At 42.1% G+C, this 121,896-nt stretch overlaps 4 protein-coding genes across 6 annotated transcripts; 3 read left to right on the top strand and 1 right to left on the bottom strand.

The window, feature by feature from the left end:
• Nucleotides 1–2,777: 2,777 nt before the first annotated feature.
• Nucleotides 2,778–15,865, top strand: PRKRIP1 (PRKR interacting protein 1). The gene is made up of 6 exons (XM_075850813.1): nucleotides 2,778–2,972; nucleotides 5,958–6,036; nucleotides 8,275–8,375; nucleotides 8,488–8,573; nucleotides 9,047–9,099; nucleotides 14,441–15,865. The coding sequence occupies exons 1-6, from the start codon at nucleotides 2,850–2,852 to the stop codon at nucleotides 14,518–14,520; spliced, it is 522 nt and encodes a 173-aa protein (XP_075706928.1). The 5' UTR covers nucleotides 2,778–2,849; the 3' UTR covers nucleotides 14,521–15,865.
• A 3,239-nt stretch (nucleotides 15,866–19,104) lies between these two features.
• Nucleotides 19,105–27,964, bottom strand: ALKBH4 (alkB homolog 4, lysine demethylase). The gene is made up of 3 exons (XM_075850812.1): nucleotides 27,831–27,964; nucleotides 23,956–24,150; nucleotides 19,105–20,774 (listed from the first exon to the last, which is right to left on the bottom strand). The coding sequence occupies exons 1-3, from the start codon at nucleotides 27,933–27,935 to the stop codon at nucleotides 20,145–20,147; spliced, it is 930 nt and encodes a 309-aa protein (XP_075706927.1). The 5' UTR covers nucleotides 27,936–27,964; the 3' UTR covers nucleotides 19,105–20,144.
• Nucleotides 27,965–28,004: 40 nt separating this feature from the next.
• On the top strand, nucleotides 28,005–65,195 carry LRWD1 (leucine rich repeats and WD repeat domain containing 1). Of its 2 annotated transcripts, XR_012881561.1 has the most exons (17): nucleotides 28,005–28,084; nucleotides 34,607–34,733; nucleotides 35,440–35,674; nucleotides 35,778–35,897; nucleotides 36,520–36,672; nucleotides 39,524–39,625; nucleotides 40,764–41,327; nucleotides 42,565–42,694; nucleotides 44,603–44,688; nucleotides 45,593–45,800; nucleotides 50,653–50,725; nucleotides 53,332–53,472; nucleotides 54,122–54,225; nucleotides 57,383–57,544; nucleotides 59,946–60,064; nucleotides 63,128–64,648; nucleotides 64,692–65,195. XR_012881561.1 is itself a non-coding variant. In XM_075854194.1 (16 exons), the coding sequence occupies exons 2-16, from the start codon at nucleotides 34,651–34,653 to the stop codon at nucleotides 63,266–63,268; spliced, it is 2,421 nt and encodes an 806-aa protein (XP_075710309.1). In that variant the 5' UTR covers nucleotides 28,005–28,084; nucleotides 34,607–34,650; the 3' UTR covers nucleotides 63,269–65,195. The 2 variants fall into 2 exon arrangements, 1 of the variants encoding a protein (XP_075710309.1); XM_075854194.1 differs by having other exon boundaries at nucleotides 63,128–65,195.
• A 2,561-nt stretch (nucleotides 65,196–67,756) lies between these two features.
• NAGPA (N-acetylglucosamine-1-phosphodiester alpha-N-acetylglucosaminidase) lies at nucleotides 67,757–109,498 on the top strand. 2 transcript variants are annotated; one of them, XM_075854192.1, is made up of 11 exons: nucleotides 67,757–67,991; nucleotides 73,830–74,312; nucleotides 77,237–77,376; nucleotides 77,882–77,990; nucleotides 83,650–83,778; nucleotides 84,623–84,828; nucleotides 84,926–84,973; nucleotides 86,282–86,410; nucleotides 91,149–91,280; nucleotides 94,961–95,042; nucleotides 103,534–109,498. In XM_075854192.1, exons 1-11 carry the CDS (start codon nucleotides 67,786–67,788, stop codon nucleotides 103,772–103,774), a joined length of 1,905 nt encoding a protein of 634 aa, XP_075710307.1. In that variant the 5' UTR covers nucleotides 67,757–67,785; the 3' UTR covers nucleotides 103,775–109,498. The 2 variants fall into 2 exon arrangements, with proteins under 2 accessions (XP_075710307.1, XP_075710308.1); XM_075854193.1 differs by having other exon boundaries at nucleotides 67,910–67,980.
• The last annotated feature ends 12,398 nt before the right edge of the window (nucleotides 109,499–121,896 follow it).

Genomic DNA, 121,896 nt, shown 5'->3' with positions numbered 1-121,896 from the left:
TGCAGGTAAGTAGCTACATCGACTTACCTGCAAACGCCGATGCTGCTGCAGAATCATCTGTAGCCTCTGGTGCCGGTGTCCTCGCTCGTCTGACACGATGCAGGACCTGTGAGTACACGGCTGTGTCTGCACTGCCAGAAGCTGGGTGTTGTGAAGAGAAGTGGATGATACTTCTATACACAACGCCCAGCTAGTAAAAGTAGTAAACACGCCCCGATGTACGCACATAATACACGCCCAGTTGTACTTTTACTTTTCAACACGCCCAGTTGTACTTTTGTAAGCCTCATTTGCATAAATACGAAAATGGTCATAACTTGGCCAAAAATGCTCGTTTTTTAAAAATAAAAACGTTACTGTAATCTACATTGCAGCGCCTATCTGCTGCAATAGCAGATAGGGGTTGCAAAATCTGGTGACAGAGCCTCTTTAAAGGGGTTGTCCAACTGGGTGCTTGCCTGTTAGTGAGCTAATCAACTGGGGATCTGGATACTGAAGTCAACAGATTGCAGCGAAAATGTAGTGTAAGGCTTGATTCACATATGCGGGTTTTAATGCAGTTTTTTTTAGTCAAAACCAGGAGTGTATCCAAAAGAAGGAACAGTATAAAGGAAAGAAATACTTCTCCTGCCTTTTGTGTCCATACCGATGTCTGGCTAAAGAAATTGCATCAAAAGCCACTTGGTTTCTAAACAGCTTTTCTCGGAAAGCCGAGCAATTAGGGTATGTTCACACGCAAACGCAAAATACGTCTGAAATTACGGAGCTGTTTTCAGGCGAAAACAGCTCCTGAATTTCAGAAGTTTTTGCAAGTACTCGCGTTTTTTGCGGCGTCCATTACGGACGGAATTGGAGCTGTTTTTCAATGGAGTCAATGAAAAACGGCTCCAAAAGCGTTCAAAGAAGTGACATGCACTTCTCTGACACGGGGATCTTTTTACGCGCTGTCTTTGACAGCGACGCGTAAAATTACACCACGTCTGAACAGAACATCGTAAAACCCATTCCAAGCAATGGGCAGATGTTTGCAGGCGTAATGGAGCAGTCTTTTCAGGCGTAATGGAGCAGTCTTTTCAGGCGTAATGGAGCAGTCTTTTCAGGCGTAATTCGAGGCGTAGAACTCCCGAATTATGTCTGAAAATAGGCTGTGTGAACATACCCTTAGTGTACGGGCTCTATAGAAAGTCTATGAACCTGTACACCAACTGCTCGGCTTTCAGATAGAAGCCGATCAGAAACCAAGCGGCTCAGGAATCACCCGAGCTCTTCTGCCGCTTTCTTTTAGCGATCGGTGGGGGTCTCAGTGCTCTGACCCCACCAATCAAAACTTCTGACATGTCACTATGACATGTCAGAAGTTTATTGAAAGTTTAGTTACCCTTTTATAGGACCTGTGCGCAAGGCTGCTCGGGCGACGCAACATGGCAACTGTACTGCTCAACATGCGCTAACTTCTCTTCATGGCCTATGTAAGATCCGGCAGGAGAGTGCAGTTAAGGCCCTTTTACACTGGACGATTATCATGCAGACGAGCATTCATATGTCGATAATTGCCCTGTGTAAACAGGGCAATGACCAGCAGATGACCGAGCAAACGCTCGATCATCTGTTGGTCGTATCGTTTTAAAAAACTAAAAGATTATCGTTGTCGGCAGCACATCTCGGAGTGTAAACAGGGAGAGGCGCTGCCGACATGATATTAATGGATAGGGACGAGCGATCGGAGTAAAGACCACTCGTCCCCATCCATAGCTCCGTGTGACAGGAGCAAACGAGCGCCGATCAATGATGTCTCGTTGATTGGCGCTCGCTGCACCGGCCGATTGTCGGCCGGTGTAAAAGGCCCTTTAGGCTGGGTTCACACACCATATTTACGGACGAAATTCGGGCGTTTTAACCTCGAATTACGTCCGAAAATATGGCTCCAAAACGCTGGCACACATCTGCCCATTCATTTGAATGGGTTTTACGATGTTCTGTGCCGACGGTCATTTTTTTTATGCGCCGCAGCTCCGTGATTTCAGCCGTAATGGACGCTGCCGTGTGAACATACCCTGACACTTTAAGCTGGCCATACACGTTAGATGAATGAGTCCACCGATTTTGGTAGGATCAGTTAAAGAGGTTGTCTCATCAGTGACGACCCTTTTCACAACGTGGCCGCCAGGGTGATCAGCTAATCACCCCCGGTTTTGGCAAACGGCTGATTCTGTCAGGGGGAAGCTGAGGCCAGCAAGGAATTTTCCCTGCAATGGCCGCTGCAGGGAAAATATAGTATTACCTGATGGCCATTCAGATGTATGGCTGTCCATGTAACAAAAGTATGGTTAATTTCTACCAGAACAGGAGCAGCTCCTATCGAACGTCTTTCCGCTCTGGCTCATAGTTGGGGGTCTCGTAAGGAGCCCCCCCCCCCCTCTATAAAGTCCATACTTGAACAAAAGTGTATGGAGGAACTCTGACTTTTCTCTTATCTTCCCCCAGAATATAAACCACAGTAGATTATTTTCCTCTCCCATTAAAATAAAAATGCAAGCAATGCTGGGGTGAGCATGCATGTTCATGGGGGAGGCTGCATATAGTTCTCTCCAGTTATGTCAGCTTTGTACATGAGAGAACTCTTCAGTGACCGGGGTTGGCACCTTCACAATCACTATTTACTATATATTATGCGGCAATTTCCCCTTTTGGTCACTATATATTTACAGAGAGCACAGCTGCAGTACAAGAGATCAGCGGCCGTGCTCTCCTACAAATAAAGTTGCGCGGAGAAGGCTCCAGAAAGATGGTCGGGGTTCTAATGACGTCATCAGTTCGCGTCGATGTAAACAAGTAAAAAAAGCGATAGTATGGCGGCAGATAGTGGCGCTACAAAGCCAGCGCGGCCGAAAAAGGAGCAACAGCCGCTGATTATCCCGAAAAATGCCACCGACGAGCAGAGGCTGAAGCTGGAGCGGCTGCTGAGGAATCCGGTGAGCTGTGCGGCTTTAGCATATGCACTACTTTATAGTAACTATCCGCGCTTCTCGTCTCTTATTGTAATATCTATATAGCTGAGAATACAAGTGAATTAAAAGTGCAGCTGTTTTACTATCAGGATTTTCACATGAAAGGATTTCTAATAAGACTAAAAATCATTTTGGATATTAAAGAGATTTTGCAGAATACAGAAAAACAATCTTACATTTCCCAAAATGTAAAAATAATAAACTCCATAACTTTTTTTAGAATTTTTTTTATTGTTCCCTTCCTGCCTTTCGTTTTGGTCCACTGCTGTATAAACACCTGCATGAGGATCGTCACATGAGCTGGCAAGCCGATCCTGGGCCGCTGCGGGGACTGCTGACCTTCTCGTGTCATGTCTCGTCCCTACGAATGTAAACGGATACGCTGGAGGACCCAAAGAGTGGCGGCAGACGAACAAGGATTTGTCACCTCCCCTGACTTGTCTATTGTAGGAAATAATTACCGTATTTTTCGGACTATAAGACGCACCCAGAAAATAGGATTTTTTTTTTTTATATTTTACTGCTTTTACAAAGAAAAAAACTATTGGTTAAAAAGTATAATTTGGTTTCACCAAGTTTTGAGAGCCATAACTGTTGTATTTCTTCATCGATTGAGCGGTGTGAGGGCTTATTTTTTGCGGGACGAGCTATGGTTTTATTCGCACCATTTTTTGGTACATACAAATTTTTTATCACTTTTTATTTCATTCTTTTTAGTTCTATGGTGATCAAAAAACAAAGATTCATAAAATATATATATTTATTTTTTTATTTTTTACCGCCGTTCACCGAGTCTAATGCTATATTGTAATAGTTTTGGACTTTTATGGACGCAGCGATACCGTTTAATATTTTTTTTACACTTATTTCTTTGAACCAGCGATCATTAGATCGCTGGTACAATACACTGCAATACATGGATGTGTTACAGAAACAACGTAACTCGCTGAGCTACGCTGTTTCCGTAACTCCCATAGTAGTGAAAGGCAGTTACAGAAACAGCGTAGCTCAGCGAGTTACGCTGTTTCCGTAACTCATCTATGTACGCTGTTTTCGTAGCTACCGAGATCCGGAAACCACGTAGCTCGCGGTGCTGCGCTGTTTACGTAACTTCCATTCACTTCTATGGAAACAGCTGTCATAAATGTCCTTCACGGGAAGACCCCTATAAATGCTGTGGTCGCTATTGACTGCGCCATTTAACGAGTTAAATGGCCAGGAACAGCGCCATCGCTGTTCCTGGCCGTTAGAGCAGCGTGTCGGCAGTGTATGAAGAGGGCTCAGTGCTCCGCTCCAAACATCCTCCCTGCTCCATGATGTGACGGCACATCGTGGGTCGGGAAGGGGTTAAGTAAGAAGCGGTCAGGGGAACCGGCGCTGTCTGATCCCTTGACTGCCGACTATAAGACGCAGGGATTTTTTAGCTAGATTTATTCTTGCTAAAAACTGTGTCTTATAGTCCGAAAAATACGGTATTGTCCATATGAAATAACTATTCTGGAACGTGTTTTCTTAGAACTCTACGTTTTATCGCTCCTTTGCTATTCCTCCTAGCAATTTAGGAATAAATTGACAACTGGATGTTATTAGTTGGGGGCGTGTCCCTACACAGACTAACAACGTCCAATCAGTGCTGACCGTTAAGACTATGTACAGACACACCACTTTGACAAGGGGAATGGTAACGCCTGGTTAATTTATTCATACATATCTAGGAGGAATAAGAAAGGAATTGCACAACACAGTTCTCAGAAAATATGTTGCGGAATTGTTATTTCATGGGGGAACGCAATTATTTACTAAAGTAACCACGACAGGAGAGGTGACAGGTGATCTTTAAAGAAGTTCCCGGGTAAGTATTGGCTCCATTAATATGTAAGTCAGTGTTACTTATATACAGATGGACGTTCCACGATCAGATGCGGTGTTCCGCCCTGTTCCACCACTATCACCACCAGTCATGTGGCCTTCAAGCACCGGTTTTCTATGTGAGGACACTGAAATGGGTGGGCCACAAAAGTCACGGCCAGTCCGAAACCCTCCCTCTCCTCCTCTCCATAGTGATGCCTAAACCCGCTCTCTCTCCTCCTTCACATCTTGCACCTCACAGACAGCGAGATGTATTTGGCACGTTATGGTATGATGTGCCGACCGGCGGGGACGTGTTTAGCACGAAGCTGTGTAGGACAGGTGCTCGTTATTTAAACCACTTTAAGTATATTGAGAAGTTTTATTATTGAAAAGTTTTTTTTAATCTCTGATTATTTTTTTTTACATTTGCATTGGCCTAATTAGGAAATTCAGATATGTTTGTTAATAAACACTTAATTTGTAGCCATATATGATCAAGAATAATTTTTATAGAGAACCTGTCCTGTTGAACATGCTGTCCTATCTGAAGGCGGCATGTTATAGAGCAGGAGGAGCTGAGCAGATTTATATACAGTTTTGTGCAAAAAGATTCAGCATAACCTTTTATTTATTCATATAAATCCCTGCTCACTGTGGGCTAAAGAGTCCAGTGCGCGGTCTCAACCAGTGATTGACAGCCTTCCCTGTATGAGTGTGAATACAGTAATAGCTGTCAATCACTGGACTCTTAAACTCTGTGTTAGCAGGGATTTATATATATAAAAAAAATTACAGTTTGATACATCCTTCCCCACGAAGCTCTACATTCATTTTCTCAGCTCCTCTTGCTCTATAACATGTGACAATTTCCCTTAAGTGCCACTTTCACTTACCTTCTAATATCTTACATCTATTGAAGAATGAGTCCCATTTTCATCAACCCAGATTCAGTCATTTTGTCACCATAGATGCTCCAGTTGTTTTCCTGGACTCTCATTATTGGTCAGATCTGCCAAATAGTTTTTCCTAGCTTACTTTGGACTAGTTGTCTATGATTTTGGTGGCTCAACTGATTAGAACAAATCCTATTTATTACAGGATAAACCTGCTCCAATACCTGAAGGACCTAAAGAATGGACGCCAAGATCTGCCCCAGAGTTTGTCAGAGATGTTATGGGTAAATATTGTGTCCAGTATGGTGTTTTTCTGTCTTCTATTGATTTAGGCACTGGTGTGTGACACAGAACAGCTACACTGCTACTTTCTGTGCATAATGTTGGAGATTTATCTAAACTAGTGCAGGCAAAAGTGCAGAAGTTGCTCATAGCATCCAGTTGAATTCCAGCTCTTGTTTTTCACAGACTCTTTTGGCATACAGCAGGCCCAGAGAAGTCTATGGGGACATTACAGTATACGTCTAATTAACTTCCAGACATATATACTGAACATAGTCGGCAATTGCAGTGTGAACTTGGCCTCACAAGTACCAAATCTTTTTCTGCTTGAGAAAACGGCATTATTGTAAAGTCAAAATTGTGTCTGCATTAGTACAAAAAAAACACATTTTGTTAAATCAAATTCTTTTCAAAATCTAGCTCCAGAATTAAGTTAGACGTTTCATATATACTAGGTTAGTTTCACTGAGATCAAAACGTGTTCCAAGTTTGTAATTCTAGTTTTAGTTCCACCCCTTTTAAAGGCTGTGGACGCTTTTACACTGAAAATGTTCTAGTCTTCATTAAAAATGTCCTACCATTTTGCTGCCGTAGTCTGTGCAACTCCTGTACAAAGCTGCTTTTGACACAGATCTGTCAGGGCTGACGTTATTCGCTGTCTCTTCTGTCCCCCTCCATTCTCTCAGTCTAAGGCTGGGTTCACACGAGCATGTTCGGTCCGTAATAGACGGAACGGTGACACCGGATCCGTCACCATTGAAATCCATGGTGATGCAAACCTACGGTTTCCATTTTTTCAGTCCAGGTTCTGTTCATGTTGTTCCCCTGATGGGAAGCTCAGACTGAACCCATGAACGGAGCCCTGACGCAGATGTGAACGAAGTCTTAAGGATGCAAAAATTACTTGGGTAGCTTAATGCGTAAATTGTCAGTTTGTACTACAAATTACTAAATTTCGTGTTTGGTCGTTAAAGCTCAATGTATTAAGGGGTTAAAACATAATTTGGAAATACCTACAATATACACTCCTTTACACACACTATTTAGCGCTTTTAATGGCTTGTTCAAAAAAATAGAATTTCATGTGTTTTTCATTGCATTTTTTTTTTTTTTTTTACAAGAGTTTCATTATGCAACATACATTTTTCGTTTTTATAAAGAAGCTTATTGGAAAAACGCTGTACCCAGAGCATGTTCCGTTTTAGAAAAAAAAGCAAACGCCACAAACCAAAATGCTTTCTATGTGGTATTTTCTATATTTTACTATACACTTTTAAAGTAACCCCTGGAAGTTTTTTACCAAAAAAAAGAGCACTGTGAAAAACGGCTACAAAAATGCCATTAAAAAGGCCGCAAAACGCTGTGTATTAATCCAGCCTTTATGACACCAGCAGGGTGGGGAGGAGGAGGTTGTTGTTGTACATAGCAGGGAGGACCCAGAGTCTGCAGAGGATGAAATCACACAGGCTGTATAGAGAGAGTGAGAGGAGAAAACCCATGGCAGAATTTGCAGTGTATGGGGGGGGGGAGTGGATCACACAGGCAGCATAAGGCCCTGTACACACAGAGTTTTTTGCCACGGAAACCGCACCAAAAAACGTCTGAGATTGCCTCCCATTGTTTTCACAATGGGAGGTGGAGGCGTATGTTTTTTCCTGCAAGCAGAAAAAACTCTCGCGGGAAAAAGGCCCGGTTCACACTGTTTTTTTTTTTTTTTTTACATGTTTGACGCGGAAAACGCGCCAAAAGACGGCCGAAAACGCCTCCCATTGATTTCAATAGGAGGTGGAGGCGTTTTTTCCCGCGCCAGTGATCTCAATGGTGACTGATCCGGTGCAAAGTTGTGCAAGGGTTCCGTCATTTTGACTGAATCAATACCGTAGTTGACTGCGCTATTTATTCCGTCAAAACAACGGAAACCTTGCACAACTGAGACAAACCAAAACAATTGGCAGTGGATCCGTAACTATTGAAATCAATGGTGATGGAAACGGTAACCTATGGTTTCCGTTTGTGGCTGTCCGGGGTAAAAATGAAGGAATAAAGATTGCAGCCTAGTGCTGTTTAACTCCAGGTAACCACTAACCTATGTAAAAACATATTTTCCATTTCAAAGGTTCCCATAGCGTTTAAGTAGTGCAATGTGACCCTTGAGCAAAAAAAAGTCATTTACCCCACCTATAATTTTCAGAATGAACCATTACCATGCCACATATCTACGGTTTCCTTCTCTGTCTCAGGGTCCAGTGCTGGCGCTGGCAGTGGAGAGTTTCATGTATATCGACACCTACGCCGCAGAGAGTATCAGAGACAAGAATTTATGGATACCCTATCGGAGAAGGTAAGTTGCTTCTTATTGTAATCTAAAATAAAAATATTTTCTCTGAATTTCTGAAACTAAACATGGGATTCTCAAAGCCTGAATACGTCCAATTGAATTTTTTTTTTTACAGCAAAAATTAGATGATGAATTCCAAAGGAAACTAAAGGAAAACCAAATCCAGGCTGAGGAAAGAACAGCAAAGCGAAGATTAAAACGGTAAGCTTTGGATTTTATTCAACATATATAGAACTTGTTTTATAATAGAGAATTGAAGTAAAGTTTTAATAGGGTGCACCAGTTCAGTGTCTGCAGAAAGTGGAGTTTTCCATTGTAATTCTTCATAACGTATTCCTTCAGTCTCCCCAATTATTATTATTATTATTCTTTTTGTTGCAAGTGTTGTATTTGCTATGTGGTGGCAGAATAATTTTGGTTAGTATAATGGATGGATAGCCAGGGATACGCTGCCTAACAACCAAAGTCGTTTCATTAAGGTTTTGAAGCAGCATGTCCCTAGTAACCGGGCTGCCTCATAACTCCAGGCTAATGTCTTCTACTGGGAGTAGAGGGTGCTTAGTAGGTCTATGACCTACTGGTGGACAACCTCGAAGTGTAAAAATATTAGGTTTTTAATTGCATAATGTTATCTATATTGTAATTAACTCCCCCCCCCCCCCCTCTCTCTAAAGGCTAAAAAAGAAAGACAAGAAAAAGGTCAAGAAAACAAACGGAGAGGAAAAAGGTATGTAATTTACTAAAAAATAAATCTATTGTCATTCACAGGGAAATTTAGAATGTGATACAATGTTTACGGTCCTTCTAGGTGTACTACCCACCCCAAAGTTTTGCATACTTGGTTGCTGTAAAGATTTCCAAGACGCTAAAGCTTGTTCTTTCCCGCGTGCCAGATGTGATAGGCTGCCTGGGAGTCTATATACACATGCAGACAGTTATTTGTTGTATGGATTGGGCAGCTCCTGACATCTGACACTAAGGAAGGAGAACAAGCAGCGTGGGTTATTTTAAGAATGGAATAATAGTAAATTATACAATAGGAGCTCCAATAAATGTAGCCAAAATTGGTACACGGTGCCGTCCTCGGTACCAAAATGTAAAAAACAAAAAATAAAACTACTCTGCAGGACACCTCACGCACACATCGGGGTAGAAAATGTATACCGTTTCCCAGGCTACTGCCTAAAACACTAGCACAAAACCCATTTAAAAACACCAGCTGGCCAGATAATACAGTATAAATACAATATGCACATATATATGCAAGAAAAGGACAATAAAGGAATCGTGTATATATGCCTAAATAGAAACTAGCCGCATCTGACAGAATAACCGCATCTTAATAGAAAATAGTGCCATAATAAAGCTTTCAGTTGACACCTAAAGATGGAGTAGAATCCAGTAAATTGGTCTTCAAAGCTGGAGGATATATATATTCAGTCCCCTTATATGGATCATTCAGAGGTAATTCAAAAGTCCTCATGTCCTAACATACATATGGTCTCTATTATTTGGACCAGAGAAAATGCAATTCATGCAAGACAAGAATTCGCAGAAATCCCGCTTATACTCCTCTGCTGATGGCTTCTTTACAGATCTATAACTCCATGTCCGGACATAGTATAACTCCGCACTTTTCTGCTTCCTGATAGGCAATTCCTCCAGTAAGTTTCAAATGCTATAAAAATCTATTCCAATCGCATAATCGGTGCGGTGGGGGACCGAAATGTATATTAGCGAGTGTACTCACATACTGAAGTGACTACGCTGCTAATACTTTTAGGTCCCCATATAACCCCTTTTTATATTTAAAATAAAAATGAGAAATCCTCAAGCATCCAACTAGGGCTGGGCGATTAATCAAATTCATTTGATTAATTCGCCCTCAAGGCCTCTGACGGTTCTGCTTTTTAACAGAATCGTTTCCATACGACGCGCCATGCTGAATGGAGAAAGCTCCGCTTTGTCACCTGCCTGGTCTGCCCCGTCTCCTCATCTGCTCCTGGCAATGTAGTCATATATGGTCCTAGGAGTCCCTGCTTCCCCACGGAACTGCTGTTCTGTACTGAACAAAATGATACAGTATGGTACAGCGGTTCCATGGGAGAGCAGAGACTCCTAGTATAGTGCCACACCACCCTGTAGATAGCACCCTCTCCCTTTGTAGATAGCACCCTCTCCCTTTGTAGATAACCCCAACCCCTCCAGTAAATAGCGCCACTGTAACTCCTAGGTGCGGAATCCCTGACCAGAGCGTTGCCGACTCTCTGGCCAGGGATTCCGCTCTTAGAGGGTCCCTGACGTCTCTGTCCATATATGGACAGTGACTTCAGGGGCTCCCTCTAGAAGCATCGCAAGATCTCTGGCCGGGGACTCCTGTCTTGGGAAAGCCCTTGACGCCACTGTCCATATTTTTTTTTCGTGTGAATCCGGCCTTAATTTAATTATTTAAAACGCCATTGTGGTGGCGGTACTACACAGGGTCCTGCTCAGACTTCTGACACTATAATGTAATCTCTCCCCAAAGTGCCCACTTGGTGCTATCTGCCTAGCCCTTCTGCAATTTGGACTGTTTTCGCCTGCAATGGCGGAGACCGGCTGTGGTGGTGACATTGCAGGTGAGAACATTGAGGGCAGAGAGGTGTTAGTGCACACAGTGCATAATGGATTATAGATTCTGTTTACCTGTTCCCTGCCGCAACAGAAGCTATAATCCATTAGATAAACGTTTTTCCAATTGTGGTTCTGATAAAAAAAAAAAAAAAAAGTATTTGCAGAGATTAAAAGTTGTGAAGTTACATACAATTACTATAGTTATATATGTTACTTATATAAAGAAAATAATTTATTAAATTATCTCTTGGTATTTTTTTTTCAGTTTAATAGTAATAAGAGATTCAAATCGAAAATCGCCCATAGGGTTGAAAAAAAATCTAGATTTGAATTTTTGGGCAAATTCACCAAGCCCTACATCCAACCTTACTTTGCATTCTTGTTCTATTCTGATTGGTCTAGCGGTACTTCCCGAGTTTATACATACTTGAGAAACACTACTTTATCTAATAGGGTGAGAAATGCTACCAAAGTACCAGTTGCTCACTATCTGACCGGTCTTGCGGACATGCTGCTTGCCTTCATGCCTAGTGTTTCTTGTATAAAAGGGATAATGTTGTTATATAGTATTAAGGCCCACAAAGTATAGACTATTTCCAAATAGTCAGAACCTTCACGTCCTCCAGTCAAGAACACTGTATAGAGCATATATAAAGCTAGATGCTGTAGCTTGCACTAGACAGAAAAAGTTTATAAAAAGGTACAAATGGACAGAGAGACTCTATACAATTCCAGAGTAACAAGAATGGCAGACTCAATATTGCAAGTAAAGGGGTACGGTAACCAATCTAGAGAATAGATATGGGGAATGAATAAGAGACGATATATAAAGGCACTAATAAACATATCCAAACACAAATATACAGTAATGAGGATATGAATAAGATATTGCTAATACACGTATCTTATTCAAAAGAGTGCCAATAGTAATAGACAGTCAGTCAAGGACTGATACTTCAATGAAAACCCCAAATGCTAGAAAAGCTTACCCATAGCGATATGTATACAGGAGCCTGACAAACGTGTGTCTGATGTAAAGGGGTTTTCCAGTAACTTCGTTCTTAGTTTACATGAATTTTAAAGGGTTTTTATATTTTAAATAATGCAGCATTGGGTTCGGCAGTGGTAGAGGGCAAATTGCCAAGCTCAATGGTAGAAGCTAATATAGCTTTGATATTGAAACCAGGTAAATGCCCGGAAAGGATGGAATCTTACAGACCTATTTCCCTGTTGAACACGGATGCTAAACTTTTCGCCAAAGTGTTGGCGGGAAGGTTGGCTAAAGTAATCTCTACTGTAGTACATAGTGATCAGCAGGGATTTATTTCTGGTAGAACGGTCAACCAGTGTGTTCGTCGGGTATTTGGGAATATTCAAGTTACACCAGGAGAGGCCCCCCGCTCCATTCTGTCTCTCGATGCAGTCAAAGCATTTGACAGAGTGGAGTGGGGCTATTTATGGGCAGTCATGAGAAAGCAAGGTTTTGGAGAATTTTTTATAGGAATGGTTAAATTATTATATAATGGTCCTAGAGCAAACATTAACATAAACGGTGAGAACTCCGAATTTTTCAATTTAAGTAGGGGTACAAGACAGGGTTGTCCTCTTTCTCCCCTACTCTTTGCATTGGCAATGGAACCTCTCGCCTGTTTGATCAGAGAGGATGGAAATATTGTGGGTTTTGGAGCTAGGGGGGAAGAGGATAAAATTATCTTATATGCTGACGACCTTTTATTTTTTTTGACAAACCCGGAAGAAAAATTGGATTATGTTATATCTACTATTCAAAGATTTGGATTCTATTCTGGTCTAAAGATCAATTGGGAAAAATCCATATTAATGCCACTAGATAAAAGCGATTTAGTACTACAAACAAAAATTCGAATCATATATCCAGGAGAAAGTTTTAGATATTTGGGTATAGAAATTTCAGATAATATAAAAGAATTTTTGGATTATAATTTGCTCCCCCTTATAAACGAAATGGAAAAAAAATAAGAATATGGAACGAATTGCCAATATCAAAAGCAGATAAAATTGTCTTGATTAAAACAGTTCTAATCCCCAAACTTTTATGTGTTTTTGGGGTTACCCCGGTGTGGATACAAGATAAATATTTTAAGAAAATCATAACTATCTTTAATAACCTGATTTGGGGAAGGAAGAGAGTTCGGATTAAGCTAGACTACTTATGTCCTTCAAGAGAACAAGGAGGACTAGCATTTCCAGATATTCGAGTATATTACTTAGCAGCACAATTACAATACATACAAGAATGGGATAAGGCAGAGTTCTTACAATGGTTGATCACTAACATTAAAGGCCATTTTTCAGATATTTATGAGGTGTTAGAATCTGGTCAATTAAAATCTGGAGTTATGGAAAACGTTGACAGCACAACTCCTGCATGAATGCTGGAATAGTTTAAGAAATATGACTGGTCGAAATGGTTTTTTATCCTTATCCCAGAGTTACCATTGTTAAAACTTAGAGGGATTAGATATGTACTAGATATAATGGAAGAAGGAAAAATCAAAACATGGGAAAAATTATCAGTTGATTTTGACTTGATGGAGAAGGAAAGATTCTCCTATATCCAATTAAAGCACGCATTTGATAAATTTAAAGATGGCAACCCTCTCAATAAAGACCATATGGATGACTTTTACAAAAAACTGTGAAAATACAAATGTGAAAATAAACCTCTCTCCAGGTTGTATAAATCCCTGATGGAAATAAAGTCAAGGAAAATAAAATTTAATTGTGTTATAAAATGGGAGAAGGAATTGAATAACGATTGTGTTCTTGATTGGAACATATTTCAAAATATTTCTAAAGTATCGATAAGCATGAACCATCAGCTTATTCAGTTAAATTTGATACATAGGCTTTACTATACGCCAGTCCTTTTGAGTAAGTTCTCGATTAATAAAGCTTCTAACTGCCCCAGATGTGGTGCAGCGGAAGCAAACTATTTGCACATGTTATGGAATTGTATTAAGATTGCTGATTACTGGGATAGAATTTTTAAAAACATTTTGGAAAAAATAGATCCAGATATAGTGTTTCAACCTCAACTGGTATTGCTGGGTGATGATTCCAAATTAAAAATTTCTAAGGAAAAAAAATGTGGATTAATAAAACTATTATTTATTGCAAAATTACTAATAGTTAGAAAGTGGATATCTAGCTCCCCACTGGAGTTTAATGCTTGGGTAAATAATGTGAGAATTATAATGAAATATGAGAAAATCTATAATCAAGGCAAACACCGTAAAACCTATTGGGGGGAGTGGTAAGAATTTTTGTTTTTGTTCTTTTACCAAGACCGGTGTTGAGAGGGTGGGGGGTGGGAGTAGGGGGAAAATGTAAAAATGTGCAAAAAAAAATAAAATAATGCAGCATAAATGGTCTTAATGCTTGACCTGACTGATGTACTAATATTTTCTTTTCAGCGGACTCCACAAATGCTGAGAATGGGCAGGAAGCAAAGGCTTGTGCCGGCAATTCAGAAGAGGAAGATTCTGATGAATAGTCCAATTTCAATCAAGATTATTTATACTTTTTTTTTTTTTTTTTTTAAATACCAACTTGTAAGGGTTGGATGACTTAATTTGGGAAAGTCATGACCTACCCTATTATCACAACTTTCTACAAAAGATTACATTTATTTGATATTTTGCTTCACACTTTAAGGGGAAATATGGCCAGAATTTAGTGTGCCTAGAGATATCGGTGATGTTCAACTATGTACCATCACAGTGCACATCAGACAATTGCTGAACATGAAGTATAAGACTACTGTGGCCAGTTGTTCAAAAGTTACTTCTTGTACAGGACGTGGACCACTGTCACTGTACACCACAAATAACCTAACTGGCTGTCACAATTTAGAACGGCAACGCTCCAAAGTAGTGAAAAAAATAGTACTTTCTTCTCCCATGTCGCAACGTTTCAGCTCCTACTGGAGATCTTCTTCAATTGCTCATCTGAATAAGTCCTGTCGGTGGAACCCGTTGACCATCTAATGTGTATGGTGGTGTCCCGACTCTCCTCCGATGACAGATGTCGGAAGAGAAGTGTTGGGCATTTTGAATGCCTGATTTTTTTTTTGCAAGGAGATAAGTCACTGTCAGAGTTGTCTGGCAGTGGCTTTACTCCTTCTCCCTATTGAAAACTCATGCACGCTAGGCCAAGCATGCACGTGGTAGTCAGGAGGAATTGCCGTTGGCCGAATGTTTGTGTGGCCAACAGCTATCTGAAATGTATGGCCAGCTTAAGGCCCCCTGCACACGAACGTATTTTTGCAGCCGCAATTCACCCGCAAATCTGTGGGTGAATTGCGACCCCATTCCTGGGTCATGCATGGACCATGGAAACTACAGACACGTCTTATTACGGACGTGTTTTGCGGTCCAGGCTCATAGAAATTAATGTACGCAGCCATGTGCACGGCCCGCGATATGCAGGTGACACTTCACGGCCATCCGACTGAAAAAACACAGCTGTGCACACGGCTACAGTCTTGGGCATGAGCACGTGTGATAGCAGGGAGTTCCTAGAACGACCATAGCATTCGGATTGTGTGTGATATTCCTCCATTGAGGTCAATGGGGTAAAATTCAAAATACGAGGTAGATGGCATGCTGCGTTCAGCAAAGTTGTGGAAAGTAATGCAGCACGTTAACAGTGCTGTAGCAGCCAAACTTATTTGAACTCTGATTTTGCGAGTGGAGGGAAGACAGGACAAAGAAGCTGTTTAATACCACGAATTTCTCTGGAATATGTATGATATATGATCACTAACCTGTGATAGGCACTGTACATTAGAGGAAGCTCGTCAAATGGATGTCTAAGATTAAAAGTTTTGTTTAATATTACTGCCACTGTCTATGGTTATTAAATGAGAAAATATATACTGGAAGTTCCGATTAGAATAGTTAAGTTTAGGTAAAAGCAATATTTTTAACAGAGAAAAAAATTAAAACCAATAAAATGGCCTCTATATAGCGCTGGTGTAGAGTTTCCACTCTATTGGCCCTAGTGTCTGAGATGGGAACATTTTATTGCAAGCTCCCTTTGGGGACAGGGACTGATGTGAATGTTGATCAATCTCTGATGTCTACAAGCAGTTCAAGTATATTCACACGTGACAAGGTTTGCTGCAGACATTTCTGAGACTGTTCTATTCATCTAGTGTTTGTAAAAATCCATGCTGCAGAAACAACCCTAGAGTCAGTGGGTGGGCACCAGGGTGTGGGAGCATGTTGCCGTGACTTAACCTTACAATATGCTCCTATACAGGACGCACATGGCTACTGTTTCTTAAAGAGGCTCTGTCACCAGATTATAGGTGCCCTGTCTCCTACATAATCTGATTGGTACTGTAATGTAGATAACAGCAGTGGTTTTTTATTTTAATAATAATTTTTGAGCAAATTATGAGCAATTTTACATTTATGCTAATTAGTTTCTTAGTGACCAACTGGGCATGTTTTAACTTTTTACCAACTCAGTGTTGTACAGAGGAGTGTATGATTCTGACCAATCAGCGTCATACACTTCTCATTGTTCCAGCCCATTGTTACGGTGTGATTGTGCAGTGAAAGAAGCTGGGCTGGAACAATGAGAAGTGTATGACGCTGATTGGTCAGAATCATACACTCCTCTGTACAACACTGAGTTGGTAAAAAGTTAAAACATGCCCAGTTGGTCACTAAGAAACTAATTAGCATAAATCTAAAATTGCTCATAATCTGATTTATTTTTGAGCAAGTTATGTAGGAGACAGGGCACTTATAATCTGGTGACAGAGCCTTTTTAAGGCATCTCTATTTTAGAGGGAATGGCAGGCCAGTCATTGTGATGTAATGGTAGGCAATTGACTATTTGGCCAAAGTTGGCTTAGGAACTGTGGATAGATTCATGAAAAAACTAATGGGAAAAAACAACAACTGTCTAACGAGTGACTTTACATAGTTGTCAGTTGAATTCTAGTCCTTCCGACCCCTTCATACACATGCACGCTCGGCTGGGACAAGCATGCATGTGTACTCAGGGAGAAAGATAGCTAATATAATAATCAAAAGGATGGGTCATTTTGAAATTCAACATGCCTGACCCTTCATTCCCTTGACATTTGCTGTCGTGTATGGTGGCATCCCAACTCTTTCCCTATTAGATGGTCGGCTGGTCTCTCCAAAATAGACGGGTTCGGCCGACATCTGTGCATGGCGAGCTTTACAGGGAAAAAAAAAAAAGCTGTGTTCTCCAGAACAACCAATCGGCTTTCATTTTTTAGGAGCACTATAATAAATAGAAGCTGCTCTGTGATTGCTTGCTATGGGCCACACAGTTCTGTTCGTTTTCATGAATCTCTTCCCCCCCCCCCCCCCAATATCTTAAGCTACCCATAAACATCACATAGTTGTTGGTTTAACAATCTTTTTAAATGCGATTTAACCTGATTCCAACATCAACCTGACTACTCAGACCTGTCAAAGGAGCAAGTTGTTTCAATAGGTGGAGGGAGATGACCAGCTACTGGGCACCTCTGGCCCATTAGCCACCAGAGATGCAAAGGACCCGACAGATTGAAATCCAACCCATTTTCCTCCAAGCAGAAGGTTTCTACTCCGGCACTTGTCACAAAAAAATTCTTATTCATTCTTCCAACATATTTAAAAGTCAGGACATCAATTCCAAGAAGCCGCTGTTACTATCAAGTCATGGAGAGAAACTGGTTCCTTTTGCATGTACTATTCTGAAGCCGCGCTCTTGCTGTGCACCTCAGCCCTGCTGTTTGTTTGGAATTGGCATTCAGAAGAGCGGATGAGCTGAATATTTTAAGACCTTGTTGGCAGCTTTACTTGGAGAAAGATGCAGACACAATAGATTGTCAGTGAGTGCGTAAAAGGTTGCCATAAACAGACAAAACTCTGCTGAACCCTTACGTCTATTGTGTACAGGGATCACCTGACTCTGCCGGTACAGCAGATATAGTGGGGGGAAACGAATCTTCAGTGTCACAAGATAACTTAGGAGGCATGTATTAAAAACAGACATCTCAGAAAATATAGAATATTTTTATAAATTATAAAATTCTATAGACTTGTGTCCAGCTTTATGGAGGTTAGAAAGTTAAAACCATCTATTTATAATTTAAAATGGGAACACTTTATGACTATCATTGTGATAAGGGCCTTCGAGACATTTAAAAAAAAAATAAAAAAATAAATAAATTTGTCCATACCGAGGCAGTAGACAGAAATACCGTAGTGAGATTTAGGATAGTCAAATTACAGCACAGATTAAATAAAAACAAAAAAAGTGACTGCTCCTGCAGACGTTAAAATGTCACATCCTTAAAAGGGAATGTGACGCTAGAAATTATTTTTTTTAGTTAAGCAATTAGTATTTAAGGGAGTACACGGTTTTATTTTTTTTTCACAAGTCTGGAAATATAAATTAGTCTAATTTATAACATTTCCATGTGCTGGCCACTAGAGGGAGCAGTTCACAAAATTGCAGCATGGTCACTGTGGTAAAGTAACCTCATTGATGTATGCTGCAAATTTGGGGTGGACACACTCTCCTCTAGTGCCCCCTCCCTTCTTCTGGCTAGTGCCAGGAGAAGGAAGGGTTTGAATGTCTTCAAACCTCCTACACTGTGTGCCGCCATTTTCTGAGCGACTGCACAGTGTAGGAGGATTAGATACAGGGCTCAGCAGACAGTAATATACGAACATAATACTCCTGCCTCCGCTGGTCTACGCTCCTCTTCCTTCACTTCGTTGAACATATGGCCGGAAGTAGTCATCTTACTGTCCGGTCCACATGAAAATGGCGCCGGATTTCGCTGTACGAACGAGCTTAGTTTTGGTCTGTGTGGGAGCGGCGCACGCAACTGAGAATGGAACGGCTCCCGTTCGCATTCTCTATGGGGATGTATGTGCCGTATTCCATCTCTGTATGTGTCGTTAATCTACACATACAGAAATGAAAAAAAAAATGGCAGCCCCCATAGAGAAGTAAAAGTCAGGAAACATTAAAAAGTAAAACATGAGAACACAATTAAATACAATTTTTTAAAATATATTAAAAGCAATATGATAAAAAATTCATGACACCTTCCCTTTAATTTCACATCGTGCAGATTGCAATCAAGGCGCAATATCAATCAATATTAGAATATGCTAAGGCTACAGTCCATCACATAATATTCTTAGGATAGCTATATTTAAAAGGTCCATATGGGGAGCCAACTTAAAGGCTATGTACACTTTTGAGGGCATTTTTTTTTTCAGTGTTACGTTTTAGTTTGTAATTAGCCTTTATTAAAAAAATTATTTTCTTTTGGAGATCCATCTGTTCTACGGTATATTCTCTTCACAGAACAGCTGTATTGCTTGTCAGACACCAGGACCCACCGACACAACCAGTCAGGCCTGCAAGACTGTGTAAAACAAGCAATACAGCGGTTCTGGATAGAGAATATAGAACAGCTGTATTTCCAAAAGTAAAACTATTTTTTTGACAGACTCATTTATTTAAAAAAAGCCAGACTTGAGGCAAAACTAAAACGCTGTCTTAGGCCTTATTCACACGAACGTATTTCACATCCGTGATACGCGCGTGAAAATCACGTACGTCGCACGGACCTATGTTAGATAATGGGGACGTTCAGACTGTGATTTTCACGCATCGTGTCCGCTGCGTAAAACTCACGACATGTTCATATACTTGGCCGGTTTTCGCGCAGCACGCACCCCTTGAAGTCAATGGGTGCGTGAAAATTGCGCACGGCCCACGGAAGCACTTCCGTGGGCCGTGCGTGATTCGCGCTACAGTTGTAAAATAAATGAATGAAAAAATAAAAAGCACCTCCTGCTTTTATGTTTGTAAACATAAAAACAGTGTCATAACGATGCCATATGCGTGAAAATCAAGCAGGCACGCGGCAAATACGGATGCCACACGGAACTGCTACGCGCACAAAACGCAGCGTTTTTTTGTGCGCGCAATACACACACGCTCTTGTGAATAAGGCCTTATAGTCAGCGCGTGGACTGATGTTGCTCAGGATTTGAAATGCCAATGGAAAAGATTACACTTGGCATCAAAGCAATTAAATGGGCAAACCAGAAAGGAGATGAGTCTTTAGGCTGATTTTCCTTGAAAACCAAGAGCGATATCCAGCAGCATTTGTCCCAGCGTCTCTTCTTTACCACCTGTGCTGAACTCGGCTGACAGTTCTCTGAATGTAATGCAAACTCTGCGCTGCTTGATGTGTTCACGGTGAATTGCGTGCATCCAGTTATAACGCGCATCCTTCGATAAAACCACCAACGACCTTTGTGGTAGATGAATGGCAACTTTTACATCGCTATATGGTACTAAGGCAGTCTTTGATCTGCTATGTGCCACGCAGTCCTGGAGGTCAGATTGTACATTCTGTATACGGATTCCATTCGGTTCACAACGTTGATTCAGAGTAGATAAGAGCTTCAGATTGTTTACTGAAGAGCTTGTCATAGTGAGCACAGTATCGGACAGGATATTTAGACTAACTAGCCTTTCACCCCAAAGCCAAGAGTCATCGTAGTGGGGGTCAATAGCCGATCCCCTGTCAGAACTGTAATCCAAATTACATTGCTCAACAGGCAGGAACCCTTTCAGGACAGTGTAAGTCTTCATCCTTTCCCAAAACATCTTGCTAAAACTTGGAAGACCAGTAAAATCGTCAACTTTTATTTTTTGCTTCTTAAAGTTCACCTTTGGACCAAAATCCTGCAGACACAAAATATAAAAGGTAAATGATCATTCAATAAAAGCCAAACGTGTCCTAGATTGGCAGATGGATAATCATCGTATTACAGCAGCAGCAGGAAAGTGGATGAGAATTGAAGAAATGTCATCTATTCGCTGCAAAAAATAAATAAATTAAAAAATCAGCTGAGAACACTCAAAAATTGACCTGCGGTGCAGATTTAAAATCTACAGCATATTAATTTATGTTGAGGGTTTGCTGCATATTTGTTGTAGATATTCCACATTAAAAAAAAATCAATGGAGATGTGACAATAAATGGAAAAATAACAGCAAGCAAACACCTTAAAATCTGTAAAGAATTAAGCCAAACACCGTTTTAGGACTGTGGCTTACTGGAGGTCCCTGAGGATGTCAGCCTGACATCCTGGCGCAGGCGGCGTGATTAGGTCACTGTTTGCGCCAGGCAGCAGCTATTTTTGGGCACTATTAATGGAGGAGGGGCTTAACTGCTGTACGGGGGTGCCTATCTACTTTATGGGGCACAAAAGAGGACTAGTGTTTGGGGGCACAAAGGGGGACATTACTACTGTGTAGTGAGACTATTACAGTTTAGGGGCACTATTACGGTACGGGACACTAAGTGGAGCACCATAAGGCTACGTTCACGCGCTAAACAAAAAACGGCTGTAAAATACAGAGCTGTTTCAGGCTGGGTTCACACGACCTATTTTCAGACATAAACGAGGCGTATTATGCCTCGTTTTACGTCTGAAAATAGGGCTACAATACGTCGGCAAACATCTGCCCATTCATTTGAATGGGTTTGCCGACGTATTGTGCAGACAACCTGTCATTTACGCGTCGTCGTTTGACAGCTGTCAAACGACGACGCATACAGCCTCGTCAAAAGAAGTGCAGGACACTTCTTTGGACGTTTTTGGAGCTGTTTTCTCATAGACTCCAATGAAAACAGCTCCAAAAACGGACGTAAAAAACGCCGCGAAAAAGGCGAGTTGCGCAAAAAACGTCTGAAAATCAGGGGCTGTTTTCGTATTTTCAGATGTTTTTGGTCACTACGTGTGCACATACCCTTAGAAGAAAAACAGACTGATTTTCAGCCGTTTTTTAAGCAACAAGTGGTTTTTGAGGCGTTTTTGGAGCTGCTTTTTTTTATTGACCCAATGAAAAACGGCTCCAAAAACAGCTCAAGGAGTGACATGCACGTCTTTTTTACGAGGCGTTTTTTACCGTGCAGTTTTATAAACGGGCTCGTAAAAAAACGCCCCGTGGGAACCAAACGCCATTATTCCCATTGAAATCAATCGGCAGTTGTTTGGAGGTGTTCAGCCCCCATATTCAGACGTTTTTCGGGGTGTCTACAGCCCAAAAACCGGCTGAAAATAAGCAGTATGAACATACCCTTACTGTTTTGGAATAGGTGGGTAGTAGGATGCTGGAACATTAAGGAGCCAAAGGTGTCTGTGCTGTAAATTCTGCAGAGACAAGTTGTGGATAGAAGAAGTCATCATGGCGTTCTGGCCCGGATGGAAAGAAAAGGGAAAGTGAATGACTGAGAAGAGGTCACCTGCGAATCACTGTATGTAGTTGTACTGTATTCACTTATATGGACTGCAGAGCGCCTGTGTAGTACTGGTAACTGTGACTATTTGGTCACTATGTGGTGGTAATAGTAATATTGGTCTTTGTATAGTGGTTTTATTCAGTAACAGTATGGTTGTATTATTCAGTCCCTATGTGGTGGTAAAATGCGATCGTGGTGTGTAGATATTATTCAGTCACTATGTAGTAGTAATATGGTCATGGTGTGACGGTATGGCTTGTCCCTTGTATAGTGGCATCATTGGTAATATTGGCCTTGGTTTAGTGGACATTTAATGGTGATATTTGTATCTTGTAAAGTGGCATTATGTGGAAACTTTTGGCTATATAATTTAGAGGTTTATTATCATACATAGCTATAGCCTTATAGCCGTGTTGTCTTAAAAACTCGCAATGCCACTGAGGCCCACAAATTCGTGCAACATGCTTGGGAAAGGAAAAGTTTAAGTTCAAAATTTTCCCTGGGGCCTAAAGGACTCTAGTTATGCTACGGTCAATCACGGTTATCAGGAACATGACATGTATACAGTCACAGTACAGGGTAGGGCAGTCACCGTGATGGCACTGTACGTAGGAGGGGCAGTGTCTTTAAACTGATTGTTAATTAAATTGAGAAGGAAACAATATATTGACCTCTGGCAAAGCACAACATACTTTAAAACATCCGGCAGTAGTGTCTGTAATAAGTGGAGGATATACAACAGTTCACAGCACCACTCCAATGTCTGCAATCCTGTCAGTCCCACAGACATTTAATGGAGCACTAGTGATCATGATTGGTGGGGGGCATCAGTGGTGGGACCCCCAGCGATCATACAATTATACAGCGATCATATAGTGGCTGCTATAACGGTAGCGACGGAACTATAGCAGAGCGGGGAGGTATCTCCCTGCTCTGCTATCTACTAGCACCACTGTAGCTCCCTGAAAGAGCGGAATCGCCGTGTGGCCGGGGAGTCTGCTCCTAGAGCGCTGCGTGATGTCTATGTCCATATATGGACAGACATCAAGCAGCGCTCCAGGAGCGTAATCCCCGGCCACACGGGGATTCCGCTCCTTCAGGGAACTACAGTGGTGCTATCTATACTGGAAAGGGGGGTTTGCCATCTACAAGGGGGCTGTGTGGCACTACCTACAAAAAAGGATACCCAGCTTTTCCGGCTATCAAATAAATGTGTGGAAATGAACTAAGATAACTTTTATTTAATCTAGCTAAAAAGGATCAATCCTTTTAGCTAGACTAAATAAAAGTTATATCTTAGGTTATTTCCACACATTTATTTGATAGCCGGGAAAGCTGGGTATTTTGTGTGCTCCTGCACAGTTGTCCTTTTTTGAATGTCTATTGCCCGCCAGCTATTAGGGTCATTTCGTAGTCCTTACACTACCTACAAGGGGGCTGTGTGGCACTACCTACCAGGGGGCTGGGGGCCGTGGGGCACTCCCTACCAGGGGGCCGTGGGGCACTCCCTACCAGGGGGCCGTGGGGCACTCCCTACCAGGGACACATTCCCTTTAATATGTACATACATTAGGAAATTAAACTATGCATCACGAATTATATCAGAAATTACATTACCTGTTTTCTCCTTCCAGACTGTGAAAGTCTCCAATGATCCTGATCCATGGCATGTACCATAGCCCTCTCCTCATCTTCTGTAACAAACTCTTTTATCAAAGTTACACCTGGGAATGGGAACCACCAGCCAGATGCATCACTCTGCTCTACTCCTTTGGCTATGCCTTCTTCTGGGATGTACACAAATGATTTAGTCTACAGAACATAGAAAAAAATAAAATAAAAAATATTTGTGTGTGTATGTAAATTATATATATATATATCTTTTTACCACAAACAGTCAGACATCATACGTGGATACTTTAAGAAGAAATAGGAACATTATAAATCTACCAGCACATTGAGGGCCCCGTTCATTCATTGTAGTCTAGTAATGATCACTGACGTTTCAGGTATAGTGATGCAACATTGCCCAGCAGATTGCAGCAAGACTTGAATGGACGCCATGTAATATCACATTTCTACTGTCGTATGTGTCAGACATCTGGCGAGCAGAAGATTGCCAAGATTTTATATCTGGAAAGGGGATAATCCTAACTGGACATCCACTATAATAGTTATGTTGACACAGACGATTGGCTGCCAATAAATGACAGATTGTACCATCTTTCTAATATACATATTTAACATTTTTCTCAGTTGTTATTAATCAAACACTTAGAGTTCTGGTCAGATAGAGAGTGCCCATACACGCAGCGGCCGTGCTGCAGTAGTGTGCCGCGCCGGAAAAAATGTGCTTTAGCAGTGCGGATTTTAGTCGCACATATTGTAAAGGTGAAGCAAATTATTTCAACCCATGCAACAGAAAACCGCGGAAATTCACTGTAAACCATTGTGCGGTTTTACCACATGGCACACTACAGCAGCACGGCCGCTGCTTGTTATGCCATTTCAGTGACCAATTTATTGTGCCCAGCTTGTGCCACTGGAGACACACCCCATAAATTGTTAAGCAGGTTCTCCAGAATATAGTAATACACCATATGTGGTCAAACTGCTGTTTGGGCACACTGTCAGGTTCAGAAGGACCGCCATTTGGCTTCTGGAGCCCAGATTTTGCTCGGTAGTAGTTTTGTTTGCGGTTTTACTGCTATTTCACCTTATAATGTGGGGGCATATGTAAGCTGGGCAGAGTCCATCAGGGTATATGTAAGCTGGGCAGAGTCCATCAGGCTATATGTAAGCTGGGCAGAGTCCATCAGGCTATATGTAAGCTGGGCAGAGTCCATCAGGCTATATGTAAACTGGGCGGAGAACATCAGGGTATATGTAAACTGGGCGGAGTACATCAGGGTATATGTAAGCTGGGCGGAGACCATCAGGGTATATGTAAGCTGGGCGGAGACCATCAGGGTATATGTAAGCTGGGCGGAGACCATCAGGGTATATGTAAGCTGGGCGGAGACCATCAGGGTATATGTGAGCTGGGCGGAGTACATCAGGGTATGTGTGAGCTGGGCGGAGTACATCAGGGTATGTGTGAGCTGGGCGGAGTACATCAGGGTATGTGTGAGCTGGGCGGAGTACATCAGGGTATGTGTGAGCTGGGCGGAGTACATCAGGGTATGTGTGAGCTGGGCGGAGTACATCAGGGTATGTGTGAGCTGGGCGGAGTACATCAGGGTATGTGTAAGCTGGGCGGAGTACATCAGGGTATATGTAAGCTGGGCGGAGTACATCAGGGTATATGTAAGCTGGGCGGAGTACATCAGGGTATATGTAAGCTGGGCAGAGTACATCAGGGTATATGTGAGCTGGGCGGAGTACATCAGGGTATATGTGAGCTGGGCGGAGTACATCAGGGTATATGTAAGCTGGGCGGAGTACATCAGGGTATATGTAAGCTGGGCGGAGTACATCAGGGTATATGTAAGCTGGGCGGAGTACATCAGGGTATATGTAAGCTGGGCGGAGTACATCAGGGTATATGTGAGCTGGGCGGAGTACATCAGGGTATATGTAAGCTGGGCGGAGACCATCAGGCTATATGTAAGCTGGGCGGAGACCATCAGGGTATATGTAAGCTGGGCGGAGACCATCAGGGTATATGTAAGCTGGGCGGAGACCATCAGGGTATATGTAAGCTGGGCGGAGACCATCAGGGTATATGTAAGCTGGGCGGAGACCATCAGGGTATATGTGAGCTGGGCGGAGACCATCAGGGTATATGTGAGCTGGGCGGAGTACATCAGGGTATATGTAAGCTGAGTGGAGTACATGAGGGTATACGTGAGCTGTGCGGAGTACATCAGGGTATATGTAAGCTGGGCAGAGTACATCAGGGCATAATAGGATGATGTAATAATGGGGTGAATGAATAATAAAATTAATAATCCATGGATTGGTGTGGTACGCTTTGAACCAATCCTTTATGCACAGACCTGTTTTTTGGGGTATTATACAAAATATCTGCGCTCCAGTATTGCCTAATCTTTGACTTCTTCACTAGCCCTATAAGCAGCACAAAGCCCTAAAGTTTCCTCATCTCCGCTGCATCTATGGGCTCCACCTTTGGGGTCCAGCAAATGATGATGTGGGGTTTTGTAGTGGAAAAACTACTGGACCGCAAAAATTAGTCTGGGCCGTCATTTCGCATCATTAATGAGGCTCTGTCACCAGATTATAAATGGCCCATCTCCTACATAATCTGAAATGTAGATAAGTGTTTTTTATTTTGAAAAACGATCAATTTTGAGCAAGTTATGAAAATGTTTAGATTTATGCGAATTAGTTTAATAGACAACTGGGCGTGTTTTTACATTACTAACTGGGCGTTGTAAAGAGAAGTGTATGACGCTGACCAATCCCTGACCAATCCGCGCCATACACTTCTCCATTTATTTTTAACAGTACTCGCAACGCAGCGTGATCTCTGCAGTCACATACTCACACATTAACTTTACCGAAGTGTCTTGGGAGTAAATAGACATCACCTCCAGCCAGGACGCCATGTCTATTCAAAATCCCGACACTTCGGTAAAGTTTCTGTGAATGACAGCACAGCGTGATCTCGCCAGATCACCGAAGTGTCACCCGCAAGTCACAGACCATGCACACATTGATTTCAATGAGCCCAGACCGCAAATCCTGACTGTATAATGACCGGTCCTATTTTTTTTGCGGTCCAGACTCCCAGCCAATGCACGGACCGTGGAAACCAGGGTCACGTGCATGGGCCCATAGAAATGAATGGGTCCGCAATTCATCCGCCTTTTTGAGGATGAATTGCAGACGCAAAAACACGGACGTGAACATGAGGCTATACTACTGAAAGACTCAGCGTAGCCCTAACAAATATTTAAAGGAGTTTTCCAGGCCTAAAAAATTGCTGGCCTATTGATCGCATCAAAGCACTTGTAGCGGCGGCTGATGGTATTACAGCATTCTTCCATTGAAGTGAATAGGAGAAGACTAATAACGTGAACCGACTGGAAAACTCCTCGGGGACGTCAGTCACTGATTTGGCTATAAATGTCAGATTCTGGACTCAAGACTACACGATCCTAAAACAAGGGTCTAATATCCTACAATGTATACCAGCCATGAGGGGAGAAGTTGGCCCCACAGGGTCAGTTTATTTGGCCTTATTCACACAGTGCAGTTTTGGTGCAGGTTTTTTCTATGCAGTTTTTGAAGGCACAACCAGGAGTGGATCATAAAGGGAGGGGAATATATTATGCTTCTACTCTTTTTAATCCAGTCCTGTTCGTGGCATTAAAAAAGGCAATGTGTGAATATACCCTTATAGTCTATGGGAGAGTTATAAAAACACACAAACACATTATTTTTATTTTAAGGAGGAGCGCTCTCTCAACTAAGACAATCGTGTTATGTTTTATGAATTCAGTAACAGGTTATTCCTCAGCTTCCGTTACCTTGTGTAGACTATTTGGCAACCCACCGGCCGGAGACTCGCACAGTAAGCACGACCGGATACCTTTACAGCCACAACCTGGTGGGATAATCCTGCTGTCAGCCATGAGGAGCGAGCCCTGTGCGGCGACACTTCCTGTGAATCTTAAGTTCCGGAAGTGAGGTCATTCTGGCGGGAGTTAGAACGCAGGCGCTGGGCGTGCGGCTTGTAGAGGTTTATTTATTCCTCAGGTCCTGGGCGCAGCGGAGGTCGTAGGTGAGTGCAGTAATTGTATCTAGCGCACCATTTACTGCATGTAGAGCACAACATGCACGTGACTTTATGTATAGAAAATGAGTAAAGTTCTGACGTTAATATGATTCAGCGCTATAAGGAGCTTATGTAGTGCTGTTGCAGTGTACATATTGGTGGAGATTTATAAAAACTGGTAAAAAACTGGTGTATAGGAAAAGAAGAGGATGTGGTATTAGTAACCATTTAGATACCAGCTTGCTTTTTTTTTATTTTTTATATGAAAGCTGCAATCTGGTTGCTATGAGCAACGCCTCTATGTTTTAGCCTTAATAATCCTATATGGACACAGTGGAATTCTCAGAGTTTTTTTTAAATGTACAGATGTGTTATACCATGACTATGGAGAATATATAGCTTTATCACTTCTAGGTACATTGGGGCAGATTTATTAATGTATGACAAGTAGAAATGTGACAGACACTACGCCAGGTCTGAGCGGTCCTTGTTTTTAGCCTACAGTAGTTTTGCCCGGGTGATATTTATGGTGCGTGCTGTACGGGGTAGAGATATTAGCGTGATAATAAATCGTCCTAATAATAGCAGCGATGTGTAGGCTGTGAGATGTCCCGTTTCTATTTTCAGATTCTATGATCGTCCAAATTAGAGGATATTTTATTGGAATTCTTCATTTCTGGTCTCGTTATCCAGTGGCGATGACTTGTGGGGTCTAATAGATCGTCACTGCCATATATTACATGGGCGGCTAAATCTCGATTTTCATTCTATAAGGGCTTGCGCTCACGGCCATATTATCACTCCGTTATATAAGTAGCTATATTAGGGCTTTCATAAAGGTGCATTTGCCCTCTACCTCCTTATGACTCCAATCTATACAAGCTTGATTCTGTGCACGAGTCTCTTGTGTGTGCATGAGCGCTAAGTCTGTTCCCGCAGTACTTTATATGCGGTCGTAGGGTGTCCACTTTTTTTCCATTATTTTCAATAAAGCTCTTGGCTTTCGCTTACTAAAAAAGACTCTTGAACACGGGCATCTTCTCTCCTAAATCTGCCCCTTATGGCAAGGGGTTATATATTGCAGACCACCCCTATGAGAAGTCTCCTGTAAAGACAGAAAGGCCAGGTCGCTCACACAGGTTTTGGTGTCATTTTTTTATTTTCATGAGCCAAACTTAGCAGTAGATCCAAAAGGAAAGAAATCTATAAAGAAATGACTTTATTTTCTGTCCACTCCTGTTTGGAGAAAAAAAAAAATAATGTATAGAATGGATTTAGTAATTTTTGCAATGAATATGCCGAGTGTGAATATATCCTAAGATTTCTGAACTCCTTATAGCTATGAATATGAATAAACATACAGATATATTGGTGAATAGCGTGCGTCGCTTCATTGTCTTGACCATATTAGCATTACTGTAAACAAGGGTGTTTTCTATTATAGATGGACGGCCTATACAGCTGGTCCCCCCCCATTGTCCAGACATTACAGGTGTAAAGTGTACGCTGAGGTTCTAGACATGTCTGATGACTCCCTGTGGTTCAGACCTGAGTGCATTGTGTTGGAAATTATCTTTAATTCAATGAACATTTGTTGAATCGAAAAACAAGTATATTTCTGCAGTACCAGATAATAACCTAAAAGGATTAGAGGCAGACACGCTTTGTTGGTTAAAGGTGTATTTCCAAAATCGACAATGATCACCACAAGATAGGTGATAATTGTCTGAATGCCAGGACCCCCACCGATTGCAAGAAAGGGGGTCCCGAACCCTTCCTTCCTCATTGCAACCCCTCTGCAGTGAGGAGGAGTTTGAATGGTGCGTCAATGGAGCATCTGCACACGGCTCCATGCAATGTCTATGAAAATGATGGAAATAGCCGAGCCTAAAGGAGTATTTTTATTATGCTGCTAATATATATTTAGTACGACCTCTGCATATAGATTTTACAGGAATGAATGAATCTGTTATGCTATTTAGGCTGGGTTTACACATGCGTTGTGCCATTCCGTTGTTCTGCTTCGTCAGAGGAACAGAACTAGGAAATAACGTAACCAAAGGTTGCGTTGCACAATGGGCGCCGCCGGCGGCTGTCAGAAGCCATTGACTTTAATAAGTTCTGTTGGCTTCCTATAGGTGTCTGATTTTACCAGAGACAATAATGCAGCATTCTCCGCCATGGTCTCCAGTAATCTCTGGTAAACATTGCTGGATCTGCAACGGAGGCCACTGAGGGTATATTCGCACAGAGTGTTTTCAGCCGTTTTTCGGGCCGTTAACGTCGCGAAAAATCGGAAGCAGAACGCCTCCAAACATCTGCCCATTGATTTCAATGGGAAAAACGGCGTTCTGTTCCGACGGGGTGTTTTTTACGCGGCCGTTTCTCAAAACTGCCGCGTAAAAAAAGGCCGTGAAAAGGAAGTGCATGTAACTTCTTCAGCCGTTTTTTATAGACTCTATAGAAAAACAGCTCCAAAAACGTCCGTTAAAAACGCGGCGAAAAACGCGACTTTGATTAAAAAAAGGTCTGAAAATCAGGAGCTGGTTTCCCTTGAAAATAGCTCCGTATTTTGAGACCTTTTTTATTTTGTGTGTACACAAAGCCTTACAGATCCTCTGATGCAGATGTGAATGAAGCCTTATTTAGTCAAGTGATTCAAAGACTACTACACATATCAAGCGGCAGATATCTCACAAACTGATATTGAGGCATCTGTCTATCCTTGGACTGGACTTCCTTTGTGCCGCTAGTGTAATCTCTGGTGGAGTGTCCACACAGATCACCATTGCATATAGATATTGTAATATGTGAGAAATATTTACTTAAAGAGGCTCTGTCACCAGATTCTCAAACCCCTATCTCCTATTGCATGTGATCGGCGCTGCAATGTAGATTACAGCAACGTTTTGTTTTTTTAAAAACTTTCATTTTTGGCCAAGTTATGAGCTATTTTATATATATGCAAATGAGCTTTGAAATGGACAACTGGGTGTTTTTTTTTTCGTTATGTCCAACTGGGCGTGTATTGTGTTTTTAACTGGGCGTGTTTACGTGTATGACGCTGACCAATCAGTGACCACTCAGTGTCATACACTCCTCTCCATTCATTTACACAGCAGCGATGTGCAGCCACATAAACAGAGATTAACGTTAATCAAGTGTCCTGATAATGAATACACATGATCATCCAGCCTGGACGTCATGTGTATTCAGAATCCTGACACTTCTGAATCTTTTCTGTGAGATTCCAGCAAGTGAAACGAAATCTCGCGAGATTACGCGTGGCTTGCGGGAATCTCACAGAAAAGATTCAGAAGTGTCAGGATTCTGAATACACATGACGTCCAGGCTGGATGATCATGTGTATTCATTATCAGGACACTTGATTAACGTTAAAGGGAATGTGTCGCAAATGAAACCTTTTTTTTTTAAGTGTCGTTACTTATTTCTATTATATTTTTTAAGTTTTTTGCTGTATTTTTATTTTTTTTTCCGTATGGTGGAAAGTATTAAAAATTAAATAATAATTTGACATGTTTTCCAATGTTGGCCACCAGAGGGAGCACTTCCCAGAATTACAGCAAGGTGAATAAGGCAAAGCAACCTGACTCACAGCTGCCATAAATGTGGGAGGGAACCTCACCCCCCCTCTCACAAGCCAGGTAAAGGTGTCTTCAAATTGCTAAGCAGTGTCTAGCAGCCATATTGGGTGTGATTCTGCAGCTGGAAGAAGTTAGGCTTTATTCAGACGAACGTGAATTACGTCCGTGCAACGCGCGTGATTTGCACGCGCGTTGCACAGACCTATATTAGTCAATGGGGCCGTGCTGACATGTCCGTGATTTTTACTCAGCGTGAGTCCGCTGAAAAAAAGTCACAACATGTCCGTTCTTTGGGCGTTTTTCGCGCATCACGCACCCATTGAAGTCAATGGGTGCGTGAAAACCACGCATGTCGCACGGAAGCACTTCCGTGCGAACAGCGTGATTCGCGCAACAGCTGTCAAAAGGATGAATGAAAACAGAAAAGCACCACGTGCTTTTCTGTTTACAAACATCTAAATGGAGTGTCATAATGATGGCGGCTGCGCGAAAAGCACGCAGCCGCGCATCATATGCTGCTGCCCCACGGAGCTGTTAAGTGGCTTTTGCGCACACAAAACGCCGAGTTTTTGCGTGCGCAAAAACGACACGCTCGTGTGAATGAGGCCTTATAGGACACACCAAAAGGCTAAGTGTATGTTCACACGCTTACTAAACAAAGGGAAAACAGCTCCTGATTTTCAGCCATTTTTTAATCAAACTCGCGTTTTTTAACGGCCGTTTTTGGAGCTGTTTTTCTATAAAGTCAATGAAAAACGGCTCCAAAAACGTCCCAAGAAGTGATGTGCACTTCATTTTGGTCGGGCGTCTTTTTACGTGCCGTTTTTGGAAAACTACCACGTAAAAAACGCCCTGTCGGAACAGAACGCCGTATTTCCCATTGAAACCAATGGGCAGATGCTTGTAGGCGTTCTGCTTCCGATTTTTCAGCTGAAAACATTGTGTGTGAACATACCCCTAGGGTATGTACACACGCTAACTGCATTTACGTCTGAAATGACGGAGCTGTTTTCAGGAGAAAACAGCTCCGTCATTTCAGACGTAATTGCTCGTACTTGCGTTTTGCAAGGCGTCAATTACGGCCGTAATTTGGAGCTGTTCTTCATTGAATTCAATGAAAAACGGCTCAAATTACGTCCCAAGAAGTGTCCTGCATATAATGTATATAAGTGTCCTGCACTTCTTTGCCGAGGCTGTTATTTTATATCTGGTTATATCTGCGTCTGGGAAAGCTGGGTGACCACCATTACCCCTCATACTGGAGTGTTTAGGGATGTGACTAATGAACCTCTCACACTCCAGTACGAGGGGTAATGGTGGTCACCCAGCTTTCCCAGACCCCTGAACGGTAAATCTGTCTAATTGTGCTGAGACCGAGAGGTTCATTAGTCACATCCCCAAACAGTCTCGGAACAACTAGAGGGATTTACCGTTCAGGGGTCTGGGAAAGCTGGGTGACCACCATTACCCCTCCTACTGGAGTGTGAGAGGTTCATTAGTCACATCCCTAAACATTCCAGTATGAGGGGTAATGGTGGTCACCCAGCTTTCCCAGACGCAGATATAGCCAGGAAAGGGCTGGATGGACGGGCTTCACACAAGGGAGGGGGGGGGCCGTTTCGGGGGGGGGCCGTCGGGAGGGGGGCGTCGGGCGGGGGTGCCCGTCAGGGGTCACGAGAGCGGGGGTCTGTGAGGTAGAGAGTGGGACATGCAGAGACACGCATCTTACCTGCAGTGCAGCTGGTCTTCAAGATGGCGCCTGCTCTCTCCCTGCAAACAGCTGCTCTGCTCTGTCTGACTCTGACCTGCGTCTGCGCAGGACAGAGCCATAGTGCAAAGTCAATGGGACGGGTCCCGTTCATTGACTCCTATGGACTGAGCTGCCGTATTCCATGTCTGTATGTGTCGTTAATCGACACATACAGAAATGGAAAAAGAAATGGCAGCCCCCATAGGGAAGAAAAAGTGTAAAAATAAAAAAAAGTAACACACAAATTAATACAAACGTTTTTAATAAAACACTAACATCAAACTGATATTAAAAAAAATATTTTGGTGACACTGTTCCTTTAATCTCTGTGTATGTGGCTGCACAGCGCTGCTGTGTAAATCAATGGAGATGAGTGTATGACGCTGACTGGTCACTGATTGGTCAGCGTCATACACGTAAACACGCCCAGTTAAAAACACAATACACGCCCAGTTGGGCATAACGAAAAAAACACGCCCAGTTGTCCATTTCAAAGCTCATTTGCATATATATAAAATAGCTCATAACTTGGCCAAAAATGAATGTTTTAAAAAAAACAAAACAAAAAAAAACGTTACTGTTATCTACATTGCAGCGCCGATCACATGCAATAGGAGATAGGGATTTGAGAATCTGGTGACAGAGCCTCTTTAATAATAAATGCATTTTACAGTTAAATGTTTGGTGTGCATAACCCAGACTTGTACAGATCGCTAGATCGAGCCATGTACAGTTTTAAAGCTTGTCATACACCTATTTTAGACAGATATTACAGTCGGGTCCTGAGGCATTCAGTCTAATGTGCCTGCCCAATGGACAGAGGCTTGAGAAAAGGAAGAACAAATAAATTGGAATGATTACATTTTAATTTGCCAGATCATTTCTTGTTCTGGAAATCGGCTTCACCAGGTGTCCTCAACAGCCATTTATACCTCTGTTCCTATTGAATTAAACATGCAAGCCCATCTCATCGGTGTGCATGTTTATGAATGAGTCGGACAGGATAGCATTTCAGCTGACCGTTCTCCTGTCTATGGCCAGCCTTATGGGGGAATACTCTTCTGAATTGTCAGTTTTTGGGTAGAGTTTACCTTTTTTAATCCATATATAATTATATAGATTATTATCCCTATATGCATAATGACTTCTAACATTATTTTCCTTTTATTAAAGGTCGAGATTGTTCTAGTTTTTTGGATGAAAAGTGTCAGGCTTCCATGATGACCAAACTAACAAAAGACATCCTATTGAAAAAAGGCCTCCCAAAATCAAACCATCTGAAGGGCTTGAAGACACTGAAGTATGTGAATTTATAACTAGTAAGGCCGGTTCACACGTGGCATAAACACTGCATTTTGCATTGTGGAAAATCCGCAGAGTATTACAGTAGCAGCAAAGTGAATGAGATTTGGAACAAATCTCATTCACACGCTGTGTAAAAAAAACTCGGCTAAAAAAACTTTCATAAATTGACCTGCGGTATGTTTTTTTGAAATCCGCAGCATGTCATTTTATGTAGCGGAATCGCTTCTTTTCTTTTGCAGGTTTTCCCCATTGAATTCAATGTGAAGGTAAAACCTGCAACAAATAGCAGGTTTTGGGATTTTTGCGGCGGAAACTGTGATTCTGCCGCAAAAATAGCAACTCAGGGAAAAAAAAAAAAAGATTAGACTTACCCAGAATGCTTTGCTACTGCGTCCAGCCCGGCCTCCAGGGATGACGTTTTATCTCATGTGACCGCTGCAGCGGTCACGTGGGTTGAAACGTCATCCCGAGAGGCCGGGCTTCAGGATGTCAGAGGGACGCGTCACCGTTTTATCAACAGAAATGTGTTAGCAGGAATTTTAAGGAATAAATAAAATTAATTGTAGAATCTTCCAATTGATTCTAGCAAGTCACTAGTTGCTAAAAGTTTGCATTGAAAAAAATAATAATATGACTGATGTAAATAATAGATAAAAAATATATTATATTAAGTGTAAATGTCTGATTTCTGTTTTGTACAGTTTATCAAAAATGCAACTGGACACAAAAGACATTGATCCCCAGTATTTCTCCCAAATGCTAAATCTTGAGGAACTGAATATCTCCAATAACAACCTGTCTGAACTTCCAGGAAAGCTCAGTCTTCCTAAGCTCAAAGTTCTAAACTTCAGCGACAATCAGGTTGACGATGTTACCATTTTAAGACAGTTTCCCAATCTGGAAGAGGTTATGTATGAGGATAATCTATACCTGACGGTAAGTAGTCACATCACAAGACATTGTGTTTGTACTCAATAACTACAGTAGGAGATTGTAGTACAAAGCATTTTTTTAAATTTTTTTTTTTTTGCTCCCATAGGTTAGCGACAATTACAAAGTTTGTTGTCTTCTCCCTAAACTTCGACGACTGAATAATAAAGATATAACTTCTCTAGCCAATCACATTAGGTTTGTCAACCACAGGGAGCTGAGCAGCAGGGTAAGTGTAGATGAGCGTCAGCAGTGCTAACAATATCTGCAAAGTCTCAAGTAATTTGGATAATTGACAATTTACCTATACTCAGGTATTTGGAGAGAAGTTGCAAATGTGCACTGACTTCATTGCATTAGCATAAAAATGTAACAGAACTCTGTGGGTGTTAAGATACATGCAAATATAAGATACATTGAATATTTATATGAGTAAAATTAAAATGATCGCTATTTTGATCAGATTGTGTGAACCCAATTTTGACAAGGAGACCTCATTCTGATGGATCACTACATTAATGGGGTTATCCGGAATGTGAACATTGTTTATTAGGGGCTGGAAATGAAATAAACAAAAAAAGCAAGACTTACCTATCCCTGCCCCTGCCGATCCAGCACTGTGGCTGCGTTGGCACTCCCAGTGGTTGTTTACATGCACGTAGCATGTGACCGCTGCAGCCAATCAAAGGGCTTAGCGGGGCTCTCTGGTGATAAATCGTGTTACTGGCATAATGTGTATAAATGATGACTTTCCTAGCAGCAGATATTACTTTTTCTACACCCACTTTTAATGTAAAGTAATCGGAGACAGCATACATTTTATATACTGCTCTCTCCTTCCATTCTTATAGGTTGAATCATACTGGGAAAAGAACTACAAAGACAAATTGTCCGATAAACCTTCCCCGGGATTGATCAAATCTGTTAGTAAGGAATTTCTGAAATCTGTGGGGAATCACGTCAAGTATGGACCAAATTCACTCAAAGACTTTACCAAGTGGAAAGTAAGATTGCAGATCACAGATATGTAGTAATCTGTCACGTCCTGGCATCCTTTATCTTTAGGGAAGCCATTAGGCCAGATTCACACATTGTGGTTTTTTTCTTTTACAAAGCCAGGAGTAGATTTTAAAGGGAGGAAAAATATAAAGAAAAGACCTCACCTTTCTATATCTATTCCTTGTTTTGACTTTAAAAGACGCATCAAAAACTGTAGTGTGAGAATGTGACCTTCTAAATATATGTTATATTTTCTCCAAATTATTTTAAATAATAGCAGTGAAATGTGGGATTGTTTTAGAAACATTCACAGGCAGAAGTTGTGCTAAATCATTTTAACCCCTTCCCTCCGCAGCCATTTTTCGGATTTTCACTTTTGTTTTTTCCTTCCCACATTCCAAAAGCCAGAACTCTTTTATTTTTCCATCAATATTGCCGTATGAAGCCCCATGCACACGACCGTAAAAAAACCTCCGTTTTTGCGGACCGCAACTGCAGTCCGCAAAAATGGACCCATTCACTTTCATTGAACGCGGACACCTTTCCGTAGCACTACGGGTGGGTGTCCGTGCCGTAGAAATGTTCCGAAAATTATGGAACATGTCCATTCTTTTGCATTTTGCGAGCCGAGCTCCGATACTTTGTATGGGAGCACGGCCCGAAAATGCGGGTGGCAGTTGGCGGCCAGCCGTGCCCGCAATCGCGGGCCGTGATTGCGGGCACCGTCGTGTGCATGGGGCCTGAGGGCTTGTTTTTTGCGGGACGAGTTGTAGATTTTCACAGCACCATTTTTTGTACCATATAATGTAGTGGGAAACGAGAAAAAAATATATATGTGGGGTGGAATAGGAAAAAAACAGAGATTCCTCAACCTTTTGGGTGGTTTTGTTTTTACGGCGTTCACCGTATGGTAAAAACGGCATGTTAACTTTATTCTGCGGGTCAATGCGATTACAGCGATACCAAATTTCTATAGTTTTCTTTGTTTTTTACTACTTTTACGAGGAAAAAACTGATTGTGAAAATAAAATTTGAGTTTTTGTCGCCACATTCTGAGAGCCATAACGGTTTTATTTTTCTGTCGATTTAGCCGTGTGAGGGCTTATTTTTTGCGGGGCGAGCTGCAGTTTATATTGTACCATTTTGGGGTACGTGAGACTTTTTGATCACTTTTTATTTCATTTTTTGTGGGAGAAGAAGGGACCAAAAAACAGCAATTCTGATGTTTTATTTTTTCAATTTTTATGGCGTTCACCGTGCGGAGTAAACAATGATATATTGTAATAGTTCAGACTTTTTCGGACGCGTTGATACGTTAGCTGTTTACTTTTTTTACATTGTGTTTGAGGGAAAATGGGAAAAGTTTTTTTTTTTTTGAGCTTTTAATTTTTTCATTTTTTTTTTATTTGTTAAAAAAACCTTTTATTTTACTGTTTTTTTACTTGTCCCCCAGGGGACTTTAACCAGCGATCGTTAGATCGCATGCACGATATACTGCAATACTAATGTATTGCAGTATATCGCGATTCTGAAAGTCCCCTATGAAGCCCTGCCGGAGGCAGAGCTTCATAGGAGTACAAAGATGGCGGACCTGGGGGACTTCGTCAGGCTGCCGTGCCAACCAACGGCTCCCCCCGATCTCGCTGCGGCGGGGCCGTTGGGACGTTACAGGGGGTCGCCCCTCTGTTTTTAGTCATTTAGATGCCGCGATCGCTATTGAACGCGGCATTTAACAGGTTTAACAAGCAGGATCGCGCTCGAACGGGATCCCGCTCGTTACCCGGATGTGTTGGCTCTAACACACAGCCAACACACTCGCTCTATGGAGCTGTCTCAGCCCGTGAGCCCGCTCCATATTCTCCCATTTGGCGTACACCGTGTATATACGGCGGATGTCGGGAAGGGGTTAATGGTATTCTAATCCCAGAACAAATGTTAATGTTGGAGAAATAAAAATCAAATATTACTAAGGGTGGCTTTGCTTGCTTTGATAAGGCATCCCAATCAACAATTTTTGACTTATTTTGAAGCTGACTTAAGATAGTCAAAATCGTGATTGGAAATCTTCAGAAATGCAATTTTTTTTTATTGTAGGATCAGCAGATTGATGTGCGCAAATGCTTGATGGTCCTGCAATAAAAATGGGTGCCGCGATGAAAAACTGTCTAGTAGTGTGCCAATGGTGATTGTGACTACAATTTCTACTTCATCGCAATGTAAAGGTCACATTGTACGTTACTATCACGATCAGGAGCTATAGTCAAATCAATAATCGAATAGCTGAATCATAGAGGTTATGGAATCATGTAAAGTAACTCTCACCATTACTTATTTATGGAAATAGATTCCAGTACAGAAAAGGGAGAAACCCTTTAGGCTAGATACAGATGAGCGTGTCCGATTTGGTCACGTAAAAAATACCGCGTTTTTCCTACATTTCTTGTCCGTGTGCGTTGCGTTTTGGCATCAGTGTGCTTTGTGTGTGGCATGCGTTTTTCACGTCCGTGCAAGCACTTTTTTTTTTTTTTTGTTAATTTTTATGCTTTTCAATGTATTTGATGCGTGAAACACGGACAGCACACGGATGTTGTCCGTGGTTTTCACGCACGTATAGACTTCAATCGGCGACTAGGTGAAAATGCACCAATATAGGACATGCAGAGATTTTCACGCAACGGACACATGCTGCGTGAAAAACAACGAATGTGTCAATGGCTCCATTGAATTGCCTAGGACTGCGTGCTGTGAGTGATTTCAACAAGCATTACGCTTGTCTGAATGAGCCCTTACTGTCCGAATACGTTCATAAAATACTGTCGCATAAGCAAGCCTTTTTTTTTTTTACTCTTGGCACAGGTGCAAGTTATTGCAGAAAATTTGATATCCTCTTTGTTTGGTGAAAAGAAACGGAGTAATGAACAGGAGTTTGAGCAAGCGTCTTCAAGTAGTGAGGCAGAGGTGAGTTTAATTGTGATGTTCGTCATTTAAAGGCGTTGTCAAGAATTCGAAAAACATGGCTGGTTTTTTTCCAAAAACCGTTCCACATCTGTCCATGGGTTGTGTCTGGTAATGCAGCTCATCTATAAAATTTAATGGGGCTGAGCTGCAGTGCAGCGCACGACCTGTGGACAGTTCAGCCATTGTTTTTGAATGAAAGCCGCCATGTTTTTCTAATCCTGTTTAACCCCTTTAATATACTAAGTTTGCCTAGAAACCAAATAAAGGAAATTTTAACAATATTTCACTGTTGCAGGCAATGTGCTTTAGGGTCCCTCAGACGGCAATGAAGCTTGTTTTTGTGACTGTCATAGTATGGAAAAATATAGGTTTACCAACATCTGCTTTAATACAAGGATCAATGCTTTCATGACCTCTCTAGTAATAACTAGACCTACATTAATATGGGACAGTCCTGGGCAGGATGACTATAAAATCCATGACACAGGTCTTGCACAGCTGTAATATGTCTGCAACAACTGGACCACGTGCAGTTCCAATGAACGGGATTTGATCTAGGTTCGGGTTCATTATAATTACGGGGCGGGGTGGTATGGATGTTGCGGCTATTATACAGATGCTAAAATGCAGGCATTTTTATGGCCGCGTAAAACCAGCCATAGGTGTCAGAAAGGTCTACTATAGAATTTTACTATTTTGGGAAAGTCGTGAACAATGTCGGAATAGGCAAATAAAGTTTTGTTGTGACTGCATTTTGTTTGTTTGCTTTGCTGGTACAGTCCACAATCTATGTGCATGTAATAGATTTTATCTCTTTAGTAGTAAACATCAGTGACAACTTTAAGTAATAATATTGGGAAAGTTAATCTGGCAAATGTTGGGTTGTAAAGCTTCAACAAAACGTATTACTTGATCAACCAATCTTCAACCTTTCACCTCATTCTGAGCCTGAATGATGTCGCTAGTTTCTAGATTGATTGTATTTTATACTGTATTTAGACTTGTTTAAATATTGATGATCTACATATTTAAATAGTTTTGGAAGGATATAATGTGTAAAGCTGCTCATCATATATAAATATATCATAACTACACCTAGGCCTGATATGCTAAAATTCACTCTTTAACTGTTGTATAGGCCCCAGTTACACCAAGTAAGAAAAAATCACAAAATGCAGAAACCGATTGTGAGAGGACAACCCCATCCAGGAAGCTCAGGTCAAGTGCAGAAACTGATTGTGCTGTGGGGTCGCCATCTAAGAAACTCAGGTCAAGTGCAGAAACTGATTGTGCTGTGGGGTCGCCATCTAGGAAACTCAGGTCAAGTGCAGAAACTGATTGTGCGGTGGGAACGCCATCCAAGAAACTCAGATCAAGTGCAGAAACTGATTGTTTGGTGGGAACGCCATCCAAGAAACTCCGATCAAGTGCAGAAACTGATTGTGTGGTGGGATCGAGATTGAAGAAGCTCAGGTCAAGGGCAGAAACTGATGGTGAGGCGGGATCACCATCCAAGAGGCTTAGATCAAGGGCAGAAGCTGATTGTGAGGCAGGATCACCATCGAAGAGGCTCAGATCGAGGGCAGAAGCTGATTGTGAGGCGGGATCGCCACAGAAGAGGCTCAGATCAAGGACAGAAACTGATTGTGAGGTGGGATCGTCATCGAAGAGGATCAGCTCAAGGACGGAAACTGATTGTGAGGTGATATCTCCCACTAAAAGGCTGCGGTCGAGTGATGTACTTGCAATTGTATTGTTATGTTAGCAAGGAGGTCAAGCAAATTACAAGAAAACCCACTAAAATGTACTCCGGTCAAGGATAAACAGGATAGTACACCCATAAAGTAACAACCCAATTGTTGATTAATAACTCCCACAAGTGCGTCTTTCGGTTCTCCTACACAGGCCAATTATCGGGCAAACGAGCGTTAACAGAAATCTCCTTACCGATCATTGCCCTGTGTAAACAATCAGCCGATGAACGAGCAAATTATCGTTTATAGGCTGATTGTATCAGCCAAAAATATAATCGTTGTGGGCAGCACATCTCCTTGTGTAAACAGGGAGACGTGCTGTCGGCATGATAAAAATGTATGGAGACGAGCGATCATAGTAACGAGCACTCGTCCCCATACATACTTCCTTTTGAGCAAACGTGCCGTTTAACGAGGTGTCTCGTTGATCGGCGTTCCGTTCATTTACATGGCCCATGTCAGGCCATGTAAGAGGACCCTTTAAGGAGTACGCTATCAAAGCAAGTAGAAGACAGGATAATAACTAGTGGGAAAGAAAAGAAAGGCCAAAGCAAGAAAGTGAGTATGCTTGTGACTCCTTGGCTGTTCTGACTGAATTAGTTTAAGGAAAAATAATTAATATTCAATCTAATGAAGGACTAATCACGCTATAACTAAAAGGTTATACAACTTAAAAAATGGTGACATTTTCATGCCGTGCTCCCATACAAAAAAATTAGGACATGCTCCATATTTCCCGGCACGGACACCCTTCCAGAGCGATACGTAAAGGTGTCCGCCGCTAATAGAACCAGGCGGGTCCGTAATTGCAGAGTTTTTTTTATGGTGTGCATGGGGCCTAACATATTTACTACAATTTACGCCAACTAGTGGAAATTAATTCAGTGGTGCATGGACAGCCAAAGAGGAAACAATTTTATTAAGAGACGTTTGTCTCTTAATAAATTTGTTGCATCTTACTCTAGCTCTTTTTTAATTAAGACACATTCATACGTTTAATACATCTCCCCCAAAGTATATTACAAAGTTGTACAGTTTTTACCAAAAAAACAAAAAACCTTTAATTCAACAGCAAACATTTGTTATTTCTTATTTATTTTGAAGCTTCTTTTGTCTCTTAAACTGGACTCCACATGTAATATGTTTTTATTATTCTCAATTACAATTTCTTTCCTTTATTTTTAGAATCAGTTGGATTTGGAACCACTTCATTTTCTTCAGTCTCACAGCAAAGATAATGACCGTGATGATTTCCGCACTCAGTTATGGTCCTGTGCATTTGAACCTAATCTGGATTCTACTCGGTCCAGTAAAGGTGAGAAAATATTGCTTAGAAGTATGACCTAAATATTAACAACTTAATGGCCCGGCCTGCAAAGGCTTTAATGACCAGCTAAAATTTTCCGGTGACTTGACCAAAGAGGGGAGTCCTCTTTGATCACTCTTCGGGACCGCAGTGATCAAAGGGTTAAACAGCTGGGGTCGGAATTATTTCCAATCTCAGCTGTGTTCAGGATGCTTCTCTAAGTTCAGGAGCTGTTGGTTATGCTGTAGACAAAAGACATGCACCGCCTGCTGTCAAAAGACGGTTGGCGGTCTCTAAGTAGTTAAATGGCGAATTGCCCTATATTGCTGCACATAAAATTGGATTACTTTTATATACAAGAATACTCAACAGCGCTCCAGACTGATTGATACAAATATGAAAGAAAAGCGTTGAGATAAAAACCAATTGCAGCAATTGCAGAACCATGTTACATATCATACATTTCAGTTAATTTCCTACAGTGATGTTGATATATACAGTAGTGTTCAAATGTTTTTGGCAGTTGTGGAAAAATGCTGCAAAGTAAGAATGCTTTCAAAAATACAAGTGTTAATAGTTTTTTTTAATCGATTAACAAAATGAATGAACAGAAAAAAAATCTAAATCAAATCAATATTTAGTGTGATCACTCTTTGCCTTCAAAACAGCATCAATTCTTCTAGGTACACTTGCAAAAAGTAATGAATTTTGTAGGATTATAGTCCGGTGTATGATTAACCAATTATAGCAAACAGGTAATAATGATCATCAGTTTCATATGTAGCTTGAAACACAGTCATTAACTGTAACAGAGACAACTGTGTAGGGGGCTTAAAACTGGGCGAGGAACATACAAACTGCTACAAAGGTGAGGTTGTGGAAGACCGTTTCATGTCACATGTCCACCACGGCAAGACTGGGAACAGCAACAAGACCCAAGGTACTTACACTGCATTAGCAAGGCATCTCTCAAGCAAAGATTTCAAAGTAGACTGGGGTTTCAAGATGTACTGTTCAAGCTCTTTTGAAGAAGCACAAAGAAACAGGCAAAGTTGAGGACCGCAGACGCAGTGGTCGGCCAAGGAAACGTAGTACAGCAGGTCAAAGGAACATTATGCTTAATTGCCTTCAAAATCAGAAGATGTCCAGCAGTGCCATCAGCTCAGAACAGGCAGAAACCAATGGGACACAGGTACACATCTACTGTTCTGGCCAGAAGTGGTCTTCATGGAAGAATTGCGCCCAAAAAAAACATACATTCGATGTGGAAACAAGGCCAAACTACTCAACTATGCACGAAAACATGGGAACTGGGGTGCAGAAAAATGGCAGCAGGTGCTCTGGACTGATGAGTCAAAGTGTGAAATATTTGGCTGTAACAGAAGGCAATTTGTTCGCCAAAGGGCTGGAGAGCGGTACAATAATGAGTGTCTGCAGGCAACAGTGAAGCATGGTGGAGGTTCCTTGCAGTTTTGGGGCTGAATTTCAGCAAATTGAGTTGGGAATTTGGTCAGGACTAATGGTGTCCTCAATGCTGAGAAATACAGGCAGATACTCATCCATCATGCAATACCATTAGGGAGATATCTGATTGACTACAAATTTATTCTGCAGCAGGACAACAACCCCAAACACAGATAATATTAAGAACTATCTTCAGTGTAAAAAACAAGCAGCCCTGTTTTGAAGGAAAAGAGTGGTCACACCAAATATTGATTTTATTTAGATTTCTCTTCTTTTCATTCACTTTGCATTTTGTTAATTGATTAAAAAAAAGTGCAATGAACATTACATTACAGATACCATATATAAGTTCTATGTGATTTTCGCACAATCGTAATACTATTCTGCATTACTGCATTGTACAAAAAGAAAGGATGAGAATGTTAATATGCTGATGGGTACTTGCTTTTTCAGTTATTGCCACATGTGGCGGGGGATCTGTTTGTGTAATAGATTGCGAGACTGGAAAGGTTCTGAAGAAGTATAAAGTCCCTGGAGAAGTAGGTGTGATCCTTTTCATGTCGGATTGTTTTTTTTGTTTTAATATGCATGTTTTACTATAAATAGAAAATTACATAAAGGACCTGTTCACGCAGAGATTTTTGGAGCTAATTTTGATGCGGAAACCGCACCAAAATCCGCCTTCCATTAATTTCAATGGGGGGCGGAGCCATTATTTTCCAGCTCACGCTTTTAGCCGCTTGTGGGGAAAAAAAGGGACATGCTCTTTGATGCCGCGGTTCCGTCTCTGACCTCCGATTGAAATCAATGTGAGGCAGAGAGAGCGTTTTTCGTTGCATTTTTTTGCCAGCAGTGCTCAATGGCCGCGGCCGAAAAACGCATTGAAAACTGCGGCAGGAAAGTGCAGGCAGGTCAAAGTCTGCCTCAAAATTCCTGAAGGAAACTGGAACATTTTTGACAAGTTCTAGTTTGGTATAATATAGGACCAGGGGTTTTCTGTGCAATTTCCTGAGGTAGGAATCGTAGATGCAGTTTTGAATTCTTAGGCCTCATGCACACAACCGTAGCCATGTGCACGGCCGTGATTTTCGAGCCGCCCGCGAGCAGCCCACAAATGGCGGGCCATGCACATGGCCGCGTCCATTATTTTCTATGAGCCTGGCCCGCAGAACACGGCCGTAATAAGACATGTCCGTTCTTTCTGCAGTCCAGGCTCCTGGGCCATGCATGGATCGTGGCTGCAATGAGGCTGCAATTCTCCCCTGGATTTTTGGGGGAATTGCGGCCGCAAAATTATGTTCGTGTGCATGGGGACTTAGTATGACGTATTCCATAGATGGGAAATTTTTAAATATTGCTGGGCACTTTTTTCCATTTTTAGACTTTACCTACAAGATATGAATTTGATAAGATATATTAATATCTTGAAAGCTTGTTTTGTAGGAGTTTTTCACACTGGCATGGACTACTCTAACTATGATCTGCAAAGACGGACAGAAAAGAAAAATCAATGTGTTAGCAGCTGGTGGAAGATTCGGCATTGTAAAACTAATATACCCTAAAGTTGGTTTATGTTATGGTGAGATAAAAGCACATAAAAAGGCCATCTCCATCATGTGTTTCAGCCCAACACAGGACACCTTCCTCTTCAGTAAGTATTAATAAAAAAAAAAAAACCTGCATAAAAGGAAAATTCCAGCTAAGTTCTATAAATTGATATTTAAACCGTATAGGTGTTCCTTACCTGCTATTTAATTTCCTCAGTGGTGGCTGTCTTTCAGTTCTGCTCCATTAAGCTGAATTTGTGCGCCGTGGTTCTCTTTGAAAGTCTGCAGAACATTTTCTTGTATCAAAATGTGCATAAATATTTACCATGGATTTAACTCCTCACAATAAGGAGCATCACACACAAGCGTGTTTGGTCCGTGATATATGGTCCGTATGACGGACGCGTTTCCCAGACACACTGCAAGGACCCAGGTTCCTAGCATCATAGTTATCTATGACGCTAGGTGTCACTGCATCGTTGCGGGACAACTGTCCCATACTGTAATCATGTTTTCAGAACGGGATAGTTGTCCCGCAGCGAGGCAGTGACACCTAGCGTCATAGATAACGATGATGCTAGGAGCCCGGCTCCCTGCAGTGTGTTAGGTCTGGGAAATGCGGCCGACGTACGGACCGTATATCAAGGACCAAACACGGTCGTGTGCGAGGCTCCTAAAACAAATGAAATTCTCTGTAAATCCAGAACCAATCCTGCAGCAGAATAGAGCGTCCTACAGATTATAAAATCTGTAGCATGCTCTATCCGGACTGATTTTTCCTCTGTGTGAATGGGGTTTGTTCTAAACTCTATTCACCTGTTTTGTACTGTACTTTGTTGCAGATTTTCTGTGCAGAATTTGCCTTAAAGGGAATGTGTCGCTAGAATTATTATTTTTTTTTTTTAGTTAAACAGTTATTATATACATGATTACACATTGTTCTATTTTGTTTGAATTTTTTCACAAGTCAGGAAATATTGTAAATTTGATTCTAATTTATAACATTTCCATGTGCTGGTCACTAGAGGGAGCAATTCCCAAAATTGCAGCATTGGCATGTGGTAAAGCAACCTCATTGCTTTTTGCTGCAAAACTGGAGAAGACACACTCACTCTAGTGTGCTTAAACAATCCCCCTCCTTTATCCTGGCTAGTGCCAGGAGAAAGGAGGAGGTTGAATGTTCAAACCTCCTACACTGTGTGCCGCCATTTTTTGAGCGAATGCACAGTGTAGTAGGCTTACATACAGTGGTAATCCCACAGTAAAACACGAACATACACAAACATAACTTACCTGCTCCTGCCGCCGCTCCCTCCGCTCCTAGTCCTTGCTTCTGAACACATGTCCGGAAGCTGCGACCGGAAGTCGTCATCTTACTGTCCGGCCGCGGCTTATGGTCCACATGAAAATGGCGCCGGATGTCGCTCTGCCGAACACCTTCCTTTTGGTCTGTGTGGGAGCGGCGCATGCGCCGTTCCCACACAGACGGTGTACACTATATTGAATGGAACGGCTCCCGTTCGCATTCTCTATGGGGATGTATGTGCCGTATTCCATCTCTGTATGTGTCGTTAATCGACACATACAGAGATGAAAAAAAAATAAATGGCAGCACCCATAGAGAAGTAAAAGTAAAACACAAAAACACAAATAAATAAAATTTATTTTAATAACACACTAAAAGCAAATTGATATAAAAAAATAAAATTCGCGACACCTTCCCTTTAAGACATTTTTCAACCAATATGCCAAGTTTGAACATTGCCTCAGTGCACAGCTCAAACGGAAATGAAGATTTTGGGTAGTCTAAGCTGTAAAGGAAATCAGTATTACTTTGAAATACACCTCCTATCTCATCAATGGCTTAGGCTGCTTCTGTATTCTTCCCCCTGCTATTCACTGCAGCTCGGCTTGGTTGCTGTGTATAAGCACAAGCTCACCAGCAAGTGATTGTATGTGGAGAGGATTTCCCTTAGAGGGGTATTCCTATCTCGGACATTTCTAGATTATCTGCAGGGTATGCCATAAATGTTCGATAGATGCGGGTCCCACCGATATATAGACAGGGACCCCTGTCCTACCTTATGTTGCTCAGATCCGGCAACTTACTTACGAGGTGGCCGGGTTTACCAGAAACAGCTGTACGCGTTTTTTATACAGTTTCTGGAACTCGGGAGCTACAGAAACAGCGTAGCTTGTTGTGCTACACTGTCTACTGTACTTTCCTTTCTTTTTTTTTTGGGAGTTCCGGAAACAGCGTAGAAAATTGCACTCAGCTGTATCTGGAAAAACCGTCCGGAGTCCAGCGACTGTGAATATGCCATAAGTGTCCGAAATGGGGGAATACCCCTTTAAAGTAACTGCAGAATCAATAGGAACTACTAAAAAACAAGCCACCAGTGACATAAAGAAGATTACCAGGTAATGTACACACTTATACAAAGCCAAAATTAAGGGGAAGAACCCTCAATTCAGTTTTTAAGGCTGTTCATACCACACTAGATGTGTACAATCAGAGTATGCTCTGGGAGATACTACTGCTGCATATGCTGAATCCAAATAACCCTATGGGACCAGGTGCATGCCAAAAGAGTGACCCTTTGGCATCTGCCGGGCAGGTATATGTTGTTGTTTTTTTTCTTTTTACTGTATAGGTAAGCGTAGTCTGCTGCGTTTTCCTATAGAGTTGGCCACCGCAAAAAAAGTATACTGTGAGGGATATAATTTTAAGCATAAGAGCCTATGAGCGAAGTATGCGCCAGCAAAACATGATGTGAACCGAGCCTTATATTTCCTCGAATTGTTGCGTTCTGACAGTTTCTTATGATTATGTATTTGATAGCTGTTTTCCTTATTTGCAAGGTTTTTGTAAAACAATATTTCTTGTTCGTTACATTGGAGGACACAGACCGTGTGTTTATGCTGTTGCCACTAGAAGTCTTGACACTAAGGCCTCATGCACACGGCCGTGCCCGCATTTTTAGCCCGTGCTCCCATACAAAGTAACCTTGTGAACATCACTCTGTCCATCTTGGGCGGAATGTTTACCCGCCTTCCCCATGACTCCTGTTCTGCCCGTCCTGATATGGACTACCCATGTCTTACTCTCGTGGCAGACCCCGCAAGCGAACCAGGTCGACACGCCTGCCCTCGTTTTCACCTTCCTCTTGTGTTTCACCTCTCAAACCACAGGTGAGGACCGGTGCTTCCTCTCCCCCCAGAGAGGTTTTGTGTGAGGGCGAACTGTCTGATTGCAATTTGGATTCAGCTGGTAAGGGTTCTCCCCTCCCCACCTCATTGGCTGTCCTTATTAGGGCTGGTTGTGACATCCTACCGGTCACTGATTCTACACCCTCGACTGACTCCATTTCCTTTCTTCAGCCTCAACGTTCCCTAGCGGTCTTTCCAGACCATTCGGAAATTGAAGGGATTGTCTTTATATAAAGGAAACACCGGACAAGAAGTTTTCTCACTCTAGCTGTCTAGTTCCACATGGGCCCTCTTCAACGGGCGATCCTCTCTCCTTGGATTCTGTGGATCTGACGTTCATCCTTCCCCTTGCAATATGTCACTCGCTTTGGTGGTGGACCACCTCCCTGGCCATTCCCCGGGGTCGTTCCTTCCTTCCACTAAACTGACTGATCCTCTCCACGGATGCCAGTCACAAGTGATGGGGGGGGGGGCACTTTTTGGAACCTCTCCACAGGAATCCTCCTTTCCCATCAACTTTCTGGAATTGAGATCCATTTTCCTGTGCCTGCTGGCACTGGACAAAGTCATTGTCAGGACCAGGTTCAAACAGACAATGCCACAGCTGTGGCTTATGTAAATCACCGTGGTGGTGTTGACCGAGAAGATTCTGGCCTGGGCAGAAGCATACGTTCGGGCTCTGATGGCTGTACACATTCCCTGGGTCGCAGACTTTTTCAGTCGCAAAAATATGGATCCCGGGGAGTGGTCTCTTCACCAGGAGATCTCCGACCAAATATGTCTTAGGTTGGGTCACCCGGATGTGGATCTGATGGCCTACAAGTTCAATTGCCAGGTCCCCTGCTTCATCTCTTGAGCACAAGATCCGTAGGCCATGCGCTGTGGACGCTTTTGTCTCACCTCTGTCTACTGTACGTCTTTCCTCCTCTGCCTTTCCTGCCTCGACTTTTCCGACGGCTCAAGGCAGAAGGAATTCCGGACATTTTGGTAGCTCCAGATTGGGCGCGCCGTTGTTGGTACATGGACCTCGTGTCCCTATTGGCTGACGTCCTGTGGCCCTTGCCTCTCCGTACCAACCTTCTCTCTAAGGGACTTCTCTTCCACCAAAATGTAAGGTTCATAAGCTTCTCTCCTTGCGTTTTTTTTTTCCTATCCAGTATTTTTTCCTTTTTGTAGGGTGGTCTGGATCAAGGTTTGGCACTCAGCTTCCTGAAAGGCTAGGTATCTGCGCTTTCCATCTTGTTTGCCCATTGGCATCTAAGGCTGGCGTCAAGACTTTCATATGGTCTGGTTCTGTTCCCACCGCTGTTCCCACCGCTGGGGACAGCTGTAGGACGTCCCACGATCTGTGTGCCCCAATGTGACGAACAAGAAAACAGGATTTTTGAGTACTCACCGTAAAATAATTTTCTTGTCCAGTTCATTGGGGGACACCACTTCCACCCATTTTTTTCAAGGTTTTTTGTTCATGGCTGTCAGTTTGAGGGATTGATATACTTATCTTACCTTGTATCTGCTTGCGGACAGACAGAATAGCTCAGTGTCAGTGGACAGGGTATATCCTGTAGGAGGAGCCACTTTTTTATTTCTTAATGTCAAGCCTACTAGTAGCAACAGCATATACCCACGCTCTGTATCCCCCAATGAACTGGTACTCAAAAAAATCTTGTTTTAGATATTCCAGTTACAGAATATTCATAGAGTTCCTTTTTTTTTTTTTTTCCCTCTATTTTCCCCTCTTATTAGCTGGGTCTTACGACAATAGAATTATCTTATGGGATATAGGTGTTCCTGACCATGAATACAACTTCAGAGCCAGGTATAGTATACAAGTACTATGGCTACTCCCTTGTTTTATTGTGCCAGCAAATACAGCTATGCTCCAGCACTGGGTGATATTATTCAATAGTTAAAAATGAAATATGGTATATCTGAATATTATTAAATAGTTCAATATTGTACCCACATATTCCTTGTATAAAATTCCTTGTATAAAAATGTGGAGTGTTTGGAAGTGGAGACCCAACTAGTGATTAGTAGAGTTCTCTCCTGTGTGTGCAGGTTTTGTAAAATCTGGCTGATCTGTATTTCATCCGTCAGACAAGCAGCAGCCTGCACACAGTTCTATTAGAAAAGTGCATTGCAGAAGTAGAATGTCAGTGGCAAAGTACTATGCAGGAACATTAAAGGGGTATTCCCATCTTACAGATTTATGGCCTATGCATAATAGGTTTGGGGTCCCTCCCCCATTTGCCGATTCTGTGTGGACACTGTTCCCATAGAACGCTATGTAGAGGTGGCCATTCTTGTGTGAGCCTCTCTTATCAAGTCTATAGGAGTTGCAGGATCCCAGAGATGGGAATACCCATTAATTCTTCACCACAACAACCAGGCAGGTAAATTTCCCCGATATTTGACCCCAAACATTAGCAGGTTATGTTCTCCTGCATTTTTTTGGACAGGCTTGTTGATATCATCCACCATTGTACCTATTTAGACCAGGCTTCACAGTGACTTGAACCTTACTACCGGATATGATGTCGGCACAAAATATTGAGGTGGCTTTACACATTTGATGAACCCGCCAACTTTTTCCCTTATTCCTATTAAAAACACATGCAGAGAACCAATATGTCTAATGAACTAATAAATAAATAAATCATAAAGTATGAGAAATATATAAACTTTATTAGTCCCCACTCAGAGGACGAGATACCCCCTACAATAATTAGACAGACATAGTACAAAAACAATTAAAAAACATAAGTAAAAACTTTTTACTTATATTTTTTAATTGTTTTTGTACTATGTCTGTCTAATTATTGTAGGGGGTATCTCGTCCTCTGAGTGGGGACTAATAAATTCTATATATTTCTCATACTTTTTGATTTATTTATTTATTAGTTCATTAGACATATTAGTTCTGTCAATATTATATTTTTGTCTTGTGCTATAGCTAATGCTCTGATATATATATATAGGTTATTAAAAACACATGCACGCTTGGCTGAGCCGAGCGGGCGTTGGTGTGGGGGGTCTGGAGGATAAGCTGTCTGAAGTGTAAGGTCAGCTTTAGGAGTTTTTTGCAGGCAGATAATTCTGCCTCAAAACTCCATTTGGAATTTTGAGGCAGATTTTGATCTGCCTGCACGCCGTTTGCTGCGTTTTTTGTGGCGGTTTTTGCTTTCTCTGACTCCCATTGATGTCAATGGGAGGTCAGAGGCGTAAACGCCGAAGATAGGGCATGTCGCTTCTTTTTCCCGTGGGCGTTTTTTACCGCTCGCTGGAAAGAAACAACTCCCCCTCTCATTGAAATCAATGGGAGTCATTTTCGGACGTTTTTCGTTGCGTTTTCCGACGCGGTTTCCGCATCAAAAAACGTGACAAAAAACTCAGTGTGAACAGGGCCTTAGTGTGTTTTGTTGCAGTCAAAAGCCTCTGCGTTACAGATAACACAATACAACGTGGCTATGACATACATGATTGCAGCAAGCTGAAATATAGCAACAGGGAGAATCCAAAGCAACACCTTAGCTGTTCCTCCGTAGTAACAATCTAGGTTGTCATTCCACTGAGGTAGGATGTCATGTTAGGCTATGTTCACACGGAGTATTTTGCAGGAGGAATATCTGCCTCAAAATTCCGTTTGGAAGTTTGAGGCAGATTTTCCTCTCCCTGCACGCCGATTTTCGCTGAGTTTTTCGCTGCGTTTTTTGCCCGCGGCCATTGAGCGGCGCGGGCATAAAAACCGCGAAATACGCTTTCTCTGCCTCCCATTGAAGTCAATGGGAGGTCAGAGGCGGAAGCGCCCGAAGATAGGGCATGTCGCTTCTTTTTCCCGCGAGGCAGTTTTACTGCTCGCGGGAAAAAGACGCCGACGCCTCCCATTGAAATCAATGGGAGGCATTTTCGGGCCGTTTTTGCCGAGTTTACTCCGTGTGAACATAGCCTTACTGTCAGTTTGCAGACAAATGATTTAAATTGCTCCAGCCTTACAGATCCAACTCTGGTTTTTCAATAGACTGTGACAGCAGGTAACATCGCAATTTAGAATGCAAAATAGATACAGAATCAGGCCCCGTGCACACGACCGTAAAAAATCTCCGTAATTGCGGGCCATAATATGGTCTGCAATTACGGACCCGCCCGGTTCTATTGGCCGCGGACACCTTTCCGTATCGGATAGGTGTCCGTGCCGTAGAACCGTGCCGCGAAAGATAGAACATGTTCTATCTTTTGCGTTTTACAGGCCGTGCTTCCATACTTTGTATGGGAGAACGGGCCGAAAATGCGTGCTGCGGGGGCCGTGATTACGGACACGGGCTTGTGCATGAGGCCTAAGGTGGTGGTCCCATCTCAGAGCTCTAGGCTAATGTTCTCTAGTTTTGTTTGCAAAACTCATTTTATCACCTTCTTTCTTTCCAGCCAGCTGCTAACCCTGGATACTACATCTACTCCCCTGCGTCTATGTCCAGTTCCTGCAAACCCAGATCAGTTCATGATGGCTGCTTGTGTAGATGGTTGCTTTGTTTATGACATAACGCTAAAAAAGCAACAGGGAAGACGGTAATAATTTGTTTTTCTTCTGCGTCATATATTTTCAGAACGCATTGCTCAGTATTATAAATAAATATATCAGCTAAGTTGAGTTCCCAGTTTAAGTATACTGCATAGATAAGACAAATAACACTGAAATGAGCTTGTCAAGTTGCTCTGTTTGTCCATGGTTAAGCTCTGTTCACATAACGTCTGAGCATTCTATCAGACGTGGACGTCTGTAGCATTCTACGACGTATACCCAGCCGAGAGGTTCTAAAGTATGTCACAGTGGCATACGTCACCCATAGGCTATTTAAAAAAATAAATTAAAAAAAAAACTGTTTACCGCGCTATATGTTATCTTTTCTATATAGCGAAAAAAAAAAAAAAAAAGAGTATACCAGCTCGAAATAGGCCAAAAGGACACTCTTGGCCTTCGTTGGATGAATGGAGCTCTTTTTCCGGGCATATACGTCAAACGTGACGTGAACAGCATATTTTACTGCTGGAGAATCAAAGATCAGAACCAGGAATACAAAGAATAGTAAAATGTTGTATTGTAAATGTATACTTATGAATGTTACTGCATTATTCCGGCAAATATTTTTCTACATAAAAAAAAGTCCATTTATAACAATTCAATTAACTCGAAGTTTCAACATTTATTTTAAATTAGCTCCTATGAAGTAGAGTTTACTTTTCCAATATACAATAAGGAATCTAAGGACTCCGATTTCCACATAGTGGATGGACTGGCGTTTCTGGACGATGATCTCGCAGGTAAGTTGTATAAGGCTGTTGTATAAATGCAAGTGTTTTGTATATATTTGTGCATGAAAAAGTTGGAACACCCTAATGTGTTTTATAGATACAATACGTCAAAAACAGTTAACCATATCTGGGCATACAATATACATATTTGTACAATTGTACATCTTCACTTTTTTGCACACATTGCAAACATTTTCTTAATTGACATTTTGCAATATACACTAAAGAATACTAAAGACCTGGCCAACATCCATTCTCACCTCCCTAAACCTTCTCAAATGGCTTTAAATCAGACTTTGGCTAGCTTGTAAATTATGTTCATGTCTGTACTGACTAGGAAGGGCACTAGAGAAGAAGCTGATTGATATTTCAGAAAAATATATTATTTTATGTTATTCCTAAAAACACATAAGGGTGTGTTCACATCAGCGTTTGGTTTCCGTTGATGGGTTCCGTCACACCTTTCCGTCGGAGGAACCCATCAACAGAAAGGCAAATGGAAACCATAGCTTCCGTTTGCATTACCATTGATTTTAATGGTAATGCTTCCGTTAAAAATGGTTTCCGTTTGTCTCCGTTCTGTAAGGTCTTCGTGTTTTTTTTTGCAGAAACAGTAGCGCAGTTGACAACGCTATTCTGCCAAAAAACCCGAAACCTTACGGAATGGAGACAATCAGAAACCATTTTCAACAGATGCATTACCATTAAAATCAATGGTAATGCAAAAGGAAGCTATGGTTTCCGTTTGCCTTTCCGTTGATGGGTTCCTCTGACTGAACCTATCACCAGAAACCTAGTGCTGTTGTGAACAGGCCCTAATTAAGTAAAAAAAATTACACAAAATTGACATTACTGGAAGAGCATATTGAACAAGATTTCTCACAGAGTGGCTGCAAAGGCAATAATGGAAAAAACAAATGGATGTCCCAATATTTGACGAAGGGACTATAGTTCCCAAAACTGTCAGTAGCCACTGACACTCAATATAGTTGAGATAATGATAATTTTACAATGTCACAAAGACCTAGATGAGCCGGGAGAGCAACTCCAGTAGAATGAGGAGAAGTGGACATAATATGGCGGCAGTCTTGTGCGCATTACTCGGTGAGCAATTTGTGGTTAGGAGTATAAGCATCTCTCAGAATTTAGGCCAAATTGGGCCACATGTGTGAGTGGATGAATATTCCCTCAGAGGGGAGGGAAAGGTGTTTTGTGGAATGGTATTTGACAATTTTACTCACGAATCCCACGATCACCATACAGGTGACATCACACAGTCATTTTGACTTCAACTCTCCAAACAAACAACAGGATAGGGATGGATAGGGGCAGTTTAATCTTTTATCCACCACGGCTCACTGTTCCATTGTGATCCAAGATCTTTGTTCGGCAGCATGGCTCACTATTCCACTGCTCCACTGTGATCCAGGGTCAGGGCCCATCACTAACAGGACATCCAGATAGAGCTATAAAACATGCAGCACGGGCTATAAAACAAAACAGCAGGATTCGGCCGACATCCACCTCGTGACTAGGATCCTATCCTAATTGTCGGCCGAATCCTGCAATTTATTTTATAGCCAATAAGTATTATATATTTTTTGCAGTCTAGATTTATCGGCCAGTTCTCTACACGTGTCTGTGTGGTTATAGAGGTATCATGAATGCAATAATGTAAATTTTGTGCCATTTTTTTTTTTTTACTTAATTATGTGTTTTTCTGAATGAAATTAAATAAAATATTTTTCTAAAATATCGATCCAGTCTGAGTGCTTATGGTTTAGGCACAACTACCTATTTTTTATTAATTATTTTTTGTCATCTTGATATAGTTATTAGTTGAGTATAGGGCACCACTTTGACAATATTCTCTTGATATACAATTCTGACTGGTCCATTGATAGAGCTTTCTCTACTCTTTATTTAACTTTTCAGAATAAGCTGTCATATGTGTGTATTTGAGGAATAACACTTTCTGGCCATTATATGGCATGTTTTAGCAGGTTTCTGCAGGCTCTTTGTCTAATTCTCCGTTTTCCCTCAGCTAGTGGGTGAATCCTGACTTCTAGCATGTCTCCCATACATGGTGCACACAGAGCAGAGAACATCCTGGTCCACTATCTCTGTAGCACACCCTTAGAAGCAGCATGGGGGGGATTATACAGCAGTAATGAGCAGTATAGCTGAGAATCCAGCACTGGGGTGACATAACTCTTGCCAGCAGCCTGTGTCTCCTTTCTCTGCTCCTGCTCCACTCTCTATAGACTTCTATGGGCAGCGTGTCTGTCTCTACTCCCACCTCCTGCTATCCTTTCCCTCTCCATAGACTTCTATTGGCAGGTTATGAAGAGACACACCCCCACTTCCTGCAGTCTGTCTCCTCTGCATCTAGAGAAATAAAAAATATATAATAAAATTTAAACAAATATTTATTTCTTGAGATAAATTAATTTCTATATTTATATTTATTTCTTAAGATAAAGGTTTATAAGAATAAACAGGAAAAATGTCTAGCATGACATTTTAGAGCACTTCATGCTTCCCTCTGCTGACAGGCTTTATGGAGATGCTGATTTCATTTTCCAGCAGGACTTGGCACCTGCCCACACTGCCAAAAGTACCAATGCCTGGTTTAATAACTACAGTATCACTGTGCTTCATTGGTCAGCAAGAATAAAAATGAAAATTTGAGGCAGATTTCGAACCTCCTGCACTCATTTTTCTGAGTTTTTCTGCAGCGTTTGTCGTCCGTGGCCATTGAACATAATGCAAGGACTGCGGGCGAAAAACACTCAGAAACGAGCACTGCAGGTTTTTTCTGACTCCCTTTGATTTCAATGGGAGGTGAGAGGCGGAAACTGCGGCAAGAAAGGACATGCCGCTTTTTTTCCCCGTAAGCGGTCAAAAGCCACCCGGGGAAAAAAAAGCCCCTGCCTCCCATTGAAATCAATGGGGGGCAATTTCGGGCCAACTTTTTGGCGCTGATTCCGATGAGGTTTCCGCATCAAAATCAGGCCCAAAAACCTTTATGTAAACTGAACCTAAGGCATCCATTTATGTATATTTGATGTATCTGTTTAATGGATTTACCCAAAAAAGAACTAAACATGTAAACAGTAATTGGGCGGCTATTGAATAGTAATAACTTTTTGCTTTTATCATATAGTTTCTAAAAGTGCAATGCAAGGATCTATTTACATATGGAGCTGGACGAAATCTTTTGAGAAACCAAAGTCTAATAACAACAGAAAAGCAAAAGTCCATATCTTGGCAGAACTGAAATGGTCAGAGACGGATCTACCGTATTTGGCCTTAACAACCTCTACAGGTAAAGTGCACATTTAGTCCATGTTCATTTACACCAACTATATAATGCAACTAGTACAGTAAAAATAATGTACAACAGATATAGCCTATGAGCCAATGGATGTAGACATTTTCTGCTTTCACCCAACTGATTGAGTTGTGCTTACTACAAAACATTCATATATTAACGTATGACCCATGATCCCTAAAACATATCCTTTTATTTTCTAACCTAAACATACTAGTACCTTCTCAATGAATTAGAATATCATCAAAAAGTTCATTTATTTCAGTAATTCAATTAAAAAAGTGAAACTCCTATATTATAGATTCATTACACACAGAATGATCTATTTCCATCTGGTTTTTCTTTTCATGTTGATGATTATGGCGAACTGTTAATGAAAACCCAAAATTTAGAGTCTCAGAAAATTAGAATATTATATAAGCCCAATTTCAAAAAAAAAATGTAATACCCAAATGTTGGCCTACTGAAAATCATGTACAGTATATGCCCTCAATACTTGGTCGGGGCTCCTTTTGCATGAATTACTGCATCAATGCAGCGTGGCATGGGGCGATCAGCCTGTGGCACTGCTGAGGTGTTATCAATGCGGCGTGGCATGGAGGCGATCAGCCTGGGGCACTGCTGAGGTGTTATCGAAGCTCAGGTTGCTTTGATATCGGCCTTCAGCTCGTCTGCATTGTTGGGTCTGGTGTCCCTCATCTTCCTCTTGACAATACTCTATAGATTCTCTATGGGGTTTAGGTCGGGCGAGTTTTCTGGCCAATCAAGCACAGTGATTCTGTGGTTATTAAACCAGGTATTGGTACTTTTGGCAGTGTGGGCAGGTGCCAAGTCCTGCTGGAAAATGAAATCAGCATCTCCATAAAGCTTGTCAGCAGAGGGAAGCATGAAGTGCTCGAAAATGTCCTGGTAGACGCTGCGCTGACTGTGGACTTGATATAAAACTACCAATACCTGGTTTAATAACCACATTATCACCGTGCTTGATTGGCCAGTAAACTCGCCTGACGTAAACCCCATAGAGAATCTATGGGGTAATGTCAAGAGGAAGAGGAGAGACCCCAGACCCAACAATGCAGACGAGCTGAAGGCCGCTATCAAAGCAACCTGGGCTTCCATAACACCTCAGCAGTGCCACAGACTGATCGCCTCCATGCCACGCCGCATTGATGCAGTAATTCATGCAAAAGGAGCCCGACCATGTATTGAGGGCATATACTGTACATTTCAGTAGGCCAACAATTCGGTATTAAAAAGAATTTTTGAAATTGGGCTTTTTTTCTGAGACTCTAAATTTTGGGTTTTCATTAACAATTAGGCTGGATTCACACGAGCATGTTCGATCCGTAAAGGACGGAACGTATTCCGGCCGCAAGTCCCGGACCGAACACACTGCAGGGAGCCGGGCTCCTAGCATCATAGTTTTGTACAATGCTAGGAGTCCCTGCCTCTCCGTGGAACTACTGTCCCGTACTGAAAACATGATTACAGTACGGGACAGTTGTCCCGCAGCGAGGCAGGGACTCCTAGCGTCGTACATAACTATGATGCTAGGAGCCCGGCTCCCTGCACTGTGTTCGGTCCGGTACCTTCGGCCGAAATACGTTCCGTCCTTTACGGACCCAACATGCTCGTGTGAATCCAGCCTTAGCCATAATAATCAGCATTAAAATTAAAAAAATGCTGGAAATGGATCACTGTGTCTGTAATGAATCTATAGAATATGAGTTTTACTTTTTGCATTGAATTACTGAAATAAATTAACTTTTTGATGATATTCTAATTCATTGAGAAGGGCAAGTGTAATGTAATAAAAAGGGCTATTTTGGTATTAAAATGATGACCCTCACTAGTGAATTGAGTATATTCAAAATCAAATATTCAATGAGCTAATATGTCTATTGGTAATGGAATGTCAGAGGGGGCCACCTACCTCCTGTTTCCACAGGCTCAGATGCCGCAGTCGCTAGTGACCACGGCATCTAAGGGGTTAATCGAGTGGAATCCTGCTCGTTACACTGAAGTGTCAGCTGTAACATACATCCGACATGCTCATTTTATGGGCCGGGCCCAGCCCGTGGGCCCGCTCCATACTTCCGCCCCGACCTTCGCCGTATATCTACGACAAATGGCAGAAAAGGGTTACTGCTAGTCCAGAATGTCCTCATTACAAGTGCAGTCATGGACAAGACACTCTTTAAGCTAATAAGAACAACAGAAAGCTTAGAGTATTTTAGGAGATGAGCAGCTTAACCTGACTGTTTATTCAGTATTGCTCATCTATGTAGTCGCTAAATACAAATATGAATAGACATGTTTTTAGCAAAGAAAAACATTCATACAATAAAGACATATTGATCCAGGTTGTTCTATTATTTATTGTACTCATTTACAGAAGGATACTGTGTTTTGTGTGGTGATGAAGCTGGAAATGTATGGACATATGACCTTAAATCCTGCAAGGCTGACTTACAAAAGAAAGTGCAATGCAAGACTTTGAAGAAGCCTACAAAGGTATGTATGCTGGAATGCATTTTTCTCTCATCTTTGGTTGGGTTTATGTTGAAATTTATGATGCTGTATATATGAGATGTACAGTATGTTTTTTTTTTTATTCATTACTAGGTAAGTGTTGTGAGGGCAGGCAGTTTACACGTCTAACATGAGAAATAGATATGCCACTTAATCCATTTATTAAATCAAAGTTCAATCTACTACTAGGAACAGCTAAAATATGGCAGATCTAAATAATAGGTTCTACAGTTGCAAGAACAAGTAATTGAACCCTTTAGAAATACCTGGATTTCTGCATTACTACTAATAAAACGTAGCCTAATTGTTATCTAAGTCACAATTGTAGACAAAAATACAATATAACTAGGCTAATAACACACAAACTATTGTACTGTTCATGTCTTATTGAGCACATTGAACATTAAACACCCACAGTGCAAAACTCTCCAAGAGATAATTGGCAAAATGTGTTTCAATTAAGGAGATGGGATTGACAGTGTGGGTTTCACATGTGCTTTGCCCACTAAATAAAGGCACACAAAGCCTGGTTACTGACAAATCTGTTCTTCTCAAGAAAGATTGGTCAGTGTAAACTATGCCTCGTGTAAACACTTTTCAGAAGACATGTTATAGAGACACATGAAGCTAGAAAAGGCTACAAAAGCATTTCTAAAGACCTGGGTGTGTATAAATCCAAAGTTAGACAAATTGCCTTAAAATTGAGAAAATTCAGGACTGTTACTACTCTCCCTAGTAATGGTCGTCCTGTTAAGAGCAAAACAAAAGCAGAATGGGAAATCCTGAAAAAGGCGAGAAAGAAACCAAGGGTAGTCGCACAATACCTGCTGAAGAATGGTGTTTATGGAAGGACACCACAAAGAAAGACTCTGCTCTCCAAGGGAAACATTGTGGCCCGTCTCAAGTTTGCCCAAGAACACCTGGATGTTTCACAGTGCTGCTGGGAACATGTTTTATGGACAAAAGTCAAACTTTTTAGCACAAATGCACAACGCTATGTTTGGAGGAAAAAGAACACTGCACACTAAAATCTCAATCCAACTGTGAATCTTGGTTTGGGGCTGCTTTGCTGCCTCAGGGACTGGCATCATTGATCATTGAGAGGACAATAAATTCAAAGGTGTATAAAAACATTTTACAGGAGAATGCAAGGGCAGCAGTCCATGGACTCAAGCTGAAGAGAAGCTGGGTGATGCAACAAGACAATGACCCAAAGCACACAAGTAAATCAACTAAAGATTTGTGTTTTGGATTGACCAAGTCAGAGTCCTGATCCCTATCGAGGTGCTGTGACGTGACCAGAAGAGGGCTGTGCACACAAGGCATCCCAGAAATATTGATGAACTGAAAAATGTTTGCAGGGAGGAATGGTACAAAATTCTTCAAAGTTGTGCAAATCTTATTTTCCGCTACATGAAACGTTTGGTTGGGGTGATTGCCGCTAAAGAGGGATCTACTGGTTATTACATTCAAGGGTTCACTTACTTTTTCTCCTTGCACTGTGGATGTTTACTCAATATGCTCAATAAAAAGACATGAACAGTACAACTTTATGTGTGATATTAGTTTAGTTAGATTGTGTTTCTCTATAATTGCGAGTTAGGTAATAATCAGACCACATTTTGTTAGTAATTAATTCAGAAATCCAGGTTATTTAAAAGAGTTCACTTATTTTTTTTTCTTGCAACTGTAGCTCTTTAAGCTGGAATGTTCAGAAAAATAAAAATGTGTGAAAAATACCATTAGTGTTGCCATAGCAACCAGCCAGATCCCTGCTTTATTTTTTTTCATCTGCTCTGAGCATCTAAACACTAGAACCCAATTGGTGTCTATGGGTGACACTTTTTCCTGCGTATTTTTTATGCATTCGGCCTAAAAAAGAAAAGTGTTTGCAAAGATACTGAAAATCCCAGCAAACAACATTTCACTGCCTGTTGTATGTTTGTTTGGGGGAATTTGGTGTTCTTTCATGTATTGTGTCTAGGTTAGAATAATGGTGACTGGCCTAATGTTTTGGGAATTTGATTTAGGTTTTTATGGCTAATATCACATTCAATAATAGGTGTAGGACCCACTTGACTATAGAACTATAAATCTCTGTAGCAAGTCAGATGGGGTAGGTCGCGCGACCCCCGTTTTAGACATAGATGTGGATCCGTATCAATCAGATGTTTATGACATATCCCGTGGATATGCCACAAATGTTTACGTTGGGAATACACCTTTAGGATTCCTTTGAAATTATTCTTGTATACATGCATATTTTGTGTGGAGCAAATGTAAGGAAAGTAGTCAGAAATGGGTCGGGTTCAAGGTTAAAATATGTAAAATAAGTAAATATTACTAGATTTATTTTTTAAACATGGGGCATGCTGGCTATATGGGGGTCATTTTGCCCGCAACAGACCAGTGTTCTTATTAAATAAGAGATAAATAATAAAACATTGGTAAATACTGTAAACTATAGCAAATTCAGACAGTGCAACAAACTCTGTTCAAGGATATTAAAATACTATGGAGACCTGATACATTAGGTAAGAGCCCTGCCCATATCAACTAGCAATCTACAAAGATCTGTATTTATGTGCGTTACGTCTACCACTATCATCGGAGCATCTGAAAGTAGAAGATAACTGATCGCTATGATAACTTCTGGAATTATAGCTAGGAAATTCTAATAGTTGCGACCACTGTCCAGTGTTTATCTGCAATCTGCACTAAAAAGAGTACAGAGTACAGGTAAGGCTCTGTTCACACTTGCGTTAGTTATTTTCTATCAGGTTTCTGATGCTATTTGATGGTCATCATATCCGCCATGGATCCTGTAAAAAAAACGGAGGCCATTGCACCACCTCGAACAAAGCATAAGTACTTCTACCATGTTCTCCCCTTGAGACATAGCACATGGTTACAGTAGTATATAAAATCGCACTCAGTACTATAATAAAGGTTTTATACTATAGAGAAGTTTGTAGTTTGCTTTATGAAAAATGTATTTCATTTATGACCTTTTTTTTATATTATTTTATTTTTTTATTATGACAGATTATTAACTGGCCATACCCCATTGCCAAAAAAGAAAAAGTGGGGGAGCCCGTGATTAACATCGTGCTTGTGGATCCAGCGATGGAATACTTAGTGGCTTTAACCGACAATAATATTATTGCTATATGGAAGATACTGTGATGGACGATAAAATCATTCACACAATTTTAAAAGGCGTTTCCCTATGGGAACAAGATTTTTTAATTTTTTTTATGTTTGTGTGTTAAACTGTTTCGATGTCATAGTTCAGAATTTCATTGGGAACCAACAAAAAGAAAACACGAATACTAGACTGCACATCTCAAGCAAATACGAACTCTTTTTTACAATATCCGAAAAAACAAAAAGCACAGACATCTATTAAAACGTTTTAAAAATGCACAAACATGTGTAAGACCAGTCCTAACCCCTGGTTGGGCTGAGGGATGAACCACACATGCAGAAAGTGAATAACAACCTATAGGTCACAAAAAGGTAAATAATATAACAGAGTCTACAATGTTTGCATTACATAAAGTATAGTGGATGGGAATATAAAAAGTGTAAATCTCACAATGGCAACCAATATGCCTATGGCTCCATGTGGATAAAAAGACCCCATGTGTATTGCTGTTCCCGGCTTCAGCAGGGGCCCCGTTGTCTGTGCTTTTTGTATTTTCTGATGTAATAAAGAGATCATATTTGCTTGAGAGGTGCAGTCTAGTATATGTGTTTTTTCTTTTTGTTAGTTTCCATTGTTTCTTTAGCATACACGTTGACTGGGACTCTTGTCTATACGTTTTTATTGGTGCCAGCTGCCCTATTTGATACAAAGTTCAGATTATCTGCACTAGAAATGTTTTGCACATTTTCTAGATATGTTTATATATGTGTAATATTTTAATAATTAATTTTAAACATGAAAATCATTATCGCTTGCATCCATTTTTAATTGAACCCCTTTATGACCGCCAATAGGCATTTTCATGGCAGTCGTTAAAGGGGTTTTCCCATCAGGGACATTTATGGCATATCCACAGGATATGCCATAAATGTCAGATAGATGCGGGTCCCACCTCTGGGACTCACACCTATCTCTAGAATGGGGCCCCCTAAACCCCTTTCTATCTTTCTGTGTTCCCGCTGCCACATGTGATTTCCAACCATGTAAGTAGAAAACGGCGTAGCTCGCTGCGCTATGCTGTTTCCGTAACGCCCACAGAAGTGAATGGCAGTTACAGAAGCAGTGTAGCATACGATCTACGCTATTTCAGTAACTACCATTCAATTCTATGGGACTTACGGAAACAGCATAGCTCAGACCTACGTGGTTTCCTAATTCATGGCCAGAATTCACCTGCATCTGCGGCAACACAGAGTGGCAGAACAGGGTTTAGGGGGTCCTGTTCTAGAGATAGGTGCGGGTCCCAGAGATGGGACCCGCAACTATCTCACATTTATGACATATCCTGTGGATATGTCATAAATGTCTCTCATGGGAAAACCCCTTTAAGGCTGGGTTCAAACTGAGTTTTTTTGCAGGTGGAAAATGTGCCTCAAAATTCCGTTTGGAATTTTGAGGCAGATTTTGCTCTGCCTGCACGCCGATTTTCATGGCTTTTTTCGCCTGCGGCCATTGAGCACGGACAAAAAAACGCAGCGAAATACGCTTTCTCTGCCTCCCATTGATGTCAATGGGGGGTCAGAGGCGTAAACGCCCGAAGATAGGGCATGTCCCTTCTTTTTCCCGCGAGATGGTATTTCCGCTCGCAGGAAAAAAACGCCTCCCATTGAAATCAATGGGAGGCATTTTCGGCCGTTTTGTGGCGCGTTTTCTTATGCGGTTTCCGCATCAAAAAACTCTGTGTGAACTCCCCCTAAGGACCAAAATACGCTGGTCACTAAAAGGTTAAACCTCTGCAGGAAACAAGGATTCTGCTAATATTGAATTCATATTTTCAATTTGTTCATTTCATGTGCAGAACGGAAAGGAAAGGTTTTGCCAAAACATGTAGAAATGTGTTTACTTCAGTGTAACTGATGATAAAGATCAATGTGTCGTATTCTGAACCACTGCAAAAAAATAAAGGCGCACGTTTTTACATTGTTACCATTTACTATTTTTTTTGCATTGTTCCTTCACTCAGGATGGGTGTGTATATGCTCATACATTATGGATATGCTGTGCATTTCTCCACTAGAACATATATAGAAAGATAGATTGATAACCACGTTCAAATGATGGGTAGTTCTGACTATTTAAAGGAAATTAGTCTTTTTCTTTTTTTTCTCGGGTATGATTGAGTTATATGACTCCTAACACTTTTTGTCAGAATTGCTCACTTTGCAATAAGTCATTTTGATAAGAGACTAGTGCTGATAAGCTTTCAGGTTGAAGGGAAAGAAAATTTGCTGCCATTTCCATCTAGGCGACATTTAACCTAAGACACCCTCTAGTGGTCCATTTACAGAATACAGAATTCCCTAAACTGCTGTTCAGACCAGTTTGTTTCACATGGCCAAAATACAGATGCATTTTAGTGTTCATATTAGGGCCCTCAGACGGTCCTATGGTGAATTAATCTCCGTTCAGTAGAGCAGCGTGGATTTGGGTTTTGCAGCAAGAATCCAGCTGTCTGAAACAAGTCGTGGACCTCATTCATTCACACTTGTTTGTGCTGGCGCCATATTCTGACTATATGAAGTAGTTGTAGAATACGGAGTCGTTTTATGGCGCTGTTTACACCTCCAATATTCTGCATTACATTTGACTTTCGTTAAACAGATGAAAATATAGCCTATGGATGACAGATGCCACTGCTAGGCATCCGTTTAATGCGTCCATCAGTTATATCCTATAATGGCATCCATTTAATGGATCCGTCAGGAAAAGCTTATGATAACTTTTAACAGCTACCTGTGATTGATGCCATACTGTGGCATTCATCACTTATAGGCTACCATGTCAAAAAATGTATACATTTAAAGAGGATCTGTCACTAGTTTATTAATTCCCTATCTCCTAACTAATCTAATAGGCGCTATGATGCTGATAACTGCAGTGTGATTTGTTTTCAAAAACATTTATTATTTGCAAAGTTATGAGCATTTTCTAAATATTCTAATGTGGCTCTAATAGCCAAATAGGAGGTGACTCTTTCCCGGCGGTGTAATGTTATCTGTATAATCGTCATACAGCTTTCCCGCTTCCATGCCCAGCAACACAGCCTGATCATACTGGCAATATCTCCGGTTGTTTCACAGCTAGAATCTCATATTTCATATGACATCAGAACCAGGTGGTTCACAGCCAGAGATGTGGCTGTTTGAATTGATTCCTTCCCTTCAGGCTCTCACACTGTGAAGCAGCTTGATGATGATAGGACAGTGCCAGAGGCTGTGATGTAGCGCCACCTCAGGAGAATCACTGGTGATGCACCCTTGTCAAGTAAAGGCTCATTTGTATATTTTGAAAAAAGCTCATTAATAATAATAAATGTATCTGTGTACGGACTCAATAGAAAGTCTATGAGCCCGTACTCCGATACATCGGCTTTCCGGAAAAAGCCGAACAGACACGAAGCGGCTCAGCGCTCACATGAGCACTTCAGCTGCTTAGTTCTAGCGAATGGTGGGGGTCTCAGTACTCGGACCCCCACCAATCCAAACTTCTGACATGTCTCTATGACATGTCAGAAGTTTGTCAAACGTTTAGCTACACTTTAAGGCTGGGTTCACACGACCATGTTACGTCCGTAATGTACGGAACGTATTTCGGCCGGAAGACCCGGACCGAACACAGTGCAGGGAGCCGGGCTCCTAGCGTCATAGTGATGTACGATGCTAGGAGTCCCTGCCTCGCTGCAGGACAACTGTGCCGTACTGTAATCATGTTTTCAGTACGGGACAGTAGTTCCACGGAGAGGCAGGGACTCCTAGCGTCGTACATCACTATGATGCTAGGAGCCCGGCTCCCTGCACTGTGTTCGGTCCGGGACTTCCGGCCGAAATACGTTCCGTACATTACGGACGTAACATGGTCGTGTGAACCCAGCCTAACATGGACTCCGTGGGATAAAATAGCGTGGTCTACTTCAGCTAATCCATCCTTTTTTTTGGCAGTATAATGACCTATACCGGGCAGATGTCTGACAATAAAGCTCTATGGATATGTGTAACACACGCGTCGGGAGCTTTCCCGGTGTACACGCTAAATGTAAACTAAAAACATGATGTGAACAGCGCCTTATACTGCAGCATGTTTGATCGGATACCGTAGACCACCCGGAAATGCCCAGTTTGGGGCAGATTTGCATAAACCCCTCATGTTTAAAAATTTGGAGAATGCGCAAAATACGGAAGATAGTTGGGAGGCATGCTGTATTCCCCCTGTATTGTGTGCTTCTATATATACGATGAGGAATATTATATGGCGCCTGTATGGCATATGGAACGCATTACAATGCACAATAAGATTCTGTATTGCACACCATAGTGTGGACTGAAACACCCAGGTGTGAATGAGGCTTTACTTCAGCTTGTGGAGAGAGTGAATGTGATAATTGTATTACCGCGAATGTGACCAATATATGGAGTATCGCTTTATGGCCAGCTGTAGCGTTACACACGGATATACAGCAGTGTACGCAGCCCGGATACACACACGTTATCACAGAGTGATGACGTCATCCAGGAAGCAGTCATGTGACCGCTGTGAGTGTAACATGTCGGCGCTCAGGAGGAGAGCGGAGGGGTTTCCCTCGTCACATCGATGTCCGCGTTATTGTGCGGCGCTGTACAGCAGTGACTCCCGGTGCCGGGCACGGTATAAGTGGACGCTGCAGATGGCGCTGTTTCTCCATTGCTGTCTTCATGTAAGCGCCAGGTACAGTGAGCAGGAGGGGTAGACAGCGCTGAATGAGCACCGTAGTGTTTCCTGTATAACTTATGTAACTAGCAGTGTGGCGCCGGATACTTGGATTTTATTACACGGTTTATAAATTCACTTCCTCGCATTGAAAGTAGAAGAAAGTGTTCTGAGGGGGATATATCCTGGTTGTATTCAGTGCGCGGCTCCAGTTAAACATTTGAGGGTCATTGAGGGGGTGCTATTAATTAGGAGATAGAGTGTGTGTATATATTATAAGGGTGAAAACTAGAATTTCCCATTATTAGGGAGTTCTTTAGTGGTAATTTGCTTGCTTACTCATTTAAAATCTATATCTACACCCAGACGTCAACCTGTGGGGTCTTCACAGGGTGATACTTGAACAGCAGCAGGTTGCTGCAAAAATAAGTGGCCTTTTTGAGGGGTGTGGCTTATATAAAGGGGAGTGGTTAAATATATTCAGACTGTAATGTATTCAAACCAAAGATCAGACCCCTAACTTAACCCCTTAGTGACCAGCTTATTGTTATAAGTTTCTATAACTTTTTTTTTTTTTTTTTGCGTGGACATAGCTGTATAAGGTCTTCTTTTTTTTTGTGGGACAAGTTGTATTTCTTAATAGCACCATTTTGGGGAACATATAATTTATTTAACTTTTCTTGGGAGGAGTAGAAAAAAAACAGCAATTTCGCCGCACTTTTTTTTTTTTTTCATTTATTGCGCTGTATAAATAACACAATAACTTTATTCAGTGGGTCCTTACGATTGCAATGATACCAAATGTATATACATTTTGTATGTTTTACTACTTGTACACAGTAAAACGCTTTTTTATTTTTATTTTTTCAAAATTATTTGTTTTTGTGTCTCCATATTTTAAGAGCCATAACTTTTAGATTTTTCCGCCGATGCAGTTGTATGAGGGTTTTGTTTTTTTGCGGAACGACTTTTTTAGTTTTTATTGGTGCCATTTTTGGGTAGATGCAACGTTTTGATTTTAAAAAAAAAAATTCCCAATAACTTTTTAATGAGGTTTTCCAGAAAGGCAATAATGCAATTACAATATGTGTAAGAGTGACAGCGTACATAATATACAAATAATTGTTAGGATTCACAATTAGAGGACTTGTGTGTACAAAGCGTAGTCTCTACAATAGACAATTCAAACCATAAAAACAGATCAAGAATGTATTATAAACGTTATGGCGTATGGTCTTTTCACAGTCTCTGAACGTCGGGTGGGAGAGCAAATGTACAAGGAGAGAGGTCTCCAAAAACACCAGGACTTGTGGGTCTATTAGACATTAGTCCCAGAATAGAAGAGAAGGGAAGCAAAATATCAATCGACATTATCAGACATGGGTGGGTCTTCACACCAAAGGTGTTTAAAGGAGTCATTTTTACAGAACGCAAACCTGGGTGCCCAGTTCTTTTGGTATTTGGCATGAGAATGATACTCAAGATGCGAGAGCTCTTCCATTCTGGCAAGCTGGGTTTATTGGTGGCGCATCTTCGGTCTTCCAATACAGCGGAATCAAAGATTTAGCTGCTGCAAAACGTGGTAACCATAGCTCCCTGGGGGCCCCCTTAGGGAATGTTGGCCACAGATTTAGAAACACTGCTCGTGGGGAAATAACAACAGAGGAATGAGTAATGGTGTTAAGGGTACTTTGTATCTGATCCCAAAAGTGGGAGATTTTCTCACATTCCCACCATAAATGTAGATAGGTTCCCGGGGCTTTATGACAACTTAAACAGTTGGGAGATTTTTTTACATATTTTATTCAATACCCAAGGAGTCTTGTACCATCTAGAGGTCAGTTTGTATGAGGATTATTGTAGTATATACATCTAGAGGTCCTAAGGGAGTTTCTAAAAACTTCCTTTGTGTCTGTCAGAAAAGGTAGTATTCAGTTCCAACTCCCAAGATTTATTAAAGGAGGGCTGTTCCTATGAATTCATCTTAATGAGATTGTTATAGTATAGTCTAATAAGCTTTTTAGGTGGTTGATGAAGGAGGAGGGTTTTTTCCCAACCAACATGGCGGGAGGTTAAGTGGTCCCTGCCTAAGCGCTCCCAGGTAACCCCTTCTGAGGTGAAATTGAGGCACGAGAATCCAGCCTAAGACCTCAATTCTTGGACGGTAGGAACGGACTTGTTAGGCGGGATTCACACGACAGGGTCCCGCCCGAGCCCGAGTGTCGGCCGGTAAAATCGGCCATTTTGCCCGGCCGGTTTGCATAAAGTTTTGCATCTGTGCCAGGCCGGGCAGATCTGGACAGTGATATCAGCGGCAACTCCTGAAGGGGAATCCCCATGTGTTCGGGGATTCCGCTTCAGGAGTTTCCCCTGATGTCACTGCCCAGATATGGACAGAGACATCAAGCGCTCTGTCCAGGAGCGGAATCCCCGAAAACACGGGAATTCCGCTCCTTCAAGGAGCTAAAGTGGGGCTAGCACATAGCAGAGCAGGGAGATACCTCCCTGCTCTGCTATAGTGGCGTCGCTACAGTAGTAGTAGCCGCAGCAGCTGCTAGCGGCGCCATGGAAGGTGTCGCCGGGCCAGGGCGCTTTTAAAACAAGCAGGGGAATGGAGCCAGCGCAGCACTCCCTCCACCTGCTGTACACCCCGGCCCTGCCACACAGCGTACAGCCATTCGTCCGAATGGCATCAACTCCTCCTCCTCACATGCACTCTGCACTGTGAGGAGGAGGAGGAGATAGAGCGCAAGCGCCGGAAAACCCGGCCATCACTCGGGACACATTCCGGTGATGGCCGTGTATTACCCGGCCCCATAGACTTCTACGGGGGCCGGGTACCCGGCCGAAAATCGAGCATGTCCTATTTTTTTGACGGCCGTTTTTCCCGGCCGTCAAAAAATCGGTCGTGTGAATAGCCCCATTAGGGGTCTATTATTCCTAATGCAGCCGGGTGCCGGCCGATTTATGAACGGCCGGCACCCGGCCGGGAAACCCTGTCGTGTGAATGAGGCCTTAGTCAGTATGAAATCGTACGTGCTGCAGTATGCTTCTCTAGGTTGGTAAGGACAACCTCCAAATCTCTGTCTGTGACTGCATAAGGTCTCGGACCGTCATCAGGGGAGACGGAATTTGCTGCAGGGATTTCATCCCCTCGGCTCTTGTCCAGGTCTGATAAGAAGCAGAGGTAAGAGTTACTAGACAAAAAGGGGGCTGCATTAGGCTTGTCAAGCCACAGACGGGAGGTAAGGGGTTCCTTCACGGGAACGCAAGTCTACTTGGCGTATGGTCAAACCACTCAGTTATCCTGGCTAATTGTATGGAGTGATAGTAGGATTCTATATCCGGAAGCCCTATCCCACCTGAGCGTTTAGGAAGGACAAGGGTGCTAAATGCTATGCTGGGTGTAGTATTGTTCCATATGTATTTAGAAAACTGTTGTCTGATGGTCGCATAAAAGGTTTTTGAAAGGGGAATCGGGAGAGTTTGGAATAGAGAAGTTTAGGGATAATGACCATCTTCAGTAAGCTGGATCTACCAATCCATTAAATATATGGGATTTGCCAAGACAAGATAGTGGGTTTAATATCAGAGAGCAAGGGTGCGTAATTACTTTGATACCGGTGATCAGGTTAGGGCGTTAAATTAATTCCCATGTATTTTATGCTGTCCGAACGCAGTAAGAAGGGGGAGATTAGTTTCAGAGACGTTAACAGAGCCGGAGTGCAGGAGACACAAAGGCCTTCGGACTTGCTAGAGTTAATTTTGAAGTTGGATAAATCACCAAATTGGGTAAATATCTCTAAGTCGGGGTAAAGCTATGGAGGGGTTAGTGATAAAAATAAGCAAGTCATCAGCTAAAGCAGCTGTGGAATGCACTCGGTCACCAACGAAGACCCCTGTAAGAAGTGGCTCCTGACGCAGACTCTGGATCAAGGTCTCAATTGCGAAGACAAAAAGAAGGGGAGAGCGTTGACAACCCTGTCTTGTTCCATTCCTGTTTTGGAAGGGGCGCGATAGGTGGCCATTTACTCTGACCTTTGCGTGTGGGGAAGTGTACAGAGGTAGGATTTTGTGAAGGAAGAGTTGTGGAAAGCCAAAACGGGAAAGCGCCTAGACCATATAGGTCCAGTCCACCCGGACAAAGGCCTTCTCTGCATCAGTAGACAACAGAACCAGGGGAATCTTTCTCGACCTGGTGTACTGGATCAAATGGAGAAAACGTGTAGTGTTGTGTTCACCCTTTCTACCCTTAACAAAACCAGTTTGCTCTGGGTCAATCGGGAATGGTAGTAATGATTGCATCCTATTAGCTATGATTTTGGCATCTATTTTAACATCCACATTCAAAAGTGATATGGGGCGATAACTACCGCATAGCAAATGGTCTTTACCCTCTTTTGGTATTATATGCGCTTCGATCGCTGAGGGTCAGAAATGCTGAGAAGCGTTAAGAGAGTTACACACTTTGAGGAAAACAGCAATTTTGCACTGTATTTTATTTTTTACGGCGTTCACCGTTCGGGTTAAATAATGCAATAACTTTATAGTTTGGCGTCGTTACGGAAGCAGCGATATCAAATATGTGTAACTTTATTTTTTTTAATAATAAAGCATTTTGTAAGGGGAAAAAGTGGGTTTTTCATATTATTATTTTTTTTTATTAAAGTTAGCTAAACTTTTGACAAACTTCTGACGTCATAGTGACATGTCAGAAGTTTGGATTGGTGGGGGTCCGAGCACTGAGACCCCCACCAATCGCTAGAACGAAGCAGCTGAAGCACTCGTGTAAGCGCTCAGCCGCTTCGTGTCTTTTCAGCTTTTTCCGAAAAGCCGATGTATCGGAGTACGGGCTCATAGACTTTCTATTGAATCCGTACACCGATACATTTATTTCCGTAAAAAGCTCAGCTGCTTCGTTCTAGCGATTGGTGGGGGTTTCAGTGCTCGGATCCCCACCAATCCAAACTTCTGACATGTCACTATGACATGTCAGAAGTTTGTCAAACGTTTAGCTACACTTTAACTTTCGTAAACATTCTTTTACTAGTCCCCAATAGGGGTCTTCACTATGTGATCGTCCGATCGCTTTTATAATACTCTGCAATACTTCTGTATTACTGCCTGTCCGTGTAAAATGGACAGGCATCTGCTAGGCCATGCCTCTGGCCTAGCAGGCATTAACTAGTGGCAGACATGGGGGCCTTTACTTGGCCCCCGGCTACCATAGAAGACATCGGCACACTGCGATCACATTCAGGGTGCCAGTGGGGTGAGTGAGGAAGCTCCCTCCCTCTCTCCAAAACAACTCAGATGCGGCGTTTCCTATTGAGTGCCGCATCTGAGGGATTAAACGGGGGAGATCGATACTGATATCGATCTCACCCGTTAGAGCAGGGATGCTCCCAGCCCTCCGCTACCTCTGGCAGCTGAGAGCAGGGAGATTTAATGGCTCCCTGCTCTGTTTATTTATTCTGATGCAGTGCCGTAAAAAGGCTATTGCATCGGAATAAAGCCCATTAGTGGCCGTCGTAAAAACACTAATGGGCGGTCACTAACGAGTTCATTCAGAACCCAGATCAGACAAAAAAATTATTAACACTTACCCTCCTGGGTCTTGGTCTGCTGTAGGCTGTCCTGGGTCTGCATAAGGACCCAGTGCAGCGGCACCTAGTGCTGGGAACATGGAGGATAAGCATGCGTACCAATGTTTTGTTTTTTTCTTTTTAAATTCTGCTCCTACACCCTATACATTTTTGGGAGGCGTCTCAAAAAGTTGTCACTGGATACAAACTCTACATTTATACGCACCGCCGCTAAAGTTGAAAATTCTAAATTGTGTTTGTTCTTTATTAGGAACTCCATGGTTGATGATTTGCTGCTGCCCTATGACGCCTCTTCTAAGCATGGTCCAAGCCGTAGTCATCGTGACACCAGAAGCTGCCTGCCCCTTGTCCATGGCAATACAACACATGAAATGTGGCCCAGTAATAATGACACTATACTTCCAGTGGCCACAACCAGAACATTTATATCAATCATTACTAGTGGCGTGAATAAGACTGTTCGTGGCCACTTTACATTTATAAATAATCCTTTGAGAACTTTGTCTGTGCTGGAGCCTGGTGTGCCAGAGAATTGTAATAGACGCATTACAGCAACGGTAGAAGAAACTGTCAAATTTGGTAAATGCATAGTTGCCCAAAATGGAGGATATTTTGATACTAACACGAGGCAGTGTCTTGGGAATATTGTGAGTAATGGCAGACTGGTGCAGAATTCCAGAGGGGTTCAAAATGCCCAGTTTGGTATCAGGGCAGATGGTACCATGATTTTTGGGTGAGTACTCAACCTAATTAGTATCTTTATCTATTCGTTACTATGGACTGACATCCGCTTACCATAGGGTGTAGATAATTTGTCATGTTGAACAGCTCATGTTATAGAGCAGGAGGAGCTGAGCAGATTGAAATCTAGTTTTGTGCAAAAATATTCAGAATAACCTGTCATTTATTCATTTACATCTCTGCTCACTGTGGGCTAAAGAGTCCAGTGGGCAGTCTCAATCAATGATTGACAGCCTACCCTGTATGCGTGTGAATACAGAAATAGCTGCCTAATCACTGAATAGGAAGCCTACTGGACTCTTAAGCCAAAAGCTGGCAGGGATTTATATAAATAAAATACAGGTTATCCTGACTCCTTCTATCTGCTCAGCTCCTCCTGTTCTATAACATGCTGTTTCCATATTGTACTGCATGTTCGATGTGATAGGTTCCCTTTAAGGCCTTGTTCACACGGTGCAGAGTTTACATGCATTTTTTTTTTAAGACCAAACCAGAATTGGAAGCAGAAAAGGAGGGCTGGGTTCACACTGAGTTTTTTGCAGGCGGAAATTCTGCCTCAAAATTCCGTTTTGAAGTTTGAGGCAGATTCTCCTCTCCCTGCACGCCGATTTTCGCGGCGTTTTTTGCCCGCGGCCATTGAGCGCCGCGGGCATAAAACTCTGAGGAATACACTTTCTCTGCCTCCCATTGATGTCAATGGGTGGTCAGAGGCGTATACGCCCGAAGATAGGGCATGTCCCTTCTTTCTCCCGCGAGACGGTTTTACCGCTCGTGGGAAAAAGACGCCTCCACCTCCCATTGAAATCAATGGGAGGCATTTTCAGCCGGTTTTTGATGAGTTTTGCGGCACGGTTTCCGCGTAAAAAAACTCAGTGTGAACATACCCTAAAAAAGGGGTAATCCAGGAAGTAAAGCGAAGTAGGGGCTGCAAAGTAAATAAATAAACCAAAAAAGCAATACTTACCTATCCTTGCCCCTGGCGATTCAGCGGTGAGGCTGTAGCAGCACTCCCGGTGGTATATTACATGCCTGTAGCATGTAACTGCTGTAGCCAATCAGAGGGCTCAGCGGTGCTCTATGGTGACGAACCGTATTTCTGGCTTAATGCTGGATCGCCGTCCGCAAGGATAGGTAATTATTTCTTTTTTGGTTTATTTATTTCATTTGCAGCCCCACAAAAAATTTCACTTTATGGACAACCCCTTTGGCCTTCCTTTATATATTCTGTTTAAATTCCCTGCCTGGTTTTGGCTTAAAAAATACATGCAAAATTTGCACTGTGTAAACAAGGCCTGAAGAGTCACAAATTCTGTCCATAGTGGTTAAACTTTTATCTGCAAATCCCAGTAGGAGAACACATCCTCTCAGAGCGCCCTTTGCACCCTCCAGATGGCAATAATCTATATATATTTTTTTCTTCTTCAGACGGAATCTGAAAGAAAAACCTAAGATCTATAAGGTGCCCACAAAAGGTGCTCAATAACACTGACTTATAGGGCTCTCCTCCTATATCGCTGTGTACAAGTCCTTAAAGACTATGTAAACCTTTTAAAGTGATTGACATTTTTATATATATATATTAAAAAAAATAATAGTCAGTGTGTATGGTGCAACTTTAAAATTAGCTTTTACTTTTTGACATACAGCTGCTCTGTATCCGTGACTATGGACACTGCCAGCCGCGGACAGGCACTCACATTTGCAGGCCGTGCTCCCAAATAAAAGTATGGGAGCACGGTCGGTAAAAAGCAAAAAATAGGACATGTCCTATCTTTTGCGGAGCCTTTCTACGGCATGGACACTTTCCCGTAAATATATGGGAAGGTGTCCGTGGGCAATAGAAATGAATGGGTCCGTAATTACGGATGAATTCTGCGGTCGTGTGCATGGGGCCTAAGCGAACAATACAGCTTCTCTATGTACAGGATACAGAGCAGCTGTATCTCAAAAAGTTATAAAAACTAGTTGCGCCAAACATACTGACATTTTTTATTTAAAAGAAGAAAAAAAAACACTTTAAAAGGTTTACATAGCCTTTAAAATCCCATTTACATTACATGTAGCTCATGCAACGTTCCACAGGAGTGTACGTGAGGATTTTTTCTATTTTTGCAAAATTGCTTACGCTTTTTCCCTCAATGGGGAATGATAGAGATTACAGGCGACATGCAAGTGGCTTGCAGTTTGCAGGGATTTTATGTGGCCATGTAACCCCAGCCTAAGGCCCCATGCACACGACCGTATTTTCATATATCCATAAATATGGATCCGTAGTCATCTGTAACTTATTCTTATATACGGAACGGTATCCGCAAATACGGTCCGTAGTGCATCCGTATTTGATCTGTAAATACGGATCTGTAAAAAAAAAAAGAGGGAGGCTGCAAATGATGTCACCAACATGTTGCACAGCAACGCTTCTGTAAATACGGACGGTTTACGGATGCGCCCCTAGGCTTCTATGGGAGAGTCCGGCCTGTAATTAGTGTCCATATAGGACAGGTTCTATAATTTTTTTTTCTGCACGGACCACCAAAAATATGGAAGGGTGTACGTGCCTATAGAAATGAATGGGGCCGTATTTACGGTTGAAGTACATGGTCGTGTGCATGGGGCCTTAGATATACAGGGAAGATAAAAATCTGTGCAAAGGGAAATTGGAGCAGTTGCATAGATCTACCAATGAGATTACAGCTTACATTCTGTTAAAGCGTACTGGAGAATGAAAGCAGTAGTGTGATTTGTTACCATGGTCATTTGCGCTCCTTTTTCTTTGCACAGCAAAGTGCATGGTTTTTTTTTGGTGTTTTTTTTTTCAAGCATGAGCCCCTGTATAGATGGATTCATAGGTGTTGGTAGAAGAAGTAACTGCTCATGTTTTATCTGCCTGTCTATTGTGAATAATGTGTTTTGTAGATATTTATCAGAAGAAGAGGTCTTGAGTACTGAGAATCCCTTTGTGCAGCTGGTGAGTGGAGTTGTGTGGCTGCTGCGGAATGGGCAAGTTTACATAAAACAGAGCGAGAGCATTGAATGTGACAAGACTCAGAATACTGGTAGGTGTAAACCTGTGGCTGGGCCTCACCCATTCACGCTGTGCCCTATAGCTATAAGGGTATGTGCACACACACTAATTACGTCCGTAATTGACGGACGTATTTCGGCCGCAAGTATCGGACTGAACACAGTGCAGGGAGCCGGGCTCCTAGATCATGATTACAGTACGGGACAGTTGTCCTGCAGCGAGGCAGGGACTCCTAGCGTCGTACATAAGTATGATGCTAGGAGCCCGGCTCCCTGCACTGTGTTCGGTCCGGGACTTGCGGCCGAAATACGTCCGTTAATTACGGACGTAAATAGTGTGTGTGCACATACCCTAAGAGTACAACAATGGATCGGAGAATGTGACATTTTCTACAGGGGTTAAAAAAAAACAGCTAAATCTGCTTTAGGCAAGGGGTCAGCAATGTTTGCTAGGTAACAATAATAGAGGATGTACGTATCTGTATATATATTTTCCAAGCTCATTTATTTTATTTTATCTTCTCCATTCTTTCTTAGGTTCTTTTGAGTATTTTGTAAATGTGACCTCCGCTAGGACAGCTGTTGGACATGATAAAGATGGGCGGCTTATTCTATTTCATGTAGATGGCCAGACTGGAACCAGAGGGTAAGTATTCTGTGTTGATCTCATATTTACCGTAAAAATGATACCCTCTTGTATAATTTTATAGTTTCAATTCATTTGTATTAAGAGCATGTATTTTATTTATTTTTTAATTGTTTTATTAAAATAAAATCATATACTTTAAGGACTGGATGTGAATGTGTAGATAGCTGAGGCTGCCTCTAATGGCTTCTGTTCTATTTTTAATACGCAGCTTTAAAGAAGCTCTGTCACCAGTTTTGAAAAACGATCATTTTTGAGCAAGTTATGAACAATTTTAGATTTATGCTAATTCGTTTCTTAATAGACAATTGGGCGTTTGTTTTTTTTTTGTTTTTTTAAAAGGCTTTATTTTCAAAACTTTTGTTGTACAAATATACAGTAAATACCGAACAAAGACATTCAGAAAGGCATTGGTACAGTGAATAAAAATCAATCCATAGCAGATATATTGCTTATACAGGACATAGAAAAATATCATCAGTTAATGCCTAATTGATACAAACTAACATCCACTCACATTCATCCTAGTGCTCTGACCCCCCCCCCCCCCCACATGACATTCAATAAGTAACAATTAGACCGCAGTTTCTAAAGTCTCCAACCACCTCGACCAAATTTATCTGGGCATCTTCTGCTGAGATATAGTTTTTGATACATGGGTATATATTTGTTCACCAATTGCTTCCAATGTGCCAAACTCGGACCCTCCGTATCCTTCCAGGCCATGATCACAATCTTTCTGGCACAGAAAAGAACAAAACGAAAAAATATCTTGTCATAAAGGCTCTGTATAACTTCATTCAAAATGCCCAAGAGGCACAACTGAGTGGTTATAAGTCGTGGAAATTCAAAGTGTGTATGAAGGAACTCCACTACCTCTGACCAGAAGGGGGCAACTCTGGGACACACCCACATACAATGCATATAAGTACCAACCTCTGACTGGCAGCGAAAACAACTATCTGAAGTTAATGCTCCCATCCTCTGAAGTCTAACTGGTGTGGCCACAGCCAGGGGTTCTATTGCAAGGGCAAATAATAATGGGGATAGTGGGCATCCCTGACGAGTACCACGTTTCAATGCAAAGGACTCAGATATATCCAGATTCGTTCTCACCCTAGCACAGGGGCCTTCATATAAGAGGCGAACAAGAGCCGCAAATCTCGGACCAAAATTCAACTTGGAGACAAGCATCCAAAGATAATGCCACTCAACCGAGTCAAAAGCTTTGTATGTGTCCAGGGAGAGAACGAACCCCGGAGACATGTCATGTCTTGCCGCATCAATATGCAAAAACAGTATGTGTATGTTAATGTCCGTACCTTTCCCAGGCATGAAGCCAGTCTGATCCGGGTGAACTAAGGATGAAATGATCTTCTTTAATCTGTGGGCAAGAATTTTGGCCAGTATCTTAACATCTGAGTTAATAAGCGATCTAGGACGATAAGAGTTCGGTAGAGCGGGGTCCCTCCCCGGCTTCAACAATACCACGATAAGTGCCTCCCGCATGGAGGCCGGCACAATTGGGCGTTTTTTAACTTTTTACCAACTGGGCGTTGTAAAGAGAAGTGTATAACGCTGACCAATCAGCATCATACACATTCATGTTTAGCTGTAATCACAGCACAGCGTGATCTTGTGAGATCACGCTGTGCTGTCACTTGCTACCACGTTAACTTTACCGAAGTGTCTTGAGAGTAAATAGACATCACCTCCAGCCAGGATGCGATGTCTATTCACACTCCCGACACTTCGGTAAAGTTTCTGTGGGACTTAAATCACAGCGTGATCTCGCGAGCTCACGCTGTGTGTGCAGTGAAACAAGCTGGGCTAGAACGATGGGAAGTGTATGACGCTGATTGGTCAGTGTCATACACTTCTATTTACAACGCCCAGTTGGTAAAAAGTTAAAAACGCCCAGTTGTCTATTAAGAAACAAATTCGCATAAATCTAAAATTGTTCATAACTTGCTCAAAAATGATAGTTTTTCAAAATAAAAACCACTGCTGTTATCTACATTACAGCACCAATCAGATTATGTAGGAGATAGGGCACTTATAATCTGGTGACAGAGCCTCTTTAAAGGGGTTTTCCTATCAGAGACATTTATTAAATATCCACAGGATATGTCATAAATGTCAGATAGATGCGGGTCCCACCTCTGGTACTTGCACCTATACCCAGAACGGGCCGCCTAAACCACGTTTTACACCTCTGTGCTGTGGCTGAATCGTGTGATTCCCGACCGTGAATTACGGAAACAGCATAGTTTCTACGTTTGGTACGCTATTCAGGATCGTCATCTCTTGGCCACAGTGGAGAGTTATGAAGAGCGTCTTTCGCTCTGGAAGACATTCCTTATGCAGACAACCCATTGATTTAAATAGGTACACTGTGTAAATACTTTCTTTCCCACGTGCTGGAAAAATTTACACTTCCTGCCAGGTTTTCCCACAGAGAACAGCTGATTGCTCAGGGTACCAGCAGGAAGACACTTTGAGATTAGCTTTGTAACGGGTAGAAAATCACAATAAACTAAAGACCTGGGTAATATGAGGAAGACTGGCTGCTAGGGCCATGCTGCCTGGCAGCTCTGTTAACGGCTATGCTCACATTGGCATCATAGCTTCTGTTTATAATTTATGCCATCACTCTTTGCCGGATACATCATATGGTGGATACTAACAGCAACTGATGGGCCCCATTGTCTATTAATTAAGGGTTCTGTCATTTTTCACTATTCTGGCCGTCAAGTGATGGAACCCCCGAACTAAGGTTCCTAACATCAATGTTAACAGAGCCTAAATCGGTATACTAGTTGCTAGGGAGACCCTATCTCAAATAACTCTTCAGTTTAAGGGTATGTTCACACGCTAGCTGTCATTTACGGCTGAAATGACAGCCTGTTTTCAGAAGAAAACAGCTGCGTCGTTTCAGCCGTAAAAGCAGCTCCTCGTAATATACGAGGCGTCTGTGACGCTCGTATATCTTCAGCTGCTCTTCATTGAGTTCAATGAAGAACAGCTCAAATTACGTTGCAAAGAAGTGCCCTGCACTTCTTTGCCGAGGCAGTCAATTTACGCGTCGTCGTTTGACAGCTGTCAAACGACGACGCGTAAATTACAGGTCGTCTGCACAATACGTCGGCAAACCCATTCAAATGAATGGGCAGATGTTTGCCGACGTATTGTAGCCCTATTTTCAGGCGTAAAACGAGGCATAATACGCCTCGTTTATGCCTGAAAATAGGTCGTGTGAACCCAGCCTGAGGCTAATTCAAGCACTGCTCTATAGTACACCACGTGATTTCAAGCAATCAAAGGGTTAGTATAATGAAGCACTGCATGCAGCTGTTTTTATTATGTTTTTTTCCACAATTGCGGTCACGGTTTTGAACACAATAGGGTATGTCTATATTTCCAACCAGGACTGCAATTAATGGAAACCTCAAAAAGTAAAAACTCAGAGAAATACTCATGGTTTTTGATGTGGTTTTTTTCAGGGGGTTAATGGTGTGTGTCGTATCTTGTTCTGCTGTAAAGACTACCTAAAGCTGGCCATACACATAAGAGAAAAGTTGGCCTAAATGGCCAACTTTGGCCATTTCAGACGACCCTTGTTTGTTAAAATGTCCGTGATGGCTGACAATAGACTTCCGTCTGCCAAAAATGTGTTAAACCAGTTTAAAACATTTTAGATGTGGTCGGTCGAAACTACTTGTGTATGGCATGATTGGCAAAAGTTGGCCTATCATTTGCCATTTTGCGCCAGCCACATGGAGTCAGTTTTTTTGTTTTTTTTTATAAAAGTGACTCCCAGTTTGGCCAGTCTTGTCTTTTATGTAGCTGGTGGGATCATTTGTACGAACTATACCACGAACGATTAATTGGCCACATTGCAGCCGATCACTCTTACGTGAATGGCCAGCTTTAGGATTCTTTTCAGTTCAAAGACAAGCATATTCTAGATTCACCTTTCATTTTTTAACTAAGTAATAAAAAAAGAATAACCATAAATTGCAAGAAAACAAGGAAAAATCGTCCTACTCATTTTATAATACAATATAATCTCTCCAGTTTCCTTAAAGGAACAGTGTCATCACAATTTTTTTTTTAATATGTTAAAGATGTTAGTGCTTTATTAAAAACGTTTGGATTAATTTGTGTGTTACTTTTTCTTATTTTTACACTTTTTCTTCCCTATGGGGGCTGCCATTTTTTTTTCCATTTCTGTATGTGTCGATTAACGACACATACAGACATGGAATACGGCAGCCACAGTCCCATAGGGACTGCGAACGGGTCCCGTCCCATCCACTTCTGTGTACACCGTCTGTGTGGGAACTGCGCATGCGCCGCTCCCACACAGTCCAATTTGAAATGCGCGCCGTCCGGCGCCATTTTCCTGTGGACCGGAAGTCGCGGCCGGACAGTAAGATTACTACTTCCGGTCGCGGCTTCCGGACTTGTGCACTTGGACCAGCGGCAGCAGACGGAGCGGACGGGCCGGAGGGAGCCGCGGCGGCAGGAGCAGGTAAGAGATTTCTATGTATGTTCGTGTTTGTGTGTGTTTACTACTGTATGTAAACCTACTACACTGTGTGTTAGCTCAAAAAATGGCGACACACAGTGTAGGAGGTTAGACCGTTCAATCCCCTCGTTTATCCCGGCACTAGCCAGGATAAAGGAGGGGGGGATTCTCAGAGCTCACTAGAGCGAGTGCTTTTTTCCCAATTTTGCAGCAAAAAGCAATGTGGTTGCTTTACCACATGCAATGCTGCAATTTTGGGAATAGCTCCATCTAGTGACCAGCACTGGGAAATATTATAAATTAGAATCTAATTTATAATATTTCCTGACTCGTGAAAAAAATAAAAAAAATGTGAACAATGTTTAATCACCTACACACTAAATGTTTAATTTAAAAAAAAAAACGTTTTGCTGGCAACACATTCCCTTTTAAAGGGGTTTTCCACGACGAACAGCTGAGATGACCTATCCACCGGATAGGTCATCCGTATATGATCGGCACACAGACCCCGCTCCAATCAGCTTCTCCAGCTGCCTGTGGGCGCCGAATGTTTTGAATGGTATGCAATAGTTGGAGCCGGAAGTAGATGGCTCCGACCACTGCATAGCGGCAGAACTGCAGCTCTGCTCCACTTCACTTGAATAGGAGCAGAGCTGCAGTAATGCAGCTCTGCTGCTATTTTGTGACCAGAGCCATCTGCTTCCGGCATGGACGTCTGGTGCCCGGAAGCAGCTGATTGGTGCGGGATCAGAGTGTCGGACCCCCACCGATAATATACTGATGACCAATCCACTGGTGGATAGCTCATCAGCTGTCCGGTCGTGGACAACCCCTTTAAGATTAGGGGGAAAGAGGTAGCTCGCCTCAAAAAGTGACCTGTCCCACACAACGTGAATATGTTTTTACACACTGGGTGAACATGACATACAGTGCAATAGTACCTGCTATAGTATGACTGATCCACTGCCTGCAGTGTGCAGGCATAAACAGGATATTAGAGTACATAGGAATATAGAAGTACCTGTACATCTGGTTTTACAACTTTATATTGTAATACTATTTGTGTTATATGTATATTCACATTTTATATGGTCACACGTAAAAAAAAAAAATCTTATTTTTTTTTAGCATGAACTTGTGGGAGGTGGCTGATTTTCTAAAGAATCAAGGAGTTGTTAATGCTATAAACTTGGATGGTGGAGGATCTGCTACTCTGGTTATTAATGGGACGCTTGCCAGCTATCCATCTGATCACTGGTGTGTATGAATATTTGCACTCTGTGATCTGAAATATCTATATCAAGGCTACTCTTACAACCTCTGCTGTTGCTACCTGTAGTTTATCTTCTGTTAATATGACATTATACTCCTTATGCCTTGTGTAAGTCTGCATATAGTCTGATTTAAATACATCGTAATAAGATATTGATGTTCTAATTAGCAAAACCTGTCCATAGCCTTTTAGAAAAGCAGTGTTCTACATTACTTACGAGACACATTATAACCGGTCTGTCAACATGTTGATGGTTTCCAGTTGGCAACAGATTTTTGTATTTACATTTTTATTTTAGTGAGTGTATACCATGCCTTCTTCATTAAGGTCTCTGTTTTGCACCCTTCTTGCATACTGTCATTGTTGTATGTATTAGAAAAAGCTCAACAAAAATTTCGACAAAAAAAATAATTTGAGTGTAGGGTGCTGTGAGCCATCTAGAACTAAAAAGGGTTGTCCTTTTTCTAAAAATTGATGGCCTATAATCCGGATAGGCCGTCAATATCTGATCAGTTGGGGTCTGAATCCCCGCACCCTCGCTGATCAGGTGTTTTTGAAGGGGCCGCAGCGCTTGTACGATGGCTAATTCCCCCTTATTCCTTATCTGCTTGTACTGTGAATCGACGACACGCTTGTAACGGAATTTCACAGTATTTCAGCCTTCTCCCATTCTCTTCAATGGGAGAGGGCTGTGGTATTTTTAGGTACTGGACAACACCTTTAAGTAAAGAAGAAATGCAATACATCTATAGAATTTTTTTCTTTTAAATTTTTATTGTTTTATGGTCTTAATTTCATTGGTTTAATAGTTTTAATTTATGTCTACAGTTCGTTCGATTCAATGTGGCGATGCCCGCGGAGTGTGTCTACAATTGTATGTGTCCATGAACCCCTTTGTAATCCCCCAGACTGTGGACTCCATGGAGAGTGTGTTGCAGGAGAGTGTCATTGTACAGGCTATTGGACAGGGAGTTCTTGTGAAGTACTAAACTGTGGACCGTCAAACTGTAGTTCACATGGTACCTGCACCCCAAGTATGTATCTCCTCTATTGTATATGTGTGGTATACTTATTCTAGTGACCTCTCTGTAAATGTTTTTGTAATTTCTACTTCTTCTTCGTTATTTACAGCTGGATGTGTTTGTGACCCTGGCTGGATGGACAATAACTGCAACAGTGGTAAACTAGACTCCATTTGTCATCATTTAAAGGGAAAGTGTCGCTAGAAAAAAATGTGTTTTTTTTTTTTTTTTAGTTAAAGAATTAGTGTATAGGTGATTAAACATTTTTCTAATTTTTTTCACGAGTCAGGAAATATTATAAATTAGATTTATAATTTATAATATTTCCCAGCGCTGGTCACTAGATGGAGCAATTCCCAAAATTGCAGCATTGCATGTGGTAAAGCAACCACATTGCTTTATGCTTCAAAATTTGAGAAAACTCACTCGCTCTAGTGAGCTCTCAGAATCCCCCCTCCTTTATCCTGGCTAGTGCCGGGAGAAACGAGGGGATTGAACGGTCAAACCTCCTACACTGTGTGTCGCCATTTTTTGAGCTAACACACAGTGTAGTAGGTTAACATACAGTAGTAAACACACACTAAAACACGAACATACACAGAAATAACTTACCTGCTCCTGCCGCCGCCGCTCCCTCCGGTCCGTCCGCTCAGTCTGCTACCGCCGCTCCAAGTGCACAAGTCCGGAAGCCGCGACCGGAAGTAGTAATCTTACTGTCCGGCCGCGACTTCCGGTCCACAGGAAAATGCCGCCGGACGTCGCACAGTTCAACTTGGACTGTGTGGGAGCGGCGCATGCGCCGTTCCCACACAGACGGCGTACAGCATAGTGGATGGAACGGGCCCCGTTCGCATTCACTATGGGACTGTATGTGCCGTATTCCATGTCTGTATGTGTCGTTAATCGACAAATACAGAAATGGAAAAAAAAAAATGGCAGCCCCCATAGGGAAGAAAAAGTAAAACACAAACACACAAATAAAAAAATGTTTAATAACACACTAAAGTCAAATTGATCTAAAAAATTTTTTTTCGTGACACTGGTCCTTTAAATAGGCACTTAAATATTTATAGGAGAATTCTCTTAATCCATTTAAAGGTGGAGCAAAAAAAGAGTATAAAGGCTTAAATAAGAAAAGGATGGAGATGATTCTGGAAAGTACAAAGTGGGGAGAGAGGCTGGGCAGACAGGACTTAAGGTGGCCATACACCTTCAATAGCTGTTGGCTGAACACGCACGCAAACACACACAGGCACAAGAAAGTCATTAGCATAAAGCTAAAATCGCTCAGAAATTTAGAAAAACTATCTGCTTTTAACTACATTATAGCGCCCACCTCCTTATGTAGGAGATAGGCCACTTATAATGTGGTGACAGAGCCTCTTTAAGCTTTATTTACATAAAACAGATGTACGTATTTTAGTTGAGTGCTGTGACTATGGAGTATATGCATTTTCTTTTCCAGCTTGTAACCATGGATACTATGGAGATAGATGTACCAGTGTGTGTCATTGCCAGAACAATGGGACATGTTACAATGTTAATGGGACTTGTGAATGCCCAGCAGGATTCACAGGACTGTACTGTGAAGAAGGTAATCCCCGCATATTCTGTCACACGCATCTAAACTTGAAATGAATAACCTAACATGAAGCTTTGCTTTTAACCCCTTCCCCCTGCTTGCATTCTGGGCCCTAATGTCCAAGCCATTTTTTACATTTTTACATTGTCACATTCAAAGAGCTGTAACTTTTTTATTTTTGCGTCGGCATAGCTGTATAAGGTCTTGTTTTTTGCGGGACGACTTGCAGTTTTTATTGGTACCATTTGAGAGTAGATGCGACTTTTTGATCACTTTTTATCACATTTTTTTAAAGTCAGGATTAACAGAAAACAGCAATTTTTCCATTGTTTTTTATTTTATTTTTTACGGCGTTCACAGTGCGGGTTAAATAATGTAACAGCTTTATAGTCGGGGTCGTTACGGACGCGGCGATACCAAATATGTGTAACTTTTTTGCTTTATTGTAGTTTTTTTTAATAGTAAAGCATTTTGTAAGGGGAAAAAGTGGGTTTTTCATTTTTTTTGTTTCACTTTTTTTTTATTAACTTTATTAAACTTTTTTTACTTTTTTACTAGTCCCACTAGGGGACTTCCCTATGCTCCGATCGCTATTATAATACACTGCAATACTTTTGTATTGCAGTGTATTACTGCCTGTCCGTTTAAAACGGACAGGCATCTGCTAGGTCATGCCTCCGGCATGATCTAGCAGGCATTCGCTCCAGGCAGACCTGGGGGTCTTTATTAGACCCCCGGCTGCCATAGAAGACACAGACACTCGGCGATTTTATCGCCGGGTGTCAGTGAGATGAGAGGGATCTCCCTCCCTCTCTCCAAAACCATTCAGATGTGGTGCTCGCTATTGTGCACCGCATCTGAAGGGTTAAACAGGTGAGATCGATACTAATATCGATCTCACCCGGCAGAGCAGGGACGCCCCCAGCCCTCAGCTGCCTCTGGCAGCCGAGAGCAGGGAGATTTCACGGCTCCCTGCTCTGTTTACTTTTTCTACAGCAGCGACGTAGAATAGCGGCGCTCTAGAATAAAGCCCACTAATGACCGCCGTAAAAAGACGTATCGGCGGTCATTAAGGGGTTAAACACTTTCTGCCCATTCAGAGCTGCATAGAATAATGAGGATGCGTATGCAGCAGAAAAAATGCTGCGCTTCTACACCGCGTTCCAAATTATTATGAAAATGTTATTTTTCGCTGATTTTCCTAAATAGTCGATGCAAATGACAGTCAGTATAATCTTCAAGCCATCAACCGTTGGAGTATAATGCGAATTTCATTGAACAAATCTCCTGATGATAACAGATTTTTTTTTTTAGAAGTAAAAAACTCAAAATGCACTGTTTCAAATTATTATGCACAACAGAGATCAAAACATTTTAAAGGTTGTAAAGAGAACTAAAATGGTAATTTGTTGAATTTGCAGCATCAGGAGGTCATATTTACAGAAATCAAAAGCTCTTTCAATCAAAAAAAACGTAGCAGGCCAAGTTACATGTTAACATAGGACCCCTTCTTTGATACCACCTTCACAATTCTTGCATCCATTGAATTTGTGAGTATTTGGACAGTTTCTGCTTGAATATCTTTGCAGGATGTCAGAATAGCCTCCCAGAGCTTCTGTTTTGATGTGAACTGCCTCCCACACTCAGATATTTTGCTTGAGGATGCTCCAAAGGTTCTCAATAGGGATGAGGTCAGGGGAACATGGGGGCCACACCATGAGTTTCTCTCCTTTTATGCCCATAGCAGCCAATGACACAGAGGTATTCTTTGCAGCATGAGATGGTGCATTGTCATGAATAATAGTTTTATGCACACTTGCAAACCTTTGGATGATCCTACACCTTGAGGTTCGCGGGACTTCTGAGGCACCAGCGGCTTCAAATACCTGTTTGCTGCTTTGCAATGGCATTTTAGCAGCTGCTCTCCTAATCCTATTAATTTGTCTGGCAGAAACCTTCCTCATTATGCCTTTATCTGAACGAACCCGTCTGTGCTCTGAATCAGCCACAAATTTTTTCACAGTACGATGTTTACGCTTAATTTTTCTTTAAATATCCAATGTTTTCATACCTTGTCCAAGGTATTGCACTATTTCACGCTTTTCGGCAGCAGAGAGATCCTTTTTCTTTCCCATATTGCTTGAAACCTGTGGCCTGCTTAATAATGTGGAACGTCCTTCTTAAGTAGTTTTCCTTTGATTGGGCACACCTGGCAAACTAATTATCACAGGTGTCTGAGATTGATTACAATGATCCAAAGAGCCCTAAGGGTATGTTCACACGCACTAATTACGGACATAATTCGGGCGTTTTTGCCCCGAATTACGTCCGAAAATAGCGCTGACAAACATCTGCCCATTGAAAGCAATGGGCAGACGTTTGTCTGTTCACACGAGGCGTAATTTACGCGCCGCTGTCAAATGACGGCGCGTAAATAGACGCCCGCGTCAAAGAAGTGACCTGTCACTTCTTTGGCCGTAATTGGAGCCGTTATTCATTGACTCCAATGAATAGCAGCGCCAATTACGTCCGTAATGGACGCGGCGTTCAAGCGCCTGCACATGCCGTTACGGCTGAAATTACGGGGATGTTTTCAGGCTGAAACATCCCCGTAATTTCATCCGTTACGGATGCCCTCGTGTGAACATACCCTTAGACACAATACCATCCATGAGTTTAAAGAGGCTCTGTCACCAGATTTTGCAACCCCTATCTGCTATTGCAGCAGATCGGCGCTGCAATGTAGATTACAGTAACGTTTTTATTTTTTAAAAACGAGCATTTTTGGCCAAGTTATGACCATTTTTGTATTTATGCAAATGAGGCTTGCAAATGTACAACTGGGCGTGTTGAAAAGTAAAAGTACAACTGGGCGTGTATTATGTGCGTACATCGGGGCGTGTTTACTACTTTTACTAGCTGGGCGTTCTGACGAGAAGTATCATCCACTTCTCTTCAGAACGCCCAGCTTCTGGCAGTGCAGATCTGTGACGTCACTCACATGTCCTGCATCGTGTCGGCACCAGAGGCTACAGTTGATTCTGCAGCAGCATCAGCGTTTGCAGGTAAGTAGCTACATCGATTTACCTGCAAACGCCGATGCTGCTGCAGAATCATCTGTAGCCTCTGGTGCCGATGTGTCCTCGCTCGTCTGACACGATGCAGGACCTGGGGAAGTGACGTCACAGCGTGATCTCTCGAGAACACGGCTGTGTCTGCAATGCCAGAAGCTGGGCGTTCTGAAGAGAAGTGGATGATACTTCTATACACAACGCCCAGCTAGTAAAAGTAGTAAAAACGCCCCGATGTACGCACATAATACACGCCCAGTTGTACTTTTACTTTTCAACACGCCCAGTTGTACTTTTGCAAGCCTCATTTGCATAAATACAAAAATGGTCATAACTTGGCCAAAAATGCTCGTTTTTTAAAAATAAAAACGTTACTGTAATCTACATTGCAGCGCCTATCTGCTGCAATAGCAGATAGGGGTTGCAAAATCTGGTGACAGAGCCTCTTTAATTGAAAAACTAATAATTAAATGTTTATGACACTTAAATCCAATGTGCATAATAATTTGGAACAAGGTGTAGTAGCTAAAGTGCTCCATAGAAAGTGAATAGAGCGGTGGTAGAGCATGCCCAGTACTGCTCCATTCACATGGGGCACTCGAGGACCCCTGTTCTCAGGATTGGTGTTCCAGTGGTTGGATTTCCACCACCGATCAGGCATTTAGCATCTATTCTGTGAATAGGTGATAAATGATCTAGGAAAACCCATTTAATTATTTTGTGTACACACCACATTGTGAGCAAGATTGTGAAAGTTGGGTCTATTCAGGGGCGTAACTAGGAAAGACTGGGCCCCATAGCAAACTTTTGACTCTGCCCCCCCTCCCCTGGGTATCACACAACCCCCCCCCCCCTTGTAGATAGTGCCTCCCTATAGATTCCACCACACAGCGCCCCCTATAGATGGTACCATACAGCGCCCTTGTAGATAACGCCATACAGCCCTCCCCCTGTAGATAACGCCATATAGCCCCCCTAAAAAAAATAAAAAATGGCCTATAGTTTGTCCTACAAAAGAGATGCATCCCCTATCCACAGGATAGGGGATACATGTGTGATCGCTGGCAGCTATAAGGAGAACGGGTCCCCCGAAGTTCTCCATCACAAACCTCGGATTTCCGGAGTCTGCGCAGTTCAAATAAAAATGAAAGGAGCGCTGGTCACGCATGCGCGCAAGCGCGACCGATGCACAAGTCCTTTCTATGGAGCTGCCGACAGACCCCGGAAGTCTGAGGTTTGTCATGGAGAACTTCAGGGGACTTTCGGTCCCCCATTCTCCTTATCGCTGCCAGCGATCACACATGTGTCCCCTATCCTGTGGATAGGGGATGCATGTCTTTTGTAGGAACAACCCCTTCAGTGGCGTCGCGCTATAGCAGCCATAGCGGCTGCTGGCGGAGCCTCCGGCCGGCGGGTGGCACGGGCCCCCTCATGATGTGGGACCCGTAGCAGACGCTACGGCTGCTATAGCGGTAGTTACGCCACTGGGTCTATTATAAACTGTATAAGCATGCATATCTCATCACATCAATATCTGAATAGATGATATAGTAAGGAAATGAGAAATGACCTTAAAAAAATGAACGTATTCACACATGATATAAAGCACATATGTGTAATCTGAAAATGCCGTATGTAGCCTGTTCTGTATCTAACACAGATGTTTTTATTTTTTTTAGTGTGTCCATTTGGGTTTTATGGTTTTGGATGCCAGGAGCATTGCCATTGTGAGAAACAGTGTTACTGCCATCCTGTGACCGGAAGCTGCAACTTTACCAATGAGCACAGAACTCTTCAGCTTTTATCAAAAGGTTTGTTTTACGTTATCATTCAAGATTGTGGTAATATAATTTATCAATATTATATTTTTACATAGATTGATAGGTTCATATGGCAGAAAAATACAAGGCTGATTTCAAGAGAAAACCGCTTCTAAATCCAGGCGGTTTTGGAGCGGATTTTTACATTTTGACTGGATATATATATATATATAACACAAAAAATGGTGACAGCACACTGCGAACACTAATGCCACCTAAGCCGCAAAGTATCAAAAAAATATGCATTCCACCTAAATCTACTTACAATAGGGAGGTTCTTAGCACACATTTTGATCAAATTGTGTGACCCCACCTGCCATGACAAGGCGATTTCTGAGGTGGGAACCTACGCTGCACATACACCCAGAACTGGGACTACATATATCTTGGCATGGTAGGAACCGGCGTCAAACTAATTAAAATCACCTAGGGCAGAATGGGACGAGTGCAAGTTCAAAAAATTGAGGCAGTCCTATATATACGTCACTAAAGTGTTAAAGGGGCTCTGTCACCAGTTTATCGATTCCCTATTTCCTAACTAGCCTTAGGCTACATTCACACGAGCGCATCCGTGAATCTGGTCCGTATGTGTTGCGTTATAGATCCGTGTGCTTTGCGAGTGGCCTGCGTTATTCACGCACTCGCAAAGCAGATTTTGTTTTTTTATTATTTTCAATTTAATTCATGCTCAAATCGCCTACCACACACAGATGAGCATCCGTGTGCGGTACGTGGTTTTCACGCACCCATTGACTTCAATGGGTACGTAGGTGTGTGAAAACGCACCAATATAGGACATGCAGTGAGTTTTACGCAACGGACTATCGCTGAGTGAAAACTGCATGTGTGAACAGCCCAATTGAAATCAATGGGTCCGTGTGCTGCGCGTGATTTCCATGCGCAGCACACGGAAGTTATTCACATTCGTCTGAATGAGCCCTAATAGGCGCTATGATGCTGATAACTACAGTGTTATTTGTTTTAAGAAACGTTTATTATTTGCAAAGTTATGAGCATTTTTCTAAATATGTAAATGAGCCTTTATTAGACAACTGGGAGGTAACAGCAGTGATTCTCCTAAGGTGGAGCTACCTCACAGCCTCTGACGCTGTCCAATCAGCATGAAGCTGCTTCACACAGTGTGAGAGACAGTCTAGAGGGAAGGGGGTCACTTCAAACAGCCATATCTCCAGCTGTGGACCACCTAGAACAGCGGCATATGAAAGATGAGTTTCTAATCTTTCATATGACACAGCTGTGACACAACCGGAGATCTCACGAGTTGAAAACAGTCGGGAATGAAAGCTGTATACTATATGATCACACTTTGTTGCTGGGCAGGGAAGGGAGAGAAGCTGTATCCTGATTGTACAGCGTCATACAGAAAACATTACACCGCACAGAATGAAAAGAAAGAGTCCCCTCCTATTTGGCTATTAGAGCCACATTAGCATATGAGATTCGTTAAGAGATAGGGAATTGATAAACTCGTGACAGAGTCCCTTTAATGAAACATTGAAGTCTCATACCTTCCAACAGTTCAGTTGGTGGCTGGACTGCCCCTAAACTTTGATGCAAAATGGGCAAGGCTTATGTATGTTTACATAAACATGGGAGTTTTTTGGGCGTTGTTCGGTAGGATTTAAAGGGGTTGCCCATTTTTTTATTTATTTATTTTTCTTATACATGTATTAGATACTCTGCTCATATATCTTCTTTATAACAGTGTGGTAGACCCTGTCTCTGCACTGTAGAATGGTATAGCCCGCAGATTAGTCCTGTGTAATGCATCTATGTATGGGCTAACTGAATTACTAAACTTGGCGTCAGTCGTGACCAACACACACACACACACACACACACACACACACACACACACACACACACACACACACACACACACACACACACACACACACACACACACACACACACACACACACACACACACCCCATGTGACTGCTAGCATTCAGTTAGGCAAAGGGTTACATTACATACATGTATTGGGGCAATATAGAGGACACATTTATGGGCTAGGTGAATAGCACTAATGGTGGAACACTGTGTGTATTTACATGTATAAAATGGCTGCCTGTCTCTAGGTGATGTTATTAACTGGTTGCCGACACAGGACGAGTATGCTCGTCCTGAGCGGCGAGCACTTCGCGCATTAGGACGAGCATACTCGTCCTGTGTGACAGCCGTCTCTGCCGTCTCTGTGTGTGCGATCGAGAGCGGGGCAACGGCTGTAATACACAGCCACGGCCCCGCTCTGACAGCGGAGAGGAGAGAAACATCTTCTCTCCGCTGTTAACCCTTTGAACGCCGCGATGACAGCTGATCGCGGCGTTCAAAGAGAGGGGACTGCACATTGATCGCGTCACAGAATATAACTGTGACGCGATCAAAGCCCACAACTCGTATGGCCAGACAGCCCAGGGTCCAGTGAAGGACCCCAGGGCTGTCTGAACATATTTCCTGTTGTTAGGGCATACTGAGGTATGTCCTAACAACTGCCTGTGTACGATCAGTAACAGGCTAATGTACTGGCATATAGATCTATGCCAGTACATTGCAGTTACAAAATAAAAATCAAAATAATAAATCCCTTTATGGGATTAACAAAAAAAGTTAAATGATTGTAAAAAAAAAATAATGGTAAATAAATAAATAAAAAGTAAATAAAATACACAGAAACACACATTTTTTATAATAAATAAACTTTTTAAAATATAAGTCCAAAAACATGAAATAATATAGACCTATTTGGTATCGCCACGACCGTAACAACGTGTACAACAAATGTATACCATTATTTATGATGATCGGTGTATGGTGTAAAAAAATAAATATTAAAACTGCTGCGCAACTGCTTTTTTTCTGCATTTTAATCTAATTAAAAATTTATAGAAATTAAACGATAATGTATTTGTACCAAAAAATGGTACGTACATAAAGTACAACTCGTCCCGCAAAAAACAAAGTCTCATACAACTACGTCGTACAAAAAATAAAAGCGTTATGAGCGTCGGGATGCAAAGAGGGAAATGTAAAAAAAATTGCTCTGTCCTCAAGGCTAAAATTGGCCGTGTCCTTAAGGGGTTAAAGTTAAAAACACACAGAGTAGGCCATTTAAGAGCTGCTCCTCAGACACTGAATGACATGATGATGAGATGTTGCTGTAGGTAGAAATACTTTATACTTCTCCGTAAAATACTATTACTATAAGGCTATGTTCACACAGGGCGGATACGATGCATAAAAGTACACTGCGTATCTGCCCTGGTCCCCGCAGGGAATTCCAGCCCAAAAAACCGCACCAGATACTAGTGCAGTTTTTCGGCTGGAATGTCCGCTGCGGCAAACCGCAGGTAAGGAAACATTACTCATGCCATCTTTGGTCTATTCAGTTATCCTATCGATGCATTAGTATGGACTAATCTGTGGGCTATTACCATTATTACTACTTTTTTTTTAATGGAGGCTATGGCACTGATAAGAAAGAGAGAAATTCTTCTCACATATCGAATACATGTATATTAGAAAATTGTATGATTTCCTATTCTATAAATAAACACCGGACAGCCCCTTTATGTTACATGAATTTCAGATTGAAATGTTGAGGCTTATACTCCTGCTACCATCTGTTTTATTTTATATAATGTTTCAGCTGGCTCCTGCATGGAATCCGTGTTACACTCAGCCTGGTGGAAAGCTGTCCCCTCTGATGCCAAAGTAACTTACCTTACCGAGTAAGAATTTTACCTCCATTTAATAATTTACTGTGTGTTTTTACTTTTTGATTTTATTTAACCCCTTCCTGACAACCACCGTGTATGTGTGTGTGTATATATATATATATATATATATAATGTCACTGTCGGGACGGGGTTCCCACAAAGCGCAGTACAGTTACGTCGCATTGATGGTGCGTGCTCCGCTTCTGAGCCTGCACAATCACCGCCGAGTGTCAGCTGTATGTTACAGCTGACACCCTGCTGTAACGGGTAGGACCGGAAAACCCCAAATTGCCATTTTTTATTATTGGCGAAAAAATGAAAAAAAACTATACATAATTGGTATAGGTGCGTCCGTAACGAGCCAAACTGTAAAACTTCGTAATGTATCCCACAGGGAAAACTCAAAAAAAAATAAATTAAAAAAAATCTGAAAAACAACGCCAGACTCGCTGTTTTTAGGTCACATCTCCTCCCAAAAAAATTGAATAAAAAGTGATCATAAAGTCACAATTACCCCAAAATAGTACCAATAAAAACGACAGCCCGTCCCACAAAAAAAAATCCCTGATATTACTTTTTTTATTTTTGCGTGGACAAAGCTGTGAGTCTTCGTGTATGGCGAGACAGAAATCAAATGATGATTTTTTTTTTTTTTAAAAAGTGATTTTATTTTTCAAAAGCTGCAATACATGAAAAAAAGTATATAAATGTGTTACTGCCCTAATCGTATCGTCCCGCAGAATACAGTTAACATGTAATTGCTTGTTTTTGGTCAGTTCCTCTTCCAAAAAATGAAATAAAAAGTGATCAAAATGTCATATGTCCCAAAATGGTACCAATAAAATCCACAGACCGTCTCGCAAAAAACAAACCCTCACACAGCTCCATCAACCGAAAAATTAAAAAAAAGTTATGGCACTAGTAATGAGGTGATGAAAGAACATCGTGATGTGCAGGCCAGAGAAGAACATTCCTTAATTTTTAGGGCCCTAGTACTTAGGAACTACGAAGGGAAGGGACATAGCACGTCTGCTGGAAGCGATGGTGCCCGTATTATACCTGGGAAACCCTTTACCAGCACTCCATCCGAGAGATTATGACGATCTCAGGTTGCCTAACCTGAATGATTCCAGCAGTCCTCTGGGCCCAAACTCATTTAAGACCAGTGCAGCGGTTTGTCCTCTGTGTGGGACAAGGACTAATCCCCCCCCCCCTAGACAAAAGGGTAAAGGTTCCTTCGGCGGTGGGAATATCGCTAAACTGGTGCTAATATCAGGTCATCTCCAGAAAGGAATCCCTTGGAGACCAAGCTCTCAACTAGTAATCACTACAGATGCCAGCAGTTGGGGTTGGGGAGCCCACACATCCTCTTCTCTGCTCCAAGGCTTATGGGTCCCCTCATAGAAAAAGCTTCTTCCAATCTAAGACCACTGTCGGCAGTAAAAGAGGCGCTATGGGCTGTACAATCTTCTCTGCAGGGGAGACATATAAAGGTCCTATCAGACAATATAACCACCGTGGCATACCTGAACAAACCGGGGAGCCAGGAGCAAAATCCTGTACCAAGTAGCAGCTCAGATCTTATTCTGGCCAGAAAAGAACATCCTCTCCCTGACAGCTGTTCATGTAAGAGGCAAAGAAAACATAACAGCAGATTTTCTCAGCAGAGTCTCTCTGAGGAAAGGAGAGTGGAAGTTAAAGAGGCTCTGTCACCAGATATTGCAACCCCTATCTGCTATTGCAGCAGATAGGCGCTGCAATGTAGATTACAGTAACGTTTTTATTTTTAAAAAACGAGCGTTTTTGGCCAAGTTATGACCATTTTTGTATTTATGCAAATGAGGCTTGCAAAAGTACAACTGGGCGTGTTGAAAAGTAAAAGTACAATGTATTATGTGTGTACATCGAGGCGTTTTTTACTTCTTTTACTAGCTGGGTGTTAGGAATGGGAGTGTATGATGCTAACGAATCAGCATCATCCACTTCTGTTCGTTAACACCCAGCTTCTGGTAGTGCAGACACACAGCGTGTTCTCGAGAGATCACGCTGTGACGTCACTCACTTCCTGCCCCAGGTCCTGCATCGTGTCGGCCACATCGGCACCAGAGGCTACAGTTGATTCTGCAGCAGCATCAGCGTTTGCAGGTAAGTAGCTACATCGACTTACCTGCAAACGCCGATGCTGCTGCAGAATCAACTGTAGCTTCTGGTGCCGATGTGTCCTCGCTCGTCCGACACGATGCAGGACCTGGGGCAGGAAGTGAGTGACGTCACAGCGTGATCTCTCGAGAACACGCTGTGTCTGCACTGCCAGAAGCTGGGCGTTCTGAAGAGAAGTGGATGATACTTCTCGTCAGAACGCCCAGCTAGTAAAAGAAGTAAACACGCCCCGATGTACGCACATAATACACGCCCAGTTGGCCTTTTACTTTAAACACGCCCAGTTGGACTTTAGCAAGCCTCATTTGCATAAATACAAAAATGGTCATAACTTGACCAAAAATGCTCGTTTTTTAAAAATAAAAACGTTACTCTTATCTCCATTGCAGCGCCTATCTGCTGCAATAGCAGATAGGGGTTGCAAAATCTGGTGACAGAGCCTCTTTAAATCTTTACATCTTGAAATGGGGGATACTAGCTCTGGACCTGTTCGCTTCAAGAAAAAAAACAATCAAGTCCCAGATTTTTATTCTTTCACACAGGGACAATGCAGTGAAGGTAAATGCAATGTCCCAGAATTGTCCGAGAACTCTTCTTTATGCCTTCCCTCCATTTTGCTCGATACCAAGGGTGTTGGCAAAGATCCAAGAAGAGCATGCCAGAGTAATTATGATTGCTCCTCATTGGACCAGGAGATCTTGGTTCCCTCTTCTCCTCCAGCTGGCAGCAGGGAATTACTGGCCTCTTCCTTCCCTACCTACTTCTATCTCAGGGACCAGTTTGTCATCCGAACACCCTTCAATTTTGGCTGACGGGTTGGATGTTGAACGATTGATCCTAAGAAATATGGGGTTTTTCAGATGGTGTAATTTCAACTATTTCAAATAGCCGAAAGAAAGTAATTTGTAACATATCTAAGAGTCTAGAAGAAGTTCATCTCCTTTTCTCTGCATAAATGGGATGGTTCTTCTAAACCTAGCATTGCCTTAATCCTGGACTTTTTACTGAAAGGCCTGGAAATAGGCCTAAAATCCAGAACTCCTAAAAGTGTATATGTCAGCTCTGAATGCTTTTTTGGACTGTAAATTAGCTGAGAATTTTTTTTACGTCTACATCCAGTAGTCCATTCTACAGTACCCCCCTTAGACTTAAATCTAGTACTGTCAATAATCTCAGGTGCTCCCTTTGAACCGATGTCTGACATCTCTCTCCCAGGCTTCTAACATTTAAAACCATCTTTCTTCTGTCAATTACAACAGGCAGAAGAATTAGAGAATGGCAGGCTTTTTCCTATAAAGTTCCATACTGATAGGATCATCTTATGACACCAGCCTTCCTTCCTTCCAAAGGCCGTATCGAAATTCCACTGTCAACAGGAAATTTCATTAACTTTCATTTTTCCCCAACCCATCTTCCAGCAAAGAACAGGAATACCATCAACTAAGATGTCAGAATATGTGTTCTTGGCTATCTATTGTCAAGGAATCACTACTTGAGCAATTCCCCAGAGTGAACGGTTATGGAATTGCTATTCAAGTAATTCCCCGAAGGCAGCTGTAGACTGTCTGGATCAAGCGTACAAGTAAATCTGCTACCTCAAGTCCGTCACCACTCTGGTCAGCAGAGTCTAAGGCTATTCTATGGTCTTCACCACAAGCCTGCTGCAAGGCAGGTTGGATTTGGCAGCATAGAACCCAGGTTGCTTTTACAAAATAAGGTGTTGGACAGGAGGTGCACTTGCAGGCAATTCCAGAACGCATAACCAGAAAGCTAGAGCGGTAATAAACAAGAAGATTTCAAACCAGGAGAGCCTAAAGGTCCAAATCGCAAAACAGAAGTATACCAGTAATTGCAGAGGTCGAAACCAGCTTTGAGCAGAATATCCAAATAAGTGAGCAGAGGGTAGATCCAGAGACCAAGCTAAAGTCCAGTTCAAAGAGTCCAAGTGGTCAAGGTAATTCAGGGTGTAACCAGGAGCTTGATCTGACACATGCATTCACAAGCAACAAACAAGAAACTGAACAGACTCAAATACTCCTCCCTTGGCCCTGATAGGTTGCAGACAGTGAAAACAGATTGGTTCTTCATTTCAAACCAGGGCCACCCAGACTCTTGGCTAGTAGTCATGACAACCTAAAAGTGATCGACGTTTCCTAACACCTATAAAGAGTTGCTGACTTCAGAAAGATTGACCATCTCCTTGTCCAATTTCAAGGGAAAAACAAAAGAATGGCAGCAAGTAAATCCATTATTGCACGATGGCTTAAAATGGCCATTTCCGCTTGTTATCAAAACAAAAATATAACGCCCCCAGTGGGATGAAAAGCACGTTCTACTAGAGAAGTTTCCACATCATGGGCTGAAGGGGCTTCTACTTCTGTTGATCAGATTTGTTGGGCTGCTGCCTGGGCTAAACCCTTGACTTTCTTTATTCATTATAAATTAGGCTTCGTTCACATCTGCGTTGGGACTCCGTTCATGGGTTCCGTCAGAGCTTTTCGTCAGGGGAACCCATGAACGGAATCCAAACCGAAACCATAGGTTTCCATTTGCATCACCATTGACTTCAATGGTGTAGGATCCGGTGCAAATTGTTTTCGTTTGTCACCGTTGTTTTAGGGTTCCATCATTTTGACTGAATAAATACCGTAGTAGACTGCGCTATTCATTCCGTTAAATTGACGGAACCCTTAAACAACGCTGTCAAACGGAAACCATTTACACCGGATCCGTCACCATTGAAATCAATGGTGATGCAAGCAGAAACCTATGGCTTCAGTTTGGATTCCGTTCATGGGTTCCCGACTGAAAGCTCCGACAGAACCCATGAACGGAGTCCCAACGCAGATGTGAACAAACCCTTAGATGTTTTGTCAGAGAGGGACTTGTCTTTTGGGCGTAAAGTCCTTTCGGCAGTTGTCCCTCCCTAAAATCCAAAACCTCTGTTATTCCTCCTAGGAGTGCCATTGTGGAGGTGCCAGGAAAAGATGAAAATTACTCGGTGGAAACACCCCAAAAGTAACTCCATTTGGGAAACTGCACCCCTTGATGACTCATCCAGGGGTATGGTGAGAATTTTGACTCCAAAGGTTTTTTGCTGAATTAAATAGAATTAAGCCGTGAAAATTACTCTTACCGGTAATTGTATTTTCCGTAAACCTCCACAACGGCGCAGGGTTTTTCCTCCCATAGTTTTTGGGTAGTTTATACTTAAATATTGAATCAAAGAATAGAGTTACATTGATATTACTGGATAAGGTATGGAGGAGGGGCCTTTTATTTCTGTGTCCATGTTGTTTCCTGTTCCTCGAGAGGTGAGGAATCCTGCTATGGGTGCCGTTGTGGAGGTTTATGGAAAATCCATTTACCGGTAAGGGTGATTTTCATCTTTTTCATTTTCAAAACTTTGGAGTCAAAATTCTCACTATACCCATAGGTGATTTATCAAGGGGTGTAGTTTCCCTAATGGAGTCACTTTCGGGTATTTCCACTGTACTAGTACTACAGGGGCTCAGCAAATTCGACATGGCGCCCACACACCATTCCATAAGCCAAAGGGCGCTCCTTCCCTTCTGAGCACTACTGTGTGTCCAAACAGCAGTTTATGACCGCATATGACGAATTGCTGTATTTGGGAGAAATTGCTTTACAAATGTTAGGGTGCTTTTTCTCCTTTAGTTCTTGTGGAAATGAAAAAAAAAAAGAATAATTTGTTAATCTAAATTTTTTCCCAATAAAAAAAAGGTTTTTCATTTTTATGGCCTACTTCCAATTTTCGCAAAAAATCTGTAGTGTGAAAATGCTCACTATACCCCTAGATAATTTCCTTGAGGGTTGTAGTTTCCAAAATGTGGTCACTTGTGGTGGAGTTTTCAGTGTTTTGGCCCCTCAGGGTCTTTGCAATTGCGACATGGCCTCCACAAACCATTCCAGCTAAATTTGAACTACAAAAGTCAAATGGCGCTCCTTCTCTTCTGAGCCCTGCCATGTGCACAAACAGCAGTTTATGACCACATATGGGGTTGCCGTACTCGGAAATTTTTATTTATTTTTTTTACAAATGTTGGGGTGCTTTTTCGCCTTTACTCCCTGTGGAAGTGAAAAAATTCTGTGTTTTATTGGGAAAAATTTAATTTTTCATTTTCACAGCCCAATTCTAATAAAGTCTATGAAACCCCTGTGGGGTCAAAATGCTCACTACACGCCTAGATGAATTCCTTGTTGGGTGTTGTTTCCAAAATGGGGTGTTTCCTTTGTTTTGGTACCAGTAGACTTCTTCAAACCTGTCATGGTGGCTAAAATCTAATAAAAAGAAGGCCCCAAAATCCACTAGGTTCTCCCTTGCTTCTAAGGCCTGTGCTTCAGTCCATTAGCACACTAGGGCAGAATGTGGGATATTTCTAAAAACTGCAGAAAGTGGGTAATACATTTTTATTGTATTTTTCTGATAAAACCTGCGTTACAGAAAAAAATTGAATCAAAATGAATTTTTACAAAAAAAAATAAAAATGAAATTTGTACATTTGACCTCTACTTTGCTTTAATTCCTGTGAAACGCCTAAAGGATTAAGAAACTTTGTAAATGCTGTTTTGAATACTTTGAGGGGTGCAGTTTTCAAAATGAAGTGATTTTATGGCGGTTTGTAAAGTATGGGCCCCTCAAAGCCACTTCAGAACTAAACTGGTCCCTGTAAAAATAGCCTTTTAAAATATTTTCTTGAAAATGGGAGAAATTTCTGCTAAAGTTCTAAGCCTTGTAAGGTCCTAGAAAAAGAAAAGGATGTTCAAAAAACGATGCCAATCTAAAGTAGACATGGGAAATGTTAATTAGCAACTATTTTGTGTGGTATAAACTATCTGTCTTACAAGCAGAAGGATATAAATTTATAAAATTGCAAGATAATTGGTGATGTTACAAGTACATTTTACAGTTTAGTGATTTTTTTTAATTTATGTTTTCACATCTAAAGTGGCCATCCCCTATTAATTTATGGTTTTACAGAAGACGACCGTGAAAATATGTATACAAATTACAAACTATACAACCCAGGTAGAGATACCTGGTAGATAGCCGACCTGTTCCACTAAGAGATTATTTTAGATGACGATGTTCTAGAGGATATTAATACTTAAAATTAATTATTTTAATTAAATTTCAACTGTTAACTTGAACTTAGGGACTGTTCACATAAGACAACCATAGATGCAATGGTCACAGTTAAAGGGGTATTACCATCTTTGTCTGTTATGGTATACCGCTAGAACTTGTACATAAGGCGGCACCTCCCAGATGAATAGAAAATGTGGTTTTATTATTGAATATTTGTATGTTTGTATACTAATTATTGGTATGGTAATCGGTTGCAAACATTTATTGGTAATTCTCAATTTTTTTGTTGGTAGTGGTTGACATCACTATTATAATAAATATTGTCCAAGAGTTGACACGTCAATCAGTGCACAAGTATTTGCAATAAAATGAATAATTTTCTTCATAGAAAATGACCCCCCCCCCCCCCCATTGTTTAAAGGCTGTGTAAACCTTTGAAAGGCAATTATTATTATTATTTTTTAATAAAAAGGTGTCCGTGTGTTTGGTGCAACTTTATAAATAGTTTTTATTAGAAATGTCTTTTTTGAGATGCAGCTGCTCTGTATTCTCTATACACAGCAGCTGTATCTAGAGCTATTCACTGAATAAGTCAGTCCCGCGGACCTGACCGGTTCAGTGACAGCGGGTCCTGCGTAACCGGTAAACTATCACATTAAATTAATAACTTAGATGTGATCGTTTACAGGTGGATTCTGCGTGTCCGAGACCAGCAGGACCCGCTGTCACTGAATCCTGTCAGGTCCGCGGGACTGACTGATTCAGTGAATAGCGAATGATATACAGAGCAGCTGTATCTCAAAAAGTAAAACCAATTTTTTATAAAAAGTATTTATAAAGTCACACTAAACACGGATACACCTTTTTATTAAGAAAAAAAAATGCCTTTCAATGGTTTACACAGCTTTTAATGCAGAAGAGAAAGTTGGTCTTCACCTGAAATGTGAAATAAATGGGCAGATGCTAATCTTCTGTGACTGCAATGCAAATGCAAAGCAAACAAACACAAAGATAAAGCAGCACCCTATGGGTGGTAAAATACATGCAAACATCCTTTGTTCCTTCTGGAGATAAGCACAGCCAGAGGTTCTGGGCATTAGTTTAGTATTCGGTTATTAATCTCTCGTCATTTAAAAAAAATAAAAACGTATTACGTATTATATTATACCTTGTGGACCGTAGTCATGTATTTTGCATTATTTTAACTTGTGATCCTATAATTCTGTTTTTCAGGCATGTGTGGGTACTACTAAGCTGTACCCTTATGGTGCTACTTGTGATTAGCATTGCATTCAATGTTAAGCAGGTCTGGTCTTGTAGAGGAAACCGCAACGACTGGGCATATTCTTACCAGCAACTTAGACAAATTAATGGAAACGTGGATGTTCCGGATATGTACGAGACCTGCAACTTGTATCACCCAGATGTTGATGTGGACACGTCACGTGTTGAAAGTCATGGCAAATCCAGCTGAGATTCATCCTATGCATGCTGTGCTATGCAGCAGTCTAGTGCCTTGTAAACGCCCAGCGATTTGGGTTTAAAACTTGAAGGAAATGAATATGTACATTAGCAGTACATGCGCGCAATGTATAATCATAAAACATTCTTGAATTTGAAAAAAAATGTGCAATATTTAAATTGCCTTATTTTATTAGACAGACTGCTTTTTCAACACTGAATTCTTCGTGCTTTTTAACAGTTTTCTTGTTTATATACGTAAAATTGCCACATTTTTAATGGGCTGGTACTCAAACTTTGTAATTTCTCAACAGTAACTTGCTCTTAATGATTGAGAATTGTGCAGGTATTTTCTTAGTAAGCTTTTGAAACAAATTTGTTGACACTGAATTTTGAGTAAAACACATAAGTGCAGCCGAATGTAATTGAAGCAGATACATGTTTTCCTTAGATAAAACAAGGCAAGAAAGCTTAAAGCCCCTTTTACACCGGCCGATAAGCGGCTGGTGCAGCGAGCGCCAAAAATGAGACATCGTTGATCGGCGCTCGCTTGCTCCTGTCACACGGAGCCATGGATGGGGATGAGCTATGGATGTCATTACTCCGATTGCTCCTCTCCATACATTATTATCATGCTGGCAGCATGTCTACACAGGGAGATGTGCTGCCGACAACTATAATATTTCACTTTTTTAAAACGTTACGATCAGCAGATGATCGAGCCTTTGCTCGTTCATCTGCTAATCGTTCATCTGCTAATCGTTCCCGTTTATACAGAACAATTCTCGTCAACGAGCGTTCTATGAACGCTCGTCTGCCCGATAATCGTCCAGTATAAAAGCCCCTTTAGTCTGCATTTCCTAAATAAAAATGTCCATACAGGTGCTCCACTGCTGTGACTGACATGCCAATCCACATGAACACAAAATGACAGGAGCAGCAACAAAATTGCACTAAGATGTATATGGATACCTAGAATAATAGTGACATCATAATGCATTATTGCTCTATTAATTTTTAATAAGATTCAGATTGCTTCTGCAATTTTGTGTTTCAGAGTATTGATCATGTACATTATTCCAGAATATATAGGATTATCCAAGGGCATCTCCCATTCATATAAATAGTAGCCGGTGACATCAAGGTGCGATTATTTAGAGTGGGTCATTTACATCATTTAAAATTATTATTAAAGCGTATGTCCACCTTTCAATATCATTTTACCGTTTAATGTAATTAAATATTTGGGTTATTTTTTGTAATACTTTGCATTACTTCTCTTGTATTGATTGTGAGCTACAGCCTGTATTATAGGGCAGAGCTGCATTCACAATTCTCCTGGTTGGAATTGGAAACGGTCAACGAGTTTGTCAATCGACACATCTGAAATGCAGTGGGGGAGTTAACTTTTCATAAATCAGATTGTTGTACACTGCCTGGTTAAAAAGCTGACTTCCCAGAATTGTGAGTTTTGCTCAGACATTGAAAGGGCAAGGGATTTTTCTAAAATCTTACCTCTGCAGAATTCGGAATGCATATCTGACCTATAATGTTATGTTCCCACAGGCAGGATGCAGGACCCACAGGTAATTCCGTCACAGAAATCCGCAGCAAACAGTGCGGTTTTGCTGCGGAAACGTTGCAGTTTTTTTTTAAAGCAAACTATATGTGCAACTGTGGATTTCCAGCGTTTTTTACTGTCTCCACTGCTTCAATACTGTACAAAACTCAACTTGCGCATTTTAGTGCAGAATTTATGCTCCCAATTGAATTCTATGGGCCAAGCATGTAGCATCTCCGCACAGAATATGCAGCATAAATTGACAAGCTGTGAATCTGAAAGACACACCGCAAAACACACTGCGCATTCATTTTCTATGTTTTTTTTCTTCTACATGTAGCTGAGTTTTTCTAAATCGTATTCACTTTGCTGGTACTGGAAGGGTAAGATCACACGCAGCGTAAATACTGCGGATTTTCCGCAGTGTATTTAGTTGCAGAAAATCCACAGCATAATACAGTAGTAGCAGAGCTACAAAATAATTATGGATGAGATTATTTGAACTAATCTAGTTCACATGCTGCGTAAATAAGCTAAAAAACACTCAGGATTTGACCTGTGGTGCGTTTTTTAATCTGCAGCATGTCAATTGTATTTGCGTAATCGCTGCTTTTTTATGCAGGTTTTCCCCATTGAATTCATTGGGGAGGTAAAACCCGCAATCAAATAGCAGAGGATGTGATTTTTGCGGCAGAAAAGCTTTGATTCTATAGAAAAAATTGCAAAGTAGGAAAAAAAGTAATCTTATACTTACCCATAATTCTGTTCTTCTTCGTCCAGCCCGGCATCCTGGGATGACGTTTTATCACATGTGACCGCTGCAGCCTGTGATTCACATGGGATTAACAGTCATCCCAGGGCTGCAGGACGGCGGTGGGGCGCAGCGCCATGGTTAAGTATATCCAATTTTTTATTTTTTGTCATTGCAGGATGTCCGCATTGGACATTCTGGGCAAAAAACTGCACCGCAATTTGATGTGGTATTTCGTCTGGAATTCCCTGCGGCCAACAGGGCGTATACACCCTTTGTGAACGTAGCCTAAGTGCTGCAGGATTTCTGCACAGAATTCTATTGCGGAAATTCCAGTGTTTACGCTGTGTGGAAACCCCGCCTTAGGGTTTATTCTCACATGCAGGTTTTGTCATTACTTTTATGTAATTTTGATTTGTATTTTGTGTATTTGGTGCGATTTTATTTATTTTTATTTATTTTATTATTTTAGATTTTTTTATGACATTTTTTTATTTTTTTATGGATTAACCACTCGCCTGTCTGAAACCATCTTAAATAATCTCCATAATATTCTTGGACTAAAAAAATAAATTCACAGGGCACTGACATAGGAAATACTTTGTTATATGGCACTATCTTCATCTTCATTCTCATTCTGTTTTTGTATTTTTTTTAGTGCTTTTTTTATAGAGATGTGCCGTATGCATAGATGTTGCTAAATGCAGCCTCTATGTCTTTCCGCAGTGAAACTTTTTTTTCCCCTGCAGATAGCTTTGGTATTAATGGACACACTTCTGCAACTATTACTACTACTGAAGTACATTTTCTTTCCCTCCTGTACTTAAAACAAATACCAAATACATTGATGATTTCCTGGTTTAGGCAAAATGCAGTAGGAGCTTGTATAAAGAGCAAAGGTTAGAATAAACAGAAGATTAAACTAATATAAAGTAAAATGAGCCAGAACATTGTAACTATGATGCATATGTGTGCTGAGTCAGAGAATGTAGCAAATGATGTCATAATAAGAGATTCTGTTTTGCCGTTGCTTATGGATATCGGTTTAAGTTCTGAACATCGTTTTCATTGAGAATACCTGCAACTGTAACAGATTTTAGGGACAGTTAATATTTTATTGTATATGACGTTTGGTAATTCTGGGACTGGACTGCACTCCATACTTTTTAGATAGTGCCTACATTATACTCTTCTTGTCTCAGTTGAGATCTTGTAGTCTCATCAACACTCCAGTGAAAAGGTTTTCTCTATATTCTACTTTACCCCTTCTCCATGTATGCATTATTATATTTTATAAGATTATGTACTTACAATGCCTGTATCCTGTTAGACTGCATGGTGACTACCTGTGCCTAGGAGCTGGCGTCGATTTTCCGCTATAATTTACGCCAGTTTCTGGCATAAATTATAGTAAATGTGTCGTGCCGTGGGTGGCCCTGCCGCCTTTTTTATTATCGAAAGAAAAGTACCGTGAGTGATGGAAACGACACAAGTCACAATTTTTCCAGCATATAGAAAAGTTTATAAATTCCCCTAAAAGTATATTAAGTTGATCGTTTCATTATGCAATAAATGCAATGACATAAAACCAGAAAGTCCCTTTTACGTTCTATTAAATGAACTCTTAACTTTTCAAACAATTTATGCTAATCTAATAGTATACCCGATATAGATCAACTTTGTAATTGACTTACTGTTAAAAATTTGTTGGATTGTTTTATCCGTGCAAATTCTGTGTGAAATGCTGCCATTAGGTGTCCCCCTTCCTGTAATCTGTTGTCAATCAAGTAAAGTGGGGTGGGTCTCTTCACTGCCTAGCTATACAAGTTTATGGAGATTGGAGGAGGAAGTAGAAGAAGAGTCAGTCATCAGTCACAGACATGCTGCAGCACATAGCAGTATAGAGAGGAGAGGGAGGAGCAGAGTGAGAGACAGAGACGTGCTGCTGGTAAGATTTCTACGTCACCCCAGTGCTGGATTCTCCGCTACACTGGTCATTACTGCTGTATAATCTCCTTCGTGCTTCTGCAGCTTCTCTATATATGTGATAGAGATAGGAGAGCAGGATTCTCCTCTTCTCTATTTGTGCAGTGTATAGAAGACCTGATGGCAGTTATCTTCTGCCCACTAGCTCAAAGTCAACTGAGAATTAGATCTAGAACCTGCAGAGGATAAAACTGCAAAAGAAAAAAAAGCCATATAGAAGTCATATAATGGCCAGATAGTGTTATTCCTCATGTATACACATATGATAGCTTATTCTGAAAAGTCACCGGAAAAATTGGGTACGCTTTAAAGGGGACTTCCGGGACTGCTGTCTCTGGCAAGCTCCATAGAAATTGAGAGCTGGTCGAGCATGTCCACCAGCGTCCATTCTCATGGAGCACTTTTGGGGTCTTTCGATCCCCCCTTCTCATCGCTGGGGGCCCAGCGGTCTGACCCCCAGCGATCACACATATGTCCCATATCCTGCGAATAAGGGGATACGTGTGTTTGTGGGAAAATCCCTTTTAAGTCAATTTTAATTTCTGGTGGCCATATGAATAAGACTAGAATGTCTTCAAGTTTGGGTGCTTAGGCCTTTGTCACGTTTGATTCTATCCATCTATTTAGTTATCTTCTTGCCCTCTTCTTCTTTTGCCATCTGCGCTCCCAAGCATATTTTATTTCCAAGTATTACGTTTTTTCAAAATACAATATTTTCGACAACGTTATTTGTGCTTCAAGTGGGAGATTAGATTTGGTCGATTGTTTTCCTTTCTCTAACACCATTCACTTCCATCAAGAGCCACAGAGAATACCATAGCCTAGGAGTTTTGCTGATGGTTGTTTTTAAGGAAATGCTGTGACATTTTAAGAATTACCTAATTAAAATTGCTGCATAGGTAATGTACAGATAAAGCAATAAGGGAATGATGTATTTTGGGTAATGCTGCCATACATCACATTTTTTATATACAGTTTTGTAATTCAAAATTTTTTAGGATTTGAATAATAATTAGGAAATTGCCAGGACAGATTTTTATCCACTGGAATTAAACAATGAAGGTTCCTATTGAATGAACGCAAGCAAAGATCTTTAAAAAAAAAAAAAAAAGGAATTGATACAGAAAGTTTTTTTGTTTTTTAGAAAATTGCTTTTCATTATACAAATACCTTTTATTTGCTGAAATCTCAGTACTCTAACATCAATGTGAATGTTTGAACTTATTTGATTATTTTAAAGTGACTTGGCCTTATACATGTTATAGAATGTTATAAAACTAAAAGCAAACTTGCACTTATGTATATACGCACATCATATTACATTACCGTGTAATAAATGGATTGAACTATTGTAATTTCAAAGATCTTGAAAGTCTGTATGAAAATGCTTTGCTTGTTTTTTGGTAAAAATGTAATAAAAAGGACCACATTGTGAATTATGTGACGATAAACTGATGCTTGTTTTTAATTCATGACGTTGGGGGAGATTTATCAAAACGGGTGCAAAGGAAAAGTGAAACAGGTGCCCATACCAACCAAGTAGATCACGGCTTTCGTTTTCACAGCCTTAAGGGCTATGTAAACATTTGCACACTTTTTTTTTTTTTTTAATAAAACAACATGTTAGAAGATTTAAAAGGGTTTTTCAGCCAATAAAAATGCATGGCCTATCCTCAGGATAGGCCATCAATAGCTGATGGGTCGGGGTCCGACTCCCGGGACCCCCGCCGATCAGCTGCCTTGAAGAGGCCGCAGTGCTCGTACAAGCGCTGTTTCCCCTTAATTTTTTCTTGCTCACTGTGAATGTTCGACACGTTTACAGCGGTGATTCACAGGTATTGCAGCCTTTTGTCTTATTGAAGTGAATGGGTGAAAGGCCAATGAGTCGCCACTAAATGCGTGTCAATGATTCAGTGAGCAAGAAATGAAGGGGAAGCTGTGCTCGTACGAGCGCTGCAGCCCCTTTAAAACAGCTGATCGGCGGGTGTCCCGGGAGTCAGGGGCGTAACTAGGAAAGACTGGGCCCCATAGCAAACTTTTGACTGGGGGCCCCCCCTCTGCTGGGTATCACACAACCCCCCCCCCACTGTAGATAGTGCCTCCCTATAGATTCCACCACACAGCGCCCCACTATAGATAGCACCATACACAGCCCCCTGTAGATAACGCCATACAGACCCCCTGTAGATAACACCATACAGCCCCCTCTGTAGAGAACGCCATACAGACCCCCTCTGTAGATAACACCATATAAGCCCCCCCCAAAAAAACAAAAACGGCCTATAGTTTGTCCTACAAAAAACATGCATCCCCTATCCACAGGATAGGGGATACATGTGCGATCGCTGGCATTGATAAGGAGAACGGGGGACCGAAAGTCCCCCGAAGTTCTCCATGACTAACCTCGGACTTCTGGAGTCTGCGCAGTTCAATAAAAATGAAAGGAGCGCTGGTCACGCATGCGCACAAGCGCGACCGGCGCTCCATTCATTTCTACGGAGCTGCCGACACAGACCCCGGAAGTCCGAGGTTTGTCATGGAGAATTTAGGGGGGACTTTCGGTCCCCCGTTCTCCTCATCGCTGGGCGTCCCAGCGATCACACATGTATCCCCTATCCTGTGGTTAGGGGATGCATGTCTTTTGTAGGAACAACCCCTTCAGTGGCGTCGGGCTGTAGCAGCCATAGCGGCTGCTAGCGGAGCCTGCGGCCATGGGAGGGGGCCGTGCCGGCGGGTGCCACGGGCCCCCTCATGCTGCAGGCCCCGTAGAAGTCGCTACGGCTGCTATAGCGGTAGTTACGCCACTGCGTATAGGTTTGTACTGTGTAAAACTACAGCTCCCAGCATGGCCGGAACAATGATAAGGATATGCTGGGAGATGCGGTTTCACAAAAAAAAATCATACCACCCATCATCTCGCTGCAGATCATACAGTGACTACAATACTGATTAGAGGCAGATTAATTTACATTAAGTGACTCACCGGTGACATCTCAGATTCTAGTTCTTTTCTTCTCCCTCCGGTTCAGACATCTATGATGAATTCTCCCGGCCATGACCCATTTCTGCAGTTTTCCGTTTAGATGTCTTCAGCTTCTCAGTTTTAAAACTTCTGCACCTATAAACAAAGTTACAATTCTCAACACATCTAAATATAACTGTCTCCCACACACACACACACACACACACACACACACACACACACACACACACACACACACACACACACACACACACACCGTGCCCCCTGTAGATAGTGCCCACATATGGACTCCAGAGCTGCAAGGCAATAGCGCTAACCACTGAGCCACCGTGCTGCCCTACATATAGCTTCCCCTATAGTTAGTGCTCCACGTATAGCCCACCTCTGTAGATAGTGTCTCACATATAGCTCCCCCCTGTAGACTGTGCACTACATATAGCCACCCTGTTGCTAGTGCCCCACAGGTATCCCACCCCTGTATATAGTGTCCCACACATAGCCCACCCCTATAGAAAGTACCCTAAAAAATAGCTCCCCTATAGATAGTGCTCTACATATAGCCCACCCTTGTATAGTATCTCACATATACTGCCCCACATATAGACCCCCCTGTAGATAGTGGCCCACATCCCCACATACAGACCTCCCCTGTAGCTAGTGCCCCACATATAGACCCCCCGCCTGTATATAGTGGCCCACATATAGACCCCCCTGTATATAATGGCCCACATCTAGAGCCCCCTGTATATAATGGCCCACATATAGAGCCCCCTGTATATAGTGGCCCACACCCCCACATATAGACGCCCCTGTAGCTACTGCCCCACATATAGACCCCCCTATATATGATATGCCCCACATAAAGACGACCAACCCCCCCATTATAGATAATGCCATTCACATTTTTGAAGAAAAAAATTAATAAATTGCCATACTCACATGATCCCGTTCCCACGCTGTTCACTGGCGATGCAGACATGCTCTCTTCTGAGCATGTCTGCAGGAGCTGAACGAGCGTCCTCCAATGACGCTGATTGGCGGGGCAGAATGACTTGCCCCGCCAATCAGCACCTTCCAAGCATGGAAGCGGCGCGATGATGTCATCGCGCCGCTAGCCAATCAGTGTCATTGTAAGGCACTGGATGGTCAGGCACGGAACATGCCCGGCCATTCAGTGCTGACACATGTATTTGGCTGCCGCTAGCACTGGGGCCCCCTCCGGTGCTAGCGACACCTACAGGCATGATGAGAGGGCCTGTGTAAGGCCCCACAGTAGCGGCGCTACCGCTGTAGCAGCCATAACGGCTGCTAGCGGCGCCACCGGGCATTTGGGTGGGCGTGTCGGCTGGCGGCACGGGCCCCCTCAAGCCCCGGGCCCCGTAGCAGCCGCTACTGCTGCTACCGCGGTAGTTACGCCACTGCCGGGAGTCTATTTCCGACCTATCCGCTATTGATGGCGTATCCTGAAGATAGGCCATCAATTTTTACAGGCTGGAAACCCCCTTTAAAACAACTTTTTAATGTTTTTTTATTTAAAAAAAATGTCTTACCCATATGCTATAATGGTATCTGTTAAACGAATACGTCATGAAAAGGGTTCATGAGAGTTCAGGACGTATCTGTTCAATAGATACCATTATAGTCTATGGGTGACAGATGATACTGTTAGGCATCTGTCACCCACATACAGTACTAAGATGATATCGTTTGACGTACACATCATGAAAAGCCCATGGCGTATATATGTTAAACGGATACCTGTGACATATGCCATACGTCATCCATTGGCTCCCATGTTCGCATCGTATGTGATTTTGCATGATGAAATAGTGTAGTTAACTACGCTTTTCCATACCTAAAAAAATAAAGGTATATTGACTTACACCAGACCGATGGAGGCCAACAGGACACTCAGTTGGCCTCTGTCAGGTTAACGGAGCCCTATAGACAAGTTTAGCGTGTACGCTGGCATTGCCCTGTATTATGTAAGCGATTAAACAATTGCATGTTCAAGTCCACTAGTGGGCCAAAAAGATATTTAAAAAAAAAAAAAAGTTCAATATAAACATCTCTAGTATGTAGTTTGTTGTATGAGGACTTGTTTTTTTCCTGGACTAGTTGTAGCTTTTAAAAGCACCATTTAATGTACCATATAATTTACTGAAAAGCTGAAAAAAAAAATATTTGTGGGGTGGAATGGGAAAAAAAAAACAGCAATTCCTCCCCGGCTTTTATTTTACGTCGCTCCCACGTGTGGAAAAAAAAAAATTACATGTAAGGGACTGTTCACATATGTCCGGCGTCCACTTCAGTTTACCTCTGGCATGTTGAAGAAAAGCCGGAGGCAAACTGATGCTAGAACTGATCCCATAGCTTTTCTATGGGATCTGTTCTGGCACAGGGGACATCAGTTGTGGTGCCGTAAGGCGCCGGACTTTCTAGGGAGTCTGATCCAAAAAAGTTACCTGTAGCGTTTTGGTTTCCGGCTCCCAGGCAGGTCCGGCGCCGTATCCGATCTATTTCAATTGTGGCCAGGTGCTGCCGCATCCACCTTCCTCAGGACACAGACGCAGTTGAACTTAATACTGAAGCAGGGAACGATCAGGTCCCTGCTTCTGAATGACTTCAGAGCAGAGGGAGCTCCTCCGCTCGCCGATAATTCCCCGGGCACAGCGCTACTTTAAGCGCTGTGCTCGGGGAAGGCCTTGACATCACTGTCCATACATGGACAGTGGCATTAAGGGGTCCTTAGAGAGGGAATCCCGGTCACAGCGTTCGCAATGCTCTGGTTCTGCTAGAGGGACCTTCAGTGGCGTGCTCTACAGGGGAAGGGGGGTAGCACTATATACAGTGGGGGTGGCGTTATCTACAGGGGGGTGCTATGTGGCACAATACATGGGGCGCTGTGTGGCGCTATCTACAGGGGGTACTGTGGCACTATCTACAGGGGGCACTGCGGCGTTATCTACAGGGGTTGTGTGGCACTATATACAGAGGGTAGGGATGCACGATGCATCGAATCTTCCATACTGTTTCGATACTGTCAGGAGCGGGGTAAAGGTTGTATTACACAGCCGCAGCCCCGCTGTATAACGGCGGAGATCAGAGAAACCTCTTATCTCTGCCGTTATTCCCCTGAATGCTGCGATCAAAGCTGACTGCAGTATTCAGGGAAAAATTAGAAGGGGGGATGCCCCTGGATCGCATCACAGGGAATGCCTGTGATGCGATCGAGGGCCATACCATATATGGCCAGACAGCATACTTAGGTATGTCCTAACAACTGCCTGTGTACTATACGGGCACAGGCTAAAGTACTGGCATATAGATACAAGCCAGTACATTAAAGTTTAAAAACAAAATAATATTACATTTTAAAAAAAATACACTTTTTTTTACAATAAACATTAAAATAAGTCAATACATAAAATATACACATATTTGGTACTGGCGCGGCCGTAACCTGCAAAACTACTTTTTGCGTCATTTATGATGTGTACGCTGTAAAAAAAACAAAAAACTTTCACTTATTAATGTAAGGCATGAGGTGTGATGAATTTAACCTCCATGTGCCTCACATTAATAGTAATTAACCCCATCATGTACCTTACACATTAAGGGTATGTTCACACGGCCTATTTACGGACGTAAATCGGGCGTTTTTGCCCCGAATTACGCCCGAAAATAGCGCCGACAAACATCTGCCCATTGAAAGCAATGGGCAGACGTTTGTCTGTTCACACGAGGCGTATATTTACGCGCCGCTGTCAAATGACGGCGCGCAAATAGACGCCCGCGTCAAAGAAGTGACCTGTCACTTCTTTGGCCGTAATTGGAGCCGCTATTCATTGACTCCAATGAATAGCAGCGCTAATTACGGCCGTAATTGACGCGGCGTTCAAGCGCCTGCACATGCCGGTACGGCTGAAATTACGGGGATGTTTTCAGGCTGAAACATCCCCGTAATTTCAGCCGTTACGGACCCCCGCCGTGTGAACATACCCTTACCCATTATGACTGAGATACACAATGGGGTTAATTACCATTAATGTGAGGCACGTGGAGGTTAAATTCATCATCCCACCACGCGCCTCACATCAGAAAATGGAAGAACTTTTTTTATTTATTTTTTTACTGTTGGCAAAGTATCGTTTTGGTATCGAAATTGCAATACTACACAAAGTATCGGTATCAAAGTCCAAATTCTGGTATCGTGACATCCCTAACCGAGGGCACTGTGGCATGCGCTACAGGGAGTGTGTGGCATTATATACAGGGGCGTGTTTGGCACTATCTACAGAGGGTACTGCGGTATTATCTACAAGGGGTGTGTGGCACTATATACAGGGGCACATTTTCAGAGCCTAGACTACCATTTTGTGGACCATTGTGGTAAAAACGGATGGTAAAAAACTGACGACAACTAACGGCAATTGATGACAACTGATGGTTTTGTAGTAAAAATCGTGAAAAAGCCTGATGGCAACTGATGCATTTTTGCATCAGTTGTAATCACTTGAGAGACAAAAAAAACTAATGCTGATACAACTGATATATGTGAACGCAGCCTAAACTTTATTCTAAGGCCGAATTCACATGAGCGTGTTTAGTCCGGGATATACGGTCCGCAGGTTGGCCGCATTTCCCGGACTGAGCACACTGCAGGGAGCTGGGCTCCTAGCATCATCGTTATCTATGACGATAGGTGTCATTGCCTCTCCGCGGAACTACTGTCCTGAAAACATGTTTTCAGTACGGGACCGTTTTCCGCAGCGAGGCAGCGACTCCTAGCGTCATAGATGACGATAAGAGCCCAGCTCCCTGACTGTGCTCAGTCTGGGAAATACTGCCGACATATGGACCGTATATCCCGGACTAAACACGCTCATGTGAATCTGGCCTAAGGGCTTGTTTACACGAACGTGTATTACGTCCGTGCAACACGCGTGATTTTCACGCGTGTTGTACGGACCTATATTAGTCTATGGGGCAGTGCAGACAGTCCGTGAGTTTTGCGCAGCGTGAGGCCGCTGCGAAAAACCTCTCGACATGTCCTATATTTGTGCGTTGTTCGCGCATCACGCATGTCAATGGGTGCGTGAAAACCACGCATGTCACACGGAAGCACTTCCGTGGGACAAGCGTGATTCGCGCAACAGCTGTCAAACTATGAATGTAAACCGAAAAGTACCACGTGCTTTTCTGTTTACAAACAGAGAACGGAGTGTCATAATGATGGCGGCTGCACGAAAATCCCGCAGCCGCGCATCATGTGGTGATGACACACGGAGCTGTTAAGTGCCTTTTGCGCACGCAAAACGCTGCGTTTTTTTGCGTGCGCAAAACGCACACGCTCATGTAAACCCGGCCTAAGGGTCAGTATGATTATGGCGATACAACATTTACATAATTTTTTTATGTTTTACTACTTTTACATAAAAAACAATTTGTTGAAAGGAAAAAAGTTTTTGTCGCCCTCTTCTGAGACTCTTAACTTAGCTTGTTGTTTGCAGGGTGAGCTGTACCATTTTGGGTACAACTTTTTGATCACTTTTTATTCAATATTTGTTTGGGAAGCAGGGTGAACAAAAAACTAATTCTGGCATTGTAAAAAAAAACAACTTTCCTATGGTAAATAGCGTGATATTTTAATATTTCAGACTATTACGGAAGCAGCAACAATTTATATTTTTTTTAAACATTTTTTTTAGTGCTCCTAGAGAACTTTATCATGTGATCACTGGATCTAATTACTAATAATCAAACACAGAAGGCAATTCTAGAGGCTTTCACTAGGCCTCCAGCTGCCGTGGCAACCAATCAGCACCCTCCGATCCCGGCCATTGCAGGCAGGTATCCGCTTTCTAAAACAGCCGGCACGTACGGTGCAGGCTCCTCTCCTGAGCCCACACGATATTGTTGTGACGCACATCTGCCATACATGTCGGGTTAAACAGCTGAAGATTGGACACTGACAGGATGGACAAAATGTGATGTGAACTGGGCCGTTCATTATTACACCAGTCATCTGAATAAAATCAGACTGCAGTTTTAACCAGCTTCAAGTTTATAACAAGATATTAACTTTTTTTATGAAGTACAAGAAAAATGTATTTTATTCTATTTGGAGTTTTTTGTTTTGTTTTTTACTTTAAAGGGAATGTGTCGCAAATGAAACCTTTTTTTAAGTGTCGTTACTTATTTCTATTATATTTTTTACGTTTTTTGCTGTATTTTATTTTTTTTCCGTATGGTGGAAAGTATTAAAAATTAAATAATAATTTGACATGTTTTCCCATGTTGGCCACCAGGGTGAGCACTTCCCAGAATTACAGCAAGGTGAATAAGGCAAAGCAACCTGACTCACAGCTGCTGTAAATGTGGGAGGGAACCTCACCCCCCCCCCTCTCACAAGCCAGGTAAAGGTGTCTTCAAATTGCTAAGCAGTGTCCGGCAGCCATATTGGGTGTGATTCTGCAGCTGGAAGAAGTTATAGGACACACCAAAAGGCTAAGGCAGGGTTCACACGAGCACATTAACGTCCGTAATGGACGGACGTATTTCGGCCGGAAGTCCCGGACCGAACTCCGTGCAGGGAGCCGGGCTCCTAGCATCATAGTTATGTACGATGCTAGGAGTCCCTGCCTCCCTGCAGGACAACTGTCCCGTACTGTAATCATGGAGAGGCAGGGACTCCTAGCGTCGTATATAACTACGATGCTAGGAGTCCGGGACTTCCGGCCGAAATACGTCCATCCGTTACGGACGTTAATGTGCTCGTGTGAACCCAGCCTAAGTGTATGTTCACACGCTTACTAAACAAAGGGAAAACAGCTCCTGATTTTCAGCCATTTTTTAATCAAACTCGCGTTTTTTAACGGATGTTTTTGGAGCTGTTTTTCTATAAAGTCAATGAATGATGTGCACTTCATTTTGGTCGGGCGTCTTTTTACGTGCCGTTTTTGGAAAACTACCACGTAAAAAACGCCCTGTCGGAACAGAACGCCGTATTTCCCATTGAAACCAATGGGCAGATGCTTGTAGGCGTTCTGCTTCCGATTTTTCAGCTGAAAACATTGTGTGTGAACATACCCTTAGGGTATGTACACACGCTAACTGCATTTACGTCTGAAATGACGGAGCTGTTTTCAGGAGAAAACAGCTCCGTCATTTCAGATGTAATTGCTCGTACTCGCGTTTTGCGAGGCGTCAATTACGGCCGTAATTTGGAGCTTTTCTTCATTGAATTCAATGAAAAACGGCTCAAATTACGTCCCAAGAAGTGTCCTGCACTTCTTTGCCGAGGCTGTTATTTTACGCGCCGTCTTTTGACAGCGACGTGTAAAATGACAGGTCGTCGGCACAGTACGTCGGCAAACCCATTCAAATGAATGGGCAGATGTTTGCTGACGTATTGGAGCCGTCTTTCAAGGCGTAAAACGCCTCGTTTACGCCTGAAAATAGGTCGTGTGAACCCAGCCTTAGAATGATGAAAGTGAAGTGAATGACTTTTCAGTTGACCAGTTCACATGCCGTGTATTTGACATGTTTTTTTTGCACATTTTACGTGCAAAAAAACACATAAAAAACGCTTGATTACACTTGATTTTGCGTGTTTGGGGGATTTGTGTGTGTGTGTGTGTGTGTGTGGGGGGGGGGGGGGTGCTCGCCGCTGATTCTTCAAAACAGCTGATAAGCGGCTATGAAGTATCAGCGGCGCCCGTGCACACTCCGCTCTGCCACACACACACGGGAAAAGTCTTAAAGGGGTCATCCAGGAAAACATGGCGCCGCACCTGTCCTCAGGTCGTGTGTGGTATTACAGCTCTGTCCTATTCACTTCAATGGAGGTGAACTGCAATACCAGACACAACCTGAGGACAGATGCGGTGCTGTGTCTCCAATCCGGACACCCCTTCTGTCCTGAGATGACCCGACGGGGGAGGCGGGTGTCAGAGCCACCCACCGCCATCACTGCAGACAGAACCACACAACTACGGCATGAGGGCAGGGCTTGTCCTGAGTGCACTGTCTCTTGTTATGGACAGATTTATAGTCACATGAACCCCGTCTGATGATCCGGTAACCTAGGTCCGATCACATGACAGAGGGGGATCACCAAAAACCCTGTGCACCCTCAGCCCGTCCATCAAGCCGTTTCCTGGTTATATCTGCGTCTGGGAAAGCTGGGTGACCACCATTACCCCTCATACTGGAGTGTTTAGGGATGTGACTAATGAACCTCTCACACTGCAGTGGGAGGGGTAATGGTGGTCACCCAGCTTTCCCAGACCCATGAACGGTAAATCTCTCTAGTTGTGCTGAGACTGTTTGGGAATGTGACTAATGAACCTCTCAGTCTCAGCACAACTAGAGAGATTTATCGTTCAGGGATCTGGGAAAGCTGGGTGACCACCATTACCCCTCCTACTGGAGTGTGTTTGGGGATGTGACTAATGAACCTCTCATACTCCAGTAGGAGGGGTAATGGTGGTCACCCAGCTTTCCCAGACCCCTGAACGATAAATCTCTCTAGTTGTGCTGAGACTGAGAGGTTCATTAGTCACATTCCCAAACAGTCTCAGCACAACTAGAGAGATTTACCGTTCATGGGTCTGGGAAAGCTGGATGACCACCATTACCCCTCCTACTGGAGTATGAGAGGTTCATTAGTCACATCCCCAAACACACTCCAGTAGGAGGGGTAATGGTGGTCACCCAGCTTCGTGACACTCGTCTTTTAAAAATAGCAACCCTTTTATGATATGATGTTATGTTCCCTAGATGGCGCTCATCTGCTGCATTATGCCAGTGCTAATCCAAGCGAGAAACTAAATATTTTCTTAACACTACAATCACTTTTAAATTACCAGGGAAGAGAATGAAAATATAAATGTATATTTAGTTACCTTTTATTATTTGTCCATGTACTTGTTGTTTTGGACCTGATTAAGGACTTTTAAGGAAATATTAGTCATCTGAATATGCATGATGAGAAAATACGCACCAAAACCCAAGATTCTCAGGTAAAAACCACCATATCGTGCATTTTTCGGTGCTGTTTTTACGTTCTGATGCGGTTTTCGACGCGTTTTCATGCTGCGGGATTTGGTGCGATTTCCCACAACATTAGGCAGATACAATTGGCAAGCGGAAACTCAAGATAAATTGACATGCTGCGGATAGTAAAAATCAATTTACTTGTGGGAAAATATCCTGCAGTGTGTACGTGAGGTTTCTTGTAATCTCATTGACTATGCTAGTACTGTATTACGCTGCGGTTTTGGCGCACGTAAATATGCGCAGCAAAACTGCACATAATACGCATCGTGTGCATTGACCCTTAAGGGGAATTCCTATGATAGACATTGATAGTATTTTATACCGTGTACTGTGATATACCAATACAGCTCCATTCGAGTGAATGTGGTTTCTAAACAGTGCCAGACTGGGGGTAGGACTGTGCAGGAGGGAAGCCAAAGGGGCCGCTGTGCTGTACCGAGCGCTGCAGCTCATTTACTCTATAGGTCAGAGGTTGTACCCGGTCAATCAGACATTTATGGCATATCCTGGCACTATCTATCTGTGAAGACACTGACGTGTTTATAGATCTTCAGAACATGTTGGTGCCATATAAGCAAAAATAAATGTTTATTTGGTAGGCAGAGGTAGACCGGTTAGGAAGGCTAACCCTCAGCTCCCACACCATTATATATGCACTGGAGCAGGTCATGAAACCCCTGTCCGTGTATTACCTTACAGTAGCTCCATTACCTGTGTGAACTCTACCAGCAGGGTCATGGAGGAGAAGATCTAGTTGCCTCTACGTTGCTTCATAAAACCAGCAGCGTGCAACTCTAGAAACCACCACAACTGGCTGATAGGGGAATGCAATGCTACACAACATTACAGATTGATATAAGAAAATGAAAATCTGCAATTAAGTCTTTGAATGCAGATTTCCCCCTTCGGCCAAATGCACACGTTGCGTATTACGTTCGATTTTGCGGTGCGGATTTGCGTGCAGCAAAACTGCATCGTAATACAGTACTAGCAAAGTCTATGAGATTCCAGGTAATCTCATGTCCACGCTGCAGAATTTTTCAGGACGTAAATTGACCTGCGGTGTGTATTTTTTAATTTTATCCCTGTAGTTCTAAAGAAAACGCAGCTATTTACGCAGAAAAACGTAAAACCCACACCTTCGCATGCGTTTTTTTTCCTGTGAAACTCTTGCGGTTTTGATGCGTATTTTCCGCAGCAAAATACGCAACCTGTACATGTAGCCTTCAGTTGCAATGGGTGAGATCCTCCAAATATCCATATGAAACCTGCGACTGTTAGGGCGGATTTACACGAACGTGTGCATTTTGCGCGTGCAAAAAACACGGCGTTTTGCGCGCGCAAAAGGCACTTAACAGCTCCATGTGTCAGCAGTGTATGATGCATGGCTGCGTGATTTTCGCGCAGCCGCCATCATTATGACACTGTATGTTTGTAAACAGAAAAGCACGTGGTGCTTTTCTGTTTTCAATCATACTTTTGACTACTGTTGCGCGAATCACGCAAGTGCTTCCGTGTGCTGCGCGTGATTTTCAGGCACCCATTGACTTCAATGGGTGCGTGATGCGCGAAAAACGCACAAATATAGGACATGTCGTGATTTTTACGCAGCGGACTCGCGCTACGCAAAAATCACGGACTGTCTGCACGGCCCCATAGACTAACATAGGTCCGTGTGACGCGCGTGAAAAGCATGCGCGTTGCACGGACGTATTACACGTTCGTGTAAATCCGCCCTTAGGGTCAGTTCACACGTTGCGTAAATACTGCGCATTTTCCACAACGGAATTA

Source organism: Rhinoderma darwinii, chromosome 2, assembly GCF_050947455.1.
Source record: "Rhinoderma darwinii isolate aRhiDar2 chromosome 2, aRhiDar2.hap1, whole genome shotgun sequence".
Lineage (NCBI taxonomy): Eukaryota > Metazoa > Chordata > Amphibia > Anura > Rhinodermatidae > Rhinoderma > Rhinoderma darwinii.
This window is presented reverse-complemented; position numbering and strand designations above follow the sequence as displayed.

What these genes read in the sequence shown, in the direction of transcription:
- ALKBH4 (XM_075850812.1), bottom strand. Translation starts at nt 27,935, where the DNA reads ATGGCTGACAGCAGGATTATCCCACCAGGTTGTGGCTGTAAAGGTATC. An exon ending in TGCCAAATAGTCTACACAAG is followed by an intron (nt 24,151 to 27,830) that starts GTAACGGAAGCT and finishes TATGTTCTGTAG; the next exon opens with ACTAAATCATTTGTGTACAT. An exon ending in AGTCTGGAAGGAGAAAACAG is followed by an intron (nt 20,775 to 23,955) that starts GTAATGTAATTT and finishes TTGTGTCTGCAG; the next exon opens with GATTTTGGTCCAAAGGTGAA.
- NAGPA (XM_075854192.1), top strand. Translation starts at nt 67,786, where the DNA reads ATGACGTCATCCAGGAAGCAGTCATGTGACCGCTGTGAGTGTAACATG. An exon ending in GATGGTACCATGATTTTTGG is followed by an intron (nt 74,313 to 77,236) that starts GTGAGTACTCAA and finishes TGTGTTTTGTAG; the next exon opens with ATATTTATCAGAAGAAGAGG. An exon ending in ACATGGTACCTGCACCCCAA is followed by an intron (nt 84,829 to 84,925) that starts GTATGTATCTCC and finishes CGTTATTTACAG; the next exon opens with CTGGATGTGTTTGTGACCCT.
- PRKRIP1 (XM_075850813.1), top strand. Translation starts at nt 2,850, where the DNA reads ATGGCGGCAGATAGTGGCGCTACAAAGCCAGCGCGGCCGAAAAAGGAG. An exon ending in GTTTGTCAGAGATGTTATGG is followed by an intron (nt 6,037 to 8,274) that starts GTAAATATTGTG and finishes TCTCTGTCTCAG; the next exon opens with GGTCCAGTGCTGGCGCTGGC. An exon ending in GCAAAGCGAAGATTAAAACG is followed by an intron (nt 8,574 to 9,046) that starts GTAAGCTTTGGA and finishes CTCTCTCTAAAG; the next exon opens with GCTAAAAAAGAAAGACAAGA.
- LRWD1 (XM_075854194.1), top strand. Translation starts at nt 34,651, where the DNA reads ATGATGACCAAACTAACAAAAGACATCCTATTGAAAAAAGGCCTCCCA. An exon ending in GGACGGAAACTGATTGTGAG is followed by an intron (nt 41,328 to 42,564) that starts GTGATATCTCCC and finishes CTTTATTTTTAG; the next exon opens with AATCAGTTGGATTTGGAACC. An exon ending in GGCCTTAACAACCTCTACAG is followed by an intron (nt 57,545 to 59,945) that starts GTAAAGTGCACA and finishes ACTCATTTACAG; the next exon opens with AAGGATACTGTGTTTTGTGT.